General features: G+C 43.3%; 3 protein-coding genes and 1 pseudogene across 7 annotated transcripts; 2 read left to right on the top strand and 2 right to left on the bottom strand.

Annotated features, from left to right (window-relative positions):
* Positions 1-274: 274 nt before the first annotated feature.
* On the bottom strand, positions 275-17,122 carry NOC3L (NOC3 like DNA replication regulator). Its single transcript, XM_081863949.1, has 21 exons — positions 16,972-17,122; positions 16,012-16,219; positions 13,732-13,849; positions 12,789-12,946; positions 12,630-12,689; positions 11,834-11,961; positions 10,579-10,740; positions 10,130-10,223; positions 9,577-9,752; positions 9,276-9,404; positions 8,864-8,995; positions 7,752-7,832; positions 7,087-7,187; positions 6,428-6,500; positions 6,289-6,352; positions 5,656-5,727; positions 5,161-5,342; positions 3,403-3,531; positions 2,728-2,825; positions 1,457-1,541; positions 275-1,357 (listed from the first exon to the last, which is right to left on the bottom strand). The coding sequence occupies exons 1-21, from the start codon at positions 16,978-16,980 to the stop codon at positions 1,226-1,228; spliced, it is 2,391 nt and encodes a 796-aa protein (XP_081720075.1). The 5' UTR covers positions 16,981-17,122; the 3' UTR covers positions 275-1,225.
* A 2,694-nt stretch (positions 17,123-19,816) lies between these two features.
* On the bottom strand, positions 19,817-66,754 carry TBC1D12 (TBC1 domain family member 12). Of its 4 annotated transcripts, XM_081863950.1 has the most exons (14): positions 65,237-66,747; positions 53,084-53,207; positions 43,232-43,288; positions 36,366-36,481; positions 35,776-35,858; positions 33,669-33,786; positions 33,027-33,133; positions 31,498-31,578; positions 29,339-29,433; positions 25,855-25,926; positions 24,198-24,326; positions 23,468-23,577; positions 22,689-22,947; positions 19,817-21,492 (listed from the first exon to the last, which is right to left on the bottom strand). In XM_081863950.1, exons 1-14 carry the CDS (start codon positions 66,040-66,042, stop codon positions 21,424-21,426), a joined length of 2,226 nt encoding a protein of 741 aa, XP_081720076.1. In that variant the 5' UTR covers positions 66,043-66,747; the 3' UTR covers positions 19,817-21,423. The 4 variants fall into 4 exon arrangements, with proteins under 4 accessions (XP_081720076.1, XP_081720077.1, XP_081720079.1 ...); XM_081863951.1 differs by lacking the exon at positions 43,232-43,288 and having other exon boundaries at positions 65,237-66,750; XM_081863953.1 differs by lacking the exon at positions 19,817-21,492 and having other exon boundaries at positions 22,740-22,878; positions 65,237-66,754.
* Positions 66,755-82,997: 16,243 nt separating this feature from the next.
* On the top strand, positions 82,998-85,693 carry LOC309342956 (D(1)-like dopamine receptor pseudogene; annotated as a pseudogene). The gene has a single exon. The product of its transcript is annotated as a D(1)-like dopamine receptor pseudogene (transcript).
* A 10,053-nt stretch (positions 85,694-95,746) lies between these two features.
* FGFBP3 (fibroblast growth factor binding protein 3) lies at positions 95,747-98,343 on the top strand. The gene is made up of 2 exons (XM_081862053.1): positions 95,747-95,900; positions 96,884-98,343. The coding sequence occupies exon 2, from the start codon at positions 96,974-96,976 to the stop codon at positions 97,757-97,759; it is 786 nt and encodes a 261-aa protein (XP_081718179.1). The 5' UTR covers positions 95,747-95,900; positions 96,884-96,973; the 3' UTR covers positions 97,760-98,343.
* The last annotated feature ends 8,555 nt before the right edge of the window (positions 98,344-106,898 follow it).

The following is a 106,898-nucleotide window of genomic DNA, read 5'->3' as shown; positions in this document are numbered from 1 at the left end:
TTTCACCACTAGCAAATAAGGAGGGCAGAATGCTTACTTGCTCATTGCTCTTATGCAGGTCAACAACTAGAAAGAAAATGAAGATTAGTTCATAAAGCAATACCAACCCATTAGTAGGAAGAGAAAGAGGATGTGCAGAACAAAATGCTTACGTACCTTATCCATCTCTCACTACTCCTTTTGATGCTTGAAATAGATGCACTGTGTTCACACTGCAGCAGGAAAATACTAACTTGGTCTACAATTTAGGGCAAAACTACACATTACACCTAGCTGGGTGCAATTTTTATTTTTCAGTTGGAAGCAGCCTCGGGACACAAAATTTAAAGGAAGAAATGGCAATATTACAGAAAATGTTTCCCTGCTAAAAAGTTGGGGTTTTTTCCATCAGCAGGAGTAGGGAGGGAGATTTGAAGCAGGAAAATAGCTGACGGAAAAGAGTTAAGCAGCCTTCCTTGTCCCACGACTTCCCCACTTAACATTTAGCCCGCATGTCATTTAAAAAGAAAAAAAGCATCAGGGCAGTTGTTTATAATGTCTGGTTGGGCACTTAGGCCATGCACAGAAATTTTTGGTAGATGCTATGATGAATCCCCATTTGCTTTTGTGATACTAGGCCCAATACAGGAAGAGTAACCTTATAACTGTACAAACTATTGTGGTGTGGGGAAACTCAATGTAGGGGGAGAAGGGCTAAATGTTAATTGCAGTCACTTTCTCATAGCCCATTTAATAGAGACATTAAATTTTTAAAAAACCATAAACGGTGGGATTGTGCTCTGTGGGAGTGGATATCCACGCACCACTGTTTTTCAATACCTGCTTATACTTTATATCATAGGTAGGTGAGATAACAACAGAACGATTGGCCTGAAATCTTTTTTTCTTTTAAAAAAGGTTTATATATTGATACAATTAAAATAGTTTTCTAGAATCAGTTCAAATTCATGTCATTTTAGAAAAATCATCCATTTCCAATGAAAATATTGTACAATATTATACATAAACTCAAAGCTTACAAACCATAATAACTACAGCAATAAATATGGAATCAGTGGTCCCAGGATTCCAAAGTACAGTGCTGTTCATTAATTGCTTCTTCATTCCTGGAAATCCAGCATCCATAATAAAAAGACCCACTTTATTTAAATTATTTGTAGACCAGGTCAGTATTTCTTTCATGTATTTAGTTCCTTTAAATAGATCACAATGGTTTGTAATATACTTAGGAAACTGGCAATCCCTTTAAGTGTTTCGTGAAATCGAGGGCTCCTTGTGGAACTGGTCTTCCAAAATAAACCTTAAACAATTCATTCAAGTCTTCATTCAGAAATGATGCCTCTTGTGAAAATTTACCCTGAAATGAACAAGTGTTACAGTTTGATGAAGTAAAATCAAAATGTTGCATTATCAATCATTGTGTGTGATTTAAGAAGAGAATGGTGCAAGGCGGTACCTTTTTCCTGGGTGCCACTGACGCAACACAAGGATTAAAAGTCATTCCTTTCATACTGTAGGCCTCAAAAAGTTCTGTAGGCAACCTATGATGGATACAGGTTTCATTTTAATATACTATTTGCAAAAAAAAAAATTGTGTCCTAAAGCAAGACTGGGGGAAAAGCAAAGACCCTAAATTTTAGTATTTGTATTGGAGAGTTGAACAGCCCTGCAAAGCACCTTTAAAATATGTCAAAAATTGAGGCAAACAAAGAAATGAACACAAAAAAAACCACTGAACAGAATAATGGAGCAAGACTAAAGTCTTCTGCATGCAGACATTTCCCTCCTTTCCTATCATCGATACTGGAATCCAGGATTATTGTATAAAATGTTTGACAGTGAACATTACACAGCTACATTTTTAAAAAATCTGCTCCTTTATTTCACGTTCAAGCTAATATTAAACAGTAGTAATGTACTTTCCACTCATAAAAAGAACTCAGTAACTGGATCCATCTACCATGACAATTAGCCATGGTAGCTAAGTGCTGCTTCCAGGTTCAGGGGCAACTGGCCACTGAATGCCAGTTGCTGGGGTAAGAGCTATTGTGCACACCCCATGAGCACCTGACGGAGCACAGAGAGAAAAAGGTAATATATCTATCTTGTCCCATCTTTGTCAGGGGGAAAAGCAGATCCCTCCAGGGAGAAGGACTGCAGCTTCCACTCCTCAACTGGGGAGCAAAGATTTCAATCCTGCTGCATGCTCACCCCACAGCTCAACTCTGGCAAGACCTATCAGCCATGACCTCATCATCATGACAACAGATGGGTAGCTGGCGCTTCCCACTGTCAAAGTTGGCCCACAGGGTGTGAGGTGGAGATAAAGATCTGGCCCACCAGGTCAAAAATTTCCCCATCCCTGTATACATACGTAAGCTGCTGAGTCTCTGGTTCTATATCAGAAAAGACTGCAGGGTTTTCTTTGCTAAACTTCATTCATATAATTTATGAATTGCTTCCCGTGAAGCATTCCAAAGCAATATGACGATAAAAACCATTTCAGGTTCTATACGGATACAGACCAATACAAAACTATTCACTTAGAAGGTTTGTGGGAAAAGGAAGGTGTTCAGCAGGCATCAAAAAGATAATAGAGTGTGCCTGTGTGACACATTATGGGAGGGAGCTCTAAGGAGGAGGTACCACCACACTGAAAGCCTGGCTCCTAAATTGTGCTTTGGAATCTATGCACACTTTTTTTCAAAGCAAACACATTTCTCTCACCTCCGACTAAATTCATGCCCAAGAGATTCTGATCCTTCTGCTGGGGCACCAGCCACAAGGTGAGCTGCAAATTTCTGAACGACTGGGTGATAATGTCTCTGGGGGTTAGGGAGAGAGCATTGATGAGAAATTGGGAATGTAAATTTTTCTATATTAATGTAATGCATTTGACTATTTGAACAAAAGGTTATCATCAAAACTGTACTCTCTCAGCTTTAGGAACAAAAGCTCGATTGGTTAAACATCCCATGAGATGCAAGACAATTATGACAGGGTAATCTTAAGCCTTTTCCAAGAAGAGAGTTAAAGCACCTAGCAGTGGAGATCAATTAAGTGGAGAAGATGGGAAGATGCTGGGTGGTTCGCATGCATCACTGCTCATTACTTTCTCAGTAAATAAGATGAGGTAGGAAGAAGAAAAGTGCAAAGCAGAATGATGGAGCTAATCAGCCTAATTAAAAGAGTGAAAAGGGTTACTGAAGTTCAAAATCGTATTCGCCACTGAAGAAAACTGATTAATTGCAATATAAAAATGTTGTAAATAGAATTAGAATACTCAAGAACATTCATTCCTGCAAATTCTGACTTTAAAAAAATGTTTTCTGAACAGAAAAAGAGCTTCCGAGTTACTAGTGCAGAATAAGGCAACAAGACATTAGCTTCCGTGACACTCACCCGCAGAGTATGCAGTTCCCACAGTGCTGTGTTCTGAGCATTACAGTACTCTGGTTCATCCAGCTCAGGAAGGTAAAGTCCACTCCCTTGAGATTCATTGTCTAGGAGAAGGTCTGTCTTTGGGAAAGTCTTCAATACCATCCAAGAAAAGAAAAAGAAAAAAGAAAAGAGCTCCACGTGAAATGGAATAATAATTACAAAGTTGTTACCATGTTTGCCACAGAAAACAAAATTGTATCTCCCCGAAAAGATAACTACTGATGTAAGAAACTTAAGATATCTGAATATGTATATGGCATGATGGATCATGTTGAACGTCTCTGCTTTAATTTAAAACAAAATGAACCAACTCTGGAGAACTCACGTCTGCTGTAATAATTTTCAAAACATGTTAAGAATATTTCACATGTGGAGCATTTTGTTCATTGTGTTGGAAGGGGCATTTTATTTGTAGCCTACCTCAGGGTAGGCCGCAAGAAGAAGAAAAACCTACAAAAGTCAAATACAATTGCTGCCTTCTCACCTAATGCTAAAACCACAGTTTAGCATTAAATGGACGAGACTCCACCAGTCGAATCAAATGCAACTGGCAGCAGGACTTCTGCCAAACTGAGTATCAGTTTCAAACAAGTATTACATATGTGCTAGAGACCCTGGTTTAAAGCAATGGTTAGGTTTAAAAAAGCCGGTTTCAAATAGCCCATTGTTTGAATTTGGCTTCTTAAGAAAACTAGCCACTGTTTGTTTTAAACCAGGGTTGTATGAAATGCAAAGTCAAGATTCTTTGAGAGCTAGGGAAGGGGCACAAGCCCAACGCTTCATTCTTGCTCAGCCACATGGGGGTAAATCATGATTTAGTGCAATATGTAAGAAATTCCAATTAACAACCAAACTATGTCATTTTAAGATCAGAATCCAAACACCTTTTTCAAACTGCAGCAACTAAAATACCTGCATCTTAGTGGAAAAGCAATAATCAGTCTCACCACCCAAGTTCTTGAAATACTGCCATCAGCATACTGAACCAGCCAGTCATCAAGCTTACAGCCCCTGGAGCTATCCTTTATACAAAGTATCTATAACAGACACCCTCAGACTGTCATAGGCCAACTCCAGTGAAAAGGTGACCCTGATTCTCTGAGTGACAGCTTGGGCCCAGTGGGCATTTCCCCTCTAAAAACTAAATCCAATGAAAGAGCTAAGATGTTGATGCCCATAGCAGAAAGAATAACTGAAGAAACAACAAGGCAGGAAAGCTTGAGAATTAGGGTTGCCATATTTCAAAAATTAAATACCAGGAAGACCACAACATTGTTGAGGTTTTTTTAAGGAAACCACTGAAATTGTTGAGATTGGTGTTTTGTTTTGTTTTGTTTTTTGGAAAACCCAAAAGTTGTTGGGCTTTTTTTTTTAAAACAAAAACACCGCCTTTCAGAAATCCCCCCCCCCCCCCGGGATGTTAATTCCGCCTTTGAAATTCCAGTGATGTCCGGGAAAATCCAGACATATGGCAGCCCTAGGAGAATGCTGGAATGACTCCATCTCTTCTGACAAGAATGAAAACTTGGCCTGGCACAGCTAAAAGTTAAATGGAACCCTCTATGCTGGTGTGTGTCTGCACACACGTGTGTAGATTTGTGAAGGCATGACATGTTTTAAATATGATGTAGGAGTTTCAACAGAATGAGTTTGAAACATCCAACAATTTTAGATCCCAGTAGCTAAAGGGTCTCATTAGCTATGTTTCTAAGAACTTACATGCATTAATGTTCTGTTGGTTGCCAAGATACCAATGCAGGAGTCTGGAAGGAGATGGAGGGCTACTGTGGAGAGGCGCTTTATGAAAGCAAGAGCTCTCTGCTGGGACACCTGCTTCCTACGTTTGGTGAGCATCACATCCAGGCACTGCAGCACTAGCGCCACATCTTCATTTGTAGCACCTTAAAACAACACGTGTGGTTCAAAACCCATTTGAATGCAGGAGCATATATCCAAAAGAACGCCAGAAAGATTGAAGGCACCCGCTATTTCCCAATTCTATTTTTAATTTATTCAAGAAAGATTCACCAATTAAGAATTACACCAGCTATTGAGCAAAGAAAGAAACACTGCTGAACGCTGCTGAAACCCACTGATGGGTTATTTCTGTAGAGAAAATACCAAGCCATACAATTTCACGCTATCTACCATAGAAGTATATAAAAGACAGTACTTGAGTTTTGTTATCATGAAACCATTGAAATAAGGCGTTACCTGCATGTAGTTTAAGTAGTATCTTGTAAAGGTGTGTGTAGAACTTCAAAGGGTCAATGTTAAGGACATCACCTATCCAAAATAATTCCAGTTAAGTAGGTTTGTTGCTGTAACCGTAAAACAACTTACTTCCTCAAATGGCGAGACGTTCAAAGGGAATACTTCAGAGCAGTGCTTTTCAAACCTGGGTCTCCAGCTGTTGTTGGACTATAACTCCCATCATCCCTGATCACTGGTCCTGCTAGCTAGGGATGATGGGAGTTGTAGACCAACAACAGCTGGAGACCCAAGTTTAAAAAACACTGCTCTGGGGTTTAGTTTCCTCTGGAGCTAAGTGCATGCTGAAGACTGGTTGAACCTGTGCAATATATTCCTTTAGTTACAAATATACAAGCAAAGTCAACTGGAAGAATTCAGATTCCTTAAAACAAACAGGCAACATTGATCCTGGTTCAGAGCAAAAACAAAAAGTGTCTTCTCACTGTCTCTCTAGTCCTTCCTCAAAGTCTATCACATTTCCTTGGATGGAACTTTTTGTTAAATCTTTGACCACTCAAGCCCATCAGACAAACCTAGCAATGGTCCCATTCAGGCTAATCACAAAAGAAATGCAATATGAAAATTAAACTGTACCTTGACCAGACAAAATGTGGAAAGCAGAAAGAATACAGTGCAGACTCTCTCTGTGGCTTAACACCTGAAAATAAAGGAAATGCATCAGAAAGATATAGACCAAAAGTCTTATATATCTTTAGGCAAAGGATAAACTTACCCCTGAGACCATAAGAGAATGTAGAACAAGCAAAAGGTCATCAAAAAATTCCAAATTTATGAGGTGGGCGAACCTAAAATCAAGGAGTTAGATTTGTGAATTTACAGAAGATTTATCTGTCAAACTCAAAGCATGCCATTGCAATTATAGTTTGTTTTATAGTGCAACTATCTTAAGCAACATTCTTAAGTAGTCTTCTCTTTTGCAGTATGATCATTAATCACACACTACTTGTAATCCAAAAAAAGAACAGCATTCCTCCATCTGCCAGCTATCATTTTGAAAACAAAACAGGATGCTATACAAGCAACGCATGAAACAGATGAAATACATACCAAACTTTTTAGCAATGTTATTTTAGAACTGCATTGAATTTCAATTGCTTTTATTCTTCCGACTTTCTTCTACCCTGATTTTTATTTATTTTTTCTGAGTAATTTTAAGTGAAGTGTTTAAACAAATTTAAGCACTGGGTTGCATTTAATTAAGTTCTACCCAGGCCCACTGAAATTAGTGGACATGATTAATTTAGCTCCATTAATTGCAATGAGCCTACTCCAGTAAAACCTTTTCAATGAAAGTTTTTATGTTGATATAATGTGCCTTGTTAGGAACTTTTATAAAGAATGGTAACTCAAAAATTGCTTTGAAATTCTTACTTTGCAAGGCCTTCCAACACAGCAGGCAAAAGGGGAGACTTCTGTGCTTTTTTCAGTATTCGGAAGTAAGTTAAAAATACAATATTCAAGGTTTCTGTGTGCTGTAGAGAAAAGACACCCACAAATGAACATATATGGAACATTCCGAGTTCACCGTATTTAAGTTCTGTTCACACTTGCCTGGATTTGAAAGCCATTAATCAAAAACCACTTTAAATTTCCTAGGATTTCTTAATTGCTAGCAAGATCAGTTCCTAATTACTGGTTTACATCATTATGAGTCATAGCAGGGAAAGCTATGGATAGACACCGCTATTGTAATACATAATGCCCTAAACCAGTAATTATTGAATTGCAAGGAAAAAACAGACCCCTAGTCTGTTATTGCACTATTTATGCTCCCTCAACTATTGTGCTCAGCAAAAAAAACTACTACTAATAAAAATTAACCACAATGAGGGATAAATCCGTGCTTATAGTATCAGTCTTTGTGTTTACTGTGCATACAGCCCACCCACATTTTATGACTAGAAACTCATTTCTAAGGAACCACAGAACCAAAGCAAGAATTTGAAACGAATATTACAATTGGCAATATCTGGTCTTATTTTACTTGTGCATAATACAAAACTCAGCAGTACCCACACTCATGAAAATATACTTACCAGTTTCAGTTTTTTCTCTGTGCTCTCTGAGGCTTCTGCTTCTAAGAGTTCTCTTTCTAGTTTCTCTTCTGCTTTTTTCCACTGAAAATGTACAAGGTTTTTTGTAAGAAAACACAAGATTCTGGTAGTATTAAGGTAATTACTTTGCAGTCGTTGGGTCAGTTCAGATGTAATGTCTCTGATCAGGAACATGCCGCATGCTCCTTTCTCCTCTTGTGGACTATGAGTGGTCAGATAAGTTACTTCTTCCTGGCACAGGCAACCTAACTGGCTTTTCATCAAATGCTTGCTCTCCAAACCAGAATTGCAAATTTGGATTGGAAACAAAGGCCATGTTTGAAAAACTTCTAAACCATTGTTAGTTCCTAAAGAAGCTGGCATGTTTAGCTCCTAACCCACAGATGTCAACTTTTCCCTTTTCTTGCAAGGAATCCTATTCGGAATAAGGGAATTTCCCTTAAAAAAGGGGAAATGTTGGCAGCTATGATCTAACCTCCGATTTATACACAATGCTAAGTAGAGACTGAGGAAAACACAACCGAAACCATTATCCCAGATATGTGGGAAAAAGTGAGGTGTGTGCATGAGCCCAATGCTTTGCTCTGTCTCATGGAGGTTTGCCCATGTAGCCCTAAACCATGATTTTGATTATATGTGAACTGACCATGATGTTTAAAGCAACATGAGAAACAGGGGTGGGACTATTTTCAGCTGTACTAAAAGCCTCTCAGCAGCAAAAGCATGATGGGATCACTTGAACAAAAAATCTTCCCATACATAACCAGTAAGAAACAATCTGCAGAACTGTGTTTTGCAGTGTTCACATGGCCACAAAATGAAAGTCCTGAGACATGAACCCAAGAGCTAATTTAGGGGCACCCAAGAATTTCAGCAAGCTCAGCTGAGATTTATTTACACTTTCTCTCAAACAGCAGTCGCTTCCTCGCCAAATCATAATATAGTTTCAAAAGGAGGATGTCATGAGGAGGTGTTGTTTCAAAATCTCCTTGGACAATGGAACTCACTGGTTAGTTATTTGGATACAAGCCAGAAACTGTTCCATTTTCTAATGAAATTCAAATTATACGTGTACACTACAGGATAAGAATTACCTTTCTTTGCATCCTTGACAGATTTTTCCGTTTCTCTTGATAAGACATGAACCTCTTCTTTGGCGTGATGTCTTCTGCATCTTTTTTCACTTCTACTTCCTTAATTCTTAGGTGAATTAGTGTCATTAGCACCTAAAGATAATCCAGTAACAATTATTTCTCAAATTCATTAAAAGCACAGATCTTACAAAACATAAAACTGCCTGAGACCATTTCTTTCTCTTTTATATACATGTGCATAGATGCCATCCTTGCCAACAACTCATGAAGAATGGAAAGAGTAATGTTTGGGAGACAATTGGTGTGGTTTTTGTTTGTGATATGCCATAGTACTTCAACAAGGATAGTAAATATTTAAAGTCCATTTTTAACTATTGCTCCACACTGGAGAGGAAGGAAGGAAGGAACTTACCTCAGGTCTAACATCATAATTCCTGCTTTTCACAAGGCCAGAAATCACCTTCACCACACCAAGTGAGGCATAGCCAAGTTTATCCTGCTTGAAGAGGGTCTTTACTGCACCACAGCACATTTCAGAAATCTGGAAAGTTGGAAGTTTCGATTATCAGTGTTTATTCAACCAGCACTGCTTTCTGGATGAAAAAATGTAAAATGCCATGAACAAAGATTTTTACCCTTCCAGAAAGTGAAATGACATGCAATCTTTCAATATACTAGTAACCGCTGCTGTCATGACTATGGGGTATGCCTACCTGTTTTGAAGCATCGTTCATGAGTGGCACGATGAGCACAATAATATTATTGTGGAAGTTGAACTGAGGCAGGGCCACCAACAGCTCACACAAGCACTTCACAGCAATCTCTGCAAGGCCTTTATATGCTTTTAGTGAAATCACATTGCTTTTCTTCAGCTTCCTTTGCTTCCAATCTAAGTGAAATATTGCATAAAAGCATGAGTATTTTGCCATCCCAGCTTCTGAAATTACTACTATTATTTCCAGGTGGGGAAAAAAATATATTACTTGCATATTTCCTGCCACAATGACACATGGGGCTTAGAATGAAAACACACACACACACACAATGCCATATCCTTAAAAAAAATAAAATACTAGGAAAAACACTTCCCTAGCCCTGCAACTCAGGATCAAGAGTTGAGATTCTAGGGTTTAAAACAGGGATCTTCTCCATGCTTTGTATTAGGGATACTACCAATAGCTGCTTATTTCCAACAACAAAACAATTTTAGCGCTCAATATTTAGGAGCATATCCCCATCCTCAGCTATACACCCTGCCTGCTGTACCTTTCACAGATTGCTCCAGATTTTCTAAATAAAACTTGTACTGGCTGACAATGCCTTCTTCAAATTCTCTTAATTTCTGAGTTTCTTTTCTAACCTGTGGATAAACAAAGAAACAATGTAAAATATCTTGCCATAAATCTGTGTGACAACTGCAACACATTTTAAGTTTCAGAAGATGTCACCCTCTGCAGTATCTATTTTGAAGTCTTTTCAAGAAGTATTTGGGAAAATTAGTTACCCAACAGTTTTGCGAGAAAGGTGTACTCTTCGTTTTTGGTACCCCAGATGCCAACATTTCAACAACTAAGCTTAAAAACTGTGGGCTATTTTTAAGGAAAGAAATAATTTCATAGATTAAAAACTCTTCATTTCTTCCTCCATAAATATAACAAGTTGTATTACCCTCCCAACTTGACATTAAGCTACTCTGAAACATACTACAACCTCACCTTTGTGTTTTTCTCTTTCTCAGTTAAAGGTCTGATTTTGTAAGATGGCGTAATATCTTTGAAAAGCTCCATCAGAGAAATCATCACCAGCTTTCGCACAATCACTGCCACATTGGGATCCTGTTCCATTAACATCGCACGCAACTCTTTCAGCTTCTTTATCTGTTTAGGCAAGGATGACATAACCATGAAATATAATTGGCAACTACAGGTAAACCAGACAAAATTTATGCATACACTGTCATTGTAATGTGAGGAGCAACAACTACTGCCATCTTCAGAGAACATACACACAGAATTCAAGATCGCAACATATTCTAGATATTCATATGGTGCAAAATATTTTAGTAACACTCTATCTTTATACCATCGATTTCTGTGGTACCACCCATTTTTCAAAGGAAGCTTTAATGGATTTGTATCAGTGAGGAGGTGCTAGGTTTTCCCAAAACTGAGGTCATGCCCCCACTGATTTTTGTTTTAGCTTGTGTGGTGGGGTTTTAGTTTAACCAAACAACTACACCTTCTGAGACTATATGAAAACTGCCAGATCACATCAAGTCTACTTCCCAATGTACCCTGGAAAGAATAAAAGACACAGTCTCACGATTGGCAAGGACCAGTTTGTTTTCATCAGCAATCACAAAAGCAGTAATCACAGCGGCTACATTTCAAATGGAAAATACCTGGAATCCATGGGCTCTTCCTGTCTCTCTAAGCCTTTCAGTTTGCAGTTTCACACTGCCAACTGTTTCACTTCAGGGTATGAAAGCAGTTTTAATCTCCCCCCAGAGATTTGTGTGTGTGTGTGTGTGTGTGTGTGTGTGTGTGTGTGACAAGTCAAATTTTTAAACTGAAGTAATGCCTGTGAAGCAGTTACAGAACATTGCTTTTAGGGAACAACTTCTCAAAAGGATGGCAAAAACGTTGAGAGGAAAAAATAAAAGCAAGGTTAATGGTATTCATTTAATTCCATGCATAAAACTGTTTCAACAGCATCCAAGAAAAATACTGTAAAAGGAGCCTAAAGGAAAGGAAACTATCCCTTCCAATCCAGAAGGCAATCACACAAAATCTGTGAGATGAGAGCATGAACAACAGCACATAACCCGTGAGACCTCACTGTGCCAAGCCATTAAAAGCCAACATTTGTTTCCACACTAAATATAATGCATCTGAATCTTTGGCATGTAAAAATCATTCTCTTACTTTTTTATGGCATGGCTAGTTTCAACTCAACTGAAATGTTACTTACATTATTTTCTGGGTCAGACAAGATGGCAGATGCTAAGGCAGCTATGTGCATCTTTTTCTCTTGTAGCTTCTTTTTCCTATGAACTAGCAGTTCTTCAGCAGTGAGAACAGGTAATGGTTCTTCAAGAGCTGGTGATAAAGAAAAACGCTGTTCATGTCTTAGAGCAAGCTTCCCTAACCTTGGCCCTCCAGATGTTTTTGAGACTACAATTCCCATCATCCCTGACCAGTGGTCCTGCTAGCTAGGGATCATGGGAGTTGTAGGCCAAAAACATCTGGAGGGCCGAGGTTGAGGAAGCCTGTCTTAGAGCGTACGTGTGCACGTGTGTGCCTCCACACCAGAGCTGGAAAGGCTGAACATTTGAAATGGAGACTGGAAACTTCTGCTGGCATTCTCATCAGCCCCTGGTCAAACCTTTATTCAGGTAAACAGACCTTTTAGGAGTTGGTTGAGTTTTTCAGGGGGTGACATTCAGTTGTATTCAGCCAAGAATTTCAAATAATAGTTTAGGTTTCCATTCTCCTTTGTGAGCTACCCTAGTCAGGTTTCTATTCAATTTAGGTTGACTCCGTAAACGCAACATCTGGAAACACTTTAAAAGCAATTCATTTCTTTGGCAGTATTATACTTATTTTACTTGCTCTATCCAGTAACTCAGCAATGAGGACAAACCACAAAATGTTCTCTGAACCAATGAAGTAATTTACACTAATATGCTTCAAGAACAGTAACACCATTTGAATGTCCATTAATATTTAATCTGTACAAAATCTTTTTTTTTAAAAGCCTTAAATACCTTGTGCCTCTTCCATTTCTTCTATTTCATCCTTCTCTTCCTCTTCCTCTTCCTCTTTAACTACAAGAAAGAGCAAGCTCTTTAAAAATTCAGCATTGCGAATGATCCAGTTCTTAAATCAAACTGACAGCTTGCCTGGCAATCTTGATTGTGCCTCACCTGGCTTTTCCATAGTCTGTGGAATAATTCCACGTTTGTCTTTGATAGGAAGCAGATGAATAAGTTCTTTTTCAGGCTCAGTCTGCATGCGCCTTGGCTTCTTCTCATATTTCTCAATCACACTCTCATTCTTACGTTTCTTGGCATGAACAGGTTCACTATAAAGTGAAAGACTTGTCAGGCTCTCATATGGATAACTTATAACTTACATTTAAAAATACTATTTTCACAAACAGAACTGCAAAGGAATGGTTACACTGAAAACACATACAATTTTCTCTATGATGCCACTTAATTAGACTTTTAAAAAAGATTAAACTGGTTAAACTATCTGCCATTGAAGGCTTTTCCAAATGGGGTTTACCAATGGGGACAAATGAAATTGTCACTATCCAGACCCTTATTAAGTGCTTCCATTACATTACATTTTCTACAAACAGCTAGCCCAAGCTAATGCCAAGCAGAGATTCTTTTCACAGCAAGTATAACTACAGCAGGTGCTTAACTGTGCGGTTTGTGATTCCATTAATGTCACAGATGCCCTGAACTTTAAAGAGCAATGGAATTCTTCTGCAAACTACCCATGCTATTGTGAATGTACCATCAAACTTCTGCCTTTGTCCCTTCCTCCCTTCCATATGGAATCTGTGAACTCATTCTCTGCAACACTTGACCACATACTTCTGACTTCAAAACAAACAAACAAACAAAAAAACTCACTCTTATTACACAGAGAAGTTGATATTGCTTGGAACAGTAAAACACTCAAGCAGAGAAGAGTTAGTCATGCAGGAAAAAGGCCTATTCTGTGAAGGCCTTTTGTATTAAAGGTCTGACACTGAGGGGCAAATTTAGATTCAACATATGCTAATAAACTCTCAACGAACAAATAGACAACAAAAGTGCTGCAATGTCCGCTATTCCCTACTTTGCAAACACCTACTTGGAAGAAAGATCTCGTGTAATAAAAGATGCCCTTTGAGCAAGTTCCTCCATTAATTTCATATCATCTTCATCCATCATATCCAGAGGAAGAGCTTCCTCCTCTTCTTCTTCCCTTTCTGCCAAGGCAAATAAAATCAGAATAACTTCAGAGGCACTGAGAGAGATATACACTACAAAAGGCAGATGGAAATACCTTTTACTTTGATTTTCTTGAATGAGGGGCACAACTGCGGCACATTAGTTTAACGAGGGAGAATATAAAAGAACACTTGTGAGTAAACAGTTACCTTTGTACAGGGTGAGTCTTTTAAAAGAGGCCCTGTGGAGCATGTGTACTGTACTCTGTATACACAGGGCCTCTTTTAAAGGACTCACCCTGTATGTAGAATCCAACTGTATTTTTCTACCTGTATATTGCTCTCTGTAGAGCTCATGTGTGCCTGGTAAAATGTTGGTTTCTAATCATGGCTTCCAGGTAAACTATACTTCAGCTGTTCAGACAACCTGAAAGCTATGGTTTGCCTCAAACCTGGACCAGAGCCTGGAAGGGAATGGCCATGTTCAAGAGAGAGCATGATCTCAATGTTCACTCACAGAATGCCAAAGATTAATTTGGCATTAACCTTTGCTTTGAGATTTGGCATTACATCATTGCTTAGCTCCTGAGTGATCACTTAATCCAAAGACAATGTGGGCATAGCCATTTCAGTTCTGTATCATTAAGGACAGTATCCACTGAAATACTACTTCACTCCACATAGCATTTCCACATTCCCAAAGCAACAATATTTTGCAGTTTGAATACTGGAAAAGTATTCAGTCGCTGAAAGAGAAGCACTCCTTGAGTAAAGACATCTGGATTTCATACAATTAACTGAGCAACTCTCAATTATCATCATCATCATTTTTTATTTGTATACCGTCTTTCTATCTTAAAATACTCAAGGTGGTTTACAAACTGAAGAAACAAAAAATGTACAACTTATAACAATCTAATGCAATACAAAAACGTAATAAAACAAAACTTTAAAATAAGCAACCTACATCAAAAAGTAACATTCAACAATTATTAGGATTATACAAAACAATAATATCAACATATAAAAGTTAAACAGAAATCCACTCAACAGTTGCAATAAATAATTTCTAAACTATAATCAATAAAACAATGGCAAGCCACAGTACATAAAATAATACAATACAACTTGAGAAGCAGAGACTAGAGGGTGGGGCAAGGCAGGTGGAAGGAGGCCTTGCCTGACGAAGTCTCTCCCCTCACTGTTCTTCCTCCAAGCACAGCTTCCTTATGAAGAATCCTAGGGCCAGGGGGTGGGGCAAGGCAGGTGGAAAGAGGCCTTGCCTGATGGAGTCTCTCTCCTCACTAAATTTTGTTGCACTAAAAATGGATTGCCTTGAAAAAAACTATATGAAGACTATACTTACCTTTAACCACTAATGTGATGACCCCAACTTTTAAATGAATAATTCAAAACATTACTCATAAGTGCTGTTATCTACCACAGGCATTTTGAATTGGATGGGCTAGAAATTTGGGTAGAATTAAACGACTACTAGTCATAATACCTTGAAATGCCAAATACTGGAGGCTAAAAAACAACAACAACCCAGAGAAGAGCTAGTTCCCATCATGCTCTATTTGTAGGTTACCCAGAGGTACCCAGCTGTCCAGGTGGAAACAGAATTATGCACTAAATAAAAATATATACATTAAAGCACAATCCTATACACGTGTATTAAAATTAAGTCCCAATGGATTGACTCCCAATGTAAGTTAGTATAGAATTCCAGCCTTCTTATGGCCCAAGTTTTTGTGGACTCAAGCCCATTTTTTTCAGATGCAATGGATGACCTGTTGTATCAGAATCCCTGTTACTTACATTTATTCTATGGGTAAGGCAGCTTCATTTTGAGAATCACTCAAATATAATCAGTCCCTAGAATTAGTTATCAAAATCAAAACATTATGAGAAAATGCTTTAGTGGGGTGGGGAACACCGAAAGATGGTGCAACTGCTGTAGGCTGCATCCAGCCTATTAACTGCCAAGGTTTACTTCAATAACCTGTATTGCTCACATGCGAACTGCCTGATTTGACATATGCATAACATTTTACAATATGAAAAGCTCTTCAATCACATGAAGGGTCACAGTCTAAAAGGGGACCTCATATTCTGTGCCATAGTGAAAACCTCTGGGTACCATAGAAGCCTATTACTATTATGTCCACACCACACACACACACACACACCAGTCTCACCTGGATGTTTTTTCTTGTTATCCTCCAAAGGCATTGGCTTCTTGGATACAGCATCTTTGACAGCTTGTCTGAGCTTCCTTTGTTCTTTTCGGTATTTCTTGGCAGTACTCTGCTGCTTAAACTGTTTGTTTTTTAACTTGTTGTCAAGTTTTATTTTACTTGTTTTCAACAGCTTGCGGAAGCTGGGAACCCGTTTTTTGCTTTTTCTCTGGAGGCGATAAGGGCTGAGTTAGTTGACCTTACACATCTATCCACAATATTCCTAAGACCTTTTTAACTTAAGCCCTATAACATTTTAAGAAGCAGCAGCAGAAATGACGGCGAAGGTTTTCAAAATGCTTGAGATGGAAATATTAAGCTAACATCACACGGGAAAGAAGAATTGGGATGGACGGAAGACACGCTAGTAGGAATGAATTTGATTAAGGCGCAATATCTACTTTTAAGAATGCAATTGATTGATTTGGATTAAGAGGAATATAGAAATAAAGGCTAAGGAACCCTAAAGTGAAAAGCAAAATTATGCAAGACGATTTGTAAATGGGGGGGGGGGAATGCTATCGCTGAAAATTCCAGTTTCCAAATCACACGCGCACCCCAGAGGAGCCACTCTGCACACCAATAGGGTGCTGGACTACAACTCCCATCATTCCCTGCCAGCGTCAGCCAGCAGGGAGGGATGACGGGAGTTGTAGTCCAACAACATGTGAGGTGGAGAGGGGGGGGTTAACGTCGCTGTTAACGACGAGGCTGTTCCCGGCCGCGCTCCCTCCGCCAAGCCCACCTGAACGAGCCGCTCCCGCGGCGCCTCGCCCTTTATCCCTCCGCTCCACCTCCTGCTGCCCAAGCGCCGACCAGCAACCCCGTCAGGGTATCCCGAGGCTTCCTCCCCCCACAGCCAAAACAGCCGCCCGCCCCCCAAATCTCAACCGCCACCCCAGTTCTCCCTCCCTCTCTCACCGGCTTCATGGCAGCGGAAAGCAAGCAAAGCGAACACGCTCGGCTTCGGAGCAAACCGACACGCCTCAGCCACGCGAGGCGCCGGAAGTGGCTCTCTCTGGGAAGAGAGGGGCCGGAAAAGTCATCAGGTCAGGCGGCTCCTGATTCCCCACAGCGACCTCTGTCGGAGAGGAGAAGGAAGGCAAAAGGCATCTCTCCCTGCAAGCCCAGCGCGGGGCAGCGACGACTCTCACTTTCTCAGGGTTTTTTATGAGCCCACAGGAGCGCTTTGGTGGGTTAGGCTGAAATGGTGCTCGGTCCCAAAATATATAGTCGCAGAGGGGAGAAGAGACATAAAATGAGACCAGGAGGAGCTTTCTGTTTTTTTTGGTTTTTTTGCTCAATTCCCATGCGTGGACCATCGCTGGTTCCCTGGGTGTAGCGGGGGGGGGGGGGCAGCTTCACACACACACACACTCCCCCATCAAGTAAATAAATAAAAAATACTTAAGTAGAAATTGTAGAAAGATTTGGACAGATTTTTTTCCTGGGGTCAAAAGAAATTTAGAACAACTGTTGTCAAGACATTTCATTCTGAATCTGCTAGACAAGAGCCAGACTGAGGGTGATGACAGGTGGGGTGCCTTGCCCCCCCCCAAACATAAATCCTGGCTACACCCATGACTGGTTTCCCCACTTAATCAAAACGGCAACATGAAAAAGCTTCCCCCACCTGCCAAGAAATGGGGTGAGGAGACTAGCACCTAGAGACTAGGCCTGACCAAGGGAAAGTTTAAAAAATATTAATTTCATAAGTTTTGACATAGCAGTCTCTTTCCCTCTCCTTACCCCCCACCCCGAAAAACAATCTGTAGAAAGTAAAAGGTAAAGGGACCCCTGACCATTAGGTCCAGTCGCGGACGACACTGGGGTTGTGGCGCTCATCTCGCTTTATTGGCCGAGGGAGCTGGCGTACAGCTTCCAGGTCATGTGGCCAACATGACTAAGCCGCTTCTGGCGAACCAGAGCAGCGCACGGAAACGCCGTTTACCTTCCCATTTACCTATTTATCTACTTGCACTTTGATGTGCTTTTGAACTGCTAGGTTGGCAGGAGCTGAGACTGAGCAACGGGAGCTCACCCCGTTGCGGGGATTCGAACCGTCAACCTTCTGATCGGCAAGCCCTAGGCTCTGTTTAACCCACAGCGCCACCCGCGTCCTATTAGCACCAATACTTTCAGCCAAAAAAAAAAGTGGCTGCATTTGAAGGGGTCAGAAAACAGTTGCGATTGTGGAGGTGCACATTACCAAGGAACAAAGCAAAGTTTATTTTAGGAGATAGTAGTGTTGTCCAATCTAGTGTTCACCTACATTTATCCAGACCTGTAACCTGCCTGCTATAGCCTGATTGGCCCCGGTACAATATCTCACGCGTGGCATCAGAAACCCAAAGATTTGCACATGGGGTTTTAAAACACAAATTTCATTTAACCAAAGGTCTTGAGTGCTTCCTTTTTCCTCGTAGAAGGAAGGGGATATAAAATAGCAGAGGGTGAGGCGCTCGCATGTATAAATTCTATAGCAACAGTTTTAAGCTTTAAAACAATTATAGCAAATTACTTGCCTGACATTTTCTAAGACTAGCAAAAACTGCTATAAGCAAGTACATGGGTTTGATGCAGCTCAGCTCTCTGTGCCAATATCCTGAAAAAGTACGTGCTAAACATTTAAGGGAGGTTTAGCCAGAAAGGGACATGTCAGAGTATTCTTCAGAATGCAATTACGTATTACTTCAACCCAGCATCACATAGCAGAAAGGTGGTTTCTAAATGTAGATGGCAACAAATGGGGAAAAAAGTATTTAAATTGTTCTGCTCAGGTACCTATCACTGTTTTAAGCCTCAGCCTGCTTCAGGGGAGTCTGTGGCCTAAGTTTTCACAAGAACACTGCTTTGGAATTCACAGGTCTTACACCTATTAGACCTGGCTCATCTCATGCAACTCACTCATGCAATGGGTGTACTTATCAAAGAACTTATCTCTCAGAGTCCTGACCTCAGTTCCAGCTCCAAAGGCATTTGCTGTAGCCCCCACAGCAGCAAAAGGGCCTTTCAACAGAACCACTCCATTTACATAAAACATCATAGAAAATCTAAGAAAAAATGCTTTTATTGCATACCCCATGTCTTCCACAACAAGGCTTGCCTTATTCAAGAACCCCAAATCATGGTGCCGGCATTCTCGATGTATGCCTTGTCAAGGTGTCCAGACTCTTGATAACCACGGGATTAAAAAAACGCAGAAATCAGTATTCTTTCCTAGTCTGTGTGAGGAATCTTGAAAAATCTGTTCATTTGTAATGATGCTATACATCCTGATTTTTAAAAATTACACTTTACATTTGGTCCTGTAGGCAGCTGCCTTAGGTTTGTACCAAACTACCACATTTAGGAACTAAATGGGACAGGTATTTGCATATGAAACAGGGATGGGTAAAAAAACCCTATGGTTTATGTCTGAGCTCTGCTTCTCTGGGTTCTGCTTCTCTGCCAAGACATTCCCTGGCACAGGGCCAGCTGTTTAGCCACTCTGTTTAAGAAAAAATAGTTTTGCACAGACTTGTTCCAAACTGAGTTAATGTTTGTGAGAAGGATTGTAATTCCCTGTGAAGTTTCAACCAATCATAACCTTTTACCGAGAACTCTATTTGTAGACTTTAAAATGTCACCCCTTAGAATCCCAGCTTCCATTATAGATGGGGTCATGATGTCTGAAATATAAATCTGTAGAAGCTACAGAAGATTCAGAAGTTTTCAATATAGCTTTGCATCTGAGCGGGAGAATTAAATGAAGAGACATCACTCATTCTGCTTACAAGTTTTATTTACATAGGAATAGTTACTAGTGGTCTTGAATGAAGGCAAAATACCTTCTATTTACAATTTATATACATGTGTATACTTGAAAAGTAAGAAAACTGTACAAGAGAACCCAAACAGAGGACATACACGGGAACCAAGTAAGTAAATACATAAGAAAAGAAAGACATTTTAACTTCAAATTGTATGTTGTAAGTAATATAAAGTGTAGTTTTAAATCTGATAACGATACATAAATATTCCAACATACTGTAACCCAAATCTTTAAAACCGGTTCTGCAACTTCTTTTAACACTTGACAGCTGAAGTAGTCTCTCTTTTCTTTCAATTTTTTAATGCAATGATAAATTTCCACTTCATTTCCACGTACAGGGACCAGGTACAAAAAAAAATCATAATGCATTTTTATTTACATTAATACTATCAAAATGGATTTAGAAAGAACAAGCATTAGCTGCTCAGAGTTTAAGAGGTATCCTTTCCATCTCCCTCCAGTTCAAATGTCATTTTTAAAATGTTTTGGAGTGTGAAGGAAGTTTAAGAGCTTCCATAGATCACATTTACAGTACAGTGCTGATGTTAGATGTGACTGACAGTATGGATTTAGGGTATTAATTATTGTACACACTGCAATTCAAAACTATTCCATTTTGCATTTAAGTGAGAAAGGTTTTAATATACAGGGACTCAAACTTTCACATTAACATTGCTTAAAATGTGCAAAAGCATTTGTCACTAGCTTATTAATTATACTAGTGTTTATCATCAAGTATAAGTCACTTTGATTTAAAAAATAAATCAAGAACTGATCTGATTTTCGTGGAATAGGAATCCAATTTTTCTGTAATGTAAGCAAGCTACCTACCAAGTACTTAAGGAAGCAAAATTCCAGAAACCCATCAGTTGCTTTTACAAGCACACAGCTAAAATAGTTCTCTTAACCACTGCCATCTTTAGGCCAAAAGACTTTTTGCCAATGACTTTGCGGCAAGACTTGACGCAGCATACTCTGTTCCACCTTACGTACATTCATTTAACCGAAGAGTGAAGCTGCAGTTTAAAAGGAGTTTAGCAAGACATATATAAAGCCTCCTATTATCTGGCATGTATACCAAAGCAAAAAAACTTATTTGGTCCTAAGAATTTCACTGGTTAATTTTGGAGGTATTTGTACCAAAATGTTTGGTTCAGGTAGCAGTTTTTGGGCCTTACTTTTTAAACGCCTGCTTTCCTCCCAAAAGTGCCTTTGTGATCATCATAAAAAAGGTATCCCTAAAAATTTAAAGTACCAACAAAAGTTATTACAAATTTTTATTGCATTCAACTTTAAATATTAAATATGCATTAGCCACTTTCTCAGTTTCATAAGTTTTTATTGTTTTGCTTCCTGTGAAAAGGGCTCCTCCCACAAAAAGCTCTTTAATACTGGCAACAGGGTGAACATTTCATCAAATTCCACCACTGTACTCAGTCAAATACTGTCTCTTCCTTAGGTCTTCCCAAGCTGTTTCTTCTTAGTGGTTTTCATTGATAAGATGTTTAGAATCCTTTAACAAGCAAGTGGTTTCTTTATTATTTCCAATAAACTTGAAATTAACTTTTTAGTGCTGGACTATGGTTCTTGTCTCCTTCTTTGCTATCCTTCATTAATGATGCAAACACCTGCAAATTGATTTTTAGGTAAGTGTTAAAAATCAGACACTATACAATCTCTTAACTTTTATATACAATCTCTTAACACTATACAATCTCTTAACTTTTATCAATACTGATACCTCATTGCAGGTTTGTTGCATCCATCATAATCACTGAAGATTATTTCATTCCCACTCCATCTCTTTTCCCCCGAGTAACCCAATATACAAAGTATCAATCCCCAAGTGATTAATAGAAAATAGGGAACGAAAAAGCACCATGACTCTTGAAAATGGTCTGCCTTGGAAACACATGAAGCCCTTCTTTCTGCTCTCCAGTCAACAAGGGTTATCCACAATTTAAAACAACACAGCTAATTTTCCATTTTAGCCTATAGAAGGGTTTAATATGGAAAGATACATTGTTCATTTTACACCACCTGCTCTTTTGGGACTCTTGAAGAGCAGGAGGCACACAAGGGCATTAGATGACAATTGCGGGGTCAAGAACTTAGAACAGAAATATTGCTGCACACTGTAGCTGTGTAGTAGTTCGCCATGGGGTTAAAATACAAATGCTTTGAGTTTAAGGAAGTGTAGCTAAAGGTATTTCCCATTTAATAAGAGTTCAGTACTCCACCCATGAAGTAGCAGAACACTTCAGGGGCCTTGAATGGTTTCTCTCATCGTGACAGCATGCCCCACTCCCTCCTGAAAATGACAGGTAGGCAAGTTGTACCGCCTCCCCATGCAGACACAGAACCTCTTGCAGGAACACACCAGGGCCCTCATGAGACCTTCCCAGAACCTGCTAAGCAAGGTGGGAGATTTTTAAGCCCTCTACCTTGCTTATCAGCCTCTGGTGAGACCCCGCAAGGATCCCGAGATCATGCGTGGGGGGCAAGGCCTACTCAGCACGTCGGCTTTGGACAGATAGAGGTTGGGGGGGGGTCCTGTTCCAGGGGCATTCCTGATTTTATGTGATTTTGCTTTTGCACACAGATTCCCAGAGCCTATCTCCCATTTCTGCTGATGGTTTAATATTGTTGTGTGTGTGTGTGTGTGTGTGTGTGTGTGTGTATAGAGAGAGAGAAAGTATGTTCATATATTTTAATTGTTTACTGCATTTATTCTCGCTAAGTTGTCCTAGGCAACATGTTTTTGAGGGCAGAAAATCAACAGTTAACGTGACCCAATTTATTTATAATAAAAATGAACACTTACCTGAGCCCATTTTTTGTTACTATTCTGCATCTGAATAGATGTAATACAAGTAAAGAGCTTCTCTGACGTGATGTCTTCAGGTAGCTTTGTTAGAAACTGTGCTATATGAATGAAGTCCATCTGCAGGAGGATATCTTCATACAGCCGAAGAATTCCTAATCCAGTTCTGAACAAAAATTCTTCTCCGTCTCTACAAAAGACATCCCAGACGCGACAGGCCAGATCAAGGGGTAGTGACTTGCTGTACAGGGTGAAGATCCTGGGGGGTGGGTTTTTTTTTTTTTTTTGGAAATCAGAAGTATCAGGAACATGAGGACAAACTACATGCCATCACTTTTGTGCAGTGAACTTTGAACTCCTTCACTGTCAGTGGTATTTTATTTAGAAGTCCATTAATACTTTGGATCTGGGAAAGACACACTGATAGGTATCTCACTCACACAAGCTGACTTCCCTGATCTTCCCCCTCCCAATCCAATGCAGTCCCCCGTACCAGGCTTTTCCTGGCTGAAGAAGCATGGTACAAGAAGCTGCAAGAGAGGAGCAGTGGGAAAGCTATACTGCATGAGCAGACATTCACTCGCGTACGTTTGTTTAGACACCGACAATCACAGCTAGATGGGAATTGTGTTCCCAACTTGCCCCAACAACTGCTCACCCCGCCCGCACAGAAATTTCTACAGAGAGCCCATTATTTGTATTATCAAACTTCAGCTGCAAGTTTATCCATTTAACACAGAAAACAAAACAGAGCCTATTCAACCAATCTTCCAACTTACCAGTCTATCAAGTATATGTCAGGGGTAAGTTTGTAGGATTTAAAATGATGAAACAATTTGGGGAGGTTTTCCTCAAAAAATACTTCAAATGCTGCAAAGTACTTCAGCATCTGTAAAGAAAAAAAGAGAAAAACACTAATAAAAGTCGGGGGGGATGACGACGCACGGGGTGCCATAACTAATGAAGCCTTCAAGGAAGCTATACGCCTGTCTACAGGACATATTCTGCTGGTGTTAGTGAAGAAAGTGCAGCGTACATCATTTAAATAGTAAAACATCCAGTGCAGTTGCTATGACAACTATAGTAGCTGTACTTCTCCAGCAACAAATTTAGCCAACTACACTTACAGTGTAGACAACAGAAAAATGAGTTAGTCACTTTTTCATTGCTATCTTTCCATCCTGGGAAAAGCAAGAGATTGGCTGTAGGGTAGTCATTAGCCCATTGTTTCCAGAAAATGAATTATAGGAGAGGAAGCTACAAGAACAGAAATCTGAAAAGGGATGGTAAATTTTAACAAAATAAATAGTTGCCGATTTAATTCCAGAGACACAAGTACCCCTGCTAGTGGCAAGTATGAATGCAAAGCACTGTTCTTTAGGAAAGCAGAAATTCTACTGGGTGTAGACTGACACCCATTTCCTGCCTGTTAAAAAGATTCTAGTAGCCACAAAATGGTTCAAGTGAAATAGTAACAGTAAGTTACGAGGCACTGGAAACTGTATATACCATGCTGTGATCCACACGGAAAAAGGCCAATTGGCATGGCTTGTTCAGGAGGTTTGCAAAGGCAATGAACGCATCTGCCTCTTCCAGATTGAGAATAAGGACTGCAGCAATGAAGGACATTCCCTGGACCTTCAAAAAACAAAAGCAGTGAAAGTGCATTAAGTAAACAGTCTCATTTTTATATTAAGGTAGGGATCTATAAGCTACAGTATTAGTAAAAGCTAGAACACAACCAAATTTATTTACAGTTTTGACAAAAAAAACAAGCTAACTTGTCACAGAAATGCTAAATTCAGTACTTAATGAGTTATCATTCAAATGCTCAAGGCAGTAAAGTGATTAGGGCAACTTAGACCTGCTTCAGTCATTGAAGTTTCCACTCATGGATGTATGGGTGGAATCTACAGCATCCTGGGGTAAGGTTGCCAAGGTATTTTTTATAGCTTCAGTAGGAAGAATTGGCAGGTGGTTACCAGACAAATATAAGGTGGTGAAGCCAACACGTGAATAATATACATTCAGGGATTTTCTCCCCTTGCTTTTCTAGGGGCTAATGCCATAGGGAAGGAACATCTATAGTAGAATCTGGTGCACAATTACTGGGAAGTCCCAATCACATGTCAACAGGATTTACAGACTCATCTCTGCAGGCTACAGTTGAGCCATTACCTCTAGACCAGGGCTGGGAAACATTTTCAGCTCCAGGACAGATTCGTAGCTTCCCCATCCACAACAGGCTACATCGGTATGTCATGTAACATCAAAGGGGCTTGTCATCAGCACCAAGCAGCTAACCGTCTGCTTTATCCATTTGCTGGTGCAGTTTGAATCCAAACCACATCTGCAAACAGACATTTATTCTCTGTGTACCAGCAAAGCTGTCCACACAGTTGGTCAGTAGAGGGAAAACATCCCTTTGCTGATGCAGTTTGAATTTAAACCACAACTGTAAACATACAACTTCAAAGCGCCAATCAGCTGAGCGATGTTATTAACAATACCTCCTTGTCAAAGAGATACTGGAAGTGTACTTCAAGCTCCCAGTTGTTCCTTCACTGCAACACCACATGTGATGTCAGGTGTGGGGTAGGCGGGTGTGTAATGAGGAACATGATCCTGTGAGCCAGAGTAAGACCCCTGCCAGATCCAATTAGGCTCATTGGCTGGTGGTATCCCACCACTCCTCTAAATGCAACAGAGCAATTGGATTATCTATAAAACTATCACCCATACATGAAGTTGCAGGCAGGATTTGAAATATAAGCAATGGATTATTGAAAGAATTAATGGTATCGGGTTTAGATAATAAAAACATGTGTTTTAAAACAGCTAATAAAAAGGAGTAATAAAATAAACATCAGGAAAGGAGGGGTAGGGAGTCAAAAAGAAGTTATGTATGTATTAAAAAAAACTATCATAAGTGTTTTGAAGTATCTATGGAGACATTGTGTGTGTGTGTGTGTGTGTGTGTGTGTGCGCACGCACGCGTGCACGTGTGCAAATATGAGAGACAGACCAACCTCTTCTACTGGTGCTACACAGGCAAGCTATATTGAGATAGTTTACTCAGCAAAAACTATTCCTTTAAACGTCAAGCTAATATTTGTATGAAACGTCATTATAATGTGAAGAACGGCAATGTTTTAAGGATACTTACATATCCTACATCTGGTCTGTAACATGTATATGCTCCCAGGACACTGTGCAAAAGATCATGATAAGGGCCACCCTGAAGTGAAAACAACGGAAAAAAGAAACGTATATGTTAACATTTATTTTGTTTTTCTAGCTTTATTTTGAATTCATAAGACTATTTCCACTGGGTCACAATATATTCAATCTATACAAAGTTAGGCATGCCCAGAAGCTTGGCTATATATGTGTGACAGCAGCACTGAAATTCCTACAAGTCCATTTGTTCCTGACTGCATAGAACTGTAACAGCTCCAAAAGACTAAAAAAAACCCTCCACCCATTACCTATGAACACATCTGCGGGCGAGTGCACACTTTCTCCATTCTATTGTACTACCTCCAAGCAAACAAGGGACAGTGAGCTAAAAAATGTCAACACTTAGGAACGCTGGCAGTCACCCCAGAGTGTGAACTTGGTTATTAGTATCCCAGTTCCAAACTGTACAGACAAAGTGCATTGTTTCTCCTAATGTTCTCTGGACTATACGTACTGCCAAGAGCTGTTTCAGTGCTGACAAAACGTAACTCTGAATTCACAACACTTTCGATCCAGCAAGCGTTTTTAGATGCGGAAAAAGCCTTGCATACAATGACTTGTGTATTTTCTTCCACCACTATCACCCTGTCCCAGATTGTGAAAAAGTAATTTCAGACAGAATCTTGGTCATTAATAATTTCCTCCTCCTCCTCCTTTTTTAGTGGAGACATTAGGTCAGAGGTCACCAACATGTTGCCCACTGTTACAGTGTGCCCACCTGTACCTCCTACAGTACCCACAACGTGTCTCAGTAACTATCCACTCAAATATCCAGGAGACACTGTTTGCTCTTCCTGCTCAGCTCCTGCTTGCACTGACTCAGCTTCCCCTAAACTGAACACACTCCCTTAAACATGTCTACATTTCCCTGGATGCCAGGATTTGACACACACCCTCTCATCCATTCTGAATAGAGATACAAACAGCTTCTCGTTGTAAGTAACTGCAGCAGTGGTTGATATTTGCATCTCAACCCCCCCCCATGAGGTGGCTGATGGGGGGGGGATAGGACAGCACCACATTGAGGACCTGTCCTTTCTTCTGCGCTTTTAAATGTGGCAGCCACTGCAGCTCAGAAAGGTTGGCGACGCTGCATTAGGTTATCATATAAATGAAAATTACAGAAACTTTTTGCAATTTAGTAGCAGCAGGGGTGAGGTTAACTAAACAAAACTGAAAGCCTCACACCTGAAACCTGGTCTGAACAAAGACCTTGGATTCTTATCTCATTATACATGACAAAGCCATTTTTCACCTTTTCACCCCTTGCTTTTTCCTGTAAGACCTATTGCAGTCGTTAAGAGTCGTCAACAGGCTCATCACAGCTATCTGCCAATCACCCATTCCCACCACCCTTCTGAGTAATACCCCTCCCCACCTTCTCACTATATAGAAGGGTCTGGAAACTTCTGTTTCAGTGTATCTGAAGAAGTGTGCATGCACACGAAAGCTCATACCAAGAACTGACTTAGTTGGTCTTTAAGGTGCTACTGGAAGGAATTTGTTTTGTTTTGACTATGGCAGACCAACACGGCTACCTATCTGTAACCTGAACATTTGTTATTTCATCCTTTAATAACTCATATCGGAGCTGAAAATTAACTTTCGGGTTTGCAGGCTGTTCATTTAGGAATGCAAATTGGCTAAGCAAACAAAGAAGGGAAACTATCTAGACACAAAGTTTCAGGTGAGGCTTGAGCAAGGCAAACTAACTCTGCAATAGACAGCTCTCTGGGGGTTTTTTATTTTGTCTAGTTGGAATGCACTTTCGGTTTCACCAGGAACAAAAGAGGAAGACCACTCAAGTCTCTTGAGTAAACAAATCCTATTTTAACTCTGGGGATTAAAAGCTTCTTTGGGTCAAGGTACCTGCTATTTTGCTTGTTACACTGTAACAGCATACACAGAGATGGAACTACCGTATTTTTCGCCCTATAGGACGCACTTTTTCCACTCCAAAAATGAAGGGGAAATGTGTGCGTCCTATGGGGCAAATGCAGGCTTTCGCTGAAGCCTGGAGAGCGAGAGGAGTCGGTGCGCACCGACCCCTCTCGCTCTCCAGGCTTCAGGAAGCTATCAGCAAGCCTGGGGAGCCCGCGGGAGTTCCCGCCGGGCACCCAAGGCTTGCGGACAGCAGCCTGCAGCCCGAAACCTGGGGAGTGCAGCGGAACATGCCCCGGGCTTCGGGCAGATATCCGCAAGCCTGGGGAGCCTGGCGGGAGTTCCCGCCGGGCTCCCCAGGCTTGCGGATAGCAGCCTGTTCTGGGGGCTGGGGTTGGGAAGCTCGGGCTTCCCCGCCCCAGCCCCGCACCTGGGGGGGAAATAATTTTTTTTCTTTATTCTCCCCCCCCAAAAAACCTAGGTGCACCCTATGGGCCAGTGCGCCCTATAGGACGAAAAATACGGTATATAAAAAACTTTGTATAGGGGCTTCTTCTTACGTGGCATTATAGACTGGAATGCCAATACCAAAATTCCAAGTCCACAAATGTTAAAAGGTGCAGGCATTGTCGTTTTTCTATTAAAACATATGCAGAGGTCTGACATATATTCGAAAAGGGAGGCGGGTGAGTATATTTTTTTCCTTATACTACACCATTCATTTAATTATTTTATATACTATCAAACAGTTCTCTGAAATCTGTTTTGTAAGTATAGTAAGATGCCATTTTTTCATGTTTTTAAAAAGCCAAACACTTAACACTTACAGATTTGTACTTCTGCCAGAATATTGTTATTTGAACAGCCGTGAAACTGGCTTACCTTCCCAGTTGGCAGTGGTGAGCAAGCATAAAGTCTAGCTGACCAGGTGATCTTTTGTTTGCAGTTATGCCCCACCCCCCAGAAATAATGGCTTAAGTCCCGTAAGACCTGCTATGTTTGCTCAGTGAATGAAGGCAACAAGGTTTGCAAGCTGCTTTTACATTCTATTGCTTTAGTTGGACACATCAATCAACCTCTCCCCAAACCCCAGCACTCGCCAGCCTGGAAAATGAATTTTAGCTTGCTTGCTATAGCTGCTTTGTTCCCTCCCACACTCCACCCTTGCAAGCACGTAAAGCAAGTCAAAGATCTAACTATTCGACTGCAGGGAAACAGATGCATAGACAGAACATTTGCTAACCTGGTCAGATAAAACACTCCCTCTAAGTACCATGCCAAGAAGATGAAGTTATAGAGTTAATACCTGATACACAAGTGCCTTTTCAAATTATTTTTGAGTCACACTACTATTAATGTAGCATGGAATTCTTCAGCTGCATGAATCCATGGCAGAAAATTCCATTTTTTTAAAAAAAACAACCTTTCATTGACAGATTTTTATTTTTTTTAAAGAAAATCAGCCACAGCGGGGAAAATGACCTCATGTTTAACATGTTTGTATCTGAACAAAGTCAAAAACATTTTACCTTCTGAAAAATATAGAGGGATGGAAATGTGCGGGATATATCCAATTTTATTAGCTCCAAACTAGCCTCCCGATCAGCAACTGATACTCCAGCATCTACAGAGATTAAAGCATGCAGATTTTTATATATGTATATGTCTGTAGAGTTATTTATACAGTAACGTAAGACTATGGCCATCTTCTACGTAGTCTGACTATTACTTCCAATCAGAAATTAAGAAAATACTAACTTAATTTACAGAAAGCAGGAAAAGGTGTAGAGAACAACTATTTCATTCAACTATCATTTTAACCTATGAGTCGTGTTTGGTATACCAATGCAAAAATAAAAAAGGGTTTTAAGAGGTGATTTAAAAAATGGTTTAACTCAAGCAGGCACAGATGTGTTGCCACAGTCCTCCCATTTTGTCCCCTCACCTCCATTTTGTCTCAGAATTTCCATCCTATAGTTGGCAAGGGCTCGGCAACCCAGGACAAGGATGTCAGACTATCTGGACTGTGCACTACTCTCTCTTGACCTGGGAAAGAGAGTTCCTAACCCTAAATGTCCAGGAGCTACAGACTTCTTGGACTTGCCGAGTCAAAAGCAACTGCATCCTAATTTAAATTTGGACAATACCCTGCTACTCATTAAACTGGCAATACAAAGATCCCCATGCCCTTTTGACACAATGGAACCACACCATTCATTCCCTGTTTCAGAAAACAGCCAAAGCATATCCACCCTTTTTGTTCCTCTGGAAAACACCTTTCAACAGACTTCCTGTTTCAATTTTACAAAACTAATTGTTTTTAGAATTCTGGGGAAAGGATATCTCCTGAGAGCAGCCCTGCAAGCAGACACAGTGCCCAACTCATTCTGGGTTGGTAAAAGCTTTACTGCGCAGTAAAAGCTCTACTGTGTCCTGTATTTTTACTTTACTCCACCAAGGATCCTTCTCACCAGTCCTTCTTCTGTGATGGGGAAAAAACCTCACTTTCATTAATTCTCTTCCTCCCTTTCTGCCTGTTTTGTTTTTTTTTGTTTTGTTTTTTTTGTTTGTTTGTTTGTTTGTTTGTTTGTTTTTTGCTTGCTTCTTCTTCCTCTCTCTCTAATCCTTGCTCTGCCTCTACCTTCTCCCTTCAACTAGAACACAGTTGTGCAATTTGGGCTTGTGGCCACTTGTCCTATTCTTTCTCCATCCCTTCTCAGTAGCCTTCAAGCACTTGACTTGTGACTTGGGCGTTATCATCATTTATTTTAAAACTCCCCTTTTCAGGGTTACATCCTGAAGTCTCAGTTGTTTTCCACTCCTTATGGAGTGTTCCACTATTCAAGCCAAAGACCTAAGTTACCCAGTTTGTGCTCCTGTTTATTCTGTAAGCATGATAGTTTCTAGGCCAGTTCTTCTAGGCGGGCAGCAGCCTGCTCTCCTGCACAAAGAGCTGGGGCCCATAGAGCAAACAGACTCTTCAGCACAACACTATATTCCCTCATCTATCTATTGTTCCTGAAGGGCTTATTCCCCAAACATGAAATCAGGTTTCAGACCTCTTTAGAGACATATTGTACTTCCCAAGCAAGCATGCTAAGATATCATCACGTCATACATTTATATTGGAAAAGGGCTTCTCCCCTCACCTCATCCCTCATAAGGTTGGATCACAACTGGCCAGACTTACTCTGAACTGATATTGCCAGTTCTGTTTGTTAAATTGGTATCCTCCCCACAAAACTACAAATGCAGACGATTTCTTTCTTTCTTTCTGAGCTGGACACTATTTAAAGCCTGTGACAATAAAATCTATCTTGCTTTTATTAAGCTCTTCCAGCTTCAGTTTTTATGGCAAATCCACTGGATCATAACAGTATCACATTCTCTGAAGGAAACCCACATTTCAACGAGCAGACAATTTTAAGGTATCCGCTACTGCGCCTGAATCCCCAAACAAAGAGATGAACATATTGAGAAATCTGATTGGGATTCAACTTGCTCAGAACTATACCACATCAAATTGTAGATGTTCGTTGATGATAATGTTAGCTTTCTATATGCAAGTATCAAACATTTGATCCTACAATGAATGGCTGTGCTATATTTCTGAATGTGTCATTTGGCTAATCATGTGCATTCTACTTAGAAGAGTGTAAAAGTAGCAACGGGTATCATTGTAACCTACCTTCTGCATCATTCTCAGCACCCATTTCACCAAAACTCTTCCATCGTTCCTTGGCTCTAGATAAGAAGATTTCATAGAGTTCTGCAAAACAGACAGCAAAATGGAGCCAAAGGGCAAATTTACAGATAAGAACTATACAATTTTCACAGTAATCCTGTTTTTATTATATGCATTTTAGTTATAAAAACCAGGAAGGGAAATCATACTGTGTAATATCCTGCCACTGACTCTGGACAGCTTCCCTGAATTTAGCTTTAGCTTGAGACATGAACAAGCCTTTTGCTGCCTGTATATCCCCCGTTGCACAAACAAACAAACCACTAGGTACTCCATTAACAAAATTTAACCAACTTCAAACCATGGCTTCATATTCCAGAACTGTTGAACATATATTCCTAGTTAAGATTAACCAGGAAACAATTGTTAATGGAAACTCATGTAAAAGGGCTTCATGCGCAGCTAAAATGCTCCTTCGTGTGTCTGGGTATTAATCCAAGATGTGATTGTCCAAACAAGTACATAAAGATCTAGGCGTGCTCCATACAAAGATTTGTGAACTATTAGAATCTTTACATTCTTCCAGTTCTTAAACCAGCTATACTGATCTTTCTTGAAAGAGATGAAACTGAAACATGCTAAAATCTACTAACCAAGTGATCTCTTCCTAAAAAGAGTGAGTCTTCGTGCATATTAAAAACAGTCTCTTGAACTAAAATATTTAGTCAAGTCCCGTTATTTAAAGGCTGTCTCCTCCCCCACCCAACAAAACTATTAACAAGCTCTAGCTTTTTGAAAAGTATTTGACAGCTAGAAAAAGGTGTCCCTTTCATTATCATCTTTAAATGGCTTCAATTTAAAACTGGTATTGGGAGACTGTGCCAGTTTACCTCTCCTGGGTGAAGCAAAATAGATACATTTTTGAACTTCTGTGGCATAAATTACCGTATTTTTCGCCCCATAGGACGCACTTTTCCCCCTCCAAAAATGAAGGGGAAATGTGTGTGCGTCCTATGGGGCAAATGCAGGCTTTCACTGAAGCCTGGAGAGCGAAAGGGGTCGGTGCGCACCGACCCCCCTCGCTCTCCAGACTTCGCGCAGATCTCCGCAAACCGTGGGAGCCCGCATCGGGCTCCCGCGGCTTGCGGAGAGTTGCCTGCATGCCGAAGGCTGGGCGCGCTGAGCTCAGCGCGCCCAGACTTTGTGCTGCCCTCCGCAAGGCGCGGGAGCCCGGCACCGGGCTCCCACGGCTTGCGGAGAGTTGCCTGTTCTGGGGGCTGGGGTCGGGGGAAGCTCAGGGGGAACCTGAGGGGGAAATAATTTCCCCCCCTTTATTCCCCCCCCCAAAAAAAACCTAGGTGCGCCTTATGGGACAGTGCGTCCTATAGGGCAAAAAATGCGGTAATCTCTTCTAAAAGCAACTTCTTTCTGCATCAATAAAAGCTATTCCAAACTCAGTGGAAGAAATGTTGGGTTATTTCTTGAGACCACCATCCTACTGAGAGAAGAGTTTGCATGTTTATAACACATACCAGGAGTAATATTCAGTTCATTTCCTACAGCAAGACTCCACACTTTCCCACGAACACTTGGAGGTAACCCTTGCCACCACAATTCTCGAACTCTCCTTGTAGAACGCCTGAAAAAAGAGAAGATGGGGGGGGTGTTTTGGTAAGTACAGGTAATTTAGCTGCCATTCCTGGCATTTCCAGGTTGCCCCAGAAGCAAAGAACATCAGCAAGCTTTGGCTCCATATAGTGGAAAGTCAAGTGCTTTCCCTTATGGAAGCCAGGTCACCTGAGAGGGCTATTGGCACAGCTTTGTCCCATTGAAGCCAACAGTGCCTTATGGTTTCTCCTAGATGCCACACCCAGGGAAAGCCCCTGCCCCTGGAAGACTGCAACTTCGCACAGGGTGAGCATTTAGACAAACTGCTAATGACAATAATTTATTAAAGAGATTACTGAATAGAAAAAGTAATTCTAGACTATTATGAGCCCAAATACATGTTTGAGAACAGAAAGAAAAACATTCAAGGCTTTTGAGGGATATAAAAGCCTGTGAAGCTTATATTTAATGCGTCTTCATCCTGCTCTTCAGTCAAATTGGCTTCCATAGCAGCTAACAAGCATCAGTAAGAAGGCTCCTGATGTTACAAAGACAACTATACTTACATGGTCTCCCAATTAGGCAGTATTTCATTGACCCAAATCACCATAGCGCTAGCGATGTTCTCCTCTTGCTTGAAGCGTTCTTTCATTATTTTCTTCCTTCTATGTGCATCCTTAATTTCTATTAAATCCAGAATATTCAGTAATTTTAATTTTAAAACGTAATTTTAAAATCAACATTTCAAAAATGTATCAAAATAGAAAATGTTCTTGGGGTTACATTCTCCAGATTAAGTCAACTGCCAAATTTCTTGCATATCGGCGCTGTTGAGATTAGCTCTCGACAGAAATATGAATCTCCCAATACTGTCCATTTCCCCATTTCCTCTTCCAAGTTTGCAAGACATAGTGGGTGTCTGCATTTGTGTATATCTAGTAAGAGGAAGTAGGGATGTACACTGACTAACCAACATCTCAAATAATGTTTGAATAAGCTGTTCTAGAGGAGCTTCGTAAGAAACCACTTGTTGCATGAACCATGACAAGCCAAGTTAGGACAGATGTTATTGGATGACTAATTAAATCTCAGAAAGCTGGGAGAGTAATGTAATAGTGGGTTCTAAGGGAAATTAGAGAGAGCCAGCAGTTTGGAGCAGAAGCAAAATTACTGATTCCAAGTAGAATGACTGGAGTAACAAAGATTATTATTTTTTAAGTAAGAGATTACATTTCCAACTCCAACATTTACCCCCCCCCCAAAAAAAAATCCACCTTCTAAAATACCATCAGTATATAGAGGCAAAGATGAAACACAACAGCAAGTCAGTTGTTTTAGTCTCCAATCCTGTATTTTCATTTATCACGTTAGAATTTGTGTTATTTAGTGAATTGTAGAGTTGGAAGAGATCCCAAGGGTCATCTAGTCAACCCTGTGCAATGCAGGAAGCTCTTGGAAATCTGCCTTGCTTTCAGGACTGTTGCAAATATTACTGGTTTTTTTACACAGGTATGAGTGACCTCTAGAATTTCTCACCCCAAACCCAATTAAGCCAGAGGGGTTCATTGAAACCCTTGTGTTGCTACTGCCTGCTTGGGATAAGGAGAATAGGAGGGAGAATAGGAGGGGTAGGTCTTCCAAGTACCCACCACAATACAAGGCTGGTGGGTTGTATTTGGCAAGGCAGGTCATGAGTTCTGCAGGTTTTATGTAAAAAGTGTGTATACCACACTGTACAACCTACATGTCACCTGCGTACTTTCCCTTATGTAAAGGGTCCAATTCATGTAAGAAAAAGCAATTCTATTTGACAGGCTGTTAAAACAAATTGTTGACTGCACTGACCAGCCAACATAAGAAGCAAGTTGCCTTTGAGAAAATATTTTAATTGACGCTGGAGTGCTAATCTATTGCTATCATGGGTAAGCACTTGCAAGGGTGTAAGAAAGTTATGCACAAACATTAATAAACACGTACAGCGATATGGTTGCAACACTGGCATGAGCTCCGAGGAGTAGATAAGCAATTGTATCCTTTGTAAGGTCAAGGCCTAAAGTCTTTTAACTTGCACACAGTCTTGGTGCAGAATGACAACAGGTTTTAGGCTGAGGATAGAATCCACTAAATGCCATCTGCTGAAGGCTGCTGAAGTTGAAAAGGAAGTGATCACCTGCATTTCCATATACACTAACTGCATTGTATACCAGTTCAACAGCATAACATACACAAATGGTACAAATCTAAATTGTGACTCTCTCTAGCAGAACACAAGCTACCAGGCTACTGCTTTGGCTTTTTCTGCCATGTTAAGCTGCAGAGGTGAGTGTAACAGTGAAATAGATGTGTTGTGTGTGTTAGAGAGAAATATCTAGCTGTGCGTGCTGTGCATGTACACCCACAAAGCATTAATGAATATCTGTCTTCAGAATCCCAAGTACAAAGCAATGTATGAAACAAATGTGAAAGTTTCAGTTCCACACAGAGTGTGCTAAAGTATTAAAATTGCAGCCATACTTTGAAGGACAAATTAACTTCATTTAAAGACTGTACCTCGGTGTTAAAAGAAAGAAAGAAGAGTTGTCTTTTAGTCCAGGATAATTTGCATTCTATTTTTTATATTCCCACATTTTCGTTTTTGGAAAATAGCATTATGAACAGTAAGACTAGCCATACCTCTCTTTTTTGCTTCTGCCACCATTTCATCATATTCTTGTCTGTGACGTAAAGCCTCTTCTACAGATTTTGCAGGAAGGTTCCTGGGGGGAAAACGTAAGCAAAGGTAAGGCTAAATGAATCAAATTAAAAAGTTCTGTTTTGTTTCATTTCCTATACAAGGGAATAAATTATTCCACTCTGCTTACTCCCAACAGGACCTTCCCTTCTGAGCCGTGCAAGATACCATAATTACCTTACTGAAGCAAAGATTTATGCCCAATATCTCAGGAGGCAGGCAGACTATAAATAAGGGAAAAGGTAAGACTGACCCACATTATACAATATTTATAGTACAAACCTTCATCGTTTGTTTCCGGGCATAATTCAAGTTGCTGGGATGGATCTAGGAAGTCATTTACAACTTGGGGCAAGGATATCTGAAGGGCTACCTGAATGAACATTTCTGTGCACCACAAAAACCAACATTAAATTTTGATATGAACTTCAGGAGGAGGTAGGCAAATCCTTCCAGGCATAACTTTGGTCATAACAACCTGCTTTGACATGAAACTGATACTCTGCTTTCAAAAGAACTCATAGTGACTTACGATGGTCGATCCTCCAAAATAAGAGCAGTAGTTGAAAGTGGCTCAAATTCAAAGTGTCTACGTCTTGTTGCTTGGGGTACAGGTTTACAGGTTTTTCCTGTTCGTGCTTCATACTCCTAAACAAGATTGAATGATATTATTTTAGTTGATCCACAGATGGGATAAATGGCAACAGTTTAAGCTTCCATCAATGAAGCTATGAGTTGCCTAGGTAACGACAACTTCAGAGTCAGATGAATATTGCTAGCAGTCATGCACAGTATCAGCTTGAGACTCAGGACAGAGCGAAAGGCACTGCATCTAGTAATCGTGTTGTAACCAACACAAGCTAAAAGAGTAAATGTTCTGCAAATTACAGCGTGTGGAAAATCCATATAAAAGGAGGAAGCAAGACAAGAGAAATAATCTGCTACTTATTGAAAGTTACTGGTCCCATTCTGATGTAACCTAGTGCTAAACAATGGTTTACCATTATGGTTTGAAGTTCACAAGTTTCAACTAACCATGATTAAGTTTGTCCTGGTTTAGACATAACACTTAACTGTGATTAGTGCAAAACAGAAGTAAGTGAATTTGAACTGCTCTTCCCAATCACACAGGAAGGACAGAAGGGGGACAGGAAAGTCTACAAGCACAAGGCTTACTATGGGCTCATTCCTGTGATGATAAACCATGTCTGACGAAACCACTGTCTTTACTATCTCAGTTGTCAGTAGTATGGTAATCTGAATGTATACCACCACCCTGCTATCAGATAAAAATGTTGATCAACTTAGGTTGATTATACAGAAAATAATTATACAGAAAATAATTATAAAGCATATGTTTCTTCCTCACCAACACACATTCTTGCTGATTGTATTAAAAAGTGAGGTGAAACATTAATTGTGGCCAAACCACAATCTAAAAGGTTTGTATCAAAGAAATGTACCCACAGTGGTTTTGCAGTAACGACTACACTAGAGGTTTGGCCACTCTTTAGTATAAAGGAGATCAGGGCAAAATACTGCTACATACTGAATCAACCCCCCCCCCATTAAAAATACCTCAAATACACTGCTAAATTCCACAGACCTAGCCCATTTCAAAACATAAAAAGCAACAAATCAGTTGAACTGAAAAAATATGCTGTTCTAAATAACTGGATTTGTAGCAGCTACAGAGGTAAAAATTATATGCACCAAGAAGTACAAAGCAAGCACACTAATTTTCTCATGAAAACTTTATCTTCGCCTTTAAAATGCATGGCTAGAACCTAAGAGCCCTCCTGGATCAGACCAAAGGTCATTAAGTCCAGCATCCTGTTCTGACTGTGGCCAACCAGATAAAGCTCCTTAATTAATTTGATACACCTAAAATGTAAAAAAACAAAAACAAAACAAAACAAAACCCAGCCAACCCCCCAAACCCCTCAACTATTCAGAAATCCCTTCTTCCAAAATATCAATACTATATGAGGGCCTAACAGAGGATGAGTTTTCATAACATAATAAAAGTTTGGTGCCACCTTTTAAAAGGAGTTTGGCTATTTTGGACACCGTTTGCTAGCATTCAGAATCGGAGCAAGGCACAGGAGGCTTGTGGCTTCGCTTTTGCAAGCATGTTGGCTGGAGAACAAGAATACCACTTCATTTAAAGCATCCAACTTTGGCAAGTTACTGTGGCATCAAATCAGTTATGGTTTGGTCAGACAGCTAAAAGAGGGGTTCCCTGCCTGATGCAGCGACAGGGTTGTATAGATTGCAGCACTTATTTGGCATCAACCCACAGCATTATTATTGCTTTAGAGAATGCTGCTGGGACAGCTACAACATAAATGAAAAGGCCACACCATTTACATTACCATGTTTTTGGCACTACGTTAAATACATTTATGGCAACTGCACAGATGATTTTTCAGGCTAACATAAATATTCAGAAATATAATTTACATATTTCAGATGTAGCAGATATCCTAATCTCAATTATTGGGGATGAAATGACTCACTAGAATCAGCAAGATTCAATTCTGCCAAACATGGCTGGCCTTACCAGCCACTACCCATAATATTTCCAAGCTTGTCTTCACAACTACAAGGGCTAGAAGACTTCAACAGACCCATTAATGGGAGCTACAGTCCTCCAGACATGGGAAAGGTAACTGACCTTTGGACATTTTCAGAAGGTCAAATTAAGAGGCTGTGAAAAGCATCTATTCAGAGAATGTTAGAAGCAATAAATACATTTTTATAAGTTATGCAATGGAGTGCAAAAAAGATTAATGTTGTGCCAGTGAACACATAAAAGTATAGATGCTTGCCAGGCTGATTAGTCAGTTAGGGCTGTGTATACTTTATGCTGGTAAAAGGTTTGTGCCAAGATAATGCAAGATCTGCACCCTGCATAAATTCTGTTTGCTCACTCTGCTTAAATGTCTGCTAATCGTAGATAGTAGCAGGAAACTCTTCAGTACAATAAAGCTTCACCCTGTGACCATTAGAAGCCCTGCCCTAGAAACCCTACCCTGCCTCATCTGTTTTGTTTGTTGTTGTTTTAATTTTTAACAGGCACTACCCACAATATTTCCAAGTATATCTTCCCAGCCACAAAGACTAGAAATTATCAGGCTACTGAATTCTGGACCCAATACCAGTTTCTGTGCCTGCACAGTGCAAACACCAGCTACACTCTGCCTTTGCTAAAGCACTTTTAGATAGGCTAGCTGAGACAGGTACCTCCTGCACACAGCAATTTCTTGACAATTGCTACTGTCTGTAAGATAGAAAATCAATTAAGAATGCCATTTTGAACACAAGTTTCCTTGTGTCAGTACTGAATGCATAAAGGGCAAGGAAGGGATGCAAGACTCTGAACACTTAACTCCTTGTTTATTTTGTGATGTGACAAACTGAAAGCAAGCTTGTTTGAATGCTTTGCCGTTTGAGCAATTGTGTGTATTTCTGACTGTGTAAAATTAAAGTTAACACTGTTGCCTTATGACTTGTTCTTGGCTATAAACACCAGCCAAGGAGATATCAAATATGTTCATGAACCTCAACTGCCTGCGTAGCAATCATTTCAAGAGGCTACTTTATGTGCATGGACTAAAAGTAAAAATAAAATAACTACTGTATGTTCCTAACATTGAGTTTCTGGATTGCCAATTGACAAACCTTATTTGACATAATGTGAGGTATGGAAGGAATATCAGAGAAATTCAGTGTTTCTTATGAAGATAACCATGCATGGCAAGAAACTGACTATTCCTACCTTATGCCTCCCTTAGGGGAGCTTTTCCCAACCTGGTGGCCTCTAGATACTTGGACTATAATAGTTCCATCATTCCTGACTTGGGTCATGCTGGTGGGAACTGATGGGACTTGTGGCCCAACATATCTGGAGTGCACCAGTTATTAACCATATCAGACTATTATGACAGCTCCCAAAAATATGTAATGCATCGGCTTAAAGCATATCATTCACACGTTATATGTTTCCAGGGAGAAACACTAGTGTAACAGGGTAATCACTGCATAATGTGTGATGCTGCCCCAAATGTTCAGTTGAGAAGCATGTAACAGCATCCTAAGCAGTGTTTCCGAACCTGGTGCCCTCCATATATTTAAAGCTCCCATCAGTCCCAGCTTGCATAACCACTGGTGGGCACCCAGTTGGGGAAGGCTGATCTTAAAGCGCCCCAACTCCAATAATACTGTATTTTTCGCCCCATAGGACGCACCAGCCCATAGGACGCACCTAGTTTTTTGGGGGGGAAATCAAGGAAAAATTTTTGATTCCCCCCCCCCAGCCTGCAGAGGCTTTGCACAGCCATCCCCAAGCTAGAAGAGGGAGATGGAGCACTCTGTCTCCCTCTTCTGCCTTCAGGGACAGCCTCCCTAGCCTCCGTGGGGCAGCAACTTGCCCCGCTGTCCCCCGAGCTTGTGGGGCTGGCGGTGGGGAGAAGCTTGCTTGCTTCACCCCACGCCAGCCTCCAAACCAGGTCGGGGAATAGCGGGATGGCGGCGCTCCGCCTCCCCGCTGTCCCCCGAGCTTGTGGGGCTGGCGGTGGGGAGAAGCAAGCAAGCTTCTCCCCACGCCAGCCTCCAAACCAGGTCGGGGAATAGCGGGATGGCGGCGCTCCGCCTCCCCGTTGTCCCCCGAGCTTGTGGGGCTGCCCGATATCTGCTTGAAGCCCGGGGTGCGCTCCGGAGCACGCCCCATGCTTCGCGCTGCAGGCTGCCGCCCGCAAGCCTTGCGAGCCTGGTGGGCACTCCCGCGGGCTCCCAAGGCTTGCGGATAGCTTCCTGAAGCCTGGAGAGCGAGAGGGGTCGGTGCGCACCGACTCCTCTCGCTCTCCAGGCTTCAGCGAAAGCCTGCATTTGCCCCATAGGACGCACACACATTTCCCCTTCATTTTTGGAGGGGGAAAAGTGCGTCCTATAGGGCGAAAAATACGGTACCTTACTGGGTTGGGAATTTTTCTTCATTAAAACTTTAAACATCTGATAGTTCTATACATATTCCCTGCTCCATCGCTTTTTCCTCTGGTGGTATGTCTATTAAATCATAAGCTTTCAGGCAGCAACACTCTTAAAAAAATGTGTGTGCTTTGTAAGATTCAGATGCCTGATAAAATACTATTCCTGGTCCTTGCACTGAAGAAGAAAATAGATTCCTAGCATCAGATTGCAGATACCCAGCCAACTGAACAGAGTTCTCCAACTCTGTCTAGTCTCTTGATAATTCCGACCATCCACCCAATAAACTGAACCAGGATAATCTATAAATGGAGATCCCAAGATAACTGTGGGAAGCAAAGAAGAAAACCCTTTGTCATAGTGTTATGAAAGTGTATTTTAGACAATCTCTGGTAGGGGCACCATGTCACTCACTTCCCCCCCCCTTGCTGTAAGTAGCATCATTCTCTGGGATATGAAACAAAGACTGTGTTCAAATGAAGTGCAGAATCCACTACATGTTATATTCATCAAACTGAAACCCAAGTGCTTCATTGTTCTTGACAAGTCTACCTTGCCACTAACAAATAAGAATTCCAAACCTAAGGATTAGCTTGTTGTTGTTGTTCCAAGGTGGGTTACAATAATAAAAGGACAGTGTTTAAAAACAGTTTAAAACAACTTAAAATTACAGAATAACCTGGGTCCTAAAAATACATCAAGTGTCAAAAGCCAGTGTATAGAGGTACGCCTTTTTAAGTTCAGGAATTTGCATCAGAGAGGAGTTGCTGATACATTATAGCCAAGGCAACTCAGAAGATATTAAAAAGCAAGCCTTATAAAGAGGTTTAAAGGAATTTAAAAAAGCAGAGTGTGAATGGCAGTAGATACGGCAACAGACATACAATTACCCCAAGAAAGGGAAATTGGAGAGAATGAAAGATGAGGAAGCAGAGTCAGCCTATCAGCATTTCCACTCTCTCTAAAGAAAACAATATCATTTCAGTGCCACTGATGATCAAGTTCCAATAGATTCAAGTGTCAGGATTCACGAGGCACTGCAACTCAATGCCATCCTTCCTCCCACTCCACCCCCACCCCACCCCACCCCCCCAGCAACAAAACACACAGAGGAGGGGGAAAGGGTGTTCCATTTTTTTAGGGTTAACGTTTGTGCTTTTTTAACCCTTAAGGCCTTAACAAGCAAATAATAATAATAATTCAAAGAAAGGCCCTCAAATATTTTAAAGGCAGAAAAGCATGCTTAACATAACCAAGATAAACAGGAAGAAAAGGGAGGAAAGGGACTAGCTCCAACAATCTGAGCTCTCTTACATCTGCCAAAATATTCTTTTATTCTCTCAGCATGTGTCCAATTATGTTACTAACAGATGGGGATCCTGACACTTTGATCTAGTAGTATATTTGATGAAGAGGAGAAAATAGGACTCCTATCCGACATGACCCCATTCAAATGCCAATATTCTTACTGCAGGCTGTTCCCTATTCAAAGCTACTAACAAATGAATAGTTAGAAACTAGGGGATTAAATGATTGAAAGCGGAAATAACATCTAAATGACTCATTAATCAAGATGGCCTGAAAATCGGCTTTTCAAATACATACATCTTTAGACTGGGTTGGGATTAAGGTTCAAGATACTAAGAGAATTTAGTTTAACATGTTAATAAGCAGCGATCTACAGCCACCCTGAGTTTTGAGTGAACAAGAGAACGGAGGGGTACACATTTTTTAAGTAGATCACACCCCCAATTTAGATGGCGTATTCATTATTTAATCAGTTATCTAGAAAAGCACCAAGGCTTATTGCTCATAGATAATAGTGGCAGAACAGAGAGCAATAGCTGGTCTTAATACAATGGGAAAGTATTGCTCCATGGATAAGAGTACAGCTAGTCAAGAAAAAAAACCGAGTCCTTTGCTTTTAAGGAAGTTCTCCTTGCACTATAATATAGCTGCAGCCTTTGCCAAGCTCAACTCTGGCATATTTTCCCTTCACCAGTCCACTTGGAATGGCGACCTTTAACATTGGAAACTGTTACAATTATTTAATTTCACTATACAGCCAGACATCAGTGAAGTTGCTGAAAACATTTGTAGACTATTGCTTAAAAATCGCTGAAAGCCACATGCTAAGTGAACAAGAATGAATATTTCATTCAACTGCAACAATTAATCTGGATACATTTTCAAATGAAAGAAACGAAACAAAGAAATTCATATCAAATTTGCAAACTGTGAACAAGGGAAATGAGTAAAACTTGCTTTTCAATAATGGTATTCAGTGACTTGATGAGTTAGTACTGTTAACTCACGCTACAATTATGTGATATGCCATCTAATTCAATGATTGCTAAAAAGATCCCATGCATGGCATATAATGTGATAGAAAAATATTAAATTTCATACCCCTGTGTTTAATAGATTGAGTGTAGATACTGATGCAACACTGCCAGAACTTTCATCCTAATGAGAAAAACAGAAGTAAATCCTTAGAGAAACAATTGACAGTCATTAATATACAGCAACATGCATGCAAACTTTATGTTCTTCTTTACAGTTTATACGGACCACCAGTGCGTACTGCTTTTTCAAGCATGCTCATGTTCAATTCCAATGCAGATTGAGATTGAGGCATTGGGCAGATTTAAGACATATACCCATACTCTACATTAAAAGCTAAAATTCAAAGCTTCTATCAAAAAATCACCGAAAGTTTAAGGCACAGATTATATAATACGTAAAGAGGACAAAAATAATAATCCGTTACAGCCTTCATAGCCAAGTCATGCCCTAGCCAGCAGTCTTCAGATCTTCTCAATTAGAAAGGCCCACTCTAAATGGTTAGCATCTGTGGAAACATACATTTGGCTTCTCTCTGGTGTTTTTGATAAGCTTATATGTAAATTCTACTAGTTTTAAATCTTTTTAGTGAGGTGCATATGTTTTAGATAGCTAAAATGAATGGTTCCACGAGGACTAAGCAGGGAAGAAAGTCGACAGGAAATGATTTGGATGTTTAAATTCAGATCTATCTTAGCATTCATTTCTGTTTATGAAGCATTTGGCACAGCAGTAAAGATGCATCAAGGGACCAATGTCCTAAACTAGCAGAGCAATTCAAACCTCCTTTGGGCTAGGCTGGCAGGGGCTGGATTGGGCAAATGCACCTCCACCCAAATCAAACCCCTCCCAACAGTGCTGCTGGTCTCTTATCAGCCTTCCACTGCCTCTGGAGTGAAAGCAGCGGAGCTCCCCTTCCCAGGAGTGGGGAAGGGGCTGGGCTGGCCAGGATAAATTACCGTATTTTCCCGTGTATAAGACAAGGCTTTCATATTAAAATTAAAATTAAAAAGGTTTTCATATTAAAATTAATTCTTAAAAATTGGGAGTCGTCTTATACACGGATAGTGCAGAGGGGAACATGTGACTGGTGGCCGCATGCAGTACATTACAATCAGCGATTCAGTGGGTGGTTGGATGGTGCAGCAAGGTCTGCTGGCGATTGGCGGCTGCTGGCAGAAGCGGGCAGGCGATCGGTGGCTTCGTAGAGGCGTTTGTTTGGCAGCGAAGGTCAAGCGGGTGAACGACCGTTGGCGCACCCCCCCATAGAAGCTCAACAACTCTGGGCAATCGCCCCCCATTTCCTCAATTTAGAGTCCCAAAAAATAGGGGTCATGTTATACACAGAAAAATACGGTATATCCCAAGCCATCCCTGCTGATGCCACATAGTGGCCTTGGGCCCCATTTGGGCCTGGTCACTGCTCCAGCTCCAGACTGGCACAGCAATCTGCCTGCTCGCCCCCATGCGCAGCACAGCTGCAGATGCAGTGGTGGTCTTGCCACTCCATAAAACCCCTTTCGTGCCAGGGAGGAGTTTAGATTGCTCCCTACATACCGTATTTTTTGCTCTATAAGACTCACTTTTTCCCTCCTAAAAAGTAAGGGGAAATGTGTGTGCGTCTTATGGAGCGAATGCAGGCTGTGCAGCTATCCCAGAAGCCAGAACAGCAAAAGGGATTGCTGCTTTCACTGTGTAGCAATCCCTCTTGCTGTTCTGGCTTCTGAGATTCAGAATATATTTTTTCTTGTTTTCCTCTTCCAAAAACAAGGTGTGTCTTGTGGTCTGGTGCGTCTTATAGAGCAAAAAATACAGTAACTAACACAAAAACAGACTGCATCACACCTGAAGCAGTACTGAAAAGGCTGTACAAATTGACTAATATTATGTCTTCACGTATCAGGAGGGGCAGAAACAGGGACTACTGAGAATAAGATGTAAACCCTGCCAAACTAATAGCAAGGTGACCAAACGTATACTTCAAACCTAGAGAGGTTCACCATGCCAGAAAAAGCGAATGACCTTAGTATGAACATTGGTTGGCAAATCAACTAGCAGCCTTCTAGGACCCAGCAAATTTCTCTCCAGTTCCATTTGTCCTTGGGAGATCTAGTGACAGATCGGCCACCCACTATGGCAACATTATTCCAGAAAGTCTATGAACATGGGATAGGTAGTTTAACTAAGATACCAGGAATCTTGATAGCAAAAGCTCACGCGCCAAGCGCACCAAGTTATCTAGGAATCTTTTCCCATAACCTTGGAAGCACCTCTCTGATGGGATAAACATTTCCCCACATTGTGTCAGTGTAGTAGTAGGTTGTATTAGCAAGGAAGGAACTTCGTTAACTGGTTTAACATACTTAGTTGCTGGTTTAACATACTTTCGCTGATCTTCATTGTTTGCGGGCACTACACCATGCTCATTTATGGGTAACAGATGTTACAGAATACTGTAGGTCATAGGATCAATATGAATGTTCCAAACAATTTAATTGAAAAGTATCAATTAACATCACCTTTGCTGAGCTATTTTAGACACTCCATGGAGCTTGGACAGAAAAACCGAGTTTTTCTTTAAATAGCAAGCCAATGTGTCCTTATCATATTGCTTTTTAGAAATACAACTATTCAATAAACTCAAGCTCAAACCACCCTTGGACACCCTGCAGTGTTAGAAACTGAGATATGAAAGCTAGGAGCCAAATAGCACCTTAAACTTAGGTTATGGGCGCAACAATGGAATGTCCAGGCGTGCTTTTTTATAACAAGAATACAAAGCTGAAAATGAACTACAGCTAAAATACTATGTTCATTTTTCACATGGTCTAGTCCTTCCCCGCCCACCCCCCTTATATTCTTAAGAGGGTCTCTTCTCCAGTCTTCAGAGAGGAGCTGGACATGGGGAGGCGGAAAAGGGTCCTCCTTTCCTTCCACTCTGCAGTTTTAATCTGAAATCTCAGGGCGCAGTATTGTGTCCAGAGCTAAAAAACTGCTTATGCTAATGAAATTTTCTGTCGCAAAATGCACTGAGAACAATGGGAGTTTCGAACACTGACAGACACCCTGTCCAATTTCCTATGACTAGTACCATTCAGCTGCTTTTAAACCAATTTCTAAGGAAGCCTGACACTCTAGAGATTGCTAAAGAACTTTAAAATTTCATACACATGTATAGTGGGAGATTACCAGGACAGTGAGAGAAATAAAAGGAAATGGTGAGCAAAAAGGAGAGAAAAGTCAAGCTTTTTTTTTTTTTTTAAAAAAAGGAAGTAACATTGCTGATTTTAGGAGCTGCAATTATTCCCATCCCAAACAAAAACTGCTAATGAGGCACTTTAAAGAATGCAGTCTGTCACATAAGTTTTTCAGATAGAGAAAAAAACATGAAATGTTGCTATTCATCACATATTTCAATCCATGCTGATACCATGACAAGTATTTAGAAGTAAGTGGTTGTATGCAGAAGAAGAAAAATGTATTCTTTTTTTTCTGCCAGATAATATCCTGATTATTTTTTAAAAGGGCACAATCCTACGGACACTGGGAGGGATCTGGGCCCATAAAAATTTCCAGATCTTCCTCTCTGCAGGCAAAGAGAGACTACCTTGTTACAATCAATGAAATCACTGATGCTGTTACTCTTCTGCCTTCGGTTCTCTGGCAGCAGGAGTATGTATTTCAAGGGAGTGTTGGGGAAGCAAAGTGTGCTATACTTGATGTCAGGGGACTGTCATCGCAACAGGGGAGGGGGGCAGGAGAATACAGAGAGCCTCCGACGCTGCTCCTCGTCCAGGGGTGAGGGAAGTCACACCTCCAGTGGAGCAGAGCGGGAAGTGGATAGCCAGGCGAGGGGAGGGCTCGAAGATGCGACTGAGAGCCCAAGAGCCTCACCTAGCCCGGCTGGCCAGGAAACAGACATGCCGTTTCTGTCGCCCAGCTTGAGCAGAGGGGTGAAACATAAGGAGGGGAGGTGGAGATTTGGGGTGTCTAAGTTCTTATGTTGGGGGAGAAACCAGAAGGGGCCACTCCCGGAATCTGCAAGTGACTGAGACGGACATGAACTTTGGGGTTCTGCACTGTAAATAGTTTGCACCAATAAAACCTGTAAAAGACAAGTTGGAGTCCTTTCTGGTTACTCGTGAGCAACCACTTCCAGACCTGACATTTGTCATCAGGGCCATCTTAAGCATATGCAGCACCGGGATGCAAAGATCCGCCCGGCGCCCCTAGGTTGTCCAAAGTTGTTGACTTTTTTAAGGGAGAGAACCGCCAAAGTTGTTCACCTTTTTTAAAAGAAATAGTTGTTTACCTTTAGAAGGGTTGTGGGGCATATGAAGGTGGGTGCAGGTTCCATGCTGGGGGGGAGAATGTCGGGTGGCACAGTCGCAGCGCTGTACACCCGCTGCCTCCCCCCCCCCTGCATGGCAGCTAATTGTTTTGGCCACACGTGTAGCACGCGTAGTGTGGGCACTGCGCGACACATCCTGTTGCGTGTGCCAAGCTGAGGGCTCCTTTGTTGGATTTTCTGCTGTCGGTGCACGCTCCCAGTGCCGCCCAACGTGAGGTGCCAGCGCAGAACGATGGGGAATGCAAGTGGCAGCGGAGGAAAAATCTCTGGATAGGATCCGCGCACTCCTATTCATCAGGTTTTGTTGCTGCCATCGGCAGATCCCGCCCGGAGATGTTTCCTCTGCTGCTGCTTGCATTCCCTGTCGTTCTGCGCTGTCACCCCATCTTAGGCAGTGCTGGGAGCGTGCGCCGACAGCGGAAAAGCCAACAAAGGAACCTGCAGCTCGGTGCATGCAACAGGATGTGTCATGCAGTGCCCACATTATATGGTGCTCTGGGCACGGTGCCGAAACAGTTAGCCGCCATGTAGCTGGAGCAAGAGCCGACAGCCAAGCAGAGCAGAGCCCGATGGAGCGCTGCAAGCGGCTTGGTGAGAGTTTGGGGCCGAGCGTTGGAGTCCAAGAAAGAGCTGCCCGCAGCAGAAGACCCCGTGGTGCTCCGACAGGCTCTGCTCTGCTCTGCTGTTAGCAGCTCTTCCCCAGACTCCAACGCTTGGCCCCAGACTCTCGGCGTGGTGCCCCTGAGAACCCAGCGCCCGGGTGCCATGCACCCCTAGTGCCAATGGTTAAGACGGCCCTGCTTGACATGTTGTGGAGTGAGGGAAAACCAATGGGAAGCAAAGTTTTTAAAAGATGAAAGATACAGGGGGAAGGAAAATGCAGATTGCAGATCTCTCTCTCTCTCTCTCTCTCTCTCTCTCTCTCACACACACACACACACACACACACACACACACTTATTTTGCTCCGCCGGCGCAGGCTTGGCAGTTCTTCCACCTTTGCTCCTCCCTACCCAACCGTAGGATTGCTCTGCCTGATTCTTCAGTGGAGATCAAAATAGCTGCTTAGTCTCATGCAAATAGTGAGTGATACAGATGTTCCACTGGGATTGCATTATTATTTTCTTTGAACAACCTTTCTGACATTATTGCAAACTGTTCTTTGTTTTAAAAATTGTCATGCAGCACAGATGAGGAAAGGAGAACAGACGAAATAAAAGGAGGAAGTGGGAATGGAGAAGTGATCAAAACTAATTTCATAGCACCCTGGACCCTGACCATTATCCTGAAGCAAAGCAACTGAAACATGACCAGACCTCTGATATAACTGATTTTTCTGTAGCTTTGCTTGTAAACTTACAAGAGTCCAAATCATAAACAGTGTAACCCTAAGGATGCCTTTTTGGAAGTAAGTTCTGTTGACTTCACTGGGGATTACTACCAAGTAAGTGTACCTAGGAATGCAGCCTTAGTCAATGGTAATATGCTTTTTACCCTCACTGACAGCTACTCTACAGGAAATCATTCACATTCCACAGAAGTGTTCTGCATTTTGATTCACTATTTTCTAAACACCAAACTATTTCTAGAAGTCAGCTGAATGCTTTCCCAGAAACCCTGGAAGTCTCAATGAGTCTGGATTGAAAGAGAATAAGTTACATAAGAGCAATTTCTCTGCCTCCAAAAGCAACGACTTTTGAGTTCGTTGTCATTGTGATAAACCACTTTCTAACTATACAAAGCATAAGATACATGCATAACTCTTTTAAGCCATGCATTCAGAAAATGTAATACTCCTGTTTAAAGAAAATATTAGATCAAAAGGAACAATATGCAAGTTAAAACTTATGTATTATTTGCTGTTTTTAAGTACAAAAAGTGCATTTCACATTTATGGTGCAGAAAAAAATGTTACTACTGCTTTTATTTTTTTTACCAATGACAGTATATAGCCACATGTGTTGTGCCAGAGATTTACAAATCCAATTAACAAAATCCATCACAATGATAAATACATCCAACTTCAATATCTGAAATATTAACTTCTACGACTAAAGCACTTCAGCATGTAAGTTAATTTCATAGTGTCTGTATTCAGCTTCAGCTTTTAATTTTAGAATATCTTACTATATATAGATTTACTAGATTTAGGGTTCAAGTGCAAGGTAACAGTAAATGGCTTGTTTATTCACAGAGAAATGAGACCATAGTATGAATAACGTATTGAGGTTAAAACTTCAAACAAAGCTATTAAAAATGGATGATGGGAAAATGGTTCAGAGTAAGATTCAAGTAAAATCTTCTGGCTTTTTCACAAGTGAAGATGCACTTTACCAATTGATTTTATTCAGAATTTTTTTTTTTTAAAGAACAAAATGAACATTTACAACAGCATAACCATTGCTTTTAACAACCTAGCAGCTGAAAGCAAGTTGCACGTCTCAATGGTATGCATCCAATACACAGTTGTTTAACAGTCAGATTTGCCTTAGTGTTGTATGGAAAGTAACACAGCAACACTGGGTCAAAAGTTGAAACACTGACTGGCAGTAGAGATTAAAAACATGAATTTCATTCTCTCCATTACTGAAGTTCTATGCAAAGGTAAGAGACGCCTTGCTTGAACACAATAATGGATTATCTTCCTTTCAGGAATTACAGACAAAGGATTGTATCCAACACTGTCTGAACACAAGTGGGACATCCACTTCCACAACAGAACTTCACTTTCCTCTCCTCCCCCTACAATCCCATGCTTACCCCCCAAATTTGCTACTAGTCACTCTGATGTCACAATGACATCAGGTGATGGACACATCTCAAAGTGCAGTACTGAAGCACCTGACAATCAACTAGTTGTTGAGGGCTTTGGAACCTCTGGCCCACAGGCCAGATTTGCCCCACCATATCTTCCCATTTGGGCTGCAGAGTCTTACACAGCAGCTGGGCATGGGTTTGCCAAAATAGCCTTGTGGGCCAAAAGGGAAGCCCTGGTGGGCCAAATCAGTCCCACAAGCAGATACTACACCAGGACAGAGGAAGAATTTTAGTCAACGCTGCAGCCACTAAGTCATGAAGCACTGAATGAACATGGGTATTTGTGCCAAGAGCTTGCATGTGTGAATGGGATATCACAGGCAACAGCGAATAAAACCCATAGAGCAAGGGGTGCTGGACACCAATTCCCATCAACCCCAGCCAGCACGGCCAAAAGTAAGGGACCATGGGAGTTGGGAGTCCAGTGAAATCTGAAAGGGCATGTAGTTTAAAGCCTACATGTAAAAAACTTGCCCCCATTTAGCACAGAGAGAGAGTGAGGGAGTTAATAGTTGCTTTTCTGTGAAGAATGAACCGTAATGCAAAATGTCTAAGATGAAATACTGTAAATAACAAAGTCATATTTTTGGCTTCCTTCCAGACTGGGATCAGGAAGTTGTCAAGGGCTCTAGGTTTCATGAGAGCCAACTCATAGCTCATCAGTATCATCCACCAAACCCATATGAGAAATCTTGCATTTCTTGTGTGTCCTCTAACTGCTGCTGCAAGGTTAAGCTCACAATTAAACTGCAGTTAAATTTACTGGTTAGCCATTTTATCTTGCACTGCACTGCTGTTTTATTGTTTTGGTAGTTTTGTAATATTTGTAGCAATACCAGCCAGCCAGTGAAGTGTGAGTTACAAGTTTCATAAACAAGCAGACTACTTGAGTTCTGCAACTTGTTCAGCTGCAAATTATGAATATTTAGGACTACCAAACACACACCACAGATATTTACTTCTGCCTAATAACAACCAGCGTACACATCTACAAAACTCCAGACAAAGTTCTTAACAGTCCAATCCCATCCAAAAACCCACTTTGTTCAATGGGATTTGATTCAAGATGACTATAAATGTACCTAGTCTCTAAACCAATACTGTTCTGTAGCGCAAAAAGTATAGATTTTGGATTATGTTTCTAGGTTGCATAAAGACTATGAGTGTCACACTCAGAAGGGGCAACATATTTGATTACAATGGGTCCAAGTAGAACTAACGTTGAATAGCATCCTCTGTTCTAGCAACTAGCTAAGATGCATGTTGTTTCAGGAAATATATTTATTTCAGAATAGGAAAACTAATTTAAAGCCATTCTTTTCTTGCAGATTTAAATTACTTTGATTTAATATATTCTACCAATAGATCTCTTCAATGGACTACATTCACACAAGCAACTACCAAGCAACAACTGTGCAATTATTTGTACATTTATGCAAGAACCACCCTATCTATTTAAACTTAAATTGAAGCCATAATTTGAACCCCTGCCACATCATTTTATGACTCATCTAATCCAAATTAGTTGTTCCCCACCTCCACAGATACAGAAAGTTTATTATTCTTATGCATGCAGACTAAAATATTTTTTGGGTTCTGAGTAAACTATTCAACTGCAAGTGACTGCCACAAAGCACTAGCAACTTCTGTTTACATTTCCATCCATTTGTTAAGGCAAACATATACTCAAAACTATTCTTGAAAAGTTTCAGCTGCAGTTTCTTTTAATTGTTTTAGGCAGTGCTTTTTTCTGGAGGTACACAAACCCCTAAACATTTCGTGAATCTAAGTTTGGCCTTATTCAGGGACAGTATTTCAACATGAGTAGGAAAATGAAAGTACCCCTAAACATTTTATTTTAGGGAAAAAAGCACAGGTTTTAGGTACTGTGGGAACTCTTCAGAGCAGGGTAAAAATGATTATCTTACTATATAATGTTTTTGTAAGGGAAAAAGTGGCCATGCTGCAAGTCACACGGCAACAGCAGGCAGATTCAGCCAGCAAAGCAGGCAGGCTGAGGGTGTGAGTGGGCTGACCAGCACAGCGAGCAGGCAGGTAGCCCAGAAAGACCTTTCCATGCTCCTTGTGTCACCACCTGGCACCCAACCTTTCCTTTGCACCCACAACAGGGGTCTGAATGTGCAAGCAGCCCAGCTGAGCAAGCAGGCAGGTCTTCCCATGCTCCCCACCCTTGCTGCTGCTGCCGCCACCACCACCCACAATCCACTCCACATCCCCAGATAACTTGCTCCAATCTCAAGATCCCACTGCTACCTGCAGAGAAAAGGGGAGAGAAGAAGAGAACTCTCCTCTTCACCCCGGGCAACCGCACACTTCATTCTGCCGGTGTCACAGAGCATGGGGAGTAAGACTTTCTCCTCTTCATTCCCTTCTCCTCTGCAAGGGGCAGAGCAGCAGGATCTTGAGATTGGGGTGATCTGTGAAAGGGTGGGGAGGAGAGAGTTTCCAGCAGACTGTGGGGGAGAGGAGAGTTTGGGGCAAACCATGGGAGAGGAAGATTGAGGAATGGGGTGGCAGGTGGGGAGCTGAAGTAGCTGTGAGGGGTCTGGGAGGGCTGAAGGACCTGTGAGGGACAGTGGGGTTGGCAGGGTAGGCAAGCAACACTAGCAGGAGTGGAGGTCCCTAGTAAATAAATTAACATTAAGCAAGACTACCTTACAGAAGTCTGCTCTATGAAATTCCAAGGACAAAATGGGAAAAGATTTGCATATCATTTTACAGGTGCTCACCTGCTGAATTATCTTGGAGTCTTTCTGTACGTTTTCTTTCGGTGGGACTTTTCCAAACAACTTCCAGCCAGGAGCACTGTGGACAGCAGGTTTGAGTTCCTTTGTCCTTTTAGCAAAGAAGTTCCTGTTAAAAAACGCACAAAAAAGTTTAAAACTGAAGGTGTGTTTGCTGGAGTTAATGTCAATTTCTTAAACCTAAATATCAAGATTAACAATTAATCACAGCTACTTTCTACAGTGTGGGACACGGGTGGCGCTGTGGGTTAAACCACAGAGCCTAGGACTTGCCAATCAGAAGGTCGGCAGTTCGAATCCCCGCGACGGGGTGAGCTCCCATTGTTTGGTCCCTGCTCCTGCCAACCTAGCAGTTCAAAAGCATGTCAAAGTGCAAGTAGATAAATAGGTACCACTCCGGCGGGAAGGTAAACGAAGTTTCCGTGAGCTGCTCTGGTTCGCCAGAAGCGGCTTAGTCATGCTGGCCACATGACCCGGAAGCTGTACGCCAGCTCCCTCGGCCAATAAAGCAAGATGAGCGCCGCAACCCCAGAGTCGGCCACAACTGGACCTAATGGTCAGGGGTCCCTTTACCTTTTACTTTCTACAGATTGTTTTTCGGGGTGGGGGGTAAGGAGAGGGAAAGAGACTGCTATGTCAAAACTTATGAAATTAATATTTTTTAAACTTTCCCTTGGTCAGGCCTAGTTAACAGCACAACACTTAGGAGGAGGTAGGTGACTGGGGGCTCCAGGTAAGCTGTGGAGGAGGAGTCAGGACACGACAAGAGAGCATCACATCAACTATCCTGCTCTGCAGCTGCAGCCCACGTCACACCAATGCTACCACGTCAGAGGAGAGAGGTGGGTGGGTGGCCCAGGCAAGCCAAGGAAGAACAAGTCTAAGGGGAGAAGAGTATGGCGTGCTGTAAGGAAAATGAGTTGGCAAGAAAACTGACCTAAGTCCCATCTCCTAGCCAAGTAATATTGAAGTAAGCAGTTACTCTTACTTTTTGGTCCACGTTTGCAAAATAAAATAAAGAATGGCCTCCCTGTTAAAGATTTCTGATTTATAGCATCTTGCTGAAGGGAGGCCCTTTATCATTAGAGTGAAGCCTATTATCATTAAACATAAATAGTGATATTTCAGTGTATTTTTCTTTTTGCTTCAAGGTATACATTCTAGCAGAGAAAGGGCTAGGAAGACATGCACAAGTAAAAAACAAGTACCAGTTTGCCTAACCATCTTTAAATAAGAAATACCGTATTTTTGGGACTAGATTCTGAAATTTGATTGTGGTTTCTGTAAGATTTAAATGTGTGGGCATGGCAGCAAAAATAATCCATGCACGGTCTGGGGGGTGGACAGGTTCCAGGGAGAAACAGTAATCTAATGTTTGGCAAGTATTTAGCACTTGTATCGACATGAAATTGAGCTTGTGTAATCAATGTTATATGGTTATGTATCTTTAGTTGGCTACCTGGTTCTGCAAGGAAGCATTTATGCCTGATGAGCAATTTCTCATTCTGTGTGAGCAGCAACAGCCTTCCCCCAGAATGTCTAGGAGTGCTTTTTTATAGCAAGAATACAAAGCTGAAAATGAATGAACTGCAGCTAAAATATTATGTTCATTTTTCACATGGTCTAGTCCTTCCCCTGCCCACCCCCTAATATTCTTAAGAGGGTCTCTTCTCCAGTCTTCTGAGAGGAGCTAGAATTGGGGAGGCAGGAAAGGGTCCTCCTTTCCTTCCACTGCAGTTTTAATCTGAAATCTTAGGCACAGTATTGCGCCCAGAGCTCAGAAACTGCTCATGCTAATGAAATTCCCAGTCGCAAAATGTGCCTAGAACAATGGGAGTTTCAAACACTGCTTGCTAGTTATTCACAAGGCTGATGTACAAGTACTAATTTTATGAACTATATTTCCTTTCCAACTGAGAACACAGGGCTGTTCTTCTTGCTTCCTTTTTGTTGGCAAAAAATAGGTAACACGTACAGAATAGCCTTCCTTCCATAATTTTCTATTGGAAAGTGAAATTATACATTCCAGTTCTGTGGGAGGAGGATGAATGTTGTAATGCAAAGAAGCAACCACAGCAGAGAAGCCTGCCAAGCAAGTCCATGAGAGGAATATACCTCACTGCAAAAACCCCTAGACAGTGATGGGAAATCTGTCACCTACACAGAATACAAACGATAAACCTTGGTGAATCCATCCAATCTCAGCCTAGCTATACAGTCCATATATTTTGTTCAGGGCTGGAAGAGCTAAAGTTGATGCAACAAATGTTGTTCTGCTCTCATAAACATTTTATATTTAAATGGGCTCCAATGATTAAGTGGTTTTGATTTAGCTATTTTAGTGTCTAATAGTAATTTAACTGGCATTTATACTAGGTAGAAAGAGGTGAACCAAGAAAGCATGGGTTTTTTTCAGCATCTATGAAAATGTAGGCACACCTTTGCCATTTCTGTAACATCAAAATACCGTCATGGCGTTTAAGAAACTTTCAACTAAAGGTATCCTGCTCTAGCAGACACAGTGTATAACATTTTTAAATTTTATAAAAAGAATTGCCACTGCATTGGCACATTAGTCACCCAACTAAGCAAGCAAACCCCCCCCCCCAATATTTCAGGTCCAAATAATGCATTTTGTAGCACCTGTAACAGGGTATCGTCACCTATCAAAGTCAACCTGGCCACATAAACAGCAACCAGTTGTGGCATCTCTGCACAGCCTTGGGTGTCAACAGGCCCCTCCCTTTATTTCTCTTGTCACTGGCAGCAGATACGAAGCCAGGGAAGGCGCATGAACATGGGAGGAGGGGGAGGAAAGTGGAAAGGTGAAGAAAGTATGCATAAGCAGCCATTATGGTGCTATATTGCTCTTTCTATGCAGACCAGTACTCCCAGCAGTATCTAAGCTGCCAATCCAGGCACTGGTAAATGGACATAAATCTTGATAGCACAATGGCAACATGAGGCTTATTTTTCCAGCTCAGTCGTCACTATCTGCCCTGCCCCCAAAGCTTCTAAGCCCCACAACACATATTACTTTGCCACTATGCAGATGAGGCAACATGTTAAACCCTAGAGAACACTCTGCAGGGAGAAAAGCTATGGTTTGGTGGGAAAGAATGACATGTCATGGAGGGGTGAATGAATTGTATTCTGTTTTAAGTGACCAACGTATGAAATATTTAATGCTGCTCCTATTGTAAACTTTTTGCATTCTGTTTTTGTACTGTGTAAGCCATCTTGAGGGGACTATGTTAAAAAAAACAACCAACCCACTATTTTATAAATGAACAATCAAAATGTACAGGTTGACAATTTCTGCCACATTTAGGTGTTAGTCCCCAGCACCATGGAACTGCTTACATGTTTGTCGTTAAGAAATCAGTAGAGCAAATCTAAATCTAACCTGAGTTTTGGTTCCAAAGGTACAAGTATTATGTCACACACACACACACACACACACACGGAACAAAGTCACCTTTTACACATAATGAAGCTATTTGAACTTTGTTTCACAAAGCTGAAGTAGTTCAGAGTGTTTTATTCTTGCTGTTAACATTGCTTCTGCTGCATCTAATCCAAGGTTATGGTCCAGAATTAACCTCCCACTCACTTGCCCTGGCAAGCACCTGCAAAGGAACCGTAAAAACCAGGCACTTAAAATGTGCATTAACCTAGGTTAGAATAAATGAGTGAAGCTGAATCTGCAGCCGTGGTTGTGGTTCTCTGTTATAACATTAACTAGCAGGACCAGGTGTGCAGAACCTTTGGCCCTCCAGAGGTTGCAGAACTGCAAATCCTATCATCCCTGACTATTGCCCATGGTTGCTAGGGCTGATGGGAACCATAGTTGAGCAACATCTGGAGGGCCACAGATGCCCCACACCTGTAATGGATCAAAGTCAAGAAGAGGAATAAGCAATGTTATATTTAACAAAAAAACAGCACTAAACTGCCTGAATGTGCAGTTTAAATGTTATTTTTTCCCAGTTCCCTGGCCTAGTTCTCAGGAAAGTGGTAAGGCTATGTCTGAATGAACAGTTTGTGTGTGTGTGTGTGTGTGAGAGAGAGAGAGAGAGAGAGAGAGACGGCAGAATGCTTTTCCATGTAATAAGTTTGTCCCACAAAGAAATCAAGTATGGGGGTGGGGGAGAGACTGTAGCCTAGCCCTCTCCAACATGCTGACTTTCTATGTAGAGAGAACGACATCATACAGTTGTGGCATGTGGGGCAAGAGGAGAAAATCTCCAAAGACCACAGCAGTTGGGTATCTTCTGGGCAGCTATTGAAGCTGAAGGATAACCTTCAGGAAAAAAGGAAGAAGATGTAGGGAGTTGAGTCTGTTTTATCTGCTGAATTTCCTTCTCCCTCTGGCACTGATACTCTTTAGGCTTGCCAATTAACTTGAAAAGCCCCGGTCTCTCTGCTCCTGCACCTTTAACAACCATAAATTATTTGGGGGGGGGAGCAGGGGTAACATTAATGTTAATAGGGGGTCATGTTGATTCCCGTGCCCTATGTCACCCAATGAGCGGGTTGTTAGATGTAGAAAAGAAAAAGCAGCTGCCAGCAAGGGTTGGCAATCCTAATTTCACTTAACAGCCTTACAATAGGAATGTTGCAGGTCCATTTGTACCCTCTTAAATGGTGTGTTATTTCTTAATGATGAGGTTATTTCTTCCTCTCTTACTTACTAAGGGCATTTGTACCACGCTCTTCAGTCAGGAAGACTCCTAGAGTGGCTTGCATATACAGTCTGTTTAAATAAGACAGACCCTGCCTGCACTGCAGGCTGACAACCTAAAAGACATAACGTACAAGGGAAAGAGGAAAAAAGCAAACTCAGCTGCCAATTCTTAAAATTTAATAGTTCTTATAACCAGATGGAAACAGTTCAGGGGCCTTTCAAAAGAGCTGATGGAATGAGTCCTGCTTCTCATCTCACTGAGTTTTCTCATTTTCAAGTTTGCCCCACAAGAGAATTGTCAACACAGCCTTTTCAAAACGTAATAAAATGCAATTAACAAAAAAGGGCCACCTGCTTAACAGATGCATTTAGGCAATATGGGTATGAAACGGTATGCTATCCTGTGGTTAGTTTCAGCCTCATCACTACCTTGGAACTGGACGGCTGTCATTGTCAGAATAGTGGCTCTTACTCCCAGGTTTATCTGTTCACTGAAAGAGACACATGGAGTCTGTCCAACTTAAGCTACCATTCCGCATTACAAGTATCCAACTGGTAACAAATTATTTTATTTCTTTATTTTTAAAAAGATGTATGAACTGCTATTTCACACGAAGAAACAGCAAAGCGGTTTACAATAAAAAATACATAAAACCAAACCAGTGCTTTTTTCTAAAAAAAAAATGTTTAGGGGTATTCTCATTTTGACTCAAGAAAATCACCATTTTATAGTTCAAATCAGGAAAAATAAACAGAGTAAATGGACAAAAGTACAAAGATTCACAAAATGTTTAGGGGTATGCGTACCCCTGTGTGTCCCCCAGAAAAAAGCACTGCATAAAACCATAGAGTATTTTACCATCACTGGTATTTTACTTTCTATTGTCTAACTCTAAAGGGAAACTTACACTGGTGCTTGTTACATTACTTCTTTAGAACATCAGAGATAAAAGGGAAACACAGGAAGAAGCCTAAAAAGTAGAAACACAGCAGAGAATTCTGTCCCTGCATTCAAACACTATCACCAAGAATTACTTGCAGATACATTCCGTCAAAGTAAAAAGTAAAAAGTGAGGAAGAGCTCTTAAGTAGGCCCCTAATGCACCTCTAAAGTAATTAAGGTAGAAGCCCTGCCTTTACCAATGCACATCATAAGGAGGCATGGCTGGTTCTTCAGATGCAGTTAAGCTTTATATCACGTTAATAGGCCATCACTGCATCACAAAACAAAATTTTCATACATAATGAACCCATTTTGCTAAATTTTCCATGCTACCCTGAAAAAGAAAGTGGATTCGTGTCCTTAGATATCTGCAATTGTAAGCATGGTATCCAATAGTGTTAAGCAATTTTTATCAGTTTATTCTCCCCACACTCAAGGCTGCCACTTCATCCCCTATACAGTGGTACCTCGGGTTACATACGCTTCAGGTTACATACGCTTCAGGTTACGGACTCCGCTAACCCAGAAATATTACCTCGGGTTAAGAACTTTGCTTCAGGATGAGAAAAGAAATTGTGCAGCAGCGGTGCAGCGGCAGCAGGAGGCCCCATTAGCTAAAGCGGTACCTAAGGTTAAGAACAATTTCAAGTTACCTCCAGAAGGAATTAAGTTCTTAACCCAAGGTACCACTGTATCTGCTGCAGCAGGGGGCATGGAGGGGAGAGGGACAGATGGACAGACAAATTGTGGAAGAAGAGTAAATGAGAGGTGAGCATCACAGGGACAATAAATAGTATATGACATCTTCAGACACTCCCATTGTTGTACTACAGTCATCAGCTACAGTCCTATGCATTGCTTCTACTTAACTGTGCACAGAACTAAAGACACAAATAACTTGCAGATCTAGAGAAACAACTCTCACCAACATGTAACAGAGGTGTGGGGAACTTAGATCCAACAGATACCTGTCCCCTAACTCCCATCAACCTCAGTCAGCATGGCCAATGGCCAGGATAAAGGGAGTTGTGGTTAAGCGACATCTGGGGGCCACAGGTTCCCCACACATCCTTTAAAAGTTACACAGAAAATCAAAGTTAGTTTTAAACTAACTAAAGTTTGCAGAGTTGGTGGGGGGGGACAACCCAGGGTGGGGAAAACATTCATAGCTCCTACTATGCACCCCTACACATAAACTGAATTTCTGGCAGGCCAGGGCATTGTCCAGTTGAAACAAAGGTGAAAAGAATACTGTGACAGTAATTCAGCACACAGGTAAGTACTGCCTCCACATATAGGAAAGAGAAACATTTATACCAGGAGAAAGTTTCATCTATGAGCAATACGAATTTAAATTTCAAAACATTTCATTTCGTCTTTGCTACCAGAACTACACTAACAATGGCAATGTTAGTGTACAATCGCAGGGGACCACCAAGAAAATAAATTGTGGCTTTTGCCTCCATTTGTGTCATTCTAATTTGTTTTAATTGGAACAAAATTAGATTCCCAAAGAACCACAACTACAAGCTAGAGCACAGTGAAACATGCCACTGCACATTATACTACTTCAACATTCAAGTTTAACAACTTTTCAAGTAGGTTATGTGGAGTACTATCCTCATACAAGCCTGTAATTGAATGTGGAAAATAATTTCTCACCCATTCCATTTAAAGCAGGTAAGACTATTTAGAACACATTTCTGTGTATTTCTCTGTTGTCTTAGAGCACTAATAGATATGTTTTTAAAAAGTGAACAATGGGAAATGAAATATTTTGCATGTTGTACTCAGATGTTCTACCATGTTCGACAGGGTTTGTTCCCTAGTAGGTGTGTTTAGGATTGAAATCATAGTTACAGATTTCACAGTAATACAGGAAAGGTATAATAGCTAGTATAAGAAAAACATATATTTTATATATTATGATAGCTTTGTTTGAAACAGTCTTCATAAGATGTCCAAGAAAGCATACTGTAGCTTTTAACACTTATATTTAGCCATTTCTGCTTTTCTTTACTCACTGGTCTTTTTTGTTCATAAGCTCAAAATGTCAGTGTGCAGCCCTGTGTGATTAATACTGAATGTTCAATAAAAGTATTGAAAAGAAGAAGCTTGATGTCAAATCAGAAAAGTGTAAGCCAATTTAAAAAGTAAAAACACTTGCCCCAATCAGTGCTCACATGGCAGGATACTTTAAGTGCCCCAACAATGATTTTCAGATTTTTAGATATTCAAAATACAATACTCTAGATATCAAAATACAATGTCACTACTGAGACACAGTTGCCCCAAGCTTCTGAGCAAGATTCAATGGCTTTTTAAAATGTCAAATACTGAAATATAACTTATTTCACTGAGTCCTAATTTTAACATCCTAATTGTTATGAGTCTCTGTACCATGAATTCCAGTGCTTAATTAGTAATAGGGTTGTAGTACAAAGCTCGTGTCCTCGGAACCTGAGACCCCTAAAGTTGCTGTAATGCAATTGCTAGGAAGAATGCTTGAGAGACATTCACCAGTCAATCTCCAGGGACAGAGAATTATTATCCACTACTAATACAATGCATGGGTCAGAGATAACCAGCTTCCAATACAGATTCCAGAATTCAGACTCAGCATACAGTATTTGGTAGGTTTGTTCCTCTATTTTCAGCTGTAAAACTGACCTAACCAAATGAATTAACCTAGATATATTGTATCTTCTTTAAAAGTCAGATCACCACTTACATTTACAAAATTCAGCAAGTATCAACATAGCTCCACCCATACACAAGAGGGAGGTATCAAGGGACTCAGAAAAACCACACGGTTTGCAGAAGTACAAAACCTTAAAAGAAAAAACATGAGGAGGGAACCTCACAAACCTCACAAATAAGGACTAAGCAGACTCAATGGCCACAAAATGCTGCCTTGACTATTGAGAGGATAGAAAACAGAGGACAAGACAGAATAGAGTGGCTAGAATAATGAAAAGGAGTATTCCACATTACAATTATTTTGTTGCATGTCTCACTTACACAGAAGCACTATCAGTGAATTGCTTAACAAGCTATAACTCAAGCAAATGTATTCCTATTCTACATCATGTTAGTTGTAAGCTTCTGAACTACCATGTCTCCTCAGAGTTGACCAAAAAACTCCAAAAGGAATGTGGTTGGTTGTAGGTAGAACAGTGATGCGAGTTTTCCCTGAACATTTTGAATTGAAAGATGCTTCCTATACAAATTAGGGTAATTTGGATACAGTAATTTGCATCAGAGAATTACCCTAGCTGCCAAGCTTGCCTAATATTTATCTGTAGCTATGTCAGTTTCATTCTGTCAGTTTCACAAGCATCAGATCATAAATTTGCTCCATTTTTATGGACTTTAAAAAAACCAACCCACAGCATTCATTTTCTACAAACCCTGGCTACAGTTCAAGGTTAGACATGGAGTGCAAGTCTTGGTTCAGGTGACACGTTAAGCCAAACTTTTACTTAACTTGGTGTAGTGCAAAACTGGGGAAAAGCAGTGAGTATACACCCCTCGCTGGGTGTCTGGGCGATCTCAGTAAGCCATAGTTTACTGTGTCATCTGAACCAAGTCAGCATGTCACAACCATAAAAAGATAGCCATAAGAAAATGCAAAGAGCGTTCCAAGTTATTCCCGGAGATTCAATGGAAGATAGCATCTCTTCCTGTTCTATGAACAAAGCTTGAAACTACTTGACATCATCAACTATATTTATAAAAAGCATTTTTTAAAGTGATGTTTTCCTATTGGAACTTGCCAGACCATGAAAAAATTGTTGAATACAAAATGAGGAATGAGAACAACCAACTTTTGTGATGGCTTTAGAATCTTAAAGACCCAATATTTACACAGACTTTCGGTATCTGAGTAATTTCCCCAATAAATTATCATCATAACTTTACTTATACTCAGGAAATGCAATCAGAAAATATCAATGAAGGATACTGAAGGAAGTACTAAAAAGTAGATCAGAATAGAGTTTAGGGATAGCAACAGTACAATCCTACAACCGCCTGTTAAGAGATAATGGCATCTAGGGAAATGTGCACTAGCACCTTCTTCTACCACACAAAGCTGTATTATTGAAATGGTGAGCAGATCAGTTCAGGCAGAGAGGAAAAGTCAAACCAGTAATTAATACTAGAGTAGCTGTTCAAACACATTTGAGGTGTGGTGAGAGCCAAGCCAGAGAGAAACTAGAAAAACTTACCAGTAAATAACAGAATGATATTAATGGTTACCCAACACAAGACCTACACACTATGATGCAGCGTCAGTGTGCAACACTTTCACCAATCCTATCAAGGCAATGACATAACAGTTTGTAATCTGTGGGATATTCAGTTGGGCTTGTCCATTCTAGCACCTCCCAGCCCTTTCCGTCATGCTAAGCTTGAGGGAACTAATTTGCACCCTGTCAGATGCCTTACAAGTGTAATACAGAGTCCACAGTATGTGGAAAAGAATAAGGTATCCCTAACATTATTTCACATAACACCAAAATGCTAAAATCAGCATCGAGTATCTGCCATAAACAATCAGTACTAAGACATAGTTTCAATATCCAAGAAGCAAATGATGCTTTTTGAAAACTGGCAGATGAGAGAACTAAAACCTCTTTGGAGAAATGAATAATTTAAAATGGTCTATTACTTGCATTCCACTGTAACAATCCCAATACCCATCAAGTCTTCCATCATTGTGACCAGAGAAACCAGCTATGTATAAAAATGTGTTGATTCTTCAAGTCCAGGCTACAACATAGCCACAAAACCTTACTTCATTCTTGGCTAACAGTTGTTCAACTTGGAACATCTCATTTCTGCTTGCAGAAAAGGAAAGGGGAAAAAAAGAATCAAAGCTGGCTTACGAAGGGAACATTATCTTCTCCATTATTATAAAAATAATAAAGTTAAGTTTTGAAATTCACATGCAGCAAAGATTATTAAGGGGAAATAATCAATTGCTATACAACGAAATATGCACAAGGCAGGAAGTTACAGTATTAGAATGCCATTAGCATTTTAACTAGACAAAATAAGCATTGCTCCCAGTGGCTACTCAACTGTTCTTGGATAGTCACTCCAGAAAAATGCAAAGGCACTAGACAAGCCCAATCAAATATGTGCTAGTTATTTGGGGAAAAGATTTCTGCATTGCAGGGGGCTGGACTAGATGACCCTTGTGATCCCTCCCAGCTCTTCTGATTCTGTTTATCAAGGTATGTCCTTTAAAGATTTCACAAAGAGCAGTGTACACTTGGGCAAGTACATGATACATTCCTCTTTTGTGACACCTGAGAACAATACTTTACTAAAGAGCAATATATAAATGTTTGTACAGTATCACTATGCTGAATTGTTTCCCTTTCTTTTCTAACTAGACAACTATTTAATCAAACATAGGAGAAAAGATGCAACAAGAGGCAGCTTTAGTATTCAATATGATATGCGTAGTAAAGCAAACAACTTGAGACTCAACTACCTTGCACAGAACGCTATCACAATTTCTTGTTGACATGGTAGTCTTCAGTTCAGAAAATAGATTAGTGAAGCTGAAAAGCATAAAATGCTTCTGCATGCTTAGTCAAATAGATTCAATTGAGTAGAGACAAAAGCATCATAGAAAATGTCATCCTTCATGTATAAGCATTAAATAAGATACCAAAAAAAAAAGTTTTTTATTACTGCATCATTACATTCATACCTCACCTTTCCTCCAAAGAGTTCAAGGTGGCATAAACAGCTCTCCCATTTCTCCATTTTATCCTCAACAAGCATGCAGGGTAGGTTAGGCTGAGATGTGGTGACTGGCCCAAGGTCACCCAGTGAGCAGAGGTCACTAGGTGAACAAGGATTTGAACCTGGGTCTCCCCCTTCCTCGTCTAACACTCTAACCACTATGCCAGACTGACCACACTTTGGATTTAGGCTACCCATGAGCTCAGTAAGACAAGGGCAAATTCTCTCTTAAGGTTCTTTACACACACACACACACACACACACACACCTCATCTTTAAAATCTTCTCATCAAAAACAGGTCCATCACAAAGGGTGCTTAAGCATACCTTGGCCACTGCTACTTTCCTCTTCCAAAAGAGTTATCACAAGCGTTTTAACTTTGAAAAAGGAGTTCTTGTTGCAGATCAGCTTCATAAGACTTAACGATATACCAAGCTACAATTATACTAACCAGGGGAAGGGGATGGGCAAAAAAGCACACCTGGGAGAGTACACTGCAGGAAAAAGATCTGAAAGGATACAGAGTCAAGACACCTTGACCGTAATGGCCACAATTCTCAAGCAAGAGGTTTAAGGTTTAAAATGACAGCTCCGGCACCGTTTCAAAGCATGCCTCCAGAGCGGGTGGGGAGGGGGATTCTGGCTGGTTTTCTCTCCTGTTAAGTTACAAGGTTACGCTCTCCTCCCGCATGCGGCAGCCCCTTTTCCCCGCAGGAGTCCCGGGGAGCGGCCGCGTGAGTCACTCACCTCGTGAAGAATTCGGCGAAGCTGGAGCTGGCGAGGCCTCCCAGCCGCTTCGCCCGGTCCCCTTGCTCGGAGCCGGCGGCGGCGGCGGCGGCGGCAGCTGCATTGGCGCCGGAGGCGAGGGCGGGCGGCGGCAGCTGCTGCTGCTGCGGCTGCAAATGCTCCGGGGCGCTGCGGCGGCGGCTCACCTCGAAGGTGTTGCGGGAGTTGAGGTTGATGTCCATGAAAGCCAGCGAGGGCAGGCACGGGAGAGCCCTCGTCGACGGGGAGGCCAGGCTCTCCGCCTCCTCGGAAGCCGGAGAAGGGCTCCCTGAAGCGGACGACGACGAAGAGGGCGAGGGAGACATGGCCGGGGCGGCGGCGGCGGCGGCGGCGAGGCCGCAGCTCTTCAGCGACAGCGGCGGCTCCTCCTCGAGAGCAACCGCGCTCTGGGCCACCGGCAGGAAAAAGGCGCAGCCGCCGTTGTGGAGCGTCGTGCTTTGCGAAGCCGGCGCCTCCGAGGGGCTCGACGTGCCCCCCTGAGGAGGAGGAGGCGGCGGCGGCGGCGACAGGAGGAAGCCGGCGTCCCCGTTGGTCATCCTCCCTGCGCCGCAGGCGTCCCCGTTGGGCGGCCTCTTGCCGGCCAGGTAGCGGCGCAGCCGGGCCCCGGAGCCCTCTCGGCTGCCGCCCGCTTCCGCGTCGTCGTCGTCGTCGCCGCCGCCGCTGCCGCCCTTCGCCTCCTCCTCCGGCGACGCCGCCTCCTCCTTCTCCCGGCCCGAGGGAAGCAAGGATGCGCCGCCCTGAGCTCCGGCATCCTCCGGCCCAACCATTTGCCGACGCAGAACCCCCGGGGAGCCAGCGGCGCGGCTGGGAGCGGGGAAGGGGAGCGGGGAAGGGCAGGGGGAGGAGGAGGAGGAGGAGGCGGCCCGGCCCCTCACGGTGGCGCACAGGGACCGACCGGGCGGGGCGCCGGCGGCTGCTGCTGCTGCGCTCCTCGGCTCCACCAGCCGGTCCCGCTCAACGCAGCCGACTACGGTGATGGTGGCGGCAGGAGCGGCCTAAGGGGGCCCGGCTCGCGCAGGCGCACGGGGGCCTCTCGGCGGTCATCGCCGCCGACCATAGAGACGACGTTGCTGGCGCGGAAGTGGCGCCTTGTAAACATCCGGCCCTCTGACGCCCATGGCGGGCTGATGGAAGGCTCGCAGGTTTACCGTATATCATCTAAGGCTCCCGCCTATAACAAAGGGCGGTACGGTATTGTTACATATCCCTCTTGGTAACCAGCCCGTTGGGGCAGCTCAGCCAGCCTTGCCCTGTTTCCCGTATTCCACTCGCAGTGCGCGTGTGTAGCCGGGAAGGGACACACACACACGTGTGTCATTTTTTGCCCAGTAACCCGGGTGACAGGCAAGGTGTCAGCTGCTTCTTAGTCTCCCTCTGCAGAGTTCATTATCCAGCCACCGGAGCCCATTGATTACGGCGTCAGGTATCACGTGCTACGGTATGGGGCTGGATCCAGAGCCAGGTTGGCTGAGCTTAAGCTGCCTCGTAACGCTGCTTAACTCAAGAGGACTTGCTTCTGAGTACAAGCACGGGTAGTTCCCACCAGTGGCGTAGCGTGGGGGGTGCAGGGGGGGCCGGCCGCACCGGGCGCAACACCTGGGGTTAGGGCAAATCCGCGGGTTAGGGGGCGCAAATCCACGGGTTAGGGGGCGCAAATTATTTGCCTTGCCCCGGGTGCTGACAACCCACGCTACGCCACTGGTTCCCACCCGTGGAGTTTAAGAAATTACTGACTTGCTCCACTAATTTCCCGTGTAGCCTCACCTCAACTAAAAGGGCAAACCAGTGCCTGGAAGTACTGCGTGTTCGCAGTACACAGGCATGCCTGTAAATGATTGCAGGCTTCGTCTGCATCCAGCCGAAGATACATGCTCAAGCGTCTCCTGCTAACATCAAAAGAACTTTGTCTATGTAGGCAGTGAGGTGGTAAAATGCACTGTACCAGAACTCAAGTTGGGGGTTACAATTTCTGGATGCCCCCAGCCACCCTGTGTAATGAAATCCTCTGCAGTTAGAAACCAAAAGGATAAATAAAGCTTCTAGCATAACCCTCTCCATGCCTGTCTGGTTTTCTGCTTACAGGGAATATTTTGTTTTACACTAGAAGGAATCAAAACATGATCCCTCTTACCTTCATTCTGAATTACTTCATCCATTCTGTCACATTGGGACAGTGAACTGAGCCCATTTGACCCAATGGGAATTTTAAACTTTTGCAATTCAGTCCTCTTTAATATATTTTTTTCTAGAGGAATATTGCATTTGTAGTATAAAAGCAAATACTTTGGAGAAAGGGGCATTCTACTCAAGATAACAGGTCAACATACAGTATTCCCCATATAACTTTACACTGCAGGGAGTATCCTGTTGCAGAGAGGCCAAAACAAGTTTATCCTGTCTACAGCCAATCTTGTGTGACAAACTCAATGTCACCCTTATTATTTTGTTTACACTTCATCTAAGAACTTTTCTTACCCTGTGTTGCATCTCTTACATTGTCATTCAGGAGCCGTTTGGCTTTAATGTTACAGTGCATTGTTTCCACAGGTTTATAACTCAGCCATGAAAGTACATTCCGGAGTGAAACTTGTCATAGTATACCCCCATCTGGAAGTTAAATAGTTCACAGGTAATTTGGAAACATTTAGATAAAACTTCCAAAGGGCTAATTCTATTAAGCTGCAGTCCTTTGCAAACACTTACCTGGGTGTGTGGAAGGCGAAATATGTCAATTTCAGTTTCCTGCAGTTTTGCATTTTCCCAGTTCTCCACATTTCCACATCAGTTCGCATTTTTTAAGGTAAGTCCTCAGTTCATCGGCACTTTAGTGCCAATGACACTAACAGTCACACTTTTATAAAGCATTTCCCCTAATATGTGTTTTGGTAAGTTATTTTCACTACTGTATGTATTTATAAGCACACTTTAGTATGGACGGAGAACTGTGTTGCAAAATTCAGATAAGTGCAACTTTTTGAAAAATGGTCATGTTTCAGTCTTTGTATTGCTTTGGAAAGTGCAAATTTCGTAAGTTCACCTTTAAATACAAATTAAATTGAAAATCCACACACACCTCATCCCTATATGGGTGTATCATTGAACTCAGTAGAAGTTGTATCTGAATGTATATACATAGGATTCCATTGTTAAGACCCATCTGCACTATACGTATTAAACAGTCATGGCTTCCCCCAAATAATCATGGAACCTGTAGTTTGTTAAGGGTGCTGAGAGTTGTTGAGGGACCCTTATTCTCCTCGCACAGCTGCAATTCCCAGAGAAAGGCTGCTGTGGAGATCAATGAGGATATATGTGAGAGTTTTTAACTGGGAGCTGTAAGTGGGAAGTTGTGTTTGTGTAGATCTGATAATGCCAAGTTTGCAAGTTCAACCCCCATATAGGACAGCTGCATATTCCTGCAGGGGGTTGGACTAGGTCAGGCATCCCCAAACTCAGCCCTCCAGATGTTTTGGGAATACAATTCCCAGCATCCCTGACCACTGGTCCTGTTAGCTAGGGATGATGGGAGTTGTAGTTCCAAAACATCTGGAGGGCTGAGTTTGGGGGTGCCTGAACTAAATGATCCTTAAGCTTCCTTCTAACTCTACAATTCTATCTTATTTTTACAGATCTGGAAGTACCATACTCAGACTGCACACTAAAGTGGGAGTGTGTCAAGGAAACTTACTCTCAGTAGACACTCATAAGATTGCACTGTCTACTGAGGATTGCGCTTCTCGCCATCTCCCCGCCCCCCCTTACACACACACCCATTTATCCATGATGCACCTTAATACATGCCTACCATTCTACAAATCATTCAAAACCCACTTAACAGGCTAGATACACCTTTAATGCAAAAGGTGCTTGCTGGTGTCTACAGCCATTTGCTGCGGTGCACAACTAATTGATAGTTAAGATCAAGACCAGATTGCTAACACTGTTACGTAGTGGAAGAGGCACCTTCCATGCTTTCCATGGGACACAACTAGCAAAGGGAGTCAAAGAAGGTACCAACTCACATTTGGTCAGTTGTATGTCAGACTTCATTTCAGAAATTTTGCTTCACATTATCCGCTTTCCCCCAGGGCCCAGTACGCTCTCGGCAATAAACCCTTTAGCAGACCTCTTCTTCCAAGGTGGCTACTTCAGTGCTGTTCTTACAATGGAGTGTCCCAAGTCCCCCCCCCCTTTTTTTTTTAAGTCAAGTCTCCTCAGAAGTAGGTCCCCAAACCCCCTGGACAGTCAGGATCTTCACAAAACTGCCTCAAGGTTCCAGGGAAAATTCTCTCCCCCACCCCACCAAAGAAGACAGGTGTAGCCTACCTCAATGTCCTTGGCAGGCTTAAATCCAGGGCTCCTATACCCAGGGAGTAGGGTGGGTAGATACTAGGTAATCATAGGCTATGGGTATGCCATATCCAGTAGCAAAGCAAAGACTGTGTGGAAGAGCCTTATTTTATCATCTCCTTTACCCACACTCATCCCTGGATCTCCACTGAACTTCTGTCCCTTCTTCCCTCTCCCTGAGGCATTTTATAGCCTCCCTGTCTCTCCACCCTTCATTCTGCCTAAGGTACAGCAGTTGGGCTCCTTCCACCCTTCTTCTCCCATAGGTGAAGTCTCCAGGCAATGTCCAAATGTGTTCTCCTTAGGAGCAATTGCCTGGTTGGTGCCTACCAGGTCCTACTTAGATGGCCAGGTGACAACCCAGGAACCCTGGTGTCCCATCACACACTCAAATAAGAGCTCCTCCATCAAGCTGCTACTTCTTTCTCACTCAGAGCAGCTTATATTTAAAAGGATACCCTTTGTCTTTTACAAACCTTTCCAAAAACAGTATTTCAGCAAAGCTAGCAGAGATATTGCTAGATGCCCGCCTTGAATTACCAAAACCTATTGAGCTCATTTATTATTGATTGTTTTAATTACAATAGTGTCTGTAAGCAGGATCCAGTCTGCATTGTACAATGATACCACCACACACACAGTTCTTATTTCAAGGCTGGCAAAGTTAACAGTATTAAGTTCTCGCATGAATTTTAATTCCCTTCATGCTGCTCCCCTATGTGGCTTCCCTAATCTTCTTTACCCATTCTTTAAAATGACAATGACCCCAAAGGAAGCTGGTGTTGTCTAGATAGCTGCTGGAACCATTTCTATCAAAGCTGTTTCCACCATGTCCTAAATTAGAACCTGCCCTGCAGAAAAGGAAACCTCACTGTTTTATTGGCGGTGGCGGCGGCAGCAGCAACTTACATATATGCAATGCTATTTTTCTAGAAAAAGAGGTGCTGGTCTTCTTTCCATCTCTAGGCTAGTAACATCCGGGCGACTGTTGTTCCATACATAAAAAGAAGACCAAGTCCCTACCAGAGAAGAGTGGCAAACCAAGCTGATGGACTATGCCGGGATGGCAAAACTGACTGGTAAATTCAGAAACCAAGAGGATTGAAATATACTCAGAGTCGCAAAGTGATTTCATGCTCTTTATTCAGCTCATAGTGGTGAGGAGGAATGAATGAATGTCCCCTCAAAGTATCTGCTTTATATACATTATTTACACAATGGGCTGCACATGATTGGCTAATTCCAGGATTCTACTGTAGGCCAATCAGGTTGTGGATTCACTTCTATCTGGAGCATGATTGGGTGGTTCCTGCTAACCAATCAGACTGCTGCATTCTGAATCCTATTGTTCTAGGACCAATCAGACTGCTGCCTTTTGGAGCCTATTGTTCTAGGACCAATCAGACTGCTGCAGTTTGGATCCTATTCAACTCAGTACATAACACCCCTCCCCTCTAAGTTCCAGTCCTGCCCGGAAGGTCGCATTCATAGTCCTCAAGGTACGCCGGTGGCCTACGTGTGCGTTGCGGCCTGGGGTGTTCCCTGGTCCGGGGTTCAGGTTCTGGGGCTGTTTGGTCTGGCGCAACCGGCTTGCTCAGTCGTGGTTCTGGTTCCGGTGTCCTTTCAGCCTCGCGGGTCCTCTCTGTATTTACTGATTCTGCCTCTCCTGCTTGCCCCTGCTGCTCTATGGGCCTCACTGCCCCACTGTTCCCTTGGGACTCCTCTGACCTGTCCTCCTCCTCCTGGTTTTCTCCCGGGAATCGTCGCCGTATCTGGTCGCAATGGCGGCGCCAGCATTGCCCCCCATCTGTTAGCACCTCGTACGACACGGGGCCCGTGACCCTGGTGACTGTGGCAGGTACCCATGCAGGGCCTGCCCCAAAATTCTTTGCGTACACTGGGTCCTGGGCCTCGAAGGTCCGGGGGTTCCTGCCTTCCCCCACCACTACCTCATCCTGAGCTCTATCGGGGTGAAGGCGGTCCAATCTGATTGCAAGGCGCCGACCCATTAGTAGTTCAGCGGGGCTCCGGCCAGTCGTTGAGCTGGGGGTGCTGTGCTGTGCTAGAAGGAATGTGGCAAGGCGGTACTCCCAATCCCCTTGCGTCATGCGGCGAAGGGTGTCCTTGGTGGTCCGCACCATGCGTTCTGCTTGGCCATTGGTGGCAGGGTGGAATGGCGCCGAACGGATGTGGCGGATGGCGTTCTGCACTGTGAAGGTTTGAAATTCTCCTGATGTAAATGCAGTCCCGTTGTCTGAGACGAGAGTGTCAGGGAGCCCGTGGGTTGCAAACAGCCTGCATAGTACCCGGATGGCTGCGGACGTAGAAGTGGACGGTACCAGTGCGACTTCCAGCCATTTGGTGTAGGAGTCCACCACTATGAAGAATGTTTTCCCCTGAAAGGGGCCAGCGAAGTCCACATGCAGGCGTGACCATGGTGCTCGGGCGGACTCCCAGGACTGGACTGGGGCCCTTGGGGGATCTGGGCGGGATTCCTGGCAGGCCTGGCAGTGTTTGACCCAGGCCTCTATCTCTCCGTCGATCCCCGGCCACCACACATAACTCCTGGCAAGGGCCTTCATTCTTACTACCCCTGGGTGTGTCTCGTGTAGGGCTGTGAGGACCCTTTTGCGGAGGGGCTGGGGAACAACGACCCTGCTTCCCCATAACAGGCACCCCTTGTGGGCTGACAGTTCATGTTTGCGGGTTGTGTAGCCAGCGAATTCTGGCCCGGGGCTGCGGCTGGGCCATCCCCTCCACACCCAGTCCAGGACCCGGGAGATGACCCTATCTTTCTTGGAATGGTGTGCAACTTCTTGTGCCTGAATGGGGCAGTCAGGAAGCAGCTCCAGGCTCATAACCTCTTGTGCAGGTGCTGGGTCGGGGCCTGTTTCCGGTAGTGGTAGCCTGCTGAGGGCGTCTGCATGGCCCATCGCCTTTCCAGGGCGGTGAATCAGTGCATACTGGTAGCTGGCAAGGAAAATTGACCACCTGAGGACGCGAGGAGACAGCACTTGGGGGGTCTGCTTTTCGGGGGCAAACAAGCCAAGCAACGGCTTGTGGTCAGTCACCACGGTGAAGGGCCGCCCGTACAAGAAATCATGGAATTTTTTTACTCCCTTCACGATTGCCAGACCCTCCTTGTCGATTTGCGAGTAGTTCCGCTCGGTTTCGTTGAGTGTCTGGGAAAAGTATGCTACCGGTACCTCTCTTCCATCCGGGAGTTGGTGTCCCAGGACAGCGCCGATGCCATAGGGCGAGGCGTCGCATGCTAGCACCACCGGCAGCCTCTCGTCGAAGTGTGCCAAGACCGAGTTTGAGACAAGCAAGTCCTTGACTGCCTGGAATGCGGCCTCCTGGCGCTGGCCCCACACCCAAGGGGCCCGCTTGTCCAGGAGTCTGTGTAGGGGCTCCGCTACCGCCGCCTTGTGGGGAAGGAAGGAATGGTAAAAGTTCAATAATCCCAAGAAGGCCTGAAGTTCAGTCTTGTTCTTGGGCGCTGGGGCATCACAAATGGCCCGTACCTTGTCCCCAGTCGGGTGAACCCCTTCTGCATCCACCATAAATCCCAGAAAGTCCACTTGAGGCACTCCTAGTAGACATTTTTCCCGCTTCACCTTGAGACCCGCCATCTGGAAACGGTGCAGAACAGTGCGGAGGCGGTCCTCAAACTCCTCTGGTGTGGGCCCGGCAATCAACACATCATCAAAGAAGGGGGTGACACCAGGAATCCCTTTAAGGAGAGAGTCCATTAGATTCTGGAATATGCCTGGTGCCACGCTGACCCCGAATTGCAGCCGCTTTACCCTGAACGCTCCTCTGTGCGTCACAATCGTCTGTGCCTCTGCTGTGGCCTCATCTACTGGCAGCTGTTGATATGCTTGGGCCAAGTCCAGCTTGCCAAAAATTTTCGACCCAGCCAGGGTGGCAAGGACATGGCTGACCACTGGCACTGGGTATGCATGGGCCATGAGGGCCTTGTTTATGGTACATTTGTAGTCTGCGCAGATGCGGACCGAACCATTAGGCTTGACGGGTGTGACGATTGGGGTTTCCCAGGGGGCATTAGGCACCGGCTCCAGCACTCCTTGCTCCACGAGTCGGTCCAATTCCTCGTCTATACGGGGTTTCAGGGCGAATGGGACCCGGCGGGCCTTGAGCCTGACTGGTCGTACTGCGGGGTCAAGCTGTAGAGCAATGGGGGGGCCCGTATACTGTCCCAATTTCCCATCGAAAACCCCCGGAAACTCCTTGCATATGGCGTCCACGTCCACTTGTAAGCTCATGTGGTTCACCCCGGTGATGGCTAGTCCCAGTGGTCCAAACCATGCCAACCCCAGTAAGCTAATGTAGGGGCCCTTGACCACAAGCAAGTCCAGTTGCCGCGTCCGCCCTCGGTATTGCACCCTGAAGGTCCCCACCCCCATTGTGGGGACCTTACGTTTCTGGAAGTCCCGGAGGGTGAATGGGGCCGGCCTGAGTTTGGGACCCCCAGTAGGACACAGTTTCCTTAAGGTCCTTGCCGAGATTATGGATAGAGTTGAACCCGTGTCAAGCTCCATGCGGCATGGGGCCCCCTCTATCTGTACCTCTACATAAATTTTCTCTACGTTGGGGTGGGGCAACTGGTATACCTGGAAGTCTGTGAGCTCCGTCGAGTTGCCTTGGTGCGTTGGGCCCCGGGACCTGGGGCTCTTGGATTGGTCATCTGATGCCTGGCTTCGGGTGGGCCGAGCCCGACACACCCGGGCGATGTGTCCCAATTTTCTGCACTGCCTGCACTCTGCGTTGCGGAAACGGCAGGTCCTCCTCTCGTGACTTTCTCCACAGCTTGCGCAGTTCCCTCCTTCTCGTCGAGGCAGCTGTGGTATGTGGGCTGCTTGAGTGCGCTGCTGTACTCGGTGCACCTCCTCCCTGTCGGATCCCGAGTCGTTGGTGAGGTCTTCGTGGTGGACCCTCGGTTGGGACGGCTGGCTCAGCCGTGCCTCTTGCGTCGACCTCTCAGCAGCTTCCGTTGCCAGGGCCTCCTCCAGAGCGACCTGGAACGTTAGGTTCTTCTTAGCGTAGAGGCGTCGTTGCAGCTTCTCATCCTTCAGGCCACCGACGAGGCGGTCACGAAGCATGTTCTCCAGCTCTGAGAAGTTGCAGAACCGGGCAGCTTGGCGGAGAGAGGTCACAAACCCAGTTATGGTTTCCCCAGGGGCTTGCCGCTTTGCGTAGAAGGCATTTCGACGAGCCACCACTGAGGGCTGTGGCGAAAAGTGCCCCTTCAGCTGTTCCATTATTGTTTTGTATGGAACAGTAGCGACGTCTTCAGGCGCAAGGAGAGCCCGGGCGATTTCAAATGTCTCCTCTCCGCAGACGCTGAAGAATATTGCCCTCTTCTTGGCGTCTTCTTCATCGGTGACCCCTTTGGCTTCTAGGAGGAAGGTGAAACGGGAGGCGTACGCTTCCCAGTCTCCAGATGCTGGGTTGAATGGCGAGAAGCTGCTGTCGGTTGCCATTCTGAGTTCCTTGGGTCCCGGAGCTGAAGCCTGGATACACGGTGCGAGGCAGCGGTGCGGCAGGTGGCGGTGCTGCGGTGCTGTGTGTGGCAGTCAGCTCAGCGGGATCCCACCTTCGTCGCCAGTGAAATATACTCAGAGTCGCAAAGTGATTTCATGCTCTTTATTCAGCTCATAGTGGTGAGGAGGAATGAATGAATGTCCCCTCAAAGTATCTGCTTTATATACATTATTTACACAATGGGCTGCACATGATTGGCTAATTCCAGGATTCTACTGTAGGCCAATCAGGTTGTGGATTCACTTCTATCTGGAGCATGATTGGGTGGTTCCTGCTAACCAATCATACTGCTGCATTGTTCTAGGACCAATCAGACTGCTGCATTCTGAATCCTATTGTTCTAGGACCAATCAGACTGCTGCCTTTTGGAGCCTATTGTTCTAGGACCAATCAGACTGCTGCAGTTTGGATCCTATTCAACTCAGTACATAACAAGGATAAAAACTTTATAAAAGAATGGGGAAATTTTATAAGCTATTTAGGAGACCATGGTAAGCAGATTGAAACGTTAGCAGGATTTTGATTTCATTTGTAGTTTAAAAATTTCCATGGATAATATGGTCTGATATAAAAGTTGGAGTACAGTATAGAGAAAAATATGCAGTATTAAATGGGACCCCATGGAGGGGGTGGGGGGGAAGTACTGAGATTTGGAGGAATCTCTTTATACCGATATACTTTTTGATTCTTTGTTTATAACTTTATATTTGTAAAACCAATAAAAATGATTAAAAAAAAAAAAAAAAGAGGTGCTGGAACTCACCATGAACTCCTCCCTTGCTCTCTTATGATTGCAATGATGACCACCTGAGAGGTGCCAGAATTGAGTTCTGGTGAGTTCCAGCTGGGGGTGAAAGCCCTGCATATATAGTTTCCAGAGGGGTATCCACATGTTAGTCTGCTGCTGCAAAACCAGCAGAGACCCCCATCTGCAGTATACATTTAAAGCAGCACCATAACACTTTAAACAGTCGTGGCTTCTGCCAAAGACGGGAACTGTAGTTTGCTGAGAACTGTCAGAAGTCTCCCAATCCCCTGACGCAGCTGTAATTCTCAGAGTGGTTTAACAACCAATCCTTCTGGTAATTGTATCTCTGTGAGATCATTCCACAGCCATGGAGACACCGCTGAAAAACCTCCTCCACGGGGTACACCTCATTCAGAGCAGCAACCACTGAAAGAGTCTGGTCTGCCAGTTGGGATGGCCATTCATCCACTTTCCATACATCAGTGTCAACAGCTGCCCCAGCTAGAAGGAAAATTGCCTCACAACAGCCACATAAAATGTCTATTTGAGCACAGCCTTGAAAGGGAAGACAGACTTCAATATCTCCAGATGCCAAAGAGTTACAGGAATACCATCATTTCTCAAATAATGTATTATCTGTAAAGGCTATTTGTTATTGTCAGTTTCCTTCAAACCTAGTCTTTGCAGGACTTTTCCAGCACAAATAAAAAGTCCCTCCTTAACATACAGAGACAGATGAATCAGTCTCAGAGGTTTCATTTCATTTCATTTCCTCTATTTATTCAGAGCAAAATTGTATTAACGTATAGGCAAGTCTTTAAACTTTGCCAGATCTCCTATACTAATGGCATGCTCCATGCCAAGTAATAAAAGGAAATAAAATTGTTTGCAGACTGGGGTGGGGGGTGGGGATCAAAGAGTTCCTTTGTTCAGATAAAATGACTGCGCTCAATAATGTTCAATTCCATGCCTCAAAGCACGCTGGAGAACTGCCTGGCCGTGAGCCGGGCTCGATTCCCAGGCCTCTTTCACTATTCTGCATAAACAGCTGGATTGGATTGCTCAGCTCGACAGCAGCCCGGCAAAGCTCTGAACACGTGGGTGGCTCTGGTGCAGCACAGTGGCTGAGCAGCACATGACCTGTGAATCAGAAGTTCCCACTTCAAAGCTTGCTCAGCCCCTTAATTCACGTGAGTGCCCTGAAGCAAGCCGTCACAGCTGCTTCCAATCCTTACCAGTGATCCTGGGGTTGTTATTTTGGTAGTACAATTTTTGAATATATTTTTATTTGATTTCAACACTTTTTTTTATAAAAAAGCACTGTTTCATTGCACTTTCACCCCGTCTTTCCTCCAAATAACTCGGTATCAGCTACTAAAGGCACAGAAACCTTAGCAAAATGTTTTGCCTTTTCTTCATCTGTTTGGTGCACTGTGGGGTTTGATTTTGTTTTAGTCCTACTAATTCACAGGCAGTCCTTCGCCTTCTCTTTTATTGCCTTCAGCTGAGGAGTGGTTCTGGCACATGAGGAACGATTGCTCTGTTTGCACCAGCGTTGGGCAATAGGAAGTGCTTCCTTGTTGCAAGAGGCAAAAGGACGCCTTCTTGCAAGATGAGTAGCTCATGAAGGCTTCTTTGAACTATTTCGACAAGGCAGCTGCTGCGTGCAGGAAGCAATTTGGGCCCGCTACTTATACGGCCTCATGCTTGGTGTCTACATCACAGCCAAATGTTCCTGGGGGAAGCGTGGCATCCAACCACCAAAGGGGAGCTTAGCTGAGCCATGCAGTGAGGCTGCACATGCACGCAGGCTTAATCAATCCCGCAGCTACCACGGAAAGGCACTTTCAAGAAATCTGTACAGGCTTATTCACACCTTTCTCACCTGTGGGACACTCCTGTGATGAAACAGGAATGGACTCAGTCCCCAATGTCCTGCCTCCTGGACTAGCCAATGTCTGTGTGCTGAGTGCTGTCATCAGCAAAGAAACACTTAAGATTCCCCCCCCCCAGATTAATAATTAGAGCCATGGTTCCCAATGTGGGGCACACCCCCCACAGGTGGGCAATTTGATTTTTAAGAGGGGCAATTTGGAAGCTTGTTTAGACCAAGTTAATGGCCTTTTAGACTTCCTCCACATGAATTAGGGTTCACTTTTTGAATAATAAGAATTATATGTCACTGGGGGGGGTGCATCAGGATTTTAGAGATGGTTAAGTGGGGCATGGCCAAAAAAAGTTTGGGAACCACTTATTTAGAGGATGGAGACAGCCCAAGCAATGTGGCACATGTGAGATGGGAAGAGGCAGAAATATGGCCCATTTGTACATCAGCAGAGGAACCACATGCAAGTAAAGGATGAACAGGGCGCATATGACAATCTTGCAGTGTTGCTTTCTAAAACATGGGTACCACTTCCCAGCACAGAGTCATGTAGGATGCTGCCTTATAGCAAGTCAAACCATTGGTCCATCTTGCTCAGTATTGTCTACACCAGCAGTGTCATGTGACAGGGTGTCATGTGAACCTCTCCGTTGTGAAATATAATAAGCTGAGACGACTCAAAATGAGGGGGAATCTCAGGCCCTAGAAATGGGTGTGTGCGTGTGGAAGTTTCAAGGGACACTTATTATAGCTTTGTCACTGCAGAATATTTTTTGTCCTTCTATAGCTCTTTGGTGACTCCCTCAGAGGAACAGCCTGTTTACAGTAACTAAGTGTAAAGGGAGAGAAAAAGCGACATAAAGCTTTTAAACAATGTAAAAGCAAAACATCGGTATAGGTAGGTATATACTGCAGATATACTAGCCCTGAATATGAAATTCAATAATATACTTGTCAGGTACTTTAACTGGCTCCATGGGCGTAGTGGGGGGGGGCAGTTGCCTCCCCTAAATAAAGTAAATCAATAAAAATAGTTAACTCACCAACTGTGTCACAAATAACTCAGTTCTGTCCCCTGCCCCCCAACATAAACCCTGGCTTCGCCTATGACAGTCTCATGTTCTTCCACCACCAATGCCGTAAACATTGGACTATTTACCAGATAGGTAAATGTATGTCTGCTAAAAATATGCACTTTAATTTCAATAAACATGCATGGAACAAAAAATTCCATTGGTCTAAATCGTGGAACTGAGGGGTGTATGGGAGAGACCTAGTTACTTGAGAATATTTTCTTATTATTTTCTAGGGTGAAATCCTACAGCACAGACATTCACTTCTGCATAAACATGTCTTTACTTATTATTTCCATTTATCATCTGCCCTTCCTCCCTAACAAGACCACAGAGTAACTCGCAACTTTAAAAAAATCAGTAAGAGCATATTAAAGCAGCACTTCAACATATTTCAGACAACCGTTTTGAAAAAAGCAGTTTAGAAACTTCATGTAAATGGTGGGCCAAATCCTGGATTGGAAAGAAAGAAAGAAAGAAAGAAAGAAAGAAAGAAAGAAAGAAAGAAAGAAAGAAAGAAAGAAAGAAAGAAAGAAAGAAAATAATTTAAATGTTTCCTAAATATGAGCAAGTATTTATTTATCTAAAAAAAATATTCATTAGGCTGCTATTATTTTTTACTATTCCTCCATGCTCAAGCTGGAAACTGCACCCAATATCATATAATTGCAAGGCTGTTTTGCAACATTCTATGTTAATGCCTAAAATCAATTTTATAACTTTTTTAAAAAAAGAGATTGCTCATTCCAGATATACTTTTTCTCCTTGACTCTTGTATTTGTCCAAAATGATTTGCAGCTTCACTTTGTCTTCTAAGAAGACGAAGAGGAAGCGAGCATTAAAAAGAAAGAAAGAATTATTTTTGCTTAGACTAGAATATTAATTTAACAAGAGGGGAAGTGGTTTTCGAGGGACAACCCTGCAGCCAGAATCGGAAGTTTTTCATAAAGCTGAGCACACCACCTAGTGGTAGCTTTTGAGATTTGCGCTTTTCATTTTGTTTGCATTTCCGCGTTTTCAACGCTGTCAAGGGTGCAGAAGGTATCAAACAGTAAACAGAATAAAAATCAAAATTCGAGAATTTGTGCTTTATCCGTTTCCCCTGACATCGTTTGGTTGACCAAAATGTTCATCTGCATACATGCATATACCTCCATTTACAGCTGTTCTGTGTTTTGAGGCAGGGTTGAGCACATGCTGTCTGGTGCTGAATTGTAATCAAAAACATCTGGAACGGACCAGGTTGGCAAAGGCTGTGGATCAGGATCAGGTTGTTAAATGGTTAATCCATCCCCTGTGGCTTCTCCTGACCCAAGCAATATTCATGTAATAGTGGGTTGACTCCTCTATGAGATCCACTCAGAGTAGACCCATTCCAATGGGTGGTCATGAGTAGCTTGTGCCCATTAATTTAAATGAGTCTTCTGGGAATAGAGCTTAGATACAACCTTAGTTTTCTCCCTCCCACGTTCTTGATGGGAGTGGAAAAGGCACTGCGGTTGCTGCAGGAGACCTATGAGTAATGATGAATGGTGAAAGTAGTTACCAGAAAAGGTAGAGACAGTAACCTAATTCTCGCTGAGGTAATAAACCTGTTTCTGTGGTCAGGTTCACTATGAACGCCCTTGGATAGCTCCAGGGCCCAGCACCTGACAGGACCCACCTGAGCATAGCTGTCAACTTTTCCCTTTTCTTGAGAGGAATCCTATTCGGAATAAGGGAATTTCCCATAAAAAAGGGGGAAAGTTGACAGCTATGCACCTGAGCTGATGCCAGCTAGGGTCCCTGGCACTAGGTGTCAGGAGGCCATTTTAAATTTCTCACAATGCTCTGGGATGCCCAACGTTGCATCACTAGGTAGCATGGTAGGACATTTAAAATAGTAGTTTCTCAGGGACCCACAGTCAGCGCTAGGTAGTCCACCTAAGTGGGCACCCCCACACTTTGCCAAGGGGCCCTATAACCCCGGAGCTGGTCCTCTCTAGGATGTACCACATCAGACTGCAGATGGTGCCTTATATGATGGAATGCTCTTCCGCCAAATCATGTTTCCTGCATACTGAATTCTAAATCCCACAGAAAGGGTTCAGGCCTAGCTCTCTCCTTGACATGCTTGTTTTCTATTTGAAGGGAATGGTTTCACATGGGGGATCATTCAATGAGATGTCGTGTCTAATCTGAATTGTTTCTGAGGCACAGGCTTAGGGCATGGTCAGAGGCAACATACCCTAGAATGTTTGAGCTAACCCTGTTCTGCAGATTCTGGGCACTTCCAGATTGTCACTACATTTGGCTGGGATTCAATCACATACAAACATGTTTAGGTTGTGCAATCAAAAAATCGTTTTGGCACTCTTGCACAACAAAACCACTCCTCTCCCCAAATATAGGTCACTTTGCAGTAAGGAAAGTGATGAGAAAATGCATTGGAAAGTGTGGGATAGCAACTGCTTGGCACAATATTATATAACCTCCCAGCAAACAAATCAGAACATATCCTCAGGTCATCTGGCCATGGTCTCTGATCAGTTATAATCAAACACTCACTTTGCTCTGTGGAAATGACCTTTTTGCACAGAAGAACAATGCTCAGAACTTTCCCAATACACTTTCCTTGCATCTCCCAGTCCTAAAACAGCAGCACTTAAATCTAAAATTAGAAGAAAGCTTAACTGGGCCATAACAAAACCATTGCTTTGCAAAGTAAATTCTTTGTGATTAAATTTTCCCAGAACAGTGCTGCAGTCCGCATTACAATACTTATTAGTGTTATCAGCAAAGCCTCATTTCCTGCATATTTAATACATTACATTTGTGTTTCTGAGAGTACACAATATATCTAGCCTAACAGAAAACACTATTTTAAGAAACAGTTTATTCTTCTAAATTTGTTTGCTGTGATGTTATAAAAATATTTTATCAGTGGTTTGTGTGTGTTTTTAAAGCTTCTGATTAGATTTCAATAACATCTCTTACAAAAAAAAGTAAAGGGGTTATAGACCTTAGATTAGGATTGCATATTTAAGATTAAAAGAAATTAGGCCTTAAATTTGGAATGCGGGAAGGTAAACAGTGTTTCCGTGCGCTGCTCTGGTTCGCCAGAAGCGGCTTAGTCATGCTGGCCACATGACCCGTAAGCTGTACACCGGCTCCCTCGGCCAATAAAGCGAGATGAGCGCCGCAACCCCAGAGTCGGTCACGACTGGACCTAATGGTCAGGGGTCCCTTTACCTTTACCTTAAAGCTCAAACAAGACTTCCTGCTTTGGATATCAGAGGCTTCTTTTGCATTTTAGAGCCACTGAAAACCAAAGCACAGGACAGGAGTAGTGTAGCAGAATAGAACAATGGGTTTACTGCTGCATCTGAAGATCTGCCACTCACAACCAGCCAGAATAAAAGAGCAGAGCAAATATTTCCTACTTCCCTTCCTTGCGCCAGCTCCAGGCTGCTGCAGCAGAGGTTCTGGGATCAGTCCCCTCTCCCAGTGGCGTAGCGTGGGGGGTGCAGGGGGGGCCGGCCGCACCGGGCGCAACACCTGGGGTTAGGGCAAATCCGCGGGTTAGGGGGCGCAAATCCACGGGTTAGGGGGCGCAAATTATTTGCCTTGCCCCGGGTGCTGACAACCCACGCTACGCCACTGCCCTCTCCAGAAAATGGCCTCTCCATCTCCTAGTCTCTCCCCCCCCCCAATGCCCCATTTGGGGTCACCCCATTTTGGCTGGCAGTGGCACTTTCAGCAGACTTTGGGGTGGGGGGTTATGTAGCCATGAAGCCATGACACCTCTGCCTCATCCTAACTCGCTCCAGCAGCACAAACCAGGGGTCAGGATTGCCCTCCACAATTTGCAACCATTGCAGCACAAAAACAGTTGTTTTTTAATCGTGTTGTTAGCAGTCCCCACTCAAATTAAATCCAGCTGGCTTCTTATTTTAAAGCCAACAGTTTTTCACAAGATGTCATATCAGTTTCACAGCTCAAACATTTTTTAAAAGTTGTGCCTGTTTCTGCTTTAATCACCAAAACGGGTGTGCTGGAAGATGATAACTCAGACAGTGTGTCATGCAGTATTTATTATAAAAGGTAAAGGAACCCTGGATGGCTTTTTGTACTTGTCTTTACATATCTCCACTTTCCTCTGTTTTTGCATCTTAAGCTACATCAATGATGCATAGGACCACCGTCTATGATGCAGCATTCTCTTATTTAGAAAATAAGTCTGATAATTATCCTCTTAAGTTTCCTCAAATGTGGCCACAATTGCCATTGGTGTTTAAAAAATAATAATAATACATATTTTATTTCTATGTGCTTTGACTACACCTGTGCTTTTGACGACGGTATTCTGTATAGCAGGCAAAATTTCAACAGGTAAAGCTTCCTTGCTCGCAGTTTTTTCGTGTCAGTGAAAATCGCACCTACAGAATTTGTGCCTGTTAGAAGCTCAGCAGGGCGCAGTGGGGGCGGGGGGGGGGACCGGGGAGGCAGGAAAGGAGGCAGATCAGAGGGCGCGACGGGCAGGACAAGAAAAGAAGCTATGGGGCGCGGGGCGGGGTTCGACGAAGGACTGAACCATCAGTTCTGCTGAGCAGCCACAGCTGAGCCCTGGCATCTCTGACATTTTATCCAATCGTAAGCCATGGCTGAGTGAAGCGATCCCGAGCGAGCAGCTCAAGGGGTCCCCGCAAGGCGACCGCCGATCAGTTCACAGGATCGCGCGCACGGATCCCTCCCCACGTGCTTTTCTCTCGCCTCCTGCCGCCGCCGCCGCGCACGAGACGTAGGGAACAAGGCGTCCCAGTGCCGCCCCGACTGCCAAACCCAAACGGACAGATAGTGTGGAAACCGTCGCGGCTTTCTCTGCCTCACCTTCTCCTGCAGCACCGGAGGATGCCCAGAAGCCCGGGAAGCACAGACGACGCTTGGATCTGGCCGCGAGAGGAAGGCAGCGAGCGAGCGGCGTCGGGGAACTTTCGCTCTCGGATCCGCGTTCATTCCAACTAGCCAATCTGCTGCTAACCAAGATCTTTCCTCCGCGGCGTCGGCGGCGCTGCGCGAAGCTCTTGATGCGCCCCTTCCAGGCTCAGGATCGAGTGCTTCCCCACGATGCTTCCGGGAGCCGCAGCCACGTCTCTGATGCAGTCGAAGAGGCGGCGGGGACCCAGTTCTCTGGGGCGCGCGGGTGGCGGCCATAGGAGATCGTCCTGGACGGCGCTCGGCGCCGGGAGCCCCTGTGCGCCCTCTGATGGAGAACGCCTCCAACGGCAGCCAGGGGCCCCTGGAGCCCCGGGCCCCTGGCGGGAATGGGGTGGTGCTAGGCCTCTGCTTGCTCTGGCTACTGGTTTTGAGCACTTTGCTGGGCAACGCCCTGGTCTGCCTGGCCATCGTCCGGTTTCGCCACCTGCGCGCCAAAGTCACCAACTGGTTTGTGCTGTCACTGGCCTCGTCGGACCTGTGTGTGGCACTGCTGGTCATGCCCTGGCAGGCAGTCACTGAGGCGGTGGGCGGGGTGTGGCTCTTTGGCACCCGTTTCTGCGACACGTGGGTGGCCGCCGACATCATGTGCTCCACAGCCTCCATCCTCCATCTCTGCATCATAAGCCTCGACCGCTACTGGGCCATCGCCAGCCCCTTCCGCTATGAGCAGCGGATGACCCGGGGCCTGGCCTCCGCCATGATCGCCCTGGCCTGGACCCTCTCTGTCCTCATCTCCTTCATCCCTGTCCAGCTCCATTGGCACAGAGTCGAGGAGCAGGAGGGGACTGACCTACAGTTGCCACGTTGTGACGCCCGGCTCAACCCCACATATGCCATCACCTCCTCCCTGGTCAGCTTCTACATCCCCGTGTCCATCATGATTGGCACTTACACAAGGATCTACCGCATCGCCCAGGCTCAGATCCGCCGCATCTCGTCTCTAGAAAAGGCCAGAGGGCTGGGCTTTGCGCAGGGGAAAGAGCCTGCCTCTTCGCTGCGCAGTTCGCTCTGCAAGGAGACCAAGGTCCTCCAGACGTTGTCCATCATCGTGGGGGTATTTGTCTGCTGCTGGCTGCCTTTCTTTGTCCTTAACTGCCTGCTACCCTTTTGCGAACTGAGGCCAGGCAGCGGGGTTTCTGGGCAAGCTCTCTGCGTCAGCCAGACGACTTTCCGCATTTTCATGTGGCTTGGCTGGGCCAACTCCTCGGTCAACCCAGTGATCTACGCTTTCAATGTGGACTTTCGGAAGGCTTTCAGCAGCCTGTTGGGCTGCCACCGCCGCCCTTGTTGGGCTCCAGGCAGGTCCGCCGTGGAGAGAGTCAACCTAAGCCACGAGCTAGTCTCCTATCACCACGACTCCTCCTCCCACAAGAGCGGAGGAGAGCCAGTTCCATCGCCTCTCCCCACCATTGCTGCCTGGCATCGATCCCTGCCCCACACAGTGAGCTCCCAAGGAGAAGGCGAGAGCAATGGAGGAAGCCTGCCAGAGAAAGAGATATGGTCCTCACGTCAGGCCGCTCAGAGGAGCAACAGCAAAAACCTTCACCTGCCAGCTTTGCTCCCCTCTGAATGTGAGGCTGTAGTATCTTTGGAGACTCTTGATCCCTTTGCAGAGATTACTGGGCACTAGAATCTTTACTGCCACATCCCAGCAGTATGTGGATGGAACCATGTAGTGGCCACAAAGGAACACAATCACATAAGAAGAGTCCTGCTGGTTCAGACTGAAGGCATATCTAGTCCAGCATTTTCTTTTCCCCCAATGGCCAACGAGATGTGAATAGGAAGCCCACAAACAGGACACGAGGCCTTTCGCTGTCTCCTACTGTTGTTCCCCAGTGACTGGTATTCAGAGGTGCACTGGCTCTGATTCTGGAGGTATCACATAGCTGTCAGAACTACTTATTTATTTCGGGATATCTATGCTGTCCAATCAACTGTGAGGATGGCTCACTTGTTGTTGGCATCTGTCTGACTTAGGAGACAATGTAAGAGTGCGCCTTCAGGGTAAAGCCAAACAGCTTTAGTCAAACAGAGTTACAGCTCCTGCTGTGGCTGTAGACATTGATATAGGAGAGACATGTTTGATTGCAGCTGGGACAGATGAAGGTGTCCAGTTTTGCTTCTACAGGTGCACCTTAGTGTTTCTCCTCTCTGTGCTCCACCCAGCGGTCATTCCTCCTCTGGTCATTGCTATGGATACACGGCCTGTCTGTCTGTCTCCAGGGGTTCACTATTACATGTTTAATAGCCACTGATAGCTCTATCTGCCATGCATGGCTTCTTCACAGTTGGGATCATGACCTAACTAAAATGGCAGGGCCCAATCACTTGGGACCCATCCATTGGCACCCAGCTCATATGGTTGGGTCCAGTGAAGTTTTGCATGTTTGATCAGAACAGAAGTCCTAGCGTGTGCAGTGGGTCTTATGCCTAGGTAAGTGTGCATTGGTTGGAGCCTTAGACATTACTCCTGAGTCTGCAACAATCTGCACGAAAGTTCTTTCCTGCATAACTGAGTAGCGATCTACTAGTCTTTCTCTTAGGGTGTATCTAGAGGCAATGGTAAGACTGAAGGTTGATTGTCTAACACAGGCTTCCTCAAACTCGGCCTTCCAGATGTTTTGAGACTACAGTTCCTATCATCCCTGACCACTGGTCCTGTTGGCTAGGGATCATGGGAGTTGTAGGCCAAAAACATCTGGAGGGCTGAGTTTGAGCAAGCATGGTCTAACACAAGAGCCATGATTCCCAACTCTGTGATGTGAGAGGAGCTGAAACAGATATTTAAGAAATTGAAGTACAGTGGTACCTCGGGTTAATAACTTAATTCGTTCTGGAGGTCTGTTCTTAACCTGAAACTGTTCTTAACCTGAAGCACCACTTTCGCTAATGGGGCCTCCTGCTCCCGCTGCACCTCCGCTGTTCTCATCCTAAAGCAAAGTTCTTAACCCGAGGTAATATTTCTGCGTTAGCAGAGTCTGTAACCTGAAGCGTATGTAACCCGAGGTACCACTGTATCTTAATGCATTCACCAGTCTTTGGAACAGGAAGCCCCCATGTGCAACACTTATCTGCCCCCACCCTCTTTCACTCTGCCAAGATATTGGTGCTGACATCATCCTGATCAGTGGCGGAGGAACCCTCTCTGCTGAGGGGCGGGGCAAATCGCCTGGTGACGCATGTGTGACGTCTGTAGGGACTGCGCACATGTGACGTCTGTAGGGACTGTGCCCGCGGCAGCCCATATGGTCACCACGCAAGCAGCAGCCCATACGGACGCCCGTATGGACACTGTGCACAAGCAGCAGCCCGTGCGGACCATGCAGGCATGGCAGCCTGTACGGACGCCATGCGAATGCGGCGTGAGCGGTGCCCACACCGACTGTGTGCGCACCCTCCATCACTCTACAGGTGGGGGAGGCAGCGGGCCATCTTGTCACTGCCCCGGGCACCCTCCGCACCCCCCTTTGTACACCCCTGATCCTGATTGCCCTAAGCACGGGGTGGGGAACGTTTGGCTCTATAGATGTTGCTTTCGATATTGTTGGACTGCAATTTCCACCCCAAAGCAACCAACTGTCATCTGTGCATGTGCAACAGCTGTCTCAAGTGTACACACCTCAGTTTCACTGCAAAGTGAATGTGGCTCACGTTTGCAAATGGGATGGCATCAAGATAGGTATGAATTTTGGCCAATGCCATGCGTACACGGCTTCAAGCACCAGCAGTGGGAGTGTGCTGGAGCTACAGTAAATGTGTACAAGAGCCTAAGGCTTTGATGGCACTGCGAGTTCCTGTTGTTGCAGAGCAGCTGTAGAAGGGTGGACGGGACTGAGAAAAGCATTATCATCTGCTTCATTACCAGGGATGTGAAGACAGATGGTTAATTGCATGTTTCTGTACATATATAAATATGTGCTTTGACATTATGGTAATGAGCTGTGTAAATTATGCCCAGGCGCAGTGCAGTAATTATTTCACATCTTACTGTGCTGCCCACAACTTTTAACAGAGCTGTACAATTTATAAGGTTAAATCTTCTTTGATGGTAACTGAATGTATAAATCAATGGAAGTTTATTTTTGCCTTCCTCTTGTATGTATGTTTAAAGCCCCCCAAGATCTCTATTAAAACAATACTCTACAAGTTATGTAAAATACATCATGTGGGGCACAGTTACCTAGCCCCTGTGCTTGTATTTAACAGGGCTTGCTCTGGGCTTAAAATATCATCTATTACATTGGTATTTAAGCTTGTATAGGCTGCTGTTCTATATTGGGATTATGCTGTTCAAAAGAAATGTGAAGCCAGTGGGGTTGCACAAGTTCTAATGAAGATATGATTATATGGGAAATGTAATTATTTGTTTCTCTTTTTTTATGGTACTGTTTGGCTCTCTGGAAAATGAAATCTTCTAGCAGAAATGCATAAGGGGGGAAAATCCAACTTGGCTATTAAAGAAAGGCTCTTTAAAATCTTGGTACAATTTTGCCAAAATGAACACTTCTTTCATTTGAATCCAGTGTAATAATACAGCTACATCAAACAGGCGTACTGTTTTCCTATCCTTTTGTCTCAGTGACAAAAATCATGTTGACAAGAACAGCCATAATCTCTATTGCCTCTAGATTTTGTAGCATTTGTGCCAGGTCACCAGATCAAGACTCATTACATGGTCCAAGCTCTCACACTGGTATATTGAGTTTTTTTAAAACACTCCAATCTAGCAAGGGAGCTGCTACAGATCTGTTTTTGAATTGGGAAATGCATGCATATAGTTTTCATAGATGGATTTCAGGCACCGTGGCTATCAAGGCTTGGAGGCAGAAGTCCAAGGTCCCACTCAGGAAAGTGAGTAGGAGATTGCCCAAACAGACCTACCACTTTTTGAATTAAGTCAGTAATGCACAAGACCAACTAAAGCAGAGGTGGGAAGACTTTGGCCCTCCAGATGTTGTCAATGGCTGTCTCATCCCTGGCTGTTTGCTATGGTGGCTGAATCTGATGGCAGCTGGAGTCAAACAACATCTGGAGGACCAAAGATGAGCTAACCCCTAGTTAATATGATGGGTTGCTGGTATATGGGAACCCCTGTGTGCCTCCAAATCTGCTCTGAGGACATGCAAGTGGCTGGATGGGGGAGAAGACAAGGTGGAAGTCCCCTGCACACATGGATTTCTGTTGCACAAGCGAGCAGACATCATTGGATGTCGCCCATTGTCTGTTTGAATGGACTTGATTTACATTTGCACAAGGAATGTAATATTAGGCCAGCAAAATCTTAACACTTTTTCCTGAGAAGGTTGTATTCAGATGAAACACAGTCAAGTCATTATGTAAGTAGTCAGTTGGATATATTTCACTAAATGTTTTATATAAATTATAAAGGATTAAAAGTACTTTGCAAAATTATTGCTTACCCCTACAAAAGTGGAAAAGATTGCTTTATGCATATTGCCAATTTTTCCATAAAATGAAGTCATGAATGCTGACTTTTATATCTGTTGAGTATAATTCTATACAGTTGACAGCAGTCTGAATGTATGATTGTTTTCTCAGAAATGCAAGTAGCAGTCAGATCACCAATATCCATTTTCTTGCAAAACACTTAGCTGAGGGTATGTACACATTAGTGGCTTAAACACAACAAGGTCACACACACACACACACACACACCATTTCCTATTACAGTACTCTTGGGGGGAAACCATTACAATTAAAGCAGAATTTGGTAGGTATACAGTACATTGGTTTGAAACAAAAAGGCTGAAATATAACAAAGTGAAAGCTAGCATGGGAATACAGAATATTAATCACTACAGAGCTGGGGGGAAATTACAGTTCTTCCTGGATGAATGAAAGTGCCATGAACTTTGCTAGCTTTAGATGCAACTGGCAGGCATTTTATATGCTCTCTCGGCCCAAAAGTGGAGATGAGTGATGCACCCCATAATCAAATTCGACTGGACTTAACTGCCCAGGGGTCCTTTACCTTTTACGTATATTTCTTCCAAATTAGTAGCACTGTGATTTTGAAAGTGAGCTCTACTTTGAGCAGAACTGAACTTACTATTATTATTACAGAAACAGAACTCTAGGAATAATTATCTAGACAGAGTTTCAATATGGGCCCCTAGGTTACGCAGCAGTATGGCTCATTATACCGTTCCAAAATAGCAGTGATCCTTAAGAAGAAACTGTGATGCATCCATCTGTTTCACTTGAGCTCCAAATGAACCTCTTGTCAAGAAACCTATCAACAGTTATGCCGTCATATCCCAGTATTCCCTCTTTTGGCCCCCAAAGTGCATTTGAACATAAAGCAGATATGTGATATTCATTACTAAACCGGGCACAAAGATGACAACAACTGGGAGTAAAAATAAAAGTCTTAAACGGTTCCCCATATCTGAGTTTTAGTAAAATGAGCTCATTGGCTGGATTATGTGACAACACATCCTCACAGCTAGCAAATCTGTTGGGTAACTTTAGGTCAGTCATTATCTCTTAGTCCATGTTACCCCACAGGCAGAGGTCGGGGCTAGCCAACCGTGGTGAGCAGTGAGTGTCCCGGGGGTTGGGGCGGCGATATCACACCCCCTCAGGGATGACACCTGGGGCGGACCGCACCCACCACACACCCTTCCTCCGCCAGTGTCCACAGGGTCATTGTGAAGATAACGGGTGAGGAGAACACTACTCCAACCTCTTTTGGGGCGGGGGGAGAGTAGGGGGAGACCCACATTTGCAGTTTGCATCTCCCCTGCCGAGAGCCTGAGGATCCCGTTACTGCTTCTCTCCACCTGGCCTAGGGCGGGGCCTGACTGGCCTCATAAGGACTGCTGCTGAGGCTGCTGTCCAGCACGGACTGGGGTATTGGGGGGAAAGTTTCATAGGGAGATTTTGCTGTTGTTACGGATATTAACTTTTTGTATCGTCGTTTTTATGTGGAAATGGTCCAGTTTGGTTATGTAGTTTTTAATGTGTTTTATTTATTTTTAGGACCACTTTGCTATGTTTGTAATTATGCAAATCTTTTCGTATTGTAAGTCGTCTTGAGCATTGTTTTAACTGTGGAAAGGCGGCATACAAATAAAATGATGGTGGTGATTACCAAAGAAGAAGAAGAAGAAGAAGAAGAAGAAGAAGAAGAAGAAGAAGAAGAGAAAGTCAAGTGAACATTAAAATGCTCCCTACGCATGATCTGGATCAGGCCCCCATGCTGGCAATTTGAAGAAGAACAGAAGTCAAGTGTAGCTTCTCCCTCATCACCTTGATTGGGGTCTGATTATGTGCAAACAGTACAATGGATATTTTGACACATTTTCTCAACTGTGCCACGTTGCACACCCTCAGTGGGATTCTCCTGCAACCGTGTAGAACTGCCACACCTTCCACTGCAAGGCACACATTTTTTCAGAGCAGACTTTGTAGTAAGCACTGAAAGAGTTTGCTGGCAGTTCTATTTGTTTTTTGCTAGAACATTTTTACTCCACTAATTTTGGCCGTCATTTGAATCACCACACCATAGCGAGCGTGTTTACATTTTGTTCGATATCTTCACAGCTTGCTAGGTCTGTGGGAAGAAAAGAACAGGCTGTGAATACTGTATACCTCCACCTCCACATTCATCCCTGTCATTCTCCCTGTTCCTCTCTCCTGATTCACCTCCACATATGTTCATCCTGGTCATGCAAATAAACTTCCTAGTTTCTCTACCAACACAGTGTTCCCATGCATTCTGACACCTGTGCATTGCTCCAGCAGCTGTCCTGAGCATCTATTTTGGTAGAAGGAAGAACATTCCTCAGCTGTCTAGATGATGATGATGATATCACCTTGTGTTGGGATGGAGAACCTGTGGCCAGCTGTTGTTGGAGCCAACTCCCATCAGCCACAGTCAGGGATGTTGAGAGTGCGCACCAGAAAATCTGGAGAGTACTAGAGTCCAAGCACATGATTTAACACACAAGCTACAATTCCCAGGATTATCTGAGGGAAGCTATGCCCTTTAAATGTGCATTAAATGTATGCTGTGGATGTGACCTTGGTGACTTTTCTGGTTGAAGTGAGACTTGAAGGACAGTGTCCCCAGCTGACAATCTTAGTTCATTTTGGAGCAGTCATACTAGCAGGAAGTGAAAAATGAAATTGTTTGTTAGTCATAGCTCGTTTTTGGAGAACCTCATTAGCCTCCCATTTTTGTTATGTTTACACTAAGGAACTGTGGGTTCTTGGTCACTATCCCATCCTCAGTCCATACCCTCTTCAAAATAGCCTCCTCATATTGTTGGCTGCTTTGGGGGGACAACATATGGCTTTTAAAAACAAAAGAAGAGTCCTACTGGATTAGGCCAAAGTACCATCTAGTTCAGCATCCTGTCATAGGACCCAACCAGGGGCCTTTAGGAAGCTCACAAGACCTGAGTGCAACAGCAACTATTTGTCTATTGGAAAGCTTGTCATCTGATTGGTGGCATCTACAAATCCCCATGTTACACATAGCACTCTGAAACCCTGTTAATCAGCTGCTCATCGGTGAGGCTTTAAAGCACTGCACAAGGCTGTCTGCAAGTGCCACACTGAGTGGGCTGGTCACCTAACATTGTTACGTGATGCCAGATGATTAAGAGCTGAGCAGCCTCCATGCTGAACTTGGCCTTTGGGGCAAAGCCAGCCACGGTAGTGGATTCTAAGTAGAAATGAATGTAAAAAGCAACACAATCAAGGTTAGCATTAAAGCCATATGAAAATTGGACTTGCAAGGACAGATTTCAGTGAACGGCATTACACCTTTGGAAAGCTTTGTTTTCATTCTCAGAGAAATCTATCTGTTCCCAGTAGCTGAGCTCCTGAGAGTGCAGCAGAGATTCTCAGAACAGTGTAGTCCTGCTTTGAAAGCTAACCATAGTTATCACCCCTGTCATTATGAGCTGCTTCATGTTCAAGCCAGTGTGGTGTGCTAATAAATCCTTTGGTTCAGAAGCTTAAGGTAATTGTCTCAGAGATTTCAGTTACACGCAGGATGATAACTGTGTGGTGTATTTCAGGCTGAAAACGACCTCTTTCTTCCCTAGATCAATGCATTTTCATTCTATCCAAGTCCTATTTCCACAGTGTGAGGCAGAAGCCGCTCATGTTCTAAATCATTTTTGGTATGCAAGTGATATAAGAAAGTGCAGTTTTGCATCCCAATGAAGGCTGGGATTGCCTACCTTCTGGCTATTATGATTGCCAGTAAGCTGCATCAGGGAAGTTGGCAGAGGCTTGAGTTCTGGTTTGATAGTGTCATAGATCTAGAGTATCAGAGTCTGTTAGTGAATAGGAGAAATTAATAAACACTAGTATTTACATAATACTTGAGATATGAGGGGGAAATAGAAGCTGCAGAACTGTGCCAGACAATTAGCAAATGAGCCTGGCCAGGCTCGTTAAATGCAGAGCTATTAAGGAACAATGGGGAACCAGTATTTAGCCATTTAGGGTCATTGGCAATGGAAAAGAACTGTCCCCCTCCCCAACCAGGAGGTGGTGTGTATGTGTGTGATGTCACAGGAAAATTTGTCCTTTTTGAAATCTAAAGGTATTCCGGAAAGAAACAGGAAATACGCAAAACCATCTTGGCACTGGCTGGAAGAGGTTGCACTGAGAAATTGGGAGCCATGACTGACCACTGCTTTGGACCCAGCCTTGCTGAAGCTATGAGAGGGGCAAGGAGAGACACTCTTGGGATATAATGTTCTGCACCCCATCCATTGAAGGTACAAAATGAACCATATTTCTTAAAAGACACTAGCGTCCGCTGTGTCTTGATTTTTCCAACAGAAACACAACAGTGGGTGATCTCCTGGAACCTCCAGGAATTTGGCTACCCCCTTGGCAGAGATTAAGGATGGTGTGCAACCTTCCTAGCAGTATGTTTACTCAGAAGTATGCTTCAATGGGATTTTCTCTCAGGTAAGTGGTTCAATCCAATGCACACACTCCTGGAAGTAAGTAAGCTCCATAGAACATAATAGTGCATTGTCCTTCTGAGTAATTATCCTTAGGGTTTCACTGTAAGGATCTGAAATAGAAAGCTCTTGCTCCAAAACTCGTGTATGTTGCAGACCCACTAGAGATGCGAGCCACATTTTTCCTGCCACAGCACTGTAACTGCAGCATGAGTGACCCCTGCCTTAAAGGGAAGCTGTGAGCAATTCTGAAGCTTCTCCCACAGACACTGTATATTAATTATATAGACTCAGTAAATGGAAGGGAATCAGGATCATGACAGAAAACCTCTTCTTGCCCTCCAAACATAAAGCTTATACATGTATAAGCTATTTGTGGAAAGGCTCTGTGTATGAACAATCTACGTGTCGTCTGGTACTATTCAGTCAGATTGCATGGAGAAATCCTACACAGAGAGTGAATTCTAAGATTACCTTTGCACATTAATCTCATTTATTTATGTTGGTTTACATTTTTAACTGATCAGAGCCTGAACACTTAGAGCAGCGAACAACTTCTCACAACAATTAATTTCAAGTAATCAGAATACTCAGTATTTCACGTCTCGTGCCCTTTTCAGATGTTCTAAAAAAAAAAAAAAAGACTCTTCAAAGAAAAAGGTGTAAGAAACCTCTCAGGATCCACTTTCAGTAGCCCCTGCACTACAGTATTAGAAGAGAAGTCATCCCTGCTTTTTAAAAAAATGGCCACTAGGTGTCTCCTTTATGCTGAAAAATGGATTATTTGCTCTTTTGAATAGCTGATGAGACTATGAAAATAGCTCCTGCAGCCGTTGTATTAAATCTGCTGTGTTGCAAAAGGGGGGGGGGAATGTAATTATTTAACAATATTTATTTAAAATATGTATACCTTTCTTTTCCATACACATTCGAAAGAAATTCTACAACTAACACCATAAAATTCCATTATGACTGATTTATAAGTAAACCACCAGTTCAGACACTTCTACCACGCATGAAACTTTTAAAATTAAAGAAGAACTATCCATCTCTCTCAAGCTGTCCCCCCCCCCTTCAAGGTCACTGACATGCTACAAATGAGCAACACTGCTATGTACGGGCAGACTAGCACAATGTTTAATCAGCTAGCAACTTCAGCATGCTTATTTACAAGGCTGCATTGTAAAATAATAATAATAATAATATCAACTGCAGTAGAGATTATTTTTTTTAAAAAAAAAATTAGCAGTCACTGAGCTTCAAGCTCTGTAGGCTTCCAACAAATTACCTTTGCAACATAAAAGATTAACTGAAAAGGCTTGATCTTACATTTTGTGTGACTGTGTTCTGTACAATTTTATTCAATTTGGTTGTAGTCGTGTACCAGCAAAACAACATCTTATGTACTCTCTCTCTCTAAAAGTGGTACAAACTTAAAGGGATAGTTGATTTCATTGCTCCAAACTTTCGGCAGACAGTTGTCATTAAAGTTGTGTTGCTTTGGCTCCTTGACAGTTAAATTCATTTTTGAGGTGTTAGGCAACATTACAAAACAAATGGCTGTAGTCTAAGCAAATGCAACGCTTTCGCCTACAAGGAGCAGAACCTGCCATGGCCATCTTAATAGTAAGAACTATTTGAATGGGTACCGTGAATGATCATTACTTTGCAATAGAGCTAATGCTGTAGAGTGATTAAATTGAACAGAGCAGATAGTGGAGGCTACTGTGAGATGAGCAGTAATAAATTCTGCCAGTGAGTATTGGGATCATTTTATTTAGCTATTCAGTACGTTGCCTATAAATACATAAAGAACAGAACATGATTGCTCTTTGTCGAGAGGTTTGTTTTCTGGATTCTCCTCTTGCTCTGTGTGTGTGTGTGTGTGTGTGTCTGTGTGTCTCTGTGTGTGTGTTTGCATGCATAAGACTGGGGAGGGGCATCGGCTGTGGCTGGACCCTACTGGACTGTTGATAACACATGCATGCTTAGTACAGTTCTCTAACAGAGACTACAGTTACATGCAGGCTTGCAGTTTTCCTGGAGAGCTCTCTGCCTCTTGCAATGAACTGTAAGTATAACCGCCAGAAGGAGTGGGGGGGGGGATTAGTACTGGAACTGTTTAATTTAGCTTGGTGACAAGTTTGGGGATCCTCCCATGCGGTTTCTTTGGTGCTGCAATAAGCAAAAATATTTGTTTTTTGCACCATGAAACCAGTGATCTCACATCCAAATTAACCAACAGATTCATTATGTCTTAAGAGCAGCACCAAACTGGAGAGATGGTTTTGCATTTGGAAAATGCATGAAAGAAAACCTGGAAAGCAGGAAAGAAATTGGGAGTTTGAAATGTCTTTGTTAAAAGCAGGACGGGGGCATGGAGAAGAGAGGAAGGCAGCAGTTGAAAAGAGCACTTCAACGAAACCTTGCTATCACTTTTCTGGTATCATAGAAAGAAATCTGATAGATTTCTAACAACACAATCTTATATGTGTTTACTCAGACGTAAGCCAATTGAGAACAACGGTGCTTACTCTGAATGCATCTTAAACGAATTTGTGTTTGTTTGTTAATGTTGTCATAATGTTGTCAGGACAATCCCTTTAACCACATGGATGGCACTCAAACAGGAATGCAACTCCTCTGTTGAATGTAGACAGGGGTGGCTTTTCTACTTAAGATTGCCAAGTTTTTAGTCTTTCTCTGTGTAAAACAAAAGATGCAGAGGAGTTTTGCTTACTACCAAAATCCAGCACCATTGATATAACTGCATAAAAGCTATTGGGTATCCCAGGGGGTGCTGTTAGGAACACAAAATACCAGGTTGGCACACATGCATAACAAACATAACAAGTGTCTGCTTTGTACAGAGGGTAGGTACTGGAGGCGTTACCCACTGCTGAGGGTCACACAGTGAGTTAAAAAGAATTTTATGCCAGTGAAGGTTTGAGAATTCGAGATAAGAAGAATGCATTGCTTGCAATGAGCTATCACTGCTCATCTTTATCTGCCCAGTGTGTGTCCACAGCTGACTTATATCTCTCTCCTCTATAGGACTTTGGGAATGTAGAGGGCCCCTCACCTGAGATTCTATCACGGATGCTTTTGAATGATAAATGTCAACAGCTCCCCTGACTTCAGGAAATGAGGCTCCCCCAAACCCTTCCGCTCACCCTTCTCTTCCTGAGCTGCCTGGAAGGCACCACCGGCAGGAAGATCAAAGAGAGCAGCGAAAAAGTGAAGCCCGCTTCCTCGCCATGGACACAGTCTGGACAGTTCTCCACCCGTGACAAACACCTGTGCAGTTGGCAGGTGATCTCTGGCGAAGAAGCCACCGAACTCCTGCTCAGCTGCCACCAGCCTGGAGAGGAGGGTGGGAAGAGGCAGCAATGTGTCTACCGGGGCCAGCCAGAGCTATGCGCTGCCTACAGCTCCAAAGGCCGCCAGTTCTGGAAGCAGATCCTGGGCAAACTCCGCAAGAAGCAGCACCCATGCCAGGACGGCAGCCCGCTCAAATCCCGGCTTTGCAGTAGCAAGAAGGGGACTTCGGAAGCGCAGCTACACCTGGTGCCCACCGCTCCCGGCACTGACGCCCCGGGGGCCACTGAGGGGACTGCTAAAGGTAAATCCAAGGGGAAAGGCCGTGCCAAGGATGCGCCAGCCCCACAGAAGCCACCTCAGGCGCCTAGGAATAGGGCAATCAGCAGCCCAGCCAAGGCGGAGGCCCCAGCCAAGCGAAACAAAGAGGGGAAGAGGAAAGGAGGCCCCGGCTCCTCAGCGGCCCCAACCCAGCCCTCCAGCATGCAACCTACATCGGTCGCAGGAGGCACGGAGCAGCCCACAGAGCTCAATGCAGGCGTGGTCGAGGCCTACTGCGAAGAGAAGTGGCATTCGCTATGTAACTTCTTTGTGAATTTCTGGAACGGCTGAACCTGGAGAATTGGGAGAAGGGTGGGGCACGGGGTGGGGGGGAGGGTTAAAGGCAAGGGGGGTTAAAGGCAGAGTATACAGCAGACAGCCTAGGTAGAGATAGTGTTGGAAGGAATGAAGGCAAATGTGGTGGTTTGGGATGAGGGCAAAATGGAGGCAGGGGTGAATAGAGTCAAGTGGGATGGGAGTTTTTGAGCGCCAACAGAGCGTGGGTGAAGATTTGAGGAAGGGGAGGCAGGATGCGGCGGTTGTGCTTTTATGGGATGTATAACTTACTCATTCCTACTAATCCTGCAGCAGCTGCTAACAAAGTGGCTGAGGGTGTGCACTAGAAAAAGGTAGGTTAAGATGAAAGACACATTGTTCCTTCCATGCTAGATGTGCTCCAGCTGTTAAGTAAACTGTCCTGTTGCATCAGGCTGTTTATTCCCTACCCACAATCAAGTAGCTAATTCTCAGCTAATAAAAGATATTTGGCTTTGCCATGTCTAAAAAATAATCGCAAGGTTCTTTCTCTAACACAATGGATGCTACTGGGCGTAATTACATTAATGATAATAATAAATGAAATTATTTTACAGCAACCTGTGCTTGTTATTTCATTACACAGTGTCAAAATCTCTATCAGTATCAATGCTATCACATTTTACAAACTTTTATTTAACGGTATGTATTTTTTAAATGTGTTTGTATCCCTCCAAAGCAGTTTCCTGGGGAAACTGTGTATTGTGTGTGTGCGTGCACACACGGGCGCACACACCCACCCACCAGTTTTAAATTCACTGTTCTAGCCTTCCATCTTAATGAATCTAGCCATTGATGCAGAGTGACTTGGTTGAATTTATGTACCACCCTATTGTCAAATGTTTGAAATAGCTAAGAGCCAGTATTTATGGGCCAATAGAAGGGTCACCATAATAAGCTATTGCTTTCTGCGTTCCACCTCCCTTGCACTGTGGAGCCTCTGAGAAGTACTAAAGGAGACCTTCGTTCTGTTAGGTAGGGTGTGTTTTTTCTCCCACTCTCAGTCAGATTCTTCTTCTTCCACAACATAATCGGTCAAAATGTTCTTGACGCACATAGTTTGTATCACAGTTGCTGGGATTTATGCTTAGAGCCGTGGCAGCAATTTTATCAACAGACTGTTCTAACTTTTATCAGAGCTCTTGCTACTTCACATAGCCCATTTCACACTGGTTACATAGAGCACAATAGTTTTGCTTATCATACAATATATATATATATAGGACATAGTTCCCGCAGTCTATCCAAAGAATGTCACTTTCTCTCAAGGGAAGCCTAGCGATTACATTTTAAACCTTGCCTTTAAAAAGCTTCTATCCAGTGGCAAATTCCAAGAGAGATCAAGCTCTCAGAATTTGCTTTCAATATTACGGTTTAGGACTGTTCTGTACATGCAGCTGTAGAACATGGTCAACTTTCCCTGAGACTACAGCACTGAACATTGCAAGCCGGGAGCTACCTAAAAACTTGCCCTGTTTTGATTGGGAGAATGGTGCTTGCATTTACACATATGTGCCAATTTTTCCTTTTCACTTAAGCAGATGCTGAAAAACAAATACGAGGATGATAAATGGGAAGAGGTACTGCTTTCTATAGTAAAAGAACAATTGGGAAAATCTTGGAGGGTAAGAATGTTGATCTTTGTTCTAAAAGCCTTGAAGGGAGACTTATATTTGCCGCCTTCTACCTGAGGAATTTTAAGAAAAAAAATCTAAGGAGCTTATGTTTCAATGAGAGACAAACACATAAAATAAGGAAAGAATAACGATAATGAAAGAATAAGGTAATCAGAGAGGTGTTGTTTTTTTTAATGAGCTTGACATAACAAATGGGGCTTTTTATCTTGGCAGTTTCCACGACATAAAAGTAGGAGCCCCTTGAGACAAGAAGGGTCCAACTTCACAATCAGGTGATCAGTTTTGATTTTTCAGAAGTGATACAGAAGTGGATAGCATCCGAGCTTGGATAATATGCCATAAGCCAGAGGTTTTCAACCTTTTTGAGTCCTTGACCAACTACATTCTTTCTGCAGCACCCCTGTGGGGATCAGAAGCCCAGTTATGTCACCCCTTGCCTGCAGAGCTGGCAGCTCCTCACCCATCCCTTGTGGAGGCTCCCCTCAACCTCCTCTCTTCTCCCCTCTCCTTGAGAGGCCTCTGGGCAGCCGCAGCTGCCGCCTCTGGTCTCTGAGCTGCCCCACCCCCACCCCAAAGAGAGGTGCCTCCTCCTACTGCCCCACAGGGGCCTGGGAAGCATCCCCTGGCCAGCCCCAGAGGCACCATTCACCTGGGGAGCTTGTAGGCAGGGATGCTGCAACAAACAGCTGTGCAAGCCTTTCAGAGGCAGAGATGTGAGAGGGCATCAGAGGAAGGGAGGGAAGGAAAGAGGGGTAGAGGCCGGTGTTGCCGCAGCACCCCTGACCATTGTTCAAGGCACCCCAGGGTGCCACGGCACACTGTTTGAAAACCACTGCCCTAAGCATTTCACCTAGCACGTTGCATTTCATGGAAAGTAACATGTTCCAGTACTGTGGAGATACTTGTGCCTGTACAGAATCTTAAATGCTGAAGAATGAAGACGCTTGGGGGCTTCTGTGGAACAGAAACTATTCCAGCTTCACGGTACTACCACCACATGGGTAGACAGGCTGTACCCATGGGGGCACCCAAAAAAAAGCTCGAAATAGCTAAAAGTTTAGAAACTATCATAAGGAAGCAGCCGCAGGCATGTATAAAGCTATGCAAATGACTGCAGGAAGCTGTTGCTAGGTAACCTGGGCCTCCACATGAATAGTGAAGGATAGCTGGGGGCCTGTTTGCAGTTTGACGGTTGCAAACCCCAGAGATAGCTGGTCATGTGACACTGTTTAGGCAGCACCCCCCCTCCCCAAATCTTTGATCTATTTGTTCTTTTGTTCTTGGGAGCAAGAAGCACAATGGGAATGATTGGGCCCAAGGCCCCACACTGGGTGCTGCTGAGGCACCAAAATGTTTGAATCAGAAAAGAGGATGGTGAAGAAGTTGCTGGAGCAGCAGTGGAGAGAGAGAGAGAGAGAGAGAGAGAGAGAGAGAGAGAGAGATGCGCATGGAAGAAGAAGCTTTTTTCACCTAAGGGAATTTATAGCTCTCATTTAAGTTCCCTTTTAAACACCTCAACATTTTTCATCTTCTCCACCTCATAAGGCTGACCTTTAGTAAATACTGTTTCGGGAGCTCTGACATGAAATGAGTTTACATGAAATTAAGTGCCATTGTTTCCCCTGCCCCAGCAATGTGGATATTCTTACTTTTGTTTACTCTTGCCCGTTTACTCTTGACCTCAGGGTTGTGGGTTCGAGCCCTATGGCGAACCAAAGATTCCTGCATTGCAGTGGGTTGCACTAGATGACCCTTGTGGTCCCTTCCAGCTGTACAATTCTATGATTCTATGATTTGATACACATGCTAGAGATGTGCTCGGCCATTTGTCTGAACATGGAAACACTATCATGGGTGGTGGAACAGGGACACACACACACACCCCTACTGCTTTCAACATCCCTCTGTGCATCACATCTCACATTCAGCCCTTGACCTTTCCATGTTGAGCAAGGGGGTTGTGTTTGCTTGACCTCCATGGTATGTCGGGAAGGTCTACAAGGGTAGAAACCACCCCCCTCAACCTTCCCTGAACAGCACAACAAAGTATTGGGACTATGATAAATGTGAAGATTTCTGGAGTGGGGCTTGTGTGAGCGCCCTTGCTCCCGTTAAGCCTTATTTCAGGATGCACCACAACTTTATGACATCACATTTTCTCTCTCCTTTGTCAAGCAACAGGTGACACTGCATGTTCCTCTATCTGCTAGAATACAGAGAAAGTTGCAAAGTTAATGGCATCACATTACAAGGTTTCCCTTACTAAAAGCTCCTGTACAAAGGAAGAGGATGGTGAGACATGAGGCTGTGGTTTTTTGCAAGAGTCGCGCAACCAAATATAACATGTTTGGACCAAAGATATAACTCAGACTCACTATGGAAGCCGTTTAGATGAAAGAAACATTTTGAAAACTTGCCTTTAGTTATGTAGTGAAGAACATTAAGTATGATTGATTACCGGAGTTAATTGAAACTGGTTGGAAAGTGATTCTTTTTTTCTTTTTTTTACAAGCATGTTAAATAACCTGTGATTTTGGAGAAAGATGCCACAAAATTCAACCAACCTTTCAAAAGAAAAAGAGCTTGACATTTGACCATTGATGTATTTTCTTTCTCACTCTTGTAGTAAATAAATTTGGTCTGAAGTGCAATAGTTCAAATTCATTTATACCAGTCTAACACAGATGGTACCTGCCTGGGCAAAATTGTAGAAAAGTGGATCTAGTTCATTTCATATTTGAAAAGAAACTTTAACTATAATGTTCATGCATATAATTTATTTAAATAATAATTTGCATAGTTATATTACTGTACAAAGAAAACTAAATTAAAATTATATATTGGGTTTTTTTCAAAAACAAAACCCAAGCCCTGATACAAAAGCAGACTAGAAAGCTGAATTTTTAAATGTACAAGAGATTGCTTCTCATTTAACTTTGCTCTCTATTGCTCTACGGCTGCTTTTCTGAAACACAGAACAGCGGGTGAGGTGGGGGGAGTATAAAACAATAGGCATTTCCATGGCAGGCTTTCCTTACTAAAACAAGTTACTTCATTCATTTTGGATTTCTAAGGATTTTATGTTTAAACACCACCAAGGCTTTTCAGCTGGAAATGCTAGAGCCTGGAGCTAATTCTCTTGCCCCCCACAAACATTTCATTATTGAAAAGAATCTCCAAAGCAAGATCCTGTATAAAATATTAAACAGCTTTGGAAATAATTTGGCGTCTTAGAGCTTAGCCATTCCCCACCCACCCACCGCACTCTACGTGCCTTACTTGGTGAAAACACAGCACTGTACATCCCAAGCTACCCTCACTTCAGGGCCAATGTTTCGTTCGTATTGCTCTCAAGTGTTCATGAGGTTAATTATGCCTGTACCTTTGGGGGGAAGAGGGAAAGAGGGGCAGGAGAGAGAAGGCTGGGCCACCCTTAACTCAGCCCACTTTCCTGAATAGAGGAAGTGGCGTGATGGGGATGGTGTGATTTTACTCATCAAGAGCCAGCCTTCCCACAGAACAAGACCCTCCCCTCCTGGAATGCACCAAGGCCCTTGTTACAGGCACATTACATTCCACTTCGCTCACATACAGTTTTCAATGCGACAAAGGCCATGAGAATTTCCCAGGGCTGCAAAAAAACTCTAAGGGGAAAGGACAAATGCCACGTCAACCGCAATAGCTGAATAGTACCTAGAAGGGAATATTATTCATGTCAATGCTCTCTATTCAGCAACATTTCTCGCTGTACGTTCTGTACCGGGGTATGTGGTCATGAGCACAAGATATATAGATGTCTTGCAGGAGTTGCAAAGCAGGCACATCCATGTAGCTTAAAGCTTTTCTGAATGAAAAAGCAGGATAGCTCAGTGGGTTAGATCGTAGTGCTGGGAACACCAAGGTTACAGGTTTGAGCCCCATATTGGACAGCTGCAGGGGGTTGGACTAGATGACCCTCAGGATCCCTTCCAACTATGATTCTATGAAATACATGGAATCAGAAATCAGGAAAAGACTGGCTTATTATAGCAATTACCAAAGAGATACAGTATATATGGCATTAGTACTTAAATGAATACTCCTGCCCATTGTTATTACGGTTATGATTATGAGTCGGGCTTTCCCTTCATCTTTTCACATGTTCCCCAAATCTGCTCCAAGGGGTCCCTCTACTCTTGAAGGTGTGGAGGAGGCTGTAGGAGAGACAACGGGGAAGTTTCACTGTGGTAGTGGCAGGCTGTTGCTTGAGCAGAACAGCACCACTGGATAGAGTTGTTTTTAAATTATTATTATTATTATTATTATTATTATTATTATTATTAATTATGTAATAGCAAATAAAAGCCCTTTCATAATAGTGAATAAAATTGCTGCTCAGATTATACTGGTAGGAAAGAATTAACAAGAATAAGCAAGAAGGTCACAGAGGAATATTGCTTCATGCTGATAGGCACAAAGATGTCAGAGATTTAGAAGTGAGCCATTGCCTCTGTCCAAGGACGAATGATGTAAAAATTATCTGCCTGCCTCTGCCCAGAGAGCAAAGGCCTCCCGACACCTCGGGCTGAGGGTTAACAGCTCTTTCAGATCCTGTTGTCTAATGTACCTTGACATGAAATCGTAGCTTGCAATTCATCACCCTTTTAACAGGAAAGGCAAGACCACAAGCAACTTTGAGGAGAGGGCGGGTGGGGCGGAGGGAGGGTTTCCTTTATCCCAAGGCAAGTTGTGTTTTCATTGGATCTGAGACCACATAGCGGGAGCATATTCCCCCCCCCCCCCCGCCTATGTGGTTCTCCTATTCTTTCGCAGCTATCCGCTGATATTTAGGCAAACCGAAGGACCTATTGAAGATAAGGCATGATGTCATGCCACCCAGAGAGGTACCAATAAGGACCCTGCTTTGGACCATAACAAAGACTGCTGTGCCTATTGACAGCAATTCCGCAGGCTCTAGTGTTTGAAACAGCAACTCCCAAAGGAAATTCAGGAAATTCATGTATCTCCAGCTAGAGATGTAACCAACTCCAGGCTGAAGCCCTGGAGAGAGGCTACCAGTCAGTGTAGACAATACTGAGCTAGATGGACCGGTAATTTGACTCTGTGAAAGGCAGGTTCCTATGTGCTACCAGGCATTAGTGTTGTGGTTAAAGAAGGACATGATACAGCTGCACACTGCTCTTTAATGAAGCCAAAATGCAGACAGAGGGTGAAAATGTCTGCTAAAGCCAAGGTCACATGTAGGAGGGCAGAGAAGGCGTGGCATGGCACACTAGAACTGATGCAAAATTAGGACCAAAAGCAGGAAACGTAAGAGATCAAAGTTCCCAGCTGTTAATTCATTATCCCATCCTTCCTCCATGTTCATGTTCAGCGCTGTGTGGAGTTCGGCATCATCTCATTTTAACCTCACTACAGCCGCCCCGTTCCTAGTATGTGACTTGCCCACACATTCTGAGCTGGTGAACTTAATGTTTCAGCAGGCATTCAGACTCAAGTCTTTCTAATCCAAGTGTAACAGCCTATATATTCTACACTACAGCTAGAAGCCCCAACAGTGGTGTATAGTGGTTAGAGTGCCGGACTAGGACCTGGGAGATTAGGTTCAAATTCCCTCTCAACCATGAAGCTCACTGGGTGACCATGAGCCAGTCACTAACCTCTCAGCCTAACCTACCTCATAGGATTGTTGGGGCGATTAAATGAGGAGTGGGAAGAACCATGTATGTTACCTTGACTCATTGGAGAAAAAAGGTGGGATATAGACATGATACATAAATATAACAACAACAACAACAACAACAACAACAACAACAACAACAACAACAACAACAACACATAGGGCCCTGCCTGCGTTACATTGTAAGAAGTGAAGCGCTGTGAAGGTTCAGACTTCCTGAAACAGACTGATTTATCTTTGACCTGGAAGGTGTTTTTTATGTTAACCCCCCTAGCTGCCTATGAATTGGGTTAAATGTTTCTCCACGTGCTTAGAAAACACGTTAGCTTAAACGAGAGATCGGAACAGCTGTGCCCCCCCCCCGCCCTGATCTTGTTGGACTCCAATTCCCATGAGCCCCAGCCAGCATGCATGGTCAGGGGTATGGGAGTTGTAGTCCAACAACATAAGACACACAGGTTCTTCATCTCCTGGTTGATACATTCCAGTATTCAGTGCCATCAATGAAAAGAGTTATTGGGGGGCCTGGGCGGAGGTTCAAATTAATTATACCTGAGGGGAAATTGAAAGAGACACAAACTTGGCATGACCTAGAAGAAAACACGGTGTTTTTTATTAGAAGTGGGCCTGGGGATTTATTTATTTTTTAAAGCAAGGTTTTATATATAATATTATTTACCATTTGTACAGCACTTTCCCTGGGTGTTCAGAGCGGCTCACTTCATAGCACTGACTAGTCTCTCAGGCCCTTGCAACAGCAATGACAATCAATCATGTATGTAGGAGGAGCATTATGGACCCTCTATTAACAAGCATGTGGTAACATGAAATGGGGCTTTGAAACTGGAATACTTCTGTGAAAATGTAGGGCTTCTTCATTCTTAATTCAGCAGTTAAGCGAAGATCGGCAGGCTCAAAAAAAACCCCCCACGCTCCTGACTGGAACTCGAAGGTGGCCTCTCCGTTATTTACTATCTTGGTAGGCAACAAAAGGATGTGAGAGGAGCTGCTGTGAGGAGGGAGTGGGCGAATGGGTGAAGAGGCAGGGAAGTGAGGCTGGGAAGCGTATTAAAATGAGCCAGGAAAACAATGCTAATGTGCTAAGTCAGAGCCATATGCAAATATATGCCGTGCCCTAGAAAGTCTAATCCCATCAAGAATGCCCAGGACTTTAATTTGCCCATCTTTTACAACTCATAAATCTATCCTCCTCCCAAAGCCAGCCTGCCAAATGCCAGGAGGAGGGGGCTGCTTTCAGGCTGGCAACCTCAGCGTAGCTGCCTGGATCACGCCTCAGTAAAGACTCATAAAGAGCTTTGTGTGGGGAGGACTTGGGAGCAGCTTCTCACATTTTGCCTCAATAGAGCCAAACAGTGGGAAACGTGAATGACGGATTGTCAGAACTGGTGGTCTCTCTTGTGCTGGCTTTGGCATACTGAGATACGGGCTTCTCGTTTTGCCGCCAGAGTTGTTGGGTTTTCCTGACAAGAATATATATATATATATATATTTGCTTTCGTAGATTTTCACGGGTACAGGAATGCAGGTTTTGGTGTCCTCGGGTGTCTTCCCGTGTAAAAGTTGGGGTGTCTAGGCGACGTTTCGACGAGGTCTCACTCGTCATCTTCAGGCTGGTGCTTTCGGCTTCTTGTTACTGGAACAGAGCAGGATCTCAGTGTTTGAGTTCCTATAAATACTGTAGAGGGGGTGTGGTGTATAGCCTCCAATGTTCTGGGCAGAGAGGAAGTTCCCAGGTTAGTGTGCCTTTTCTTCTTTTGTTCCTTAATTACTTGAGAGA

This window comes from Podarcis erhardii (assembly GCF_964252035.2).
Source record: "Podarcis erhardii genome assembly, chromosome: 5".
In the NCBI taxonomy this organism is placed as follows: Eukaryota; Metazoa; Chordata; class Lepidosauria; order Squamata; family Lacertidae; genus Podarcis; species Podarcis erhardii.
Note: the sequence above shows the minus strand (reverse complement) of the source record. Positions and strands in the feature narration are given on the sequence as shown.

Excerpts from the sequence above, each read along its gene's own strand:
- FGFBP3 (XM_081862053.1), top strand. The coding sequence starts at position 96,974 with ATGAGGCTCCCCCAAACCCTTCCGCTCACCCTTCTCTTCCTGAGCTGC.
- NOC3L (XM_081863949.1), bottom strand. Across the intron at positions 7,833-8,863 it reads TGTCAAGGATGCAAAGAAAG|TGGAAAAAAGCAGAAGAGAA; the intron begins GTAATTCTTATC and ends GTACATTTTCAG. Across the intron at positions 1,358-1,456 it reads CAGTGGCACCCAGGAAAAAG|GGTAAATTTTCACAAGAGGC; the intron begins GTACCGCCTTGC and ends TGTTCATTTCAG.
- TBC1D12 (XM_081863950.1), bottom strand. The coding sequence starts at position 66,042 with ATGGTTGGGCCGGAGGATGCCGGAGCTCAGGGCGGCGCATCCTTGCTT. Across the intron at positions 31,579-33,026 it reads TGAACTGAATATTACTCCTG|AACTCTATGAAATCTTCTTA; the intron begins GTATGTGTTATA and ends TCTGTTTTGCAG. Across the intron at positions 24,327-25,854 it reads ACAGACCAGATGTAGGATAT|GTCCAGGGAATGTCCTTCAT; the intron begins GTAAGTATCCTT and ends TGTTTTTTGAAG.